General features: G+C 27.6%; 6 protein-coding genes across 8 annotated transcripts in view; 3 read left to right on the top strand and 3 right to left on the bottom strand.

Moving 5' to 3' along the window:
- LOC145844354 (fibrinogen-like protein A) overlaps nucleotides 1–7,891 on the top strand; it is a 7,899-nt gene extending 8 nt beyond the window's left edge. Inside the window, exons 1-8 of the mRNA XM_082951752.1 lie at nucleotides 1–81; nucleotides 483–575; nucleotides 1,054–1,167; nucleotides 4,502–4,620; nucleotides 5,369–5,465; nucleotides 6,301–6,400; nucleotides 6,986–7,050; nucleotides 7,402–7,891. The exon at nucleotides 1–81 is cut by the window's left edge and continues 8 nt beyond it. Of these exons, the coding sequence (XP_082807878.1) occupies nucleotides 21–81; nucleotides 483–575; nucleotides 1,054–1,167; nucleotides 4,502–4,620; nucleotides 5,369–5,465; nucleotides 6,301–6,400; nucleotides 6,986–7,050; nucleotides 7,402–7,664 (912 nt within the window). The 5' untranslated portion in view covers nucleotides 1–20 and the 3' untranslated portion in view covers nucleotides 7,665–7,891. The remainder of the gene's footprint in view (nucleotides 82–482; nucleotides 576–1,053; nucleotides 1,168–4,501; nucleotides 4,621–5,368; nucleotides 5,466–6,300; nucleotides 6,401–6,985; nucleotides 7,051–7,401) is intronic.
- A 30,623-nt stretch (nucleotides 7,892–38,514) lies between these two features.
- Nucleotides 38,515–40,159, bottom strand: LOC145848781 (uncharacterized). Its single transcript, XM_082954045.1, has 4 exons — nucleotides 40,029–40,159; nucleotides 39,666–39,770; nucleotides 39,386–39,505; nucleotides 38,515–38,715 (listed from the first exon to the last, which is right to left on the bottom strand). The coding sequence occupies exons 1-4, from the start codon at nucleotides 40,135–40,137 to the stop codon at nucleotides 38,699–38,701; spliced, it is 351 nt and encodes a 116-aa protein (XP_082810171.1). The 5' UTR covers nucleotides 40,138–40,159; the 3' UTR covers nucleotides 38,515–38,698.
- Nucleotides 40,160–79,559: 39,400 nt separating this feature from the next.
- Nucleotides 79,560–81,277, bottom strand: LOC145849203 (geranylgeranyl transferase type-2 subunit beta-like). The gene is made up of 3 exons (XM_082954324.1): nucleotides 80,946–81,277; nucleotides 80,471–80,776; nucleotides 79,560–80,126 (listed from the first exon to the last, which is right to left on the bottom strand). The coding sequence occupies exons 1-3, from the start codon at nucleotides 81,263–81,265 to the stop codon at nucleotides 79,745–79,747; spliced, it is 1,008 nt and encodes a 335-aa protein (XP_082810450.1). The 5' UTR covers nucleotides 81,266–81,277; the 3' UTR covers nucleotides 79,560–79,744.
- Nucleotides 81,278–81,524: 247 nt separating this feature from the next.
- LOC145849204 (COMM domain-containing protein 3-like) lies at nucleotides 81,525–86,764 on the bottom strand. Its single transcript, XM_082954325.1, has 2 exons — nucleotides 86,377–86,764; nucleotides 81,525–82,549 (listed from the first exon to the last, which is right to left on the bottom strand). Exons 1-2 carry the CDS (start codon nucleotides 86,752–86,754, stop codon nucleotides 82,352–82,354), a joined length of 576 nt encoding a protein of 191 aa, XP_082810451.1. The 5' UTR covers nucleotides 86,755–86,764; the 3' UTR covers nucleotides 81,525–82,351.
- A 17,943-nt stretch (nucleotides 86,765–104,707) lies between these two features.
- LOC145848808 (serine/arginine-rich splicing factor 5-like) lies at nucleotides 104,708–115,981 on the top strand. Of its 3 annotated transcripts, XM_082954050.1 has the most exons (10): nucleotides 104,818–104,845; nucleotides 109,488–109,851; nucleotides 110,941–111,091; nucleotides 111,389–111,547; nucleotides 112,415–112,501; nucleotides 112,724–112,738; nucleotides 113,538–113,680; nucleotides 114,311–114,491; nucleotides 114,881–115,135; nucleotides 115,764–115,981. In XM_082954050.1, exons 2-10 carry the CDS (start codon nucleotides 109,737–109,739, stop codon nucleotides 115,870–115,872), a joined length of 1,215 nt encoding a protein of 404 aa, XP_082810176.1. In that variant the 5' UTR covers nucleotides 104,818–104,845; nucleotides 109,488–109,736; the 3' UTR covers nucleotides 115,873–115,981. The 3 variants fall into 3 exon arrangements, with proteins under 3 accessions (XP_082810188.1, XP_082810176.1, XP_082810182.1); XM_082954062.1 differs by lacking the exon at nucleotides 109,488–109,851 and having other exon boundaries at nucleotides 104,708–104,845; XM_082954056.1 differs by lacking the exon at nucleotides 112,724–112,738.
- Nucleotides 115,982–130,934: 14,953 nt separating this feature from the next.
- Nucleotides 130,935–139,510, top strand: LOC145833602 (sodium-coupled monocarboxylate transporter 2-like). Its single transcript, XM_082940759.1, has 12 exons — nucleotides 130,935–131,049; nucleotides 131,324–131,427; nucleotides 132,134–132,322; nucleotides 132,618–132,683; nucleotides 133,068–133,187; nucleotides 133,761–133,915; nucleotides 134,762–134,902; nucleotides 135,763–135,981; nucleotides 137,158–137,437; nucleotides 137,731–137,906; nucleotides 138,687–138,790; nucleotides 139,116–139,510. Exons 1-12 carry the CDS (start codon nucleotides 131,004–131,006, stop codon nucleotides 139,253–139,255), a joined length of 1,740 nt encoding a protein of 579 aa, XP_082796885.1. The 5' UTR covers nucleotides 130,935–131,003; the 3' UTR covers nucleotides 139,256–139,510.
- The last annotated feature ends 4,669 nt before the right edge of the window (nucleotides 139,511–144,179 follow it).

The raw sequence follows: 144,179 nt of genomic DNA, 5'->3' as shown, positions 1-144,179 counted from the left end.
TAACAACTTTGTTCTGTAACATGATATTTCTTTTGATCTACTTTTTTATTATGTTAGCAGTTAGAGCTGAAAAAGTTCAAGGTAAGCTTAGTTTACATAATTTATGAATATATTTTTTTATCTATTTCATTTTGAAAAACTTTTATACAAATTAGTTGTTTTATTATACTGTTCAAAACTAATTCAATTTCAATTGCTTCTTATAAAAATAATGTTTTGTGTTTTCAAAATGAGCTATTAATCATAATACATATTTTTAATCAAAGTTGCACTACAAATATTGAGACAAAATTGTTAGACAATAATTAGAAATGCTACTATATTAATTTATAGTTTATTGAACAACAATAAAAGAAGCTAAAAATATTTGGTCCTGTGACCTGATTCAAAGAAAACCTTTCGGGTATCGAGTCGGATACCACGGATACCTTTTAATTTTTTTTCTAAGAAACTAGGACTATAAAATTTACTTTTTTTTACAGATTGTCCGCCTTTAGAAGAAATTACTAATGGTAATATACAATGCACACATGATAATAAAGTTGGTAGCGAATGTACTTATTCTTGTATTCCTGGTTAGTGAATAGTTTATTTTTGGATTTTACTTTGTTTTGAATAAATATTTAAACGAATACTTAAAGAATGTACAACAGCGTATTTTTAATGTAAAGCTTTAAATGCATAGCTTATATTTGTGTAATTTAAATTCATTTGCCACTGGTTTATGGTTCGACAATAGCATTATAAAAAAATGAAGTATTTTATATTTATTGCAGAAATCTGTTGTTTTTTCTAGCTATAACTATTTAACAATATTTTGTGTAAATAGAGATAGATATAACTAAATAAAAAGATCTGTGATAATCTTTTCATATTATGTATCTTTTATAAAGATTAGAATTTAATATTTTATTTTGTTTAGAATTTTTTTTCTCAAATCTAGCAATAAATCTAGACAAATATTTTTGAAGTGTTAGATTTATCTTTACATAAAAGTTTATCTAAATGAATTTAATAAATACTTGAGAAATCAATCACTTTTACAACTGAAAGGTAACGAAATAGATGATGCTTGTTTAACGACTAATTACTGTATAAATGATGGATTAAACAAAGGAATGTGGAAACTTATTGCTCCTAAATGTGTACCAAAAAGGAAATTTAAATGTTAGTATAAATTTATTAATAGAACTGTTAGTTTTTTATTTAAACTAATTATACTTCGTTGTGACTAATTTTGTAGATATAGACCAAGGGTCGGCAAACTGCGGCCCGCGAGCACGTTTTTTTTTTTTGAATGGAATGCAGCCCGCGAAAGAAAACTATGCGGCCCGCGAGCAGGTAAATGTAGCCCGCTGAGCAAAAATATATTTTAAGTGAAATTTTTTTTTGGTAATTTGGTTTAATTTGATTAATTTCGTTTTAAGTCCCTGTATAACTTTTTGAATATTTAAAAGACTTTTCTGCTTTACCTTAACGATATGAAAAAGACATACTAGCATTCGACCAGTGTTTTTTCTCAGTTTCATAATAAATTTCTTCTTACAACAGCAAGATAACATGTGAAAAAAAAGTTTAAAGAATGCTTGGATTTAGTAAGATATTTATATAATAACTACTAAGTAATTAAAATAAATGCAAGTAAACTCAGTTTTTTTTTTAAAGTAATGCACAATTATTAATTAAAATATCATTTCTTTACAAATTAGATAATTTGTTTAACATGTATTTCAAACATTAGTTTTTTTAGACGTTTTAACACTTTAACTTAAATTTGAGTGTGCACAAAAGCTTTTATAATAAGAAATAAGTTAAATTTATTTCGGTTTTGACACGTTATGATTTTTAGAAGTTTTCTGTTCATTCTAATGTATTTCCTAGGCTCACCAATGTTTAAAGATGCTCATTTTTTGAACTATTATTTTTTTTAATACTTAGTTAGATTAAGAACATTTTTATATTATTATTGTTTGTATATGTAACATCTAAGTGTGTACAGAAACATTTTAAAAAGTATATATCACATATATTAAAACATTTTCTGTTAAGTATACATTTTAATTTTCCAAACAATATATTTCGGAAAATTAAACATATTTCTTTACTTTGCATACTAATGCATACTAATTTTACTTTGCAATAATACACATGTGTTATGTTCTGCCTATTTTAAAAAAAAACTAAATTTAGGGTTCGTAAATTTATTAAGTTTGTATAGTCGTGGTGTACAACTCAATAACCGAAAGGTTCTTTTCTACCCCAGGTCCTTAGACCAAAGTCTTTGAGCGCTTTTTTTATCGTTCAATAAACTTTAAAAAAATTAAACAAAATAGTTCTAATTTAAGCAAACAAAAAAGTAAACGTTACCACACACTTAAACTAAGTCAGGTTAGTTTGAAGACTTTTCAAATATCATGCCAATTTAGAAATTTTTTCAGCTTTTGGTTAGAATTACTTTTTTTATTCTAAAATACCCGGCTAGTTTTTGATCACTAACGCTGGCTTTTTTAATTTAAAGAGAGGCAAAGTAAACTTATGATGTATGTTTTGTTATTCACAGTATTGGTTTGAACTATAATATATGTTTAATTTTAAGTTTTGCAGCTGCTATAATATTTATACAAATTGTATACATATAAGGGTTTACAGTCATTGTTTCCAAAAAACCTTGAATTCTTTTAAAGCTTGGAATTTGTCAATCTTTGCTAAAATAATTTGGAAAAACCTTGAGTTTGAAAATTTTTGAAAAACGTTAAATTTTTTAACAATTTTTTCATTTAAAGTAATGAAATTTCGATTTCACATAACAAATCTATCATATAAGTATTTTTTTCTTAATACTTTTTTTTATTAAAAAAATTTCAAGTAGCTTAACAGTATCTTTTTAATTTTGTTTTACTATTCAAAACATTTTTTTATCTTAAACTAAATATCATACCAAAAAGACACCCAAAAACTTGTACTTACAAAAACCTGGAAAAATTTTCTTAAAAGCTTTTGGATACCCTGGAACTGTTTACATTCTTTATAAGAGTTAAAAGTTTTTGTTGGACATACGTCATGTATATACAACTCATGATTTTTTTTTTCAAATAGGTAATAATGGAAGTTTAAAGTATAATGACTAACTATAAATTGTCTTATTTTTAATATCTCTTGTTAATAATCAGATTTGTATGGTTTCGTAGTACAATCTTATTTTGTTGTATGTAAAACCTTTTACAGACATTGTCATAGAAATTGTCGTTATGCATAGTAACTACTTTTGATATTTCTTAAATTTCCTTAAGAGTTTTCTCTGATCAGTCTGTAGTTACTGTACATAATCATGTTCTTTGTTGAAACTTACTTAAGCGTTTTTTTTTTCGTTTCTTAAAATAAATTCTAACTAACGTTTTTTAAGTTTGCATTTACTTTTTTTAAATGCAATATTTCTATTGCAGATAAATAATTGCGATAAAGCTCAATAAAAAATTGTTTTAATACTTCCGTTAAAACTATTTAAGAAACTTAATTGTTTATTCAATCTGAATTTCAATAAGTTTTTTTGCTGTACAATTATATTATTCGAAACTTGAAAGTTGGCCCGCGAGCACCAACTGCCTGCCGACCCCTGTTATAGACAGTTATTTTGAATATCAGTAGTATTTAATTAATCTACCTGATCAAAGTATTTGGATCCGGGAGGTTAGTGTCTTTTTGGACTTAAACCCGGGTCTGGCCAGATCCTATTTTGAAAATATTATCCGGACTTGGATCTGGCCCAATTTTAGTTTGAAAAAACTATTCGGGTATGTACTCGGCTGGATCAATTTCTTTGTTAAATGAATAATAAAATGGTGCAAATATTTTGATTTCAGATTGTGTTCTAGTTCATTACAAACAACTCAAATCTTTAGGATTCCAATTATTAAAAAAATCCCGATTCAGTCCTATTTTAGTTCGAAAATAAATGTCCATTACTTATTAGGTCAGATTTCAATTTTCTAAAAATAATTCGGATCCAGATCCTGCCAAGTCTTAATTTGAAAACAAATAAAATTATCTATTAAAAATATACTTTAATAGTGAGTCATAAATTTACCTAAATAGAATAACTAAAATTATTAATATTATGATTAAAAAAGTATTTTATGATAAAAAAAACGTTTATTTAAATAAGTCCAAAACAGTAGTAAAGATAAGTGGAATAAAGTTTACTTTTTAATAGTGTTATTATTTGTTTATAATTTCTTTAGTTACTTTGGAATTCCTTGTTAAATTTTTCAATTAGGTATAAGAACAGCAAAGGCTTTTAATTCTTATCAAAATATTACTTAACAACATATGTAAGTAATTACAAAACAAAAAATATGTTACTAGTTAAACAACGTATGTGAATATTAATAAAAGACAGTTCTTAAATTTATTTAGTAAAAAAAGAAGTAAAAAGATGTTTTACATATGATAGATTAAGTTTGTCAAGTTTTGTTGTAAAACTATACACTAATTAATTTTACAGATTGTCAGTCATTACAAAAACCAGGTATGAATAAAAGATCAGGAGTTTACAAGTTTCTTGTTGGTGACGAACACGTTAACCTGTTTTGTGAAATGAAATCAGCTAATGGTGGATGGATAGTTAGTATTTACTATAATTATATTAGTTTCTTTTATTTATTCAACTACATATATAAGTTTAAAGTTACTTTTTAAGTGTTTTAAGTATTAGCTTTTTAACTTAAAAAAATTTAAACCAGATACTTAGACATTTTTGTTTCTAAAATGATTGGTAAAGCAGCTCTCTGAAATTTTATTAAATCAAAAGGAATAAGTTTATTACTCTTCAAACCATTATACAATAATATGTTATGTTAACATACAAAAAATTACCATATGACAGTTGTTAAAATACTTATTAGGATATGTTAAATATTTCATAAATTTTGTATAGTGGAAGCCGGTAGAATTTTTAAACTCATTTTGATAACTAAACATATTATCAATAAAAATATATTAAAACTATTTCTACTTAAGATATATAGAACTAAACACCATAACTTTACTCATTACGTACCAGATAAAATTGTTTCAGTTTTAAACTAAAACATTATTCTTTTTTAGATTCACTATCGAATAAATAAAGCATATTTATAATGTATAACAAGTATGTTAGTTAAAAAAAAAATTAGTTTCTTATGAAATAAATAAAAAACTATTTATTAGAAGTACTTTAGGTATTTTAATAATATTGTAGCTTTATAATTAAGAAAATACTGTTTACAAAGTAATTAATTTAAGAACTTAGACAGTTTTTCTTATGACAATTTACTGTGCTTACGAATTAAATCTACAATAAACAACATTTATCTTATTAACATCTTTACAGGTCATGCACAATAGGTTCGATGGATCTGTTAATTTTACAAGAAATTGGACATCTTACGAAGGCTTTTTCGGAAATATCAATGGGGAATTCTGGTTAGGTAAGAAAATTTTCACTTATTGGAGAAATTTAATACTAATAAAGTTAAACAATAACACAATATACAAAAATTACAGTACATTTTAAATTCGTAGGAAATTTGTTGTTATTATTGTTATTATTATTCATTGTTATTGTTTTTTTTTCTCATTAATTTCATAAATGATGCAGTACTTATCTTTATATTTTAATTTATAAAAGTTAAGTTCAGTTACGGTAGAGTTCATTTCCTTAAAACTATTAAAAAGTTCAACAATAGTTTACTTATCTATTCAAGTATAAGATTCTTTTTACTGCTAAGTAAACTTACTAAACAAAAAGCACATTATAAGCACACAAAAATTATTTTAGCGCATGATAAAATTCAACGTAAACATATTTCAGCGTATTACATTTTTACCTTCTTTAATAAAACTGTAACCTATCATTCATGTATTCACATGTTTGCTATTAGTATAGTGTATCTCCTTTTTTGAGTTAATTTAAAGTTATATAAACATATATATATATATTTATTTATTTATTTAGTTTTTATGTTATTAGACATGTTTAAAAATACATTTTTAAACACAAACTCAATTAATTTTTGTTTAGTTTTCTTTTCTTTCATTTCGTTTAATTGAATATTTTATTACTAAAAATTTAAATATTTAGATTATAAAAAAAATATGTGCATTAACTCGTAAGAAAATGTAAAAGTATATGGTTAAGACTCGATAATTCAAAGGTTTTTTCGTAAACCAGATTTTTAGACCAAACTTTATGAGTGCTTTTTTATCATTCAATAAACAACATATTTAATACAGCTAAAATTTTCACTAAAATAAACTTCACAGGTTTAAAAACAATCAGCAAAATAACCAGCGATGGAAGAAATTACCAACTAAGAGTTGAGATGGCCAGTTTCAAAGGAGAAGAAAACTATGCTGAGTATAAGTTAGTTTCGTTAAATAAGATTTCTTTCAACCATTATAAAGTCAATGCATTAAGCTAAATACGTTTTATCAAGTGTATTCTTTTTTTTCAGTTCAAAACGTAAACAAATTAAATAGTTATAAAACATTTTTTTTCAAAATAAGCTTAATTTAGTAAGTTTTAAAGCTTTTAAGTATTTGTTTTATTTTTAGTTTTAAAAATTGATCTTATACTTCATTAATTAATCGAAAAATATTAAGTAAAACATTAGTTTTGTGAACTAAATTTAAACTGTGATAACTTACTTTAATATACCAACAAAAAAAGTCATAGAAATCGGTATAGTTTGTATAAAATCTGATATTATTTTTCAGTTCTGATGAAAAGTATACTTAAATAATTAAAGTTAAATTATAGATATGTATAACTTTAACAATTTTTTTTGTCGTCTTTCTGTTTATAAAAGATGTTTGAATTAGTTTAATAGTGTACATTAAGAAGTAAAATAGTTTTTAGAATGAGTAACTTCTTATGTTAAATCGATTTTAAAGTCGTTACACTTACAGATAGCTGTTATTTATTTTATTTTGTTTACATGTATTTTAGAAACTTCAAAGTAGCTGGTAGTTCGGACAAGTACCGACTAACAATTGGAAATCCTGGTATAGTAGGTTAGTGTTTTGTTATTTAAGTTTGTCTAAAATTATTTCTAGGTTAATTTTATTTTCAGTACTACTGTTAATAACCTAACTACAACTCGTCCCAGGATTTTAAAACTTGTTTTAATTATATTTCTTCACTTAACTATCAAATCATTGAACTAGTTTAAACTTAGTTTACTGTAAAGTAAAACTTGTACCTAGATGTGTAATGTTTTCTAATAAGGACAAACTACAACTATTTGCTTAGAAACAGATATTGATTATGTTAATGATATATGTTAAACAGCGATGTACTTAAATAACACAATGACGTACAATTTGTAACATTTGACGTGATTAGAAAAGATATATATCTATCAGGTTATGATGCACTTGCGTGGCACAACAAAATGCAATTCACAACCTACGATCAAGACAATGATAGGTGGAAAGATGGAAATTGTGCTGCTAGCTATGGAAATGCCGGCAACTGGTACAACGCATGTCGTCATCAGAGCCTCATGGGACGGTACGGAGTAGACGGAGACAAGCATGGTGAATTCATGATTTGGTATTATTTTGATACCGAAAATTCTCAAACGGCTCTAAAAAAGATGAGATGGATGAACCGCGAAGTCGTCTAACATGTTTAACTTTATGTTTAATGTATTTGCTGCAGTTTGTGCTTTTACTAGTTACTAGTTACTTATAAAAATTTCAAAGTGTTCAGCAATTACTTTACTAAATAGAGTCAAAGTACTAAAACCAAAAGGTTTAATTTTAAGCAAAAGTATTTAGCCCAAATATTTTAATTATAACTGATTTTTCGACTATGTTTTGATAACGCCTTTATGACGCAGTTGACGTTTACTTATAGATTCTTATTGAAGCAAGTTATTTTATGTAGGTTGTTTTATAGCATACTCTTTTACACTTTATTCATTACTGCTGTAATTGATCATGTGAATAAACAGTTTACTTTGCTCTAGGTGTCATTTTATACATACACTTAAGTTAATAAAATACATGTAATATTACCAAACAAATATGTTTTTCTACGAAAATAATACAGACATTAAACGTTTAATAAAGTTCTTAAGTTAGACTTATAAACTATAAAAAAAATAAAAAAATAGATACTTAAAAGTGTTTATAAATATATTTAAGTGTGTTAAGTAAAAATAACGAGAAATGTATTTTCTTTAAATGAAAGTTTTCAAAAGCTTGTCTCAGCTCAAATTTACCAGTAAGAATAAGAATCAAGAAGAAGTGAGGTTTTTATCGAATTTATTTGTTTTTAGTGTTTTTTTTTCTGTAAATTTTATTGAAAAAAATAACAGCATAGCATTATAAAGTTAAGTTATTTAATGTTTTAACTGTTACATTTTTTTTTTATTTCAATGATATCAAACAACTTTGAATTATTGTTATCTTACTTAATGTTGTTGTAAAGTGTAAACTTTGATTTTTTAAAAGGTGAATGAACCAATGCTAAACTTATGTTGAAGCGTGTATTTTAATAAAAAGTAGCTGAATACTTTATGAGTCAGTCTTAATTATATTTCCCTACCAAACTTGATAGGTTTTATATTTTGATATTTCAGATAAATGAAATTTTTAACACGCTTTTGATAATAGAATTAAGCTTGAAGTTTTCATATAAGTTGTTTTTATAGAAAATAATCTTACAATTTTAATATCGATTATGCAATAAATAAGAAGTTTTACTTAACTACTCAGCTTATTTTAAATGCAATCCAGGACATTACTATACTAGTATTTTTGTTAAAATTACCATCATTTACTTTCAATATAATTTAAATTTTGCGAAAAACAATGACTTGTTTTATAAATAAAAATTAAGTTACAAAACTTTTTAATTATTATACAACTTTAAGTATTATTTTTGAAACATTTACTTAGTATTAAATATGTTATCTTTTATTAAAAAACACAGCTTTTATTTTGCTAAATTAAAAATAAGGTAATGAATATCATATTTATCTTTTTTGATCAAAGACGTAAAGGATATAGTCCAACTAATAACTAGATAATAGGTCAGATAAGTCTTTAGACCTTTTCATCCTAATTATGTTAAAAAACTAAAAACTAATAATATAAAACATAATACATTAAGCTTTTACAACTTTCATAGACATAAATTATGAAAGCAGAGTTTATATCAGTAGTTAGAGCATTCATTCCTGAAGTTGAAGTTTTTAATATTTATGCAAGCAGTATGTACAAAAATTGTCTAAAAAATTGTTCCCCGAAGAGTAAACTCCCAGAAATTTCTTTAAAAGATTTTTTTTTACTCTACTTGTAGTTTCTTCTGTAGTTTAATAGAAAAAAAGTATTATTGTTTTGGATGACTGTAATGATATATTATTCACATAACATGAAGAAGTGCAAATTAAAAGAGCATTTTGCAAAAAAATAATAGCTATGATATTGACAAAAAAGTCTTTTGTGTTTCTTGTATTTGAAAACTTCTTTCATAACACTGTTTTTTCGTTTTAAGCAAGTTTTCATTACATTACATTACTGCTACTCCTAAAACTTGAAGATTTAAATAGATTGTTTATTTAAACGATAAAAAAATCGTTCAAAAAGTTTGGTCTAAAGACATGGTGTACGAAAAACCCTTTCGGTAATCAAGCCACGCACCACATTCTTTTACAATTTCTTACAAGCTTAGAAATTAAATTTATTAACCTGAACTTTTAAGCCTTACAAAAAAAATATCAATGAAATAAAAGAATTTAAAAAAAATGAATCGTAAAAACACAAAATTATGTGTTTACTTAAGAAAGTTTTATTTATAATGTACTTAAAAACTTTTCTAACAAGATAATAATAAAAATACAGTACAAGCCTTAAGCTTAAATTGTAAACATAGAAGTAAAAGTATTTCTAGACTTAAAAAATTAACTAAAATTTATAAAACGAGATAAATAATACTAATAGCAGACATGAAAATACTTTAAAAATAGGTCACAACTTTTTTTTATAAGGTGAAATTCTAAAAATCTGAAACACTTTTACTTTTAATTCTATCAGTATTTTATGCTAAAAGTTTTTTTAATGATTTAAATATATATAAAAGTTAATAATTGAATAAATAAATATAAAGATAATTTTAAATGTATACTACTTTATAATGAAGTTAATTTAAGCATAAACTTAAATCATTTTTCATAAATAATAATATAAATAAGTACTGTACTTTTATACACTGTATTTTTAATTAGAAAAAATACAAACTAAAGTAAAACAAAAAAATTGTATTATAATAAAAACAAAACATTTACTTCTATTTAAATATTTGTTTTTAACTATTTTTAGATACTTTAGTAAGCCCGAAAATGGAATTATAAAATAGCAATTAATATTTGCAAGAATAAAAAAAATCTTTTTAGATTTCCTCAAAAAACTAGATTAATTTGATACAAGTTAACTTGAAATAGTAATCTTAGCTTAACATTTGTTTATATTACCAATTCTCTGTCAAAAATTACATTTATTAGTTAATTTATATATAGGCATACTAGAGAAATAAATGTTGTATAAAGAAGTTTGTAAAATTTTAAAGTAAGTTCAAAAAAGTAATCTTGAAAAATATTCTGAAGAATAACCTGATAAAAAATACTTCAATTTAGATTGAGCCACTGATATTGTAACCAAAAAAAAAACAATATTTGAACTAAAGTTTTTTGGTAAAGGATGAAAATTCTTATTAACTACCTAAACAAAAGTAAGTAAACAAGTTGCAATGAACATTTATGACCTTGATAATCAGTGAATAATTAATTATTTTTAAGTTCATCCTGGAATTTTACCAAATGACTTAGATTTTTTAAACATAATAGTAGCCTAGTCCATAATTTACTACCTTGGTAAGCTAGCAACTTGTGACCACTCTTGTTGTTTAATTTAGGTAGTAAATAAGTGGTTTCTGAAGACCTCGTATGATAATAATGGATTTTTCTAACACTTTTAAAGTAATAATTAAAGCTAGATAGTAACAAATTATTGTTTAATTTTAATATAAAGAGACCTAAGTCATATAAGTAGAGACTTTTAACTTTTCTTTTTGGTTTTTAAATTTCTAAAACTATCATCATACTTCTTATATTGTATTGCATCTAAGCGCTCTGTTTATAAGAAGATTGTTATAATTTTTTTTTTTTTTCTTCCCAGCAAAACAAACCAAATATAATGTTGCTCATAACATAGAATTAAAGATTAAATATTTTTTTTACTTAAGAAATGTCTTGTTTTATATAATACACCCGATACTTTTTGTAATTTAGTTTTTATGAATTCTTTAAGTTCTGATTGATTTAAATTTCTGAATATGATAATTCCTAAATATTTATAACTATTTATTTTTTTAATAACTATTTTACCTAATTTTACGTTAAGACCTATGTTTTTATAAAAACAAGTTCTGGTTAATGTAGAAGCATACTTCTGGTTTTATCAAGGTTTAGTTTAAGTTTATTTACCATAAGCCAATTTAATACCTTACTAAGTTATGAGTTAAAATTTTCACTGTCATTTAGGTATGTGTCTTTTGTGAATGTTTTGTATAACATTGTATCATCTGTAAAGGTGAGGAAATTAACACTAGTATTCTTCTATAAGTCATTTAAAGGTGTTAGAAATATAAATAGTCCTAATAAATAGCTTTGTGATACACCATTTTAATTTTTTCACAAGTTGATTCATATCCTCCAAAGCAAACAAACTGTTTCCCTTCCTCTAGATTTGAAATAATTAGTAAATGCATATTACCTCTTACACCATAACATTCCAATTTACTTAGTAGATATTTATGTTTACAGAATCAAGTGATTTACTTTAATCCAAAAAGACAGCAGAAACTGCGTCTCCCTTATAAAAAATGCCATACCTCTTCGACTAATTCTGGCAAAACATAGGTGGCGGAATAAACCTGTCGGAAGCCAAACTGAGAATTATTTAAAACATTGATTTTAGTAAAATAAACTGTAGAGGCGATTGTTGATTTTTTTTCAATTATTTTATTTAAATTAAATAGAAGTGAAATGTGTCTTTAACTTCCTGGTAAAGTTTTTGATCCTGATTAATAAATTAGTATTAATTTCGCAAGTTTTAGGCCACTTGTATATACGCCTTCATAAAGTGCTTGGTTAATTAACTCAATTAGTATTGGAGATATAAAATGTTTACTTTCTTAAGGATCTTAACAGATATACTATCATCACCACTGGATTTATTTGGGTCTAAGCTCTTAATAGTTTTAGACACTTCAGTTTCTTTAACATCACACCAAAAACTATTACTAAAGTTTCTCAGGTTGTCTTTAAAAACTAGAGGGTTTTTTATGTTTGTTGAGGTCTGCTTTCCGATGTAAGAAAAATGAGTGTTTAGTTTGTTTACTATATCTATTGGTTTCGTATAAGATTTTTTAATTATCATCTAGCCTATGTAGAAAATATATGTCTTGTCTCTATCTATTATGATGCTATTTATTACTTTCCAAGTTTTACATGTTTTTTTTTAAGAATTTTTTAGCATGGTTTCAAAGTATGCTTTTTTAGAGTTTGTTATGTTATTTGTATGTTTATTTCTATACTTTTTGTATTCTTGTAGATTAACTGGGTTAATAACATTGTTTTGGCAAAGGTTTTTATATAGCTTTTTTTTTGTAAACTTTAGTATTTCTTTTGTTATCCTGTGTTAAGATGTTTACTTTAGTTTAGCTTTAGAAAATGTTTTAGTTGATAAATTTTGGTCAGTAGTCTCTTCGATTTTTTCTATTCAGTAATCAAATTTGGTATACAAGGAGTTTTTAGATTTGATAACTTTGTATCTTTCATGTTGGTTGAGAATGTGTAAAGCATCAGTTAAAATTTTATTAGTGTTAATTTTTAAAAATCTTAAATATATTAGTTTTCTTCTTATAGTATTTTTTCATTAAATCGCAATTTTTTAGCTTAATATATAGTTGAAAATGGTCTGATATATCTGATAGTAGTACATTAGGATTAACTACATTTTCTGGATATGAACAATAAAGATGATCAATCAATTTACCTCTCATATTTTTATCATATTTGGTACTTTGATAAGATTTTGAAGTGCAAAACTATTGATTTAACTTAAATAACTTTTTACTTAGTTAACCTTATCATTTAAAGAGTTATTAATTTACGTCTCCAAATATATATTCTTCTATTTATTTTTACAATAAAAAATCTTAAAATTTTCTTTAAGCTCACTTATAGAATGTACTGGGTGTGTGTTTATTGACCCTTCTAAAATTTTTCAACTGTTACTACTGTTTATTTTCACAGATATTTCTAGGCATAATGATTCAAATTTTTTTTGCAAGAAAATTTGATATATTGTCTTGTTGAATATAAAATTGAGTTTTAATGAAAATGAGCACGCCACCAGCTCTGATTTCGGAGTTCACAAAATGTAAACTTTAATTTTTCAATGATATAACATCTATATTTCTGTTTTTATTAAGTTTTGTTTCACATATACCGATAATATCTTGAAATATATTACATGAGGACATATAGATTTGGTATTAAGCTAAAGTTAATTAAAACTTTTGAAGCAGAGTATTCATATGTTAAAACTTTTTACAGTTTATAAATAAGTAAAATTATTTTTTAGTTTTTTTGGTAAACTTCTTTTTTCAATTTCAACACCCAGTCTAGTACTAACAATAAGTCTTTTTCGTTTAAAAAGAAAACTAAATAAAATGTATTAAAATTGTTTTCTTCTCATAATATTTTCAAATATAACCACTTTCTCTTTGCAGATTAATCACTTAACTTTTATTTTATTAGCTGTTTAAGTGTTGAGTTTAAACAATGTTATAAATAAACAATTTGTATTTACGTTGCTACATTTTATTGTAATAAACAATTAACAATGGCCTACAATAAACATGTAAATTAATCACTAAACTATTATATTATGTTCTAACGAATTTAAACTGTTAGACTTGTGTAGCAACACTTGTTTTATTTAAAAAAAAACTCAAACATGATAAAATGTACTTTCCAAACTTTAGGTTTTAATAACCTACTAAGACATATATTATAAAAACAAACATTTATAAAACAACAAAAAACATGTAAAGCACAGTTAAAACCTAAGTCATGTGACGTTTACAACAATTATTACAAACAATACGCTAAAACTTATTAAAATCTGGTCCTCCCAAAGTAAAGTGCCTAAAAGTTTCCTAATTGGTCTTCCTATTCAGCTAAACCGGTCCCTTACATAGTCATTCAATGGTTAAAAGCTTCCCAATGTCTCGAATGGATTTTCGTACTCGTTTTCATTTCTAGCTGCCGCGACAATAGTCCTAACGAAAGAAGAAACATCGTAAGTACTCTGTTGTAAATCAGAAGATGGATTAAGTAGCTTGATGTTAATCGTGCTTGGTCCGTTTGTACACACTTGGTTAGGCCTGACCCAGGCAAGACCTACAATTTCTCCTCGTGTTTTATGGTTGATATCCTTTAGTTTGCTTTTATTGAAACCTTCTAGAATGAAAAGTTGTGTCCTCTTAGAACCATGATAACCTCTTAACAAGTGTTTATACTTTTTCAGGTTCCCTTTCTCTCTTTTCGACAATTCGATAGCAGTTTCCTCATATAACTCTCTGATGGCTGTTGCTTCGATATCATAATCATCAGCATAGTCTAGTTTTCCCATTGGAAAGTTCAACTGCAAGTTTCCATCGTAGTTTTGCACAACACAAAGAAATTCTCCGACTTCGTTGACTACAATCACTCCAGCTACCGGCAAGCTTCTTCTGTATCTGTTGATCTGGTAATAGAAGTTTTCAAAGTAATATTCGTCTACACCTATGAAGCTTGTCCAGTAGTTGTCGAAACAATAACTGTACACTTCTCTGAACAACTGCCCTTTGTCTGTACCCTCATTTTCTGCTATAAAGTTGTAACTTATTCGTTGAAGGAAATTGATAATTTTCAGTAACGGAATTTTCTCTCCATGGTTTTTTTCGAGAAAAAAATCAATTATCTCATTGCATATTTTTTCGTTTAGTAATAGGTAGAGTCTTAAAATTTCATTCGAATTTTGTTTCAAGTAAATCCTGTCTTTCCACAGCCTTTTTCCAACAAAACTAGGTTGCATCTTTTGTAAGGTCTAAATAAATTCTTAATATATAAGTATGATTTAAACTTTTTTATTATTACAAAAAACATTTTCTTTCTTAGTGTAGTTTTAATAGTTAAAGTTTCAAGTTTAATATGTTTCTAAATCTTGTTTTATTTTTAAATTAAAAAGTATAAAAAAGTTAGTTGTGTTCTTCATTTATGTAATCGTAAATTTTTTTAAATATTGACTGATTATGTAACTAATATTATACTAAATCTAGTACAACTTTTGATAAGTTTTTTTTTTCTAAAAAAAAGCTTTAAATCAATAAGATGTCAAAAAAAAAATTATTAACTATTTTTTCCAATTGTCTAACTTTAAAAAGTAGTTAAACATAGATTAACTTTTTACTTTTACAAGCATATTAAAAAAAGTCAGGTCTTTTTTTATTTAAATAGAACCTAGCTCTGAGAACCTTTACCGCCTGTGGATTATTAAAAAATACTAAGTGTTCATGAGGAAACCATTAGGTTCAATTGACTTGAATAAGTCTTTGAAACTAGGTATGGAGAACTGCTTAAATAAGTGATTCAATCTTTTTGGATATGCAAAAATAAAAAAGGTCATAGTTTGTATTTGCTTTCAGTGTCATTGGGACAGTTTGTGTGACAATAGTGAGTTTTGAATCTGTGAGTTTTGTAGAGTCTATTTCGCTCGTGGAAATTCTATTGCAACTAGCAATTATACAACTTTCTGCCCCAGTTTTGTGCTCTGGAGCATTATTGCCACAATCAATGTTGCTATATATAAAATATTGTTAAGTCTAGCTGTACTAAACTGTGTAAAATTATCCACTTAATTCATCAACGTTAGAAGTATAATATAAAATTGATGAAAATGAGACCTTAAACTATAAAAACTCAACTTATGGCAATTGTGCTCCACAGAGATCGCTTCAACCCGCAGAAATTTTTTTTCAAAAAAACACAATAGATAAAACGACCTTTGTTTCTATTTTTTCAATAGTTATACTTATGCTCAGTTGTTGAATTATGACTTGTATAACTTGATTGTTTGTTAAAAGTTCAAAACTTGTTGGTCTATTATAAAAAAAATCTACATATCTAAATTAGCCTGAGTTTACCATGTGAAGAAAATTTTTACTTATAACTAAAATATTTATCATTTTAAATGTATTTTGTTTGCTTTCATTAACTTAAAATTTAAAACTTGAAGTCAAAAGTTTTACTAAAATAAAATCTTTTGTTTAAATTGATGGTTTGTAAACTTATAAAGCTTATATTTTAGTAATAACTCATACTAATAATAGAATATATTAATAAAACAGTAATAATAATTATTATATGATATTTTTACCAGTGAGAATTAAATGCTTATATCCTGATGATAGGTTATTAAATAAACCTTTAAAGAAAAATAGTCTGGAGTATATGTTTATAAAATTAAAGTTCACTGTCTTAAAATGCATTTTACAAATTTATCTTTTTAAAGTTACTTCAACAAAACTTTAGATATTAATTTAGTTGAAAAAGTTATAAAGAAACAGACAACTAAATTTAAATTGTAATATAATTTTTTTAGGTTTACTTAATATTTTTTCTACTTTTTAAACCTTTTTAAAAGCTGTGAAAATAACTATCTGTATACAAGTTCTTTTCACACTATATATCAAATTAATATTTAACTAATAAAAAACTAGTTCTAAAAAACTATGGTTTTATTGCATTTTTGCTACACAGTACTTCTGAAATCTATAAAGACAAAACAAAAACTGTATTAACTTTACTTTATAGCACAACTCATACTCAAAAAAACTCTTAAACATATTAAAGACTATCATAATAGTACGCACTTTGAAGCTAACTGTTATGAATAATTTTTAATTTATTTTTTATCCTTTGAAAATCACCCAATTTGCACAAAAGCCAAAATGTTCATGGTCGGCAAACTTGTTTCTTGAACCACATTCAAAGTTTTAGTTTTAACAATACGATTATCTTTTTAATATTAATTTTAGAATATTGTGCCACTTTTAAAGCTAATATAAATTCTTTTTTGAATACTTACAAAAATAAAATCATGTTTTTAAAAATTTAATTGATGTTGTTTAATATTTTCTTTATATAATTTCCACATTTATTTTTTTGTTATATTGTTGAAATTACTTTTATTTTAAAGATTTGTAAAAGTTTCTATGAAGTAGTGATTAATGTGTAAAACTTTTGAGTTGATTTTTTTTGTTTTCGTTAAAGTTTTTTATGTTGGAACAAGTAAAAGGAAGGTTTAAATTGTTTTTCAGAAATTTCTTCAAACTGTGACTGATTTATTTCTTAAATATGACTTTAATAAGAAACAGAAAGTTTAGTCAGACAAAATGTCAAAAGAGAATTAAAAACAAAATGTTTATTTTATTGTGTGACATTATAAAAGTTATAAATTCTTTTTAAATTTTCTATAAATTTGTCAATATAACTTTTATTCTAAAAATTTTAACTTTTACTCTAAGAAATTGTTTAGTTTTTTAATACAGTAATGCAATGCGTTTCTATAGTCTGCTAGTCAAAACTGAAAAAAAATTACCACGATTCTAGAAAATAATGAGTAATGAAAATTTCATAGTCATCTTGTTGTGTGGCGATATTTTGATATGATTTTGGAAATTTAGTTCTAAAGCTTGGCGTAAGTATCATATATCTATTCGCACGAGATACGAGAAAGATGGTTTAGTCAAAGATTACGTTAAGTGACACTATGATGAACTTATTATCTAGTTGAAGCGGTTTATATAAAAGTTGGAGTGCAATTGTTTATTTTTAAGTGTATTTATTTTGTATCTTTGTTTTAATTTTAAGTTGTCATGTGCGTACAGTTCTTCTTCGTAATAAACAAACAAATCTGTAAGTAGTATTATTACTAACACAAATGTTTTTTCAACATCAATAAAGATACGCAGTTGATTGCTACTTTGCTTACTAAATTTAATCACTAAGTCTAACATTTGTTTTTATACCCTAAGAATAATGTAGTAATTAGCTTAGATCATGTAAGTAAAATTTTGGCAAAAAAATTAGTAAAATAATAAAATGAGACTAATTTTATAGTTGTTGGCTGTTCAGTGCTTCCAGTGTAAGTAGGTTAATTAGTTTTGTTGCTAAACATATTTTCAACCGACAGTGCTGTTGTTAAAATATAAAGTGTTTGAAGTGCAGTTGAATACTAATATATTTCGTTATGGTTGTTTTCCAGTTTTTCAAAAATAGTTTAGTGTATAAACAACAGAAATGTAGTATAAGTAGTTAGTCCTGAAACAAGTTTAAAACTGATTTTATGTTTACATTTTGTTTTTATAAAATAAAAAACTTTTTTTTAATTTAAGGCTGCAAACTCGATTAATGTACTTATTAAATTAAATCAATGTATATAATTAAATTATAACAAACCCATTATGTTATCATTATCACATATCAACATAACAATGACTTAATTACAGTTTTTATTCTAAGATTACTTTTTAATTGGTCAACACCTTTTCAATACCAATTTGATTTCTTTGTAGTATATAACTTGTATAAAACTAACCGGAAAAAAGTTTTTTTCTAGGAATAAAAAAATCTAACAGGTTTCAACATTATTTCAAAGAAATATTGCAATTTTAGGAATTCATGTAAATTATAACAGTTAGAAACATTATATTTGCAGCTTTATATTAAAATAAAAAGAATTAAGTTACTTGTTTCTATCGTGTCGTCTAAAATGTATTGATTGTATTTATAGGTTTTTTAATTAAAGATTATCTTTTTTCGTTGTTATTGAAGACAAAATTTTAAACTTATTAAAGTGCAGTACAATTTTAATTAATGATATAACGGATATGAAAAATTAACATCCAAATACAGAACATGTTTCAAAATTAGTTAAGGGCCAGATCCTGATCCAAGTCTCATTTTGAAATTAAGATCCGGTTGGATACATATCAAAGTCTAGTTAAAAAACTAAGATCCGGCTGGGTCCTATAAATCTCTCAAAAACTCCCTTTTTTATTTGACATAAGTTTCTAAACTACCCTAAAATACCTTAATTCTTTTTTTATAAAACCCAGAATATAGTGTAAGTTTCATGTTTTCTAGTAATATTAAACATAATTTTCATGAGTATGCCTGTAATATCAAGTGTTACTTTTAAAACTACTCAAAAATACGCAAAAGACCTTTGTTTTTACTCTTTGTTATAAACTCCATAGTATCTTGTATAAATTTTACAACCCTAAAATATGTTATTTACTTTTTTGCTGAAAAAACTAAAACAAATAAAATATCATTAGTGACCTACCGGATCAATAGCATTAGGATTAAGCATGAAAATTTTAGTACGTTAAAAATATGTTTTCGACGGGTATTAGTGATCTACCGAATCCAAAATTTAGAATCTTGGTGCATCTGAATTCGGCTTTTACTTTAATATTAGTATCTGGTCGATCCGGATCCGAATTTTCATTTTGAATTAGTATCTGGCCGATCCGGATCCGAATTTTCATTTTAAATTAGTATCCTGATTGATCCGAATACAAATACTAGGATCTGGTAGATCATTACTTTTGTTCATAAAACTGAAACCAATCATTAAAAATGATGACATTGTTAATGTTACGTTAGAATTAGTAAGTATCATCATTTTAAGTTTAGTGTCATTTTCTAAATTAGACTTCTCTGAGAAAATAGATCCGGTTATGAACATTCTAAATAAAAATGGCTATCCACAAGAACGTGTTAATAAAATAATTAATTTATAAAATTTATTTTTATTTTGATTAAAACAAAGCCATGCTTTTTTCCTTTAGTACTACCTCATGTCTATAAGAACTCAAGAATTTTAGAAAGAAATATCTGTCAATTGATGAGTGGGACATATCATTCGGCAAAGCCGATCGTTATTTTCGTATGCAAACCAATGATTAGACCAGGGGAAAAGATCCGATAGCAGAATTCAAAATAAGTATTATAGTTTACCACTTTAACTGCTTCTGTGAAGCTAGTTATGTCGGAATGACCTCGAGACAATTTGGCAAAAGGATAAAGGAGCATATTTCAAAAAGTATCGATGAATTTTGTATGAGTAATTAGAAAAGTAAACCTATTAGAGTAGTAAATGCTACAAAAATATTTGCGATTTCAGAACACCTAGTAAACAACCTTAAATGTGCAAGTAATTATAACTTCAAGGATTTAAAATAGTTTAAAATTGTTTTCACATTTCTGATTAAATTAAACTTGAGGCTGTTTGTATTTTGTTAAGAAAACCGAAATTTTGTGAACATAAATATTTTGATAATATTGTTTCGTTGTTTTAGAACTTAAAAGAACTTATTTAAGTGTCAAAAAATGTTTAATAATCTAACTTTCTTCCAAATGATTAGTAATATTTGCCTTAGTTTTTGTTAAGTTAAAGCGTTTTCATATCGTTTATTGAAAAAATTTACTTTAAGCTCAAGGTCAGTTTGTAATTCTAAAAAGGTTTCCTGTAAGTCAACTTTTACTACAAAAGGATCTGCTTTGAAGTGATAACTAATCCACTTCGGGACGTTTACTTTAACAACGTCAGTAAACTGTTTATCAATATAAGCTGTTCAAGATGAGATGAAAATACTTTTACTTCACCTTCACTTATTTGAAGTTTTAACTAAGTTTTCCAAACTTGAAAACTGTGAATACTGATAATTTTTAAAACTTATTTCATACAGTTCAGGTTGGTTTTTGAAACTGGTTATCTTACTTTTGACTTTCACAAGGTTAAAGCTTTTACCTTTTAAAGTTTTGTTCAGATTGTTGAACTTACTATATTAGTATGACATGTAAGCAATGACTATTTTTCTTTTAACAAATTGTCAGAAAATACCTTATCCTTTTCAGAAAAAAAAAATAAATAATTAAATTAAAAACAGCCAAAAACCTTTCTAGACAGTTTCCATTTGATAACCATCTCACTTGTGTATGCAGTATCAAATTACTAAAAACCTCGTCATTGCACAGCTGTTTAAACAGACGACTATGTATAGCATGTTTTTTTTTTTTACTAAGTGAATTTTCAAAAAAAATTGAAATATCATGAAGTGATACTTAACATTAGGTAAAATAGATTTTTACAAACCATTTATGATCCAAAATAGCACATATGTCAGGTTATGAAATGGTGAGAAGGATTACGATCGTCTATACTCTGTGACCTATGTAGTTGTTAAATGAGAAAAGATATGAATAAAATTATGTAATTTACTTAAAAACAGGAGTCGTAAGAACTTTTTTTTCATATTGTACGTAAACATAATAAACTTTTTTGTTTAAGTTTTACCGTAGGGTCAAATATTTGATAGCAAGCAAAAATTATTAAAATAGCAAAAAAAAAAAGCAAAAATTTTATGAGGAGGGCGATATCGCCAACCAACTTTGGGAAACCCTGCCTGATCTAAGTTGTCGCACTTTGGCGTTTAAAAAGATGTAAGAAAATTTAAAAACAGCTTTTTTTCACATAATAATTGTTCATCTCTGAAGTTTGCATAGGCAACTTTGACAACTTTCAAATAAAAACAAAACTTTCATAAAATAAAACAATTATTTCAACATATATATACATGTATATATATAATACTGAAAAGACAGTATATTTTTTTCTTATAAGATTTTACTTGTAATGAGATGTCTGAAGTTTATATTATGTGCATTACATTAGTATACAAACTATACATAAAACAAAAACATTTATGTTGTAATTACGAAACTTTGTACATGACGAATTTAAGTGCAAAAAACCGAACTTTCCTCTAAACAAAAACTAAAAATAACTATACCATAAATAAGTTAATGTAGTACATATGTACTGCGCTAAAGTATAGAGCTACTATGTACTTATGTTTGAAACTTTACTTGTGTTTTGTGTAGCATTATAGATCTGTAGATTTCGATGATACAACTATCACACTATTGTAGATTATAATAATAAAACTATCACATATTGGAACATAAGTGACCAGTAATTATACAATGAGCTATACAAGACACACAATTTCAAAAAAACTAAATATATTTCGAGCAATTCTTATCAGTTGAGTACAAAGCTAACAAGTAATAAAATTTTACAAACTTATATAGTAACCAAGTAATCAAGTGATCATAAAGTAATTAAGAGATTAATAAAAGACAAAAGCAATTAGTAACAGTTAAAATCAAATAAGTCAATCTACGTTATAATTGACCTACAGTAAAACTAAATACAAATAAAATGAAAACAATCCTTATAAAATATTATAAAAATAAAGAAACAGTATGAACAAAATCTTTACGTTTACATAAAACAGGTTTTCTTAGCAAAATGAAAATGGCTTCTAATTTGATCAAATTGAAAACATTGCTACAAATTTTAATAAATTTAAATCTATTTATATTAGAACTGTTTGTTTGTTACTGTATTTATAACTAAATGTTCTGCAATGTATGAACGTTTAGATGTGTTTAAAACCTAGACCGGTATATTATCTTTTTTTCTGCAAAGCAAAAATTCTCAACACTTTTTGGTACATGCTCTTTAATTCTTTTCCTCAGATGCCTAGTCCTTAATCCAATATAACAATATAAATATACCGCTTTTTACTATAATATTAGTTATAAATAGAACAAAACATAAAATAATCATGTTATATAAATATCCAATTAAAAATATAATTCGAATTATTATTTTTTTTACTATAATTGAAAGACTAATCTATCAACTACGAAAACTAGAAATAAATAATAATAAAATTTATTGAACTTGAAGAGAGTTTTAAGTTTAATAAATTCAATAATTTTTTAACTCTAAATCAGGGGTCGGCAAACTGCGGCCCTCGAAACGTAAATCTGCGGCCCGCGAGCACGTTTTATTTTTGAATGGAATGCGGCCCGCGAAGCAAAAACATATTTAAAATTAAATTTATATCGGTAATTCAGTATAATTAGATTAATATTGCTATAAGTCCCTGTATACAATTTTAAAACAATTAAAATAATTTACTGCTTTGGCTTAAAATGTAAAGAAGACAGGGTAGCATTCGACTAGTAATTTTCTTTCAGTTTCATAATAACTTTTTTATTACAACAGCAAGTTATTAGCTGAAAAGACAGTATGAGAAGTTCTTGGATTCAGTAATTATTTATATAATACATATCTAGTAAATAAACTAAACGAAAATGTCTCCATTGTGTACAAAAGTAATGCATAGTAACTAAATTAAATATATTATCCTAAAAATTTAAGTATTTTGTTTAACATTTAATTTATACCTTAGTTTTTTATATAGATGTATTGTAACTATAAGTTGCATTTTAAAGTACACAAAAACACTTAAAACAACATAATAATAAAAATTTTGGTTTATTATGTTTTGGTTTAGACACATTTTTGTTTTTAGAAATTTTCTGTGCATTTTATTAATTACTACGTACATCAATGTACATAGATGATTTTAACCATTTTTTTACAACTTTTTTAGTTAATTTTTAAATAGATTAACTTTACTTCAAATTCAAGCAGTTAAGCAACTTAACATTGCCACAAATTCATACATAGATTTGAACAATTTTCAAATCTCTGGCCAACTTAAGCATTTTTTCAATATTTAGCTTGAATTGCTTTTTTATTCTAAATATAAATTATCAAACTAGTTTTTGGTCACTCATGCTGGCTTTTTTGTTTTGAAGAGTGGCAAACAAAACTCAGGATGTATGTTTTGTTATACTCACAGTTTCGGTTTTAATTATAACATGTTTTATATTTTAAGTCTTGTAGCTGCAAAGTTTTTATTTTTGTACACAGTAACATTTATATTTACACTTCCAACAAAGATCCATTTTCATTTCTTGATTCGTAGACTCTTTTTAACATCAAACAAAAACTTAAGCAACGAACAAGCAAAAAGTAAACTAGGACAACATATTGACTTTCCGCTTCTTATACTACATTTCAAAACTGTCGGTGGTAAAGTTTATTTGTCAAAACTGTGTTCACATCTTTAACTGTAAATTTCATAAATATTAAAGTTGTTGTCTTCGCACATAATAATTCTTGGTTTATTACTAAATAAAGTTATTTGATAAAAAAAGGTAAATCCAAGATCTGGTTTTAAAACAAAATCATATTACTATAATGTATTTACCAATAATTACAGTAACAAAAACTTAAGATCAACACAATAATAGTGGTGCATTGCACCATTGCTTTAAAAATGTCTTTACCTATTACTGTGCTTTGCATTGGAACAAACCTATAAATTGTTCTCAAATTTCAAAGTTTCCAAAAATATCCAAAAAAAATCTCAGATGAGCACTATTTGTTGTATAAGTGCTCTAATCTTAACAGATAAATTAAAGTTTAATTTGATTTATGCGGCTTTATAACATCTAGACATTTTTTCCACACCACTTCTTGTTGACATTGAAAAGAAAAAAATCGTTTGCTATCGCCAAGGAAAATTCTTTTAAAAAGTTTTTTATTCTAAACCGTATCTCCATTTTAGTAACTAATTTTGCTACGTAATAAATGCCTTAACAACTTTTTTCTGATCAGTTTGTAGTTACTGGAAATAATCATGTGCTTTGTTAAAACACGCTTAAGCAACTTGTTTTTTTGTTTTTTGTTTTATTGCAATAACTCCCAACAAAAATAACTCATTATCAAAGATATTTAACAAACATAATATGCGAATCAGTTATTCATGTATGGCAAATTTGGAGAGATTAATTAAGTCACATAATCAAAGGATTTTAAACAAAAGTAATTTAATCAAAAATCAGTGTAATTGCGCCGGTGGCTGTAAATATAATTTGAAGGGGGGCAATTGCCGGTCAGAGAACATTATTTACAAGGCAACAGTTAACTCTGACCTTGAAAAGAAGTTCTACATCGGCTTATGCTCCACTCAATTCAGATTTCGGTATGCCTGCCATAAAAAATCCTTTAAAGGTGGTGTATACGAAAATGAAACTGAGCTTTCGAAGTATGTTTGCGGCCTTAAGCGCAAAAACATTGATTTTAAATTAACTTGAGAGGTGATAAAAAGAGCACAGCCAATAGCAGATGGTAACAACCCTGTTTTTAAAAGAATCAACAGCCGTTATGTGTGCGTTAAAAAAGAAAGGTTGTTTAAATAAGAGGAGCGAATTTATGTCGTCTTGTCGACATATGAAAAACCTTCTCTTAAAATAAAACAAATTTTGAAGTATTTTATAGTCAATTAACTGTTTTTTTCGTTAATTTTAGTTGTTTGATTAGTTAGATGGTAGTTCGATTTTTGTACTGAATATTTGTAATGTACAATATTACGTCATACTATTTTTTGTTTTTTTGCATAACTTTTGTATCTTTGTTTAATACAATGCTTTTTATTTTGAATTTAACTGGCTGATGATTAAAGCTTTATGAAACATATGTACCAGAATTTTTAAAATCGCCATTTCGATAAATTATTTAAAAGCCCTTCAAGTGGGCTCAGTAGAAGGTGTTTAAGTTTGAACATTAACCTTATTTTATATATATATATAATACTGAAAAAACAGTACAATTATTTCATACAAGTTGTTACTTGTAATCATAACCTGTTCAAGTTCGAAGTTAATTATACGTGCGTTACATTAATATACAAATTTCAAAAAAAGAAAATATGACATATTTACGAATTTTCGCTTAGGACGAATTTCAGTTCAAAAACCGAATGTTTCTCTAAACAAACAACTAGAAAAATTAAACCATAAATAAGTGATTATAGTATAAATGTACTACGACAAAATTAGTGTTACCTTATACTTATGTTTGAAACTGTACTTATGTTTTGTGTAGTGATCTTTAAATGATAATCTTGTAGAGCAATCAAAAGACTTAGTGTAATTTTCAGAGTTTACATTCGCTTCATTAATTAAATTATCTTTTATAAATTTAACATTGACTGAAAATTCTTGTTTTTTTGAGTCACAGAAACTTATTAAAATTTCTTTTTGTTAATAAATATATTAAAATAAAAGAAGTTAAAACATATTAAATATTGACTTAAAAAACCTAAAGTATGTTTTATTGTAGTTTTATCATATTATAGACTATTAATAATACTTTTAGTAGTATATTTTATGATTTTAAATAATGTTGTATATTAGATCGATATCATAGTTCATAAGTATTTCCAACCGATATATTAAAGAATTTTTGATACAGTTTGAGTTTAACGTTTACAAGTGAGATAAATTTAGAGATAAACAATTTCTAATTAAACTAAAGAAATTGTTATCATTATTTTTTCTTGTTATATAAAACTATACTCAATTGGTGTAAAATACACTTATACTTTTGCAGTTAGTAGCAATAGCGAGGCGTGGTTTTTTGTTATAGGGTGCAGGTAAATATCTCATTAAGAAAGTCCTCTAGAATAGAACTTTTGTCTTGAGCTATTTAAAAAAAAGTATTATAAGAACATTATATATGTTATGTAATAAGGATAAAAATTGCATTATTTTTTAAATGTTCATTAGACCGCTAAGTTCAATAATGATATAATTACGAACAATAATAAATGGAAGGTAGAACATAAAATTAATCACACTAATTTATTGTTTAACTTTTATTGCGTTACGCCGTTTCCCTGCAGAGCAGTTCTTAGACTTAATCAACGTAAACCAGATATAATATAAAATCTGTGTAATGTAGAAAGGTTGGCAATTGCATTTGCTGACAAAAAATCATCCCTCAACTCCGCAGCAGAATTAACCTGTAAACGCAGAAACTTTACTAAATTTTACTTAAAATCATGACATTTACTGTCATAGCCATAGTTGCAGTTTTTACCCTTTTATAAACTTGTTGTGTTTATGCTCATATATTTTTTGTATTTGTATATTTGTTGTAAACTATATCTAATATGTGTTTTTATAAATTTTACCTAACTCTTATAATAACTTAAATAGTAGTTCTATATTAGTTCTTCTAAATACTTTGAATATTTATAAATTTAACAACTTATCTAATTTAATCAATTATAATTAAAATTCAATTAGTATTCATTAATAACACTTAATATCAGTATATTTAGCCTTATCAGTCTTGCTTTATACAGTTTTTTAATTTGTGATCATTGCAAAACGCATCAAATACAAAAAACTCAAAATTTGAAATTGTGTCATTATTATATTCTAAGTTGTAAAGTTCAGCAACATACAACTATCACATCACAGTAAATCAAAACGATACAAATATCACATCACAGTAGACAGCCATTTTACAACTATCACGTCACAGTAGATAACATCACTACAACTATCACATCACAGTAGACAGAAACATTACAACTATCACATCACAGTAGACAGAAACACTACAGCTATCACATCACAGTAGACATCAATTTTACAACTATCACATCACAGTAGACAGCAACACTACAACTATTACATAACAGTAGAGCGTAATGATACAAATACGTAGAAAAAAATTGTTTGAAAGTGCTACATAGAGTAAGGCTTTCAAACGGTTACTTTAAATTGATCAAGACGTTTAAGAAAAAAATGTAAATGTAAGACACCTCTAAAAACTACTGAGTCTTACAAAAGGTTGTCTTAAAGGTTGATTTCTTAAATACTTTTTTTAAAGAGGTTTAATTATTGTAGCTCTATAGTGTTGCAGACAACTCTGATGTGATTGTTGTAGAATCCACAGTGTACTATACTTATAAATATTTGTAGGCTTATAATTAGTCTAAGCGTAGTTTAGAAAAGTTTTGAAGTTTCGAGTTATGACTGTATAGCTATTGTATTATGTTCTATACTACATGAAGAAAGGCTAGGGTTTTTAAAAAGTTTTTAAATTAATATATATTATTATTAATTAAAGTTAAAGGTTTTATGTTACATTAAAAATTATGATTGTTCACACACTAATACAACTGTTAAAATTTTTGCACTAATTTCAACCTACTTTAAATTTTATTTTGGAGATTGAAAGAATATTTTTTTTAAATTTAAATAAATGATACGTCTTTTATAGATCTGCATCAAAAGTTAATTAAAATTATAAAACACCAGTGATAAAATTTGTAATGTTGCAATCTACTGTGATGTGATAGTTGTAGCATCGCAATCTACTGTGATGTGATAGTTGTATAAATGCGAACTACTGTGATGTGATAGTTGTAGTGTTGTAGTCTACTGTGATTCGATAGTTGTATTGTTGGGATCTACTGTAATGTAATATTTTTATCTTTGTGGTCATAATTTTAAAATTTTGAAACTTACATTAGGTATTATGGAGTTCATGGTGAAAAGCATAATAAAAAGGTCTTAGGCTAATCTATTGGCAGTTTTGAAACACTTATACAGATATCAAAGGTAGTTAAGAAACTTGTGGGGTAAAATGTTGTAAAAGAGTCACAAAGTCACAAGGTCAAATTTTTAAACTAATACTATATATTCTGTAATTGATGATGAAGAGCAAAAATAAAATGCATATTTAATTTTCAATAATGAAAATAGTAATTTTCTGATAAATCATATTAGAGGGGGCCTTAGCTTTTTTATTCCTTTAAAGGGAGCCTTTAAAAAAAATAATACCCTGATTCAAATAGTAAATGTTTTGTAATATTTTCATACTATTGTTATTTAAAAACAAACTATGTATGTCTAACTTAGTCTTTAAATTGAGCATAAACCTGAATTAAATTAAGTATAAAACTTGTTTATAGCATTATAGTTTTTATTTTCATTAACTAGTTTATTTAAGCTATTAAACGTATCAGAGCTTAATATTTTTATCCTTAGATAAATATATGTAAACAATATAAATGTACACATTTATATAAATGCATATATATACAAAGTTAAAGTTTTCTCACAAATGCACACAAGAAAAACTTAATGCTTTTTTAAAGGAAAATAAAACAAGAAACTAAACACAGCATAATATCACGGAACGAATTAGTTATACAGAATTTTTATAAAACAAGTTTATAGATCATGCTTTTAATTTAAAAAGAAAACTACTGTGCACAAACTACTATTAATCTAAGTAACTTATTTATCCCTTCTTCTTTAAATGCTTCTGCTGTGTACTGAACCTTTAGGATTTATTGTTTGTTTAATTATATTTTATTGTATAATTCGTGTTCTTTTTTGAAGTGAAAATTAGAATAAAACATAAACTAAAAGTTCAGCATAGCTTTATGAGACAAATTCTTAACATCCACGAGTGTAAAGAGTTTGACTATTACAACTGACTCTTTTAAAACTTTTTTTTTTCCTTTATAACGATTGAATAGAAATTAAAAAAAAAGGTTATTTTCTTGAAATTTAAAAAACGAAAAAAAACTCACTAAATAAAAGTACTGCAGATAAACGAGTTTTATTAACAAAATAAATTTTAAAATAATCTACTTTAAAAAGTGTTTAATATTAAAAGTTAACAAACATCGTTTAAAAATAATATTATAGTGTATTGTACGACAAAAAAAATGCTCACAATAGTTGGTCCTAGGACCTGGTGCACAAAAAACCTTTCGGTTATCGAGTCGCACACTACGGATACCTTTTAACGTCTTGTCCAGGACTTGTAAAGAGTAATGTAAAAACTTTAAAACTAATATTTTTAAAAATTTAATTAGTGGAACTAAAAATATTGTAGTTTTAATTGTCACAGTTCAAGTTTTCGTGTTCCTGCAGTTACGTGCGAAAACAAACGAGTATGACATAATAAGTAAAAGAAATATTTCAAAAAAAAAATTATTTATTGTTGTAATTTACTTTCTGATGTAAACGAGAATATGACATTGTTTCACATTAACTACTGAAATAGGTTTTCGCTTGATGAAAATATCAGTTAAGTTCAGTAGCAACGTCACAAACCCATAAAGGTTTTTTATTACAATATCTGTATATATTTATTTATTTGATTATATAACGAACAATAGATTTATACGACCGTTTCTTATATGAGATATAATATCCAATATACTATTCAGTAAAGCTAAAAATTGTTATAAATGGAGAGACTTCCCTAAGTTAAAACTTTTGTTTCTTTTATTTATATGACAAATACCATGGAAACATTGTACATTTTTGTCAACATTACTTGTAGCTTACTCAAACTTCTACCTGTGTAAGTTCGCCAACAAAAACGAGGCCAAATTTAACTTCTGTATTAGATACGGTATACTTACTTAAACCATAGCTGGCTACAAAGCAAGTGTTAATAGTTTTTTTGCGTAAACTGCAATAAAGAGTCTTAGATAGTTACTTTTGTAAATTCAAATCAACTTGTTTTGCTACGACTGGTTTTATTCGCAAGTAATTTTAGAACGTAAAACACATTTAAAAATAAAAAACACTTTACGACAGAAAGTATTAGAAATACAATACGAAAACTATTCCAAACAATCTAAAATTAACATTGGGCACATACTCCGTTAGTTCTTTATTTTATAGAAAATTATTAATAGTATAATTAATTTTTAGTTTGCCGTAGTAGAAAACTATCGACGACAATTCCTTTTAAGTTTTTAACTTAAAGATATAAAGTATTTTATATTCACATTAGTTAAACTAAAAAACCTAAAGCTAAAAAATTAAAGTATAAGTAGTTTTTTTGAAACTAAACAACTTGAAGAAAAATAATTAAGCTTAGAATAAGTACTGATAAAAGTATTGTATAGCAGAAAATATATATTTATATCTAGTTATAAGTTATACATAGGCTTAAAATAAAACTGAAAACTTGTTCTAAATTTTTACTACCGAAATAAAAGCTTTAACAATCAAAACGAAAGTTTAGTTTTACTACTTTTTTAGCAAATGTAACTAAAAAAACAAATAAAGATATTTTTTAATTTATTTGATAAAAATTTAATAACACTTCCAAAACAAACAAACAAACTAAAACATTTATAATCATCATCATCATCAAAATAAAACAAAAAACTTAGTTGTTTTATTTTTTATATTAAACTCCAAAACGATTTAAGTCTAAAATAAGATTAACTTTCAAGCTAACAAATTTTAAAGTGTTTTAAAAACTTTAAATCTCTCTTTTCATAGTAATAAACGTACTCAATTAGAATTTCTTTTAAGTTTCTACTTTACCAAAAACGTATTCGTAATATTACAAATCAATGAAGTTTTAGTAAAATTTATTTCAATATCATTTATAGATTTCAGCTTTCATTCACTGCTTAGAAGATTTGTGTACCTAAAAATTTAATTAAATATACTTTTCAGTCAAAATAAAATTATTATTTTGTTAATTACTAATTTAATGTCAATTGTTTCATTTAAAATAACGTTATACATACAAAAAAGCTAATGATATTTTTATCAGATATTTCAAACTAAATGTAAATTGTTAATAATTTTCATTAAAATACTTCTATATTAATGAATGAAAGAATAACTTAATGATTTCTTTCGTTTTTTAGTTTTTCTGTAAATATTTGTTATCATCTAAATAAAAAACAAATAGTTATTCATATTGTTTATATATAAGTATACATAAAAATTTGAGTCAATAAATATTAATCATTCTATTTTATTATTAGAAATTAGTTTTGTTAACTTTATTGCAAGACTAAAACTTATATCTTACTGTGTGAATCAATTTTTCTACCAATAAATGTTCGTTCTTATTTTTATTTTTGAACTAAGCTTTGATTAAAGTTGGCTATATTGAGAATTTTTTATTTATTTGTTTTTTAGAAAAATTAAGTAAGCTTTAAAATTTTAATGATTGTTTTTGCCTACAGTTTAACGAAATAAATTTTATTAAAACGTAAAAAAAACTCTAATATCTATTTTATACTTTAAAAATATGTAACCTCTAACAATTATTAGTCAGATGTTCAGTTACATTTGCATTTCCACCAGTTCTTGTAGTGTTAATTAACAAATCCTTAACGTTCGTTTTCATTGGAAACTTTTTACAAATAACTTCATCACCTATTATAGTTTTATTTTATTTAAAATCTATTAAACAGTGATTACCAATATATATTATTTTATTAGAAAAAAATTGAGAACAAAAAAATCATCTACTTAAGAAAGTTTAAAAAAATTTTCTACCTAATAAAATAAACTTGTCAGAAACTGTTTTTTTAATTCATACTTTGCTTATTCTAACCATTGTTAGTAATTTTTGCATTTTTTACTGTTCCCCCATTCATTTGCAAACCGCCGATTGAACATTCTTTTGTCGCTGTGAACTTTTCCACTCCACTCATGTTTGGTAAAAATGTGGAAGAAAATAAATATAATTTAGAAAAGCAATTGTAAGCAATAGTCATAAGTTAAAATAAAAGAAATGGTTGAACAAAATTAAAGACACTTAAAGATAGACAAGCCAAAAAAAAACTAAAATTTCAGATTATCTAAAATTAACAACATTCTTATAAGCAATACAATACCAAAATTGAGTTAAAAAAATGTATAAAGTATTTAAAAAGTTCATAAAAACAATATTTATATAAAATAATAATATAAACTATAAATCTTATCGAGAGTATTAAAAAACGACTTACGCATTCTAGTGCTTTCAATAATAAAATTTTTAACATAAGCATCATTGTCTATAATTGGTGCATTAAGCCTCGCAATTTCAGTTTCAATCATTATTCCGACTGAGAGCATTTCTTCAATTGTTCACAAACTTTTTGATGAAAATTAAAAACAAAAAAGTTAACGTCTGTACAAAGATAATTGATTGTAAAAATTTTACAAATTGTTATACTGTTAAGTGGTTACACAACAAACTGCTGCATTGCTGCTTAAGTCACTTAACTTTATACGCCCAAACGCAAATATTTATTTTGTTAAACCCTTAAGGTAATTTTATGAGGGGATTTTTAATAAAAATCACACGATAAAAAGTACAAAATAACTGTTTTGTTTGTTACAATAACAACTTGCAGCTGTTTATATAATTCAAACTCAACAAAGTTTTATTGTGTTTAATTTGGTAAACTCTTAAAAGAATTTTTTGAAGGAAATATATTATTTTAACAGCTGAAAATTGCTGCTTTTAAAGATGCTTGATTTACTTATTTTTTTAGATAAGTTTTAAGTGAAATTTTTTAGGGATAAATATATTAAGAAACAATCTTAAAATTTTTAAGATTACATAAGAAGTAAGAAGCACATTATTTGTGTGATAGCCAAATTACTTTCATTACTTTATTGGAAACTTACAAGAACTAGTATAAAAAGGTTTAAAGTAACTAACATTTCTTTCATGTATAACATAATTTAAACAACTTAAGTTTAAAGTTAAATGATTAATTAGATAACATACTTACTATGATTTCATTTAAAATAATAATAAATCAAAGTTTAACGAAATTTTATGGAACAAAGAGTCTTGAACATTAAATTATTTTAAATTTACATTTTTATAGAAGTAATATAGATAATAGTTTATTATTATGCATAAAAGATATTTTACTAAAAATAAGTTTGGAATATCACATATCATAAACAAGGCAACTATGTTTTGTTATATTCTAACTACAAAATAATTATATTGTGAATCTTAAACAAAAGCAAAACACGTGATCTAAGGAAACATCATGGTAATTTTACAACCAATGCAACACTACGCGGATGACTGATTACAAACAACTATATTACAACTCGTTTATAAGCAATCGGAGATACTGTTACTTAAATACAATAAATAGTATAAAAACTTTTGTAGCATACTTTTCTTAAAAAACATAAAATAATAAAATTAGCTGACAAAAGTTTTTTCTTCAAACAGTTTTTTTGTGACGCATGCCTTGGTAAAAAAGATTTAGCAAAAGTTTTTTATGATTGTTATTTAAAAAAAAAAAGTTCTATTGAAGTAAGTCATCGTATGACTTTAAAAAGCCTAAATTAAAAACAGTCTGCGTTTTTTTCAATGCAAAACACTTTAACTACATAGTCTGTACCAGGGGCGTAGCGTGGGGAGGGACACTGACGCATGCGTGCCACCCAAAAAAAGAAAAATGTAAAAAAAAGAATGTAATATCTTTATCCGTTATAGTTTATTTTTTCTGCTTAATTTGCCTTTTTTCAACTATGTTTATCTAGTATTCAAAAAGTTAAACGAAATTTTGAATACCAATTAGTGACAAGTTAGGAAAGTACATGTTATTACTCGATATACTAATTCGGTGCGTAATTGCAAATGCGCACCGATGTTGATGAAAAACTCAATAAGGAAAAATTTTATAAGTTCATTAACTTCATAAGAATTTAGACTCAAAAAGTACGCAATTAATATAGCGCACCGCTGTAGTATAACCTTATGGGTGATTATATTTCTACAAAAAGTTTACAAAAATACGTCACGCTTAAAGAAAAATTATACAATTTTACAAAATTTTTTTTAAGCTACATTTTTAAGACTACTGCTAGTTTTCTGAACTTTATTTTTGTAAACATACAAGATAAGCGTGTCGGCCTATAAGAAATAAACTTTTTTGGGATTTTTATTTTAAACAAATACAATCAAATGAATTAAATTTAAAAAGTATACTTTTAACTATTTTACAAAGTTGTAATAAACTGTAATAACAGTTTTAAAGTTGGTCTATTTTAACTCTGTGTAACTTTATTAAAATTATGTGCAATGAGGTGTTGTTATCACTGTTGTATTGTATATTAAAGAGATTGATATTTTTTTCGTAAATAAAACAGATACTTTCGTTTTATTGAATATATTAATTTTTCAAGATATAAAGTTTACTATAAATTATAAAAACATTTTTTATTAAATTAGTTTACATTTTTGCAAGTATAAGTAATTCTAATTAAATTTATACTTTTATTTAATTGTTTAATTTTGTAATATTTAAATATTTTTTAAAACAGTTAACGAACTTATTTTACTTAATAAATTTATTTGAATTATATAACTTATAAAAAAAAATTATATAGCTAATTACAAGAGTTTTAATTTAGAGGATTTTTTGAGAAAAAAAATTTGCGCAGCCCTGACCAAAATACTACGCTACGCCACTGGTCTGTACTTGAAAATTTATTATATAAGTATTCAAAGACGACAGGTTTCTTTAAAGCTAGAAAAATTAAAAGTAAAATAAAAGTTTTATTATATGCTTTGTTTGTCTATGTTTTATATTTTACTTTGTTAAATTAAACAAATCTTTAAGTTTAATAAGTTTAAACATAAAATCTTCACCAAATAAATAAGTTTTTTAATGCTTTATTTTGACCAAACTAGATAACATGAAATTTTTAAATAAAAATACTACGGACAAACGAACTTTGCTAACTAAATTAAGTTTAAACAAGTTTTTCAAAAGTGTTTAATGTTAAAAACTTTAAAATATCATTATAGCTACCATTCACTATTTTAAATAGTTCTTAAGTAAAACGTAAAAACATTAAAGTTAGTTATTAAAATTGAACAGTTGTAACGAATGTTGGCAGAATAGAAGATATAAAACTTTAAATTTTTGTAGTTAAAGTTTTCTTTTTTTGCAGTTAACATTAATTTTATGCACTAATTGCGTTTAAGACAAAGTTTTATATCTACGTCATTATGTTTTATTTTTTGTAACTTGGGTACTAAAATTATTTATTTCAAAATTTAAAGCTTAAACCATAAAGCTTTATGAAACATATGTACTGTTAGTTTTGTACTTTACTTTTTGAAATAAGTTATTAAAAACCCTTTATGTAGGCTCAATGAAAATTGGCCAAGTAAATTTATTTTGTTTTGTATATATCTATATATGAAGGGACTCTCCTATATTAAAATTACTATTTTTTCCTATATGACATATATTATTAAATAGTTTTGTGTTTTGGTCGATACTTGTTTATAATAAAATTTATACCTGTGTGATGTCGCCTAACAAAGTTGAAGCCTAATAAAACCGGTGTTTAAGTATTGCGCTCAAATAATAGCTAGCCTGAAAGTAGATTAAAATATAACTTTGGTAAATAGAGGGCCCGAACTATGGCTCCTATTCGAATTACGTTTAGTAGGGGTTTCAATAGTGCGTTTCAGTACCATTATGTTTTAAAGTTGGCTGTATAAATACACAGAAAGCAACCTGATTTTGCTTGAGAAGTTGAAATAGTATATGAAAAATTGGTTTGATAGCAATAGTTTAAAAGTCTATCGCTACTTGTTTTTGTTTTATATATATTCTTAGTTACATTAATACACAGAACCTATTGTAATTTTGTTTGAAAACTTACTTGATAATTTGGTTTGATAGCAATAGTTTAAAAACATATCGTGACTTATTTTTGTTAAAAAATGTTATAATTTTATAGACATTTATACAACAGTTACATATGTGCGATAATAATTAGTTTATTGACTTTTAATTCAACTGTTTAATTTAGATGTTATTTTAAGCTAGTCATATCTTTTAAAAGTACTAAAAAAAAGTTACTCAATCGAAAAATAAATTATTTTAAAAATGCTATACGTAAAATCTAAATTATTTATTAATAAAAAGTACTGTAACACACAAAAACTTTCAAATAAATTTGCCTTTATTTACATTCAAACACACCTATGTTTATTTTTGTTGTAATGTTAATGAGGATTTTTTAAAGTCATGTGCATAGTTAAATATTTAATTTTTTCATTTAATAGTTACCTAATGGTTTAAACTTTTTAGGAGTAACTCTTTTTAAACAGTATATAAATAAATTATTACCAATAGAAAAATAAACAATTTCATATATGAGCACATTGGATTACCTTATATCTTATGTAAAATGTTTATGACTTAAAAATGTCGATTTAGAAGAAAATAAGTCATTTAGTTTTTGTTATTAATGACTCTGAGCTACTACTTTTGATGAACATGAGCTAGTAAGCATTAAGAGCTGATTCTTAAAAGAGCTAATTGAGTTTTTTAACAAACTAACCGAGGCAAAATTAAAGAAAAAAATAGATTTAAAAAATGGTAAAAAAGGAATTTAAGTATTTAATTTACTACCACGTTTCGGTGAAAAAAAAACTATAAATAAATTACAGAAAAATTGTAAGTAATTGCACAATAGTAAAAGTCAAAGAAAGTATTATTTGAAAACAATGATCAACAAGACATTATGATATTAATATTGGTTGTAAATTTGCTTTTCGACGTAAAGGAAGGTATAACATTTTATTAGTTTTTTTAAAAAACTGTCACTACTTACTTATGATTAAAAATCATTTAGGTTTTGTCTGAAATTCTATATAATAAATACATACAGTAACTAATAGTTGGTTTATTTATTCTTGATCAAAAAGTTTAATTTAAAAATAGTTAACATTTTGAACTAGACATGTCTTTCACAAATACTAAAAGACACTTAAGGTTTTTAGTTAATCAAAGGCTAAATTAGTTTAAAAACGCTTTATGCAATATAAAAAAACTGTTAAGTAATCAAAAATACTGCAACACATAGTGCATTGTCAACGAACTTGCCTTTATTTACATTTCGACAAACGTTTATTTTTGTACTGCGTTCAAACACACCTAGGTTTATTTCTTTTGTATTGTTTTATTGGGGATTGTTTAAAATCATGTGGTTTTTAAAACTACTTCTAACATTTTATTTAAAATTTACTTAACGCTTTTAACTCTTCAGTTGTAGTCCGTGGTGACAAATATGATTTTTAAGGGGGTGCAGAAAGTTTACAAGTTTAAAAAAAAAACTGAATTTGATTTATTTTATTTTAGTAAAATAAAAGTACTACATTTACGGCAAATTTTTTGTAAATAAAGGTTTATGTAAAATGTAATTGCTTTAAAATTATATAATATTACAATAAGTGTTTGAATTTTAAGAGGAGCAGAACATCAATTACCTACTCCACGCAACACAAAGGTTATGTGAGAATTTAAAAAAAGCAAACACTCTTATATTTTGTCAAGTAACAAGTTATCGCGTTTGCAAAGGACTTGCTTTATTCAAGTGACGCACGTTTTTTTTTGTGTTACAAATTATTATATTGCGTCAGTTTAATGAAACAAATACTGTGGAGATTTTTGTTATTCTCGTATACTCCAACGAACTTGTTCGTTAGCAAACTATTAGCAAGTAATTTTGAACATAAAGTATGTATTTATTTAACAAATACACTACGGAAGACACAATGATTTTCATTTTATCTTTGACAAGTCAGTTTTACAGTTTTGTAATTTATTTTCGAGTATAACGAATAGTTCTTCCAAAACAAAACAAAAGCATCATTAGAATAAATAAGAACAGCTTATTATTTTATTTAGATTAAACTTAAAAAACTTAAATCTAAAAGAAGATAAACTTCTTTTGTTGAACTGAGCTAACAAACATCAAAATGTTTTCAAAAGTTATAAACTCTCTTTTTAAAGTAATAAACATACTCAAGCACAATATTTTTCATGTTCATTCCTTAACAAAACATACTTACAATGTTACAAATCTATTAAACTTTAGTAAAGCACTGAATTTGTTTCATCATCTTAAAAGAGTTCATTGATATCCATTGCTTAAAAGAATTGCACACCTAAAAATTTAAATAGTTTAGATTTTTTAGTTAAATACAAACTTAAACTTTTTTCATTATCATTTTCATGTCAAATCTATCATTTGAAAGCTAATATTTAGTAGTAGCTAATGTAACCTGTAAGTTATTAGGTAGTTTTAAGTAAAGTTAAATTGTAACATTTTTTTTCTAAAATGCTTTTAAGCTAATAAAATAAACTTTACTTTACCGTTTTTTTTTTTTGTTATATAGTTTATTTGATAATAAATTTATTTTCTCTAGATATATATATGTAGAAAGATACTAATAAATGTTTACATAGCTAGTATACACAAAAAAAATAATTTTAAAGAAAGTTAACCATTCTGTTGCATAAAACTTAAATTTTGCTAATTTTATTGTAAGACATGAAGCTTGTATACTTATCTGTAAATCAATTTTCGTTAAAAAGTTGAACATTATATTTTCTTACTTGTATTTAGAACAGTAGTGGTTTGTTCTTTGTTGCTGTTTTAAACCTCAAACTTAATTTAATTTTGTTTTTAAAATTTCCAGCTAAATTTTTCAAAAACAGTTAAGTAAACTTTACAAATTCAAAGGCTGCTTTTACCTACAGTTTATGGAGAGACTTTTCATCAAAATAAACTAGAAAAAAACTTAACATCAATTTTAATTTTTTTAATAGTTTCACCTCTATTGATTATAGTCAGCGAATCGGTTATATTTGCATCTCCACTTATTCTTGTAGAGTTCATAAACAAATTTTTTACGTTAGTTTTCTTCGGAAACTTCTTCCAAATATCTTTATCACCTATAAAATTATTTATGTTAAGTATTTAGATTATCAATGTATTTTAAACCTCATTTTTAAGTTAAATGAAAAAGTTTCAAACAGTGAATCATCAGTTTAAAAAAATAATAACAAAAATTTCAAAAATTATCTTTTTCATTTGTAACAAGCTTATTCTTACCATTGTTAGTAATTTTTGCACTTTTTACTGTTCCCCCATTCATTTGCATACCGCCGATTGAACATTCTTTTGTTGCTGTGAACTTTTCCACTTCATTCATGTTTTCTGGAATAGAATTAATAATCAGTTTAAAAGTAGAATAAAAAATATTAAATCATCATAAATAAAGAAATAAAAGAAAAAGTGTTTTACAAAAGTAAGCATGTTTGAAGTCATGTAAGTAAAGTAAACACAGATAACGTAATAAAAACTCTCTTTTAAACCATTGAAAAATTATAAGTGAGCATAAAAAAATTTATTTTCAAACAAACATAAATAAAAAACTTTATTGAACTAACTTATACAATTTAAAAAATGACTTACGCGTTCTAGTGCTTTTAATAACAACATTTTTAACATAAGCACCACTGTCTATAAGTGATGTATTTATCCTTGCAACCTCAACTTCAATAGTTTTTCCGACTGATAGCATTTCTTTAATTTCTTAATTTTACTTTTTTTTACAACTGTAAAAATTATGATAACCTTTAAAGTAAGTTATTTCTAAACCATGTTTACATATACATACTGCTTAAAACTAAAAACAAAAATAAATTCACAGTGAACATTGAATTTTCAAACTTTTACAAACTGTTATTCTGTTAACTTTCTACATAACACAATGTTGCATTGCTTCTAAAGTTATTCGCTTTTATACGCTGCAGACAAATATTTATTTTAAGCGTACTTACCTTAATTATGTTTTTATTTCTCATGGTACTTTTTTGAGGGGATTTTGAATGGTAAATGCATTTGAAAAATAACAATGACTGTTAGTTTTGTTACTATAACAATTAGCAATTGTTTATATAGTTCAAGTTCACCAAAGTTTAAAGTTTTCTCGTTTTTTTATGTGGTACAATTTTTAGGGAATTTTATGCGGGAAATTTAGTTTTTAACAATCCAAAAATGCTATTATAATCTCGCTAAATTTATTTTACTACTTAAGGGTAAATTTTAAGAAATTTTTTTAAGAAACATTAATACAATAAAAAACATCCTAAATACCTTATCTACGGAATATTTTTGAATAAGCACACAAGTGTAAAGCATATCACTAGAATTAACATTAATTGATTACTTTTATTTTAAAAATACAAGTAAGTTAAGTACATTTATAACAAAAAAAGTTGGTTATTAAACTTCGAAAAGAACTAGATTTGAAACTTTTCCATTGTAACCAGTGGTGACGAATGATATTATTGTTAGGTACTACAAAAAGTTTAAAAGTAATTGAAACCCCTTAATTTCAAGTATTTTAAACTATTTTAGGTCGACAAAAATACTACAACTACAGCTATTTGCTTATAAACAAAATGTTATTTAAAAAATAACAGTTTTCGAAACTTTTAAATTAACAATAATTTCTAATTTTTAGGTGCACCTCTGTTTCAACACTTCACCCTGTGCAACGCTGCTTTTTAAAATTGTATTCAACAATATAAAAACAAACAGTCTTATATTAATACAACTGAAAAGTTATCACTTATGAATGGTACCTGCTTTATCAGCTGACGAACGCTTCTTAGAAATATAATTGCTTCAGTTTAATAAAGCGACTAATGTGCAAATTTATGTTTTTGTTCTACAGTGTACACTCAAATTATCTTGCTTCGTTTAGACTTTATTTATCAAACTGTCCACAATAAATTTATAAACATAAAATATATATTTATAAAACAAGAAAGGAACGGAAGAAAGTTATTTGTCACATATTTAAACTAGTTAAAAAACTCTATACGTAATTGTAAATTGTATTAAAACTGTTAAGTATAAAAATTACAAGAATATTTTAATGGTTGTTTACTAGTCGGCAAACGTTTATTTTTACTGCATTTAAATACACCAGTGTTTATTTTTTTGGCACTGTTTTATTAAGATTTTAAAGTCATGTGTTTGTTAAGGTTGCTGACAATTTACAAATATTAAAAAACTCTTTTTTTTTTTTTTTTATAAATATTCTGGTAAGATGAAAGTACTACAATTGCAACTAATTGTTTATAAACAAACGTTTATTACTTTGCTGCATTCGTACACACCTACGTTTATTTTTTTTGCAATGTTGCATGAGGATTGTTTAAAATCATATGTTTGTTGAAGCTAATACAAACTTTTTATTTAAAAGTTACCTAGTTCTTAAAACTTTCAGTTGTAACCAGTGGCGACGAGTTATACTTTTGTTTATGGGTGTAGAACCGTTACAAGTATTCAAAAAAACCCTAAATCTGATAAAAATACTACATATACATTGTTTATAAAAAATATCAATTTAAAAAACTAATAACTTTCAAAGTTTTATGATATTACAATAAGTTTTTTATTCTTTTTTACGTGAACAACTGCTCTAATGCTCAGCCCAACGCAACGCACATATTGTATAAATAATTTTTAACAATTAAAAACAAACACTCTTATATTTTGACAGATGAAAAATTATCTGGCAATAATAACAATTCGCACTATAGTTGCTCTATTCAACTGACATACATTTCTAAACAATTAATTATAGTGCGTCAGTTGATTAAAACATGTTCACAGGAAATTGTTGTTATTATCTTTTTTATAAACTAATTTGTTTCGTTAGGACCTTTATTAGCAAACTTTGGCAAACAAAATTTTAAACATAGAGTATAAGTTAGTTAAACAACTACGTTAGGGCTGTTATTTTTTCCTTTTAAAATTGCTTTTTTTCTTCAGTAATTGATGCTAGTATTAAAACCAGCATGCGAAAACTATAACTTTAAACAAATAGAAAAGACATGTTATCTGCTTTAAGTTTTTTTGAGCTGTATTTTTCTAAATAAAGCTTTTGAAGCATTTTTAAAAAATTATAATTTAAATTGATCTCTGTATTAACGTACTTACTTCGATACAACACTATAACTAGAAATTTATAATTTAATAAAGAAAAATACAAAAAAAAGTAACATTTAAAAAATAAAGTATAAAAGCTTAAAATCTAATTTTGTTACAGTAAAATTGCTTGGGTTATAAGGCTACTGAGATAGATGATTTTAAACAAAGTGAAAAGATATCCATTTACTATAAGTGTTTAAATCATTTAATTATTTCGTATTAAAACGATGAACATTTTATTTTGTTATACACGTTTCAAAAAGCCAAAAAGAACATAGAAAAAGGTAAAAAATATATTAGCTCATTTGTAACTACAGACGCTGCATTTATTTGTAAAAAGCGATCATTTATAGGTTTGTCATAAATAACAACGATAACTGTACGTTTACTGCTGCTTCATTACTTTATACAAGCAATTATTTTACTTCTAATGTTAAGAAAAAAAAAATTTAACTAAAACTTTTTTTGAACTCAGAATAACTTAAAAATGCTTTGCTTGCAATTGTACTTCTAAACATTATCAACTGATATATTTTAAGATCTATAAAACATGATCAATTGAAAAAAACTGAAGTTTTGAATTAAAACAACAAAAGCTTTATACCAATTACTAAAAAAGATAGGAATATGTATACGATAATTTAAAAAGTATTTCAAAAGCAAAAAAAAAAGATAAAGAAAACTGAACTTAAGAGTTTTTAAAAAGTACTAAAATCGAATACTGAACGATATGTGTATTAGATATGACAGTTTATAAAATTGTTACAATGTGTATCAAACAATTATAAAAGTTTGAAACAATTTTTTTTCTTTAACTTGACTTTTAATCGTTCTATTTTTTCAAAAACTGGCAAATGAACCACAATGTGTTTTTTGTAATCTCCGGCGGACCTCGCCCCCGTCATTTTTGAAAAATCCCCAACCACTTTCCCGTCCTCAGTGGTCAGTTTTCCATTTTCCACTTTCATGCCCGTTAAGACCAGACCGTAGACGTTTTCCCAGATGTCCCCCAAAAACTTTCTGTAAATAACGCATTATTAGCTTTTTCCTGCGAGTATAAAATTAATTAGATTATATCTACAAGCTCAATTTGATAGTTTAATAATCTCGCCCCTTTGTTAGAAACTGCCCTTTTTACTGTTTCATTCCATATTTAGTTGCTCAACCCATTAATAGTTAGTTATTGCCGCATTACAACTAAAATCACCCCAAATATCGTTCAATTTGGAGAAACCTTGGTTTAGTTTAATGTATAAAACATGTCTTCAATACTTTGTTTGTAAGTTTTTAATTCAAGTAGCAAAAAGGCGTAAAATTTTGGACCAAGTGCTAGATATTTTTAAGGTACTTTATATGTGCTTATTTCTTAAACCTTGAAAATTACTAATTATAGCTTAAATTTTTGTGAGTTGCTTTAAAAGAATTTAATATGTTGGCTTTTTTTAATTACTTTTTCTCGTGTATCAACCCATAAGAAAATATTGCATTTAATTAAAAATGATCTTGTTTTTTGATAACAACGGACTTCAACTTGTGTTGCTGTGAACGCTTGACTCAAAAAAAAGGAGTTTAAAGAAAACAAACGTGAAATTATTCAAACTAACAATCTTGAGCTTTGGTCCTTCCAGTCTTCAAAATTAGTGGACATGGCAAGGAACCTTCATACTCACTTTTACAGTGTGCTCTCGCATCTGCGAAATTCTTATGCTCTCGCACAATTTTGAAAGTGTAGACTGGCCCTGAATGATATTGCAAATATTGCTGTTTGCGTTCAAGAAACTCTATGTTTACATGTTATAGTTTTAAATCTTTAACGAACGCTTGTTTTGTTAAAGAAAATTATAACTATTTGTCTTAACTAAAAAATATTGCTCAATATACTGGACTTTAAAGAGTTTATTTAAATAGTAATATCAGTGCCAGTTTAAGTATTTTATTCACCACCATGTTTCGGTGGCAAAAGAAAAAGTTACGACCTTGTCAAGTATAATAAAATAGTAAACTGCACTTAATCTAGTGCTTAATTTAAGTAACCTAACTTAAGTGCGTAACTTTGCACTGATACTATTAACTAAAAAACATTTAAAAAATACCTCTGATTCAATTAGCTTCGGGTTAAAAACACGGCTTTCGACTCTAGATATTACTTAGTAAATTCGAATGTTATAATTCAAAATTTGGAACTTTTTTTTTTGTTTTTATTATTTAAACATTTTGGTATACCATTTTAACAATTTAAATTACTTTTTAGATATAACTGATTAAAACATAAATGTTTTTAGATTTGTTTCGTTTTAGTTTTATTAGTTTATTTATTTATGAGACTTTCTATTAAAGTTTTGGTTTTTAAACTTCTTTCTGATAAATTTTAATTTTTTAATTGTCATTTAACTAAAAATTAAAAAAAGTAATTAAAGTTATCTGTTTTATAACTTACATTGTCTTTAACTTATACAACAAGTTAAAAAACTGGCTAGATATTAAAACAAAATTATACAAACCAGGTGCAACAGTTTGACCGCGTGAAACTCCAAAAGTAAGAGCCAGGCTTAAAACCAACGCTAGTATGCAAAAAACGGAAACCACAATAAAGGCTACAAAGTGCTTTTCACGCATTTTCATCATTTCTTTCTGCCTTTTTTCCTGAACGAATAAAGTAGGTTAGGCTTTGTTGACTTTGCTAAGAAATGAAAAAACAGTACCTAAAAAATCAACTAATCTAAAAGTTAGTTGAAAAATAAAATTTTGGAAATTTTGAATGAATTTAAAATTAAAGTTAAAAATTATATTTTAAAAAATGTATTTATTCCTGCAAAATTAATATTTTAATGCGAGATAAATTATTTAAAACTAACTTGTTTTGTATATGCTGTATAAAAATACTTCACAAAATGACAAATACATGTGTTAAAGAAAAGTTTAGTAATATCTTATTATTGTTTGAGAATATTTCATTTTAAAATAAAATAACAACTAGTTTTTTTTTTTTTTTAATAATAAAAATCAAAAATATTGAAACAAAAGTCAAGTTATAAATAAAGTTATACTAATTTATTTTCTAACTTTTATTGCGTTACGCCGTTTTCCTGCAGAGCATTTCATCAGACGCTAAGAAAAGCTTTTAAAAAAAGTACAATGCGATGAATTAGAAAAAAAAAACACACATAAAAATAAAGTTAGATGTAAAATATGAACTACCATTAACATGTTGTTTATAAAAGTTAAATTAAAACTTAATATAGGCAAGTTTAATTTTAGTATTCTATTAAGTATACATTATCGAAATCCATTATAGTAAAGATAATTGTATAACTAATATACTAAGGTAGATCTTTTAAACGTTTTTGTAAAGCAATATCTTTTAAAAAATACATCAACGTTTAATATAGAATCTTAATGTTGTGTAAGACGAAATGAAAAGTGAACATAGATTAGAAAATCATTTGTTTATTAGACTATTTTTTTGGTATTTGTATTTAACTTTTTGAAATAAAACTAATAGAAATCAAAAAGACTGACTTATTTTGTTTACAAAAACAAAACAAGTTTATCTTATTGTGAACAAAGTTATCAAAAACGTCGACATATGCATGAGTAATAGAAATTAATTGCAATTTGTTTGTTTTTTAGGTATTTTACGTACAACATAGAAATTATTATTAATGTTTTTAAAGAAACTTTATTTTTCAACAAACTGATTAGAAATAATACAAACCGTAAACATAAAAGTTTTATGCTATTCTTAAAAATCACTAAACACTTTTAATGAAATAAAACTTATTTATTCTTTTTTCGATTGATTTAAATTTAGTATGTTCAAAATATTTTATGTGTTAGATTTGTATGATTGAGTTATTAGCACAAGTTCTTTTAAAGTCTTTCCTCAAAACTAATAAAGTATCAAGTACAAACATTTTATTTAAAATATGGTAAACTTCTTAAATTTTCTAACTTATACATATACCGTTTAAATTTACATAGTCCTTATACTGTTGGAGTTAACTTGTTAAATTGTTCTGTTAGTTTTAATTTTCTTTAATTTAAGTTTAAATTTTTGACTCCAAATATTTTTGCTTAAATTTAGTAACCAAAACTAGTTGTTTTGCTCAACAAAGATTTAAACACAAAATCTACATATTGTGCATTATCATGCATTTCTTATAACAATTTATTATCTAGATTTACTTGTTTAAAATCATAAACTCTAAAGTACAAACTTGTATTCAACACAAAAATGTTTAGTTTCAGAATAGCTCAATGCATTTGCATAAGTTATGAACTCAATTAGAAGTAAAGGAAAATTTTTATTAAATTTAGTTGCAATATATTTTTACTTAAAATATAGACATGACTTAAGTGTAACAGAAAAATATTTAAAGTGTTAATACTTAAAAGAAATATACAATCGAAGAAACCAAGGATAAAGTTCTGAAATAAATTAATTCTAAATTGTTTAGTAATTTTGTTTCGTTTTAGATGGTAACTTGAAAAGGGTGTTTGAAAACTGCGGTCAAATTATTTCGTTTGGTTAAGGTTTCAGTGATAAAACGTGCTTTTTAGCTTGAATCAGAAGTAACAAATTTAGGAAATTACAATAAAAAGTATGCTCTCTTTCTCTTAAACAATTATTCAATAGGTTCTACAGAAATATTCTGTTCAAGTGTTATGTAATTCTAATGCCTTATCTGTTTTAACATTCTTTTATAAATTTGTAAGTTTTTGTAGGGTTCAAAAAAAAGTTTTGCTTGAATTCTTTATTTTTACCGACGCATAAAACTACTTTTACCTTTAAAAAAAAACATGTCATGTTTTATCTTTTTTTTTTTGGTTCCAGACAATTATACTTTAAAAAAAAACATGGACTTTATTTTTTTATTTAACTGCTATGTTTTTCAATTTCAGTTTGCTTATAACCAACACAACAATTTGCTTGTAACATGTTTTTTGTTCTACAAAAGTATTTTACTATCAATGTCCATACTAAAATTGTAAAAATATTCCAAGTTTAACTGAGTTTATCACAATCCTTTTTAACACAATCAAAACCTAGTTAAATTAAAGGATACTTACTAAATTAAATTTCCTAAAAAATAGTTTGAAGTTTTATTAAATAGTTATATAATTAAATTGAATGCCAATCAAGTAGCAACTCCCAAATTAAACTTTAAAAAGCATTCTAATTTCAACTGGTAACCAAAAAATATATTTTAAATCTGTGATACTGTTTGGCACAATTAATATTGTGGGAAATTCTATTTAAAATAACAAAAGTAATAAGGTGCAATAAATACTGAATGTTTAGACGCGTTTATCAGTTTTGTTAATTTTATAACCATCTGAAATCAACGTAATTTAAAATTTGAAGTTGTCAACTGTATGAGGTTAAGTCTGTAATCGTTAAGACATTAGAAAAGTGTTAACAAATGTATCAAACTTTAAGTGTAAGTCTTAACTGTTAGATATATTTTCGTAGTAATTATAGTATTATAAATAAATCAAAAATACATTGTAAGTAACAATTATAAATGAAAATAAAGTTATATTGTTTTTGTGAGATGTATTTTCTTGGTTTTGTTATCACAATTACTGCAAAACATAAAGTTTTAATAATGTTTTGATTAAGAAAAATAAAGTTTAATATTATTCGTAAGTGTAGAATGTACTTTAATACTGTTGTATTATAAATTTCAAATCATGTTTGTAATGAAAACTAATAAGAAAGTTTAATTGTTCAAAATAGTTTACTAAAAATTAATAACTGCATGTTAACATTTAGATATCAATTAAATTTTAGTTTAACTTGTTTTAAAGAACTACGTCAAATACAACGTATTTCTATAGCTTTTTCCTAGAAAAAAGTATAAATATTAGAAAAAAATTGTAATAACCAACGAAGCACATGTGAACAAGGAAACTTTTGAATCAAAATTAGCCAATTAAAAGTATTAAAAAAAACATTTTTTGAATGATTTCACTACTCCAAGAGATTAATTTTTAATTAGGAAACTTTTGACTTAGTCATATACTTTTTTTATGTTTACAATTTTATTAAAACCGTAACTTTACAACATGTTTTTTTTTCAAGTTGTAAGATGATTGTTCACGCCTGCTATTGGTTTGTTTTCAAAAATTTCACTTGTTTTCGATTTAATTTTGGACTTAAACTAAATAATTTTAAGTGGAGTTGTTTGACTAAGTAATTCATTTACATAAAATTGAATATGTTTTTCTTTATTAAGATATTTTGTATAATGATTTTGGTTAGTATTTCGTTTTAGTTTTTTATGTATAAAAGATTTCGTTTTACATTTAGTTAAAAATTGAAGAGCAAAATATTCAACTTGTCAAAAATAACAGGACTAAAACTGAATTTATATTGTTTTACTAAAAGTTAAAGTAGTTGATTACTTATTAAGATCTATTTTCTTTTATACTGGTATTTTCAAACTGTTTGAATTGTAAGCAGGTTTACGTTCTTGAATTATTTTAGACAGTTATGCAGTAGACGTTTATGAAAATTTCTAAAGTGTGTTATTAAAAGTTACCACAGAAGATACTTTATTATTAAACAAAAAATGCACAATCTTCTGAAAAAGTCTAGACACAGCCCTGTTTTAAATGTTTTTACAGTGTACATTTTTCAAAACAGGAACTTAAAATCCTAGTATGAGAAAATGAGCTAGGAAGGTTTAATATATGGAATGATTATGATCATCAACCCTTACTTGCAGCAAAACTAAGTAGAGAACAACCATCAACTTTACCAATCAGTTCGTAATTTATACATTTTTTTATTTTTAAAGTTCTGTACTAGTTTATTGATCAGTAAAAGCCTATATTTATTAGCTGAATTTTGTTAGTTGTTTTTTTTTTTAGTTTTTTGTTGTTCTAAATTATAGAAAACTAATTGAAAATTCCTGGTAATAATAGAACACTAGTAAAAAAGAACACTGTTTTTAAAAGGTATAAAGTAAAAAAGGTACAAGGTTAAAAAGTTATTTAATTTTTAAAACATAAGTTTCTATTTTAATACATGATGAAAATGATATTGAAAATATTTTATTGACGCTAAGCTGTTTTTTTTTAGTTTTGACATTTTTTGTGACATTTTTTTTTCAGCTTTAGCACTTTATATGCTTGTTGTAGTTTTTAAAAATGCAGTTTTTCCTTAAAATATTATACAGAAGTATTATATAATTTCTCTATTGAACCAGTTTTTATTATGGGAAATAAAGTAACCATAATAGAGCATTTTATTTATAGACTATATACTTCAAAGTATTGAAACTTCTAATTACTATTTTTGCGACTAAATGTAAATGGTTTTAAAATCTTTAAATAGTTGTTAAAAGTATTGGAAATAAGTAAACACACAATTAAAAGCACTCACAGAAAAGTTCAAAGCTTTTTTTAGTCGTAAGTATAACGACATTAAACAGTATTGTAAATTTGTCACGACAAACTCCATTGAACCGTTTAGAATTAACATACTATTTAAAGTTCGACCAACAATTAATTTACTATGAAGTGTTGGTTTTAACTAAAATACACAGTTTTCAAATATTTTTTCTTTACTAATGTAGAAAATCTAAAACGTTAAAAAAACATTTTTATACTATTTTGCTGTTGTTTAGAACTAAATTAAGTTAGTCAATATTATTTTCAAATGAAAATGTAAATTCTATATCACAATAGTTTTAGTAGTTTGGTTTTTATTACAGAATCTAAAATTGTTTGACATTTTTTCATTAAAATTTATAAAGAAAAAAACTTTAAGCTATTCTATTTTATTTAACTAACGATGTATTAAACAGTAAAATAAAATACGTAACTATAACAGAGTGGGTTTTAATCTAACTAAACTTTGTGAATAGATATTTTCTAAACTTTGTTATTTAAACAGTTACAACAAACAAATAGATGTTTTTAACATATGTTCAATAAGTTTGCTGGAGATAAAATATGACAATTTTCAATAAATCTGTATTTTATTTTATAAATATTTGACTTTCTTACAGTTTAACAAGTTTTAAAATAAAAAAATAGAAGTACAAAATATTCGTTCATTACAAAAATCAATTTTCGTTGTTACGGGTATTGACCTTCGCTTAGTTGCTTATACTAATAATGGGTGGCCACCGAAGTACATTTCGATTCAAATTATGTTACTTTTATGACGTCACACAGAAAGTTATGACGTTGCGTTGAAACCAGCTAATGTTGATTCAGTTGTTGCTTAAAATTAAAACATTTATTAAAAATAATTATTTTGATAGTAGTTTAAAATGTGTCTTAATTACGTTCAAACAAATTATATATGTATTTATACATGTATATTTTTTTAGTCTTTTTTTTATGTTTTGTTTTCAAAAGACATATACGAAACGGTCGTATAAACCTATCATTTTTTGGGTGGGTGTCACTTTTGCACGAGCGTCACTTTCGAACGAGAAGAAACTTTTGCACGAGCGTCACTTTTGCACGAACGTCACTTTAGCACGAGGTGACACTTTTGCACGGAGGGTCACTTTTGCACGAGAGGACACTTTTGCACGGCGACTCTTTTGCACGAGCGTTTTCTTTTAACACGAGGTGACACTTTTGCACGGCGACTTTTTTGCAAGGAGGGTAATTTTTGCACAAGGGAAACTTTTGCACGGCGTTACTTTTGCACACAGGGTCATTTTTGCACGGCGATATTTTTTACGGTAGAACTGTTGCACAACAACACGTTTGCACAATGTCACACTTTTACGATGAAATTTTTGCACAGCGACATTTTGGCACGATGACTTTTTCGCACGGAACATCAATTTTGCTTTTTGGTAAAATCCTTTTTAACTAATACCAAATTTTTAGCATAAAAAGAAACTGAAAACTAAAAGTTAATAACATACTTATATTAAAGGCAAAAATGAAAGATTAAAAATCTTAAACAGTAAATATTAATGTTAGAAAAACACTAAAAGAAGACAAAATAAAATTAATTTTAAAAGATTCATACCAGGGACAGAAAATTGAATTTATTTAGAAACTAGGATAAAAAAATACATTAAGTGTAAGTAAATTGTTCTAGTTTATTTTGAACTTTAATATATTAATCAACAACTATGTCTTTTTATATATTTTACTATACGGTTACAAGTTTATTGTTCATATTGTCGTTCGCCTGATGCACCGCCCTGGTTTGATGGGCCAGGACGGTCGTGCGAAGAGTTGGGATTGAGGGTCGAGGGTCTTTTCTGAATGCCTAGCTCTCTTATACGATCACTACTGCGCGTACCGTCGTCGTCACCGAACGCCGATCGTATGTTCTCTTTAGAGAACATACCTTTGTTAGCCTTATTCGGTTGGCTCATACTAGTATAGTTAGTTGACAACTTAATAAAACGCACTATCACTTAAATATAACCACGATGTGCTTTAAGAATAGAATCGTTCTGGTTATTTTTTAAACAACGCTATTTGAATGTTACTCTACGTTAATTACACTTAAATTAACTAAGTCTAGATTAGATTAGGAGCTGCTTATACTTTACCAATCAGTAATCACCTAAACTTGGGTAAACCCAGCTTATGTAAAATCAAGAAGTAATAAGCGTTTACACAATTTACCAAATTGTACTAAGTAAACCTTACCAATCAAACAAATTAAAAACTTGAGCTTATTAAATCTAACTTATTTAAAATCAATAGAATATTAAACTTCTACAAAATTTATTAAACAACACAAATTAATACAAGAAATAGAACTCGAATGTCAAATCAATGTAAAATACTCACGAAATACGAATAGAACCTTCTACCTTGAGTGGCTGCACGACTGAACGTCGTTTCGCCACAATGCTTCAAGAAGTAAACAAGTCCGAAAAAACCCCTAATTAGAAACAACTCTAAACCGCTACCAAGCGGTTACATTTTCACTCCTAAAATGGTCAAATTGGAGTTTCAGCTACGGTTTAGAAAAAACATTAACTTTACTTTGCTAACAAGTCGTAAAACTTTAAAAACTTTAGATGAAAACTTTTAGATTCTGACAAGAGAACGATTACACAGACAAAAGACACTCTTAATTAAAACCGGTGTAAAAAACTTCGGTGTGGGTATTTTCTTAATTTTTTAACTTTACTTCAAGTGTTACGTTAAGAAGATGCTTAGAAATCAGTTAAAATTATGTTTAAGTGTCAAAATGTTTAAATGTAACTGTTAAAGCTTTTAACCATCGGTTGACAAAAAAATAAAAATATATATACATCAAAATAGAACTTAAATGCTAGAAGATATTTATATGCCAAAAACATTTACCAATCAAATCAACATCGTTTATAAAACTTAAGAGTTGGTTAGAACACATTAAGACTTAAATGCTAAAAAAATACTTACAAATCAGTTCAAATAAATCTCAATTATCAAACCCTAATTATAAGTTAAATGTAACTGTTAAAGTTTTTAACCATCGGTTGACAAAAAATATAAATATATATATACATCAAAATAGAACTTAAATGCTAGAAGATATTTATATGCTAAAAACATTTACCAATCAAATCAACATCGTTTATAAAACTTAAGAGTCGGTTAGAACACATTAAGACTTAAATGCTAAAAAAATACTTACAAATCAGTTCAAACAAATCTCAATTATCAAACCCTACTTATAAGTTCATAGTTTTTTTTAAATAATTACCGTGTTAAACGTTCGTTGTTCTCTGGAGATTGTTCTCTTGAACTGCTACCATTGGAATCCCGGTCCCACCTATCGCTGCCTTCCTCCTCTTGTTGGTTATGAAGAGCTTTACGCATATGAGTGTTACTCCGACCATCGATACCGCAGTCCATGATATGCTCGTTAGCTGCATGACACTCTTTATCATCTCCCAGGGCGACTTTCTGGCCTGGAGGGTTCCTTCTAAGGCATCATCATCCAACAGGTGGCCTTTTTGTATAAACTTTTTTACATTCATTCCACGATTCTGGAAATCCTTGGTACTGAGCGCTATTAGGTTGTGAAGAGCCTGGTTACTTACGGCCTCTTCAGGTTTCGATACCGTTGAAAGATCTAACAGCGTCAGTTTCTCTGCGTATGTGAAGTTTGCAGCCGCTATTGTTAGATTTTTGTCAATCACTATTCTTTCCAGTGCAGGTCTTTCACTGGTAAGGGTATTATTCTCGTACACAACGAACTTGCCTTCCAAAATGAAGGCCTGTTTCGCTGTGTGGTGTAAGGAATATGCCACATTTTGGGTCAAGTACCCCTCTTCCGTTAGTTGGGCCACCACCGTGGATGACCCAAGGTACGCGTTGAAGAGGGGGAACCGTGCCACTTTTCCTTTGTGCTCTAGCGACGGCTGCAGTACCGCGTTGGTTTCCTGGCAATTCAGTTCGTACAAAGCTCCGTTACTATATACGGCTTGGGCCCGTCGTCCAACTAATAAGCTCAACACCGCTGAAGGAGTGGATCGCTGAGCCGCGAGTAGGGCCACGAGTGTGGCACGGCTGTTCTGGCACAGCATTTCTTGAAGTTGCTCCTCTAACAGCTCCAACTCCAGCTTGGAGGCCAACGACGAGCTTGCAATCGCAGCTTCTTATATTCTTAGCTTAGCAGGTATCTCCACGCTTTTGGACGCTGTTGTGACAGGCGAATAAGTTTCCGGTAGTGTTATCGCATAACCCGTGGCGGTGCACCACGTGTTTGTTGTGCCTGCAGGTAAACAGTCGAGAATGGATCTTTCACATTTCAAAATCTTCGAAAAAATCGAATTAGATTTACTAATTTTATACAACTCTCCATTCTCCAGCGTGAAGATTTCCAAAACTGCGTCATTAATTGCCCTTGTCTTTCGACACTTTTCAACCTTTACTCTCGCGGTAACCAATCTCCAACCCTCCTCCTCACATGTCGTGAATTGATCGATTTCCGTACAAACTAAATTTGCTAACAGAGCATGTGTGACTGACCCATCAGTCATGTCAGCCAGCACTATTGTATATGAGAGGATGATATTCGGCACCGTTATAGTATTCGTCGACCACCAGTTAAACTTTGGCGTTAAACTGTTCTTGGTTTGCAAAGTGTCATGGTTGGATGGTATCAAAGTCCCCGCTTCCGATTGATGAGTCAACTCTATTCGGACACACCTCCCTGTACTGACAGACGAGAACTCTTCTGCCACTTGGATACAAGATTCCCCTCCGAAGAAACCTTTTGTGCACCGATAAGTTGTTTCTTTTAATCTGCAAGTAAACGCCTTCTGTTCAACTCGATGGTCTAATGGTGACGTTACTTTAACCTTCAGGGTACGTGGTTTTCTTGGCTTCGACGAACATGGTGACGGTGGAGCTAGATAAAAACGGTTAATCACTTTCCTTGTACACAGTGGAAGCTTATATTTTCTCTTTATTACTACTTCAGAGGCTCTCGATAAACAGCAAAACATTCCAAGCAAAGCTATGTGGACGAACAGCTTCATCATCGAATCAGACAAACAATTTTTAAAATAGTTATTTGTATGTGCAGCCTACTCGATGCAAACAAAAAAACAAATGACAAAAATCATCATCGAAAGTTTTTTTTATAATGTTCTTTTTTTCTTTTCTCTGACAATTATTAGCAAAACAACATGTTTTTCGAAGAAAAAATAATACAATAACAAGTCATAACTATATAATTTTAACAATTGGTTCAAAGTTCATTTTGAACAAGTTTATATGTTGTAAAGGAATTTTAAGCAGTTTCATAACTATAAATTTCTCGTTAACATTAGGTTAAATTAGCTTGTAAAACAAAAAACTATGCTTATAACATTTTAATTTAACTTCCAAAAATACTTGCCAAAAAAAAAAAAAAATCATTACCATATTTCAACAGCACTTTTTAAAATATAAGTCTTATTAGTCGTTTGTCACTGACAAGAGTATTAAATGACGTTAATCATTCACAATAAACTTGTTATGTTCAAATACAATAAGCAGTAAACAATTTTTATATGCGTTCTATTGCCTTACAAGCATCTAATGAGCAGAACAAACATGTAGCAAAAAGTTTGTTACTAGTTTTTAAACTTGAAGTTGTAAAGAATTGTCATTTAAACATGAACTTCCTTTAACAATACTTTTTTAGCAGTAAAAACATTGAGTTTGAGATTGTAAAATTTGTAGTCATAAAGTTTAAACTTCCTTTGACATTAACGAAAACTCATTAAACAGTAAAAGCTCGAGTATTTTGTAATTAGTAAAGTACTTAAGCAAAAAGAATTTTTTAATTGTACTGGTTTGAAACATTGTTTCGAAAAAAAACTTTCTTGGAATTAAAGTCTTTTCTTTTAAATGAAACTTGAATTTCAATGTAAAGTCTTAGCAAGGTGTAATTTAATAAACTTCAATGTTTTTTTTTGTTTAAAAATACCAACAAGCAATCACTAGAAAACTTAAAAAGTCAAGTAAGATGCTAGTTATCGAAACTAAGTTTATAAGATGTTACATAACGAGAAGTATAAGTTAGAATAAGCACCCTCATTTTTTATATGAAAGATGTTCAACATGTAAAGCTACAATAAAACAGTTTAGCAACAAATACAAGCAGCATCCAATCATTACCAAACACCTATTAAAGAGTTATTTTAATGATTACCGTTGTTTAATCAACCGAATTCGACGTTATTCTCGTGCAATATTACTGATAAATTCTAGTACCAATTCGTAAGAATATGTTAATTCTTTATACATAAAAAGTTGAGTTTTATTAAGTTTTTGCGCAAAAGCAAAAAAAAAATAATATATATCCTAGCTATTCGACATAGCGCTACGCAGTAATTAGTGAGCCGTGTTAAGTTATACAGTGCGTTTTGTTATTACCATAAACATCGTGGCTGCTCTATTAATTCAATTTTAGTTGGCTTGTTGTTAGCTGCTGTTTTTAGTTATTTCCACTTCGCTCATTTTACTGTTCAAGTTCACTTTAATTTTCAACTGTGTACTCTTCTGCGATTAACTCTTCTAGTTTTGTTCGCTACTTCTCTATCTTATAGTTTTTCAGATTTTGCTAGCACTTTAATCTATTCAAGTTTTTTGTCGCTTTCCTGCCTTGCTCTCTTTTTGTCTTACTTCTAGATGTTTACAAAATTTTTCTACCTATGTACTTAACTTTTACTGTTTGCCTGTCGGATTCTATTAAATTTACTGCTTTTAACCCCTAACTAGACGTTTGTTTAACATATCTTATTAGTTCCATAATAAGTTGTTTGACTTATCCTAATTGTGCTGTTGAATTAGGCAATATTACTCTTCATCGCAACTAGATTCTTCCTTATAGACCACTGCCTTTCTTTCTCTTAGATTGTACCTGATTTCTTGGCTTTCACTACAGTTCTCATCCTCGGGGTTTTCCCTCGGAAAATAGGCCTTCACGTTGCGAATCGACACTTTTACCACCCCACCATTCTTCTGAATATGCATAGAATGTTCAGACGCATGAAGTACCGTATATGGACCGTGGTATAATGTACTTATTTTTTTTTTGTTTGTTCGTTTTACCCAAACCTTTTCACATTGGAACAATGACGGTTCGTAATATTCATTCCTTTCCTTATACCGCCGATGCTTACGACAGATCATCGACATGATGTTTAAGAATAACATAGTTTCCCTAGGGTTATAAGCTAATTTCGTTTCGTCAAGGTCGTCAAGAAATATCTGACCTGGCAAGTTCACGCACATACCTAGGGCATATTGAGAGGGAGTATAAGGTGAGCCTTCAATTGAAGTATTATTTATGCTTGCCATGATAATAGGCAATCTCAGTGCCCAATTTGTTTTTATCTTTTCCGCTCTTAATGCTTGATTTATTGTTTTGTGTTGACGCTCAATGTAGCCGTTTCCCTGGGGGCTATAAGGCGGTACAAAACGGTGGTCCACCCCCAGCTGGGCGAAAGTGTCTGCTAGCAAGTGATTGGAAAATTCTTTTCCATTGTCTGATATTACGACCTGAGGTGTCCCAAAGTAACTGCACCAGCTTTGTACAAATGCGTCCCTCACTGTCATTGCTTTTTTGTTTGGTATAGGGGTCGTCACGAGAAATCCAGTCCCGCGGTCTTTCATCGTTAGAATGTATTTGCAGTCGTTTGAGACTACGTTCATAGGCCCTATCAGATCCATGTGGACAAAGTTCAGTCTGGGTGTCTTTTCAGGAAAAAACCCGACTTTGGGGCGGTTGTGGCGAATTACCTTAACCGCCTGACATTGTACACATGTTTTGGTCCACTTGGTCACATCATTTTTTAGGGTCGGCCACCAGAAGTCTTTGGCTACTGCATCAATAGTCTTTTCTATTCCAAGATGGAGGACCTGATGAGCGGCATTGAAAGCTTGTAGCCTTAGACGATCAGGCAATATAATTCTTTTATTTCCAACCTCTACAATTTCCGCCACGTTCTCTGGTTTGCTGAAATCAACCTCTTTTTTTAATGTTCGAGCTGTTTCGATTAGGTCCGGTTCACTCTGTTGCAAGAGAGCTATGGAACGTTTGTCGATCCGTCCGGGTTGGACTATCTCCTCTTCAATTTCTACGACCTCCTCCTCTGAGCCTTCGTCCTCTGATTCTGAGCACATCATTTCTTCATAGTCTGGGTCTGCCTCATAGCGGCCCATATACATTGTCGTGGCTAGAGGTGGTCTGCTAAGAGCGTCTGCCACTACATTCTCTACGCCTTTAATATGGCGTATTTCCGGATTATATTCTTTAATTCTCTGTAGATACCTTTGAACCAAGGGAGTTTGGTCCGTCAGTTCGTTTCTTACTGCATTACAAAGAGCCGAATTGTCAGATCTTATTAACAGCTGTCTCCCATAAATTCGACTGTGAAAATGTTTGATGCTCATCACCAGTCCTTTGAGCTCTTTGTAATACGTGCACCTAATTCGCTTAGGTATCGGAATGCTCCTTGAGAAGAAGGCCAGGGGTACCATCTCCCCGTTCTCACCTTCTTGCTCAAGGACTGCCCCCACATGGCTATCTGAAGCGTCCGAAAATTAGATAAGGGGTTTCTTCTGATTTTCGAATGACAGAGTTGCTGCATTGGCTAACGCAGTCTTTGTATCTTCAAATGCTTTAATATGGGTGTCGTCCAGTTTCAGTACAGTTTGATTTGTTTTCTTTGGACCCTCAGATATCTCACTTAGAGGCGCCGTAATCCCCGCTAATTTTGGTACAAAGGCATGGTAATAATTTACCATACCCAAGAACCTCTTTAGATCTTTGCGTGTGATAGGGATAGGGTATTCTCTGATGGCTGCTACCTTTGCGGCTTGGACGTCGATCCCATCTGTACCAATTATGTGACCCAGGAACTCTAACTTAGACTTTCCAAAAGTGGTCTTCTTCACATTCAGAAAGAGTCCATTTTTTGATAATGTTTCCAAGACTTTTCTCACATGGTAAATGTGCTCTTGCTCGTTGTACGAATAAACTAAAATGTCATCTAGGTAAGTGAAGTCTTTGCACTCTCGTAACAAACACTCCATGAGCATCTGAAACCTCATCGGTGCATTCTTCAGACCGAAGATGCACCGATTTGGTATAAAGACCCCGCTATGAACGATAATCGCAGCACATTGACGTGAATCAGGCGAAAGAGGCAAGCTGTAGTATGCCTCTTTTAGGTCCAAGTTCGTAAAGTATCTTGTGCCACCAGGGATGATCAAGGCAAGCTCGTCAATTCGCGGTAATGGGTAGCACAGAGGTCGTGTCGCCTTATTTAGTCTGGTGTAATCCGCGCATATACGTAGAGATCCATCCTTCTTCTGTACACAAGTGACTGGGGACGCCCCTTGACTCCCTTCTCCTCTGACCGCGATCCAGAAGATCATTAAAGTGATCTTCTATAGCTGTTCGTCGGCCACCCGCCCTTCTGGCTTTGACCAACACCGCTTTGTAGTTGTCAAGACTTATTTTCAACTCATGGTTATGTTTTGGCCTTGTGTAATAGGTCGGTTTCCTAGTGATTTCAGGAAAGTCCCTTAGTAATCTTTCACACCTTTACCCTAAAGAAAGGTTTTCTTCACTCACTAGTTCAACTTTGTTAACTGAAGCGACTATAGGGGTGGGCAAATCAGCGGCTGCAAACAACTTTGCTGTCTTGTCTGACCCCACCTTGCACAGCTTAGCAGAAGACGGAAAGATAGCTAGTTGATTTGCCATCAACATATCCAACCCAATTATACCGAAGCTCCTTGTTTCTTCCGTCACCAAAAACGAGTGGTTGATCGGATCCAACTCCCCCAAACGAAGTTCAACATTTACACTTCCAATCGGGTGAATAGACTTATTACCAAACCCCTGGAAGGTTCTAGTTTGGGGTTGGAAATATTTATTCACCCCGTTAGTTAATTCTTTTGGCAAGATTGAAATCTCTGCGCCAGAATCAATCAAGAATATAACGTTTGTATTCAACTCTGCTACAAACAAAAGGTTCTGTGGTAAATTCTTTGGGTTAGGTGCGGGGAGCTTTGTCAGTTGGAATGTCCATTTCGGTATTGCTGAATCCTTTTCGTGAATTGTGTGACCCTTAGTGCTGGGAATCTCACAAAATTTCTCACTATCTGAGGGAGAGCTGCCATCAATGTCGAAAATAACATCTGTGTTCTCATTTCCGCCTGTTGGTCTCACGTTACTCTCAGATACGTCAGTTGACCTCACGTTACTCCCAGATACGTCAGTTGACCTCACGTTACTCTCAGATACGTCCGTTGGTCTCACGTCGTTGTTTGAAACGTCTGTTGGTCTCACGTCACTCTCAGGTACGTCCGTTGACCTCACGTCCTTTTCTATTGGCGCATTTCGTAATGTTTTTTGCTCTATTTGAAGAGTCGTTTTTTGTTTACTTGTTGGTGGGGAAGACTTGTCCACTGGAGTACTTGTGATACCGTTTTGGACATTTCTGGTTGGTTTTGGTTGGGCTGGGGTAGGCTGTCGGGGGGTGGCATTATTTACAAAGTGGACAGCGGTGTTGTGAGAAGATCTAGACCCAACCACTCTCCCTCTCACTGCGAAGAGTTTGGGTCCTCGTTTTTTGGACGTGGAATTGTGAGATGACGTATACTACATCTCCTCGGATCCAGGCATAGGTAAGCCCTTGGACCGAAGTCACGATGCTTGCTGCAAACATAATTATAATTGTTCCCGGCCCAAGACTGTTGCTGCCGTGCCTGAACTGGCCTGTTAGGACTCGAGTTCGTGGCATAGTTGTAATTAAAATTTCTGGCCCTCATTCTTCTCTCTTGGTCATCAGCGTCGCAAATCATCTTAACAGCGGTTTGAAATTCCCTCCCATTTAGATGCAGCTTTTCCCGGATTTTGCTTTTTAAACCAGAGGGCGCTAAATGTATTGTCACAAATTTTTTCAACACTTCTTCGTTTCTCAGTTCCGAAATGAAGTGATTTATTTCGTCACCAAGTTCTCTGCTCGAAACTGTGTCTTTCTCCGCTCTCCACGCTAGCACGCTGCTAGCTTGATCTTGCCCACTCATTAAGAAAGCTCCCAACGTTTGATAATTCCAATTGTCCTCCCTATATTGTTTAAAATAAACATCTTTTTCTTCCCACGTCACCAGCAGTAAAAGCAACTTGTAGTGTTCTCGGTCTGTTTGAATACCATGATCGTACAGAGTCCTCTCAAAATGCTGTAACTTGATTTTCATTTGATTTGTATTGCGTTTCAACAACCCAATTTGTGCCTTTAGTTCATTTGACAATGGGCCAAAGTATTGGCTAGTTGACGTGCGGGGTGTATCGTGTACATCTGCTACATAGCCATACCTATTCTCCTCTGGTTGGAAGTGGGTATTGTAGATTGGACTGCGATCTTGCGGTACAAAATTCTCTCTCACCCTCGGCCCCCTTTGTTCTACTGGAGGTCTAACATAGTTCTGAGAAGGGCGACTCACTATAGGAGAAAAAGACGGGTTTTGCGTCTGTGCAGTCAGGAGGGCCCGATTCGTTGGTGGACAAACAGGTGTATTCTGCCTCTTATGACTAGTAAGGTCGTGGGTTGTTTTTGAGGAAAAGGGCTGCTTACGGGTGTTGGCGTAGTATCTATCTTTTTCCTCTTGAATTTTTCGCTCAATGTCGGCCTGTTCGTTAATTTTCCTCCATCGTTCAAGTTCTCGCTTCAGTTCTTCTGTATTCTGGTTTGGATGTGGCAGCTGATCTTGTCTAGCTTCGTCAACATGCTCAACCTGATCCACCGGCACATTAGTTGTCACCGTTGGTTGTTCTTCTTCCCTGCCACTGTCTGCTCGAAGAATTTCCGTCTCTCTTGTATCATTAATTTCATTGGTTGGCACTGGTTCGGCACTGAAATCTGACTCCCTAAAGTTGTCGTGGTTTACTTCGGCCCTACGGTCTGAAGTGCGGTCCTGGTCCGGGTCACCATGTCGTTCGCCTGATGCACCGCCCTGGTTTGATGGGCCAGGACGGTCGTGCGAAGAGTTGGGATTGAGGGTCGAGGGTCTTTTCTGAATGCCTAGCTCTCTTATACGATCACTACTGCGCGTACCGTCGTCGTCACCGAACGCCGATCGTATGTTCTCTTTAGAGAACATACCTTTGTTAGCCTTATTCGGTTGGCTCATACTAGTATAGTTAGTTGACAACTTAATAAAACGCACTATCACTTAAATATAACCACGATGTGCTTTAAGAATAGAATCGTTCTGGTTATTTTTTAAACAACGCTAATTGAAAGTTACTCTACGTTAATTACACTTAAATTAACTAAGTCTAGATTAGATTAGGAGCTGCTTATACTTTACCAATAAGTAATCACCTAAACTTGGGTAAACCCAGCTTATGTAAAATCAAGAAGTAATAAGCGTTTACACAATTTACCAAATTGTACTAAGTAAACCTTACCAATCAAACAAATTAAAAACTTGAGCTTATTAAATCTAACTTATTTAAAATCAATAGAATATTAAACTTCTACAAAATTTATTAAACAACACAAATTAATACAAGAAATAGAACTCGAATGTCAAATCAATGTAAAATACTCACGAAATACGAATAGAACCTTCTACCTTGAGTGGCTGCACGACTGAACGTCGTTTCGCCACAATGCTTCAAGAAGTAAACAAGTCAGAAAAAACCCCTAATTAGAAACAACTCTAAACCGCTACCAAGCGGTTACAATATGATTGACCTAGGCATCAAAACCTAGACCATTTAAACTGACAGACACATAATGAAAAAATAAAATTAACACAAATAGTTTATTTATTAAAACAAAGATAGAAAAATAATTTGATATAAAATTCTCAGGTTATCATAAAAATCAAAATTTTAACCACAAACTTGTACTTATTTACGCTTTGATGTAGAACGATCAACGTCAAATATTTAAATGCATTGGCTAACAACAAAAATAAAAACCTAACGATCCAAGGACATTAACAATAGACTGGCCAGATGAATAATCATTAAATACATTGAAAAAGGACTTATTATTAATAGAGTAAAGGTGCTGCTAATAAAATTGAACTATAAAATAAGCTAAATATCAAAATTAAATCAGCGGTTGATTAAAATTACTTATTAATTTTATTAACGCAAACATAATTCTGATTAAACTATTTTAACTTTAATTGAAATTCTTTAAAATTTCTGCAAGAAACTAATTCATTTGTGAGTTTGTTCCATATTTTAACTGACCGATAAAAAATAATTCTACCAAGCCTCATTATTGAAATGTTGCAGCAGTTAAAAACTAATATGGTATATTTTCTTTGAACATAAGTTCAAACTTCCAAATGTTACTCTCTCTTGGCTTATCATGATCATGCAACATTATAGTAATGAAATAATCCAAGTTCAAATTACTAAGAATGCGCTCTTTTATTGCTTTTTTTATTCTCACACTAAATTAGAAAATAAACTGAAAAATAAACATCAAGTAAAATCTGAAATACCTTTACACTTCATAAGTTAATTATTTTTTATTTTAATTTAACAATTGTTTAAAATTAAAATAAATTTAAAATATTTGTTTAACAACTATGTAATACTAATTTTAACATCAAGAGAATATAAATAAAAAGTAATATTTAAGATTCGTGTTTAAAAGCTTTACTAAATTAAGTTTATCTTTCTGTTTGAAAGTTAATGAGATTCAGACTATTTTTATTTAGAGTATTTAAAATTGTTTTTAATTAGAATTAGAAATTTTTGTTTATTTTAGTTAATCATCTAGTTTATTTTAATTAAGATTATAAATAAAAATTAATGATTGTAGTACGTAATTATATTGTTCTCCGTAAAACTTCAAATAAAAACTTTATTTAAGAACTTTATATAAGCACTGACGAAGTCTTTGACAGGAACTTAGTTTGTCAAATAAATTTTTTCAAGAATAAATTCATAAAAACTTTACATCAAAATTTAATTAAAAACTACCACATTTTATTCATTCAAAACAACTTGCGTTTAAAAGCGATATTATTTAAGTTGACAAAAAAAAAACTAATTATATAAATTTTTATTTGAAAAAAGCGTGCAAAAGTGAAGTTCCGTTCAAAATTGACTGATTGTTTAAAATTTTTGCAGTTCATAAGTATATCCGTGAAAATATAACGCCGTGCAAAAGTGACGCTTTGCAAAATTGTCGCCATGCAAAAGTAACGTCGTGCAAAAGTTTTGACGTGTAAAAATGTCGCCGTGCAAAAAATGACCCTGCTGCAAAAGTGAAGACCGTGCAAAAGTAACGAGTGCAAAAATGTCCCTCGTGCAAAAGTAACCCTCCATGCAAAAGAGTCGCCGTGCAAAAGTGTACCCTCGTGCAAAAGTGTCACCTCGTACTAAAGTGACGCTCGTGCAAAAGTGTCCCCTCGTGCAAAAGTCACCCTCCGTGCAAAAGTGACGCCGTGCAAAAGTGTCATCTCGTGCTAAAGTGACCCTTCAAGCAAAAGTGACGCTCGTTCAAAAGTGTCTTCTCGTGCAAAAGTGACACTCGTGCAAAAGTGACCCGTTCCCCACTTTTTATATAATCAAATAAATATAAATATCGTCAGTGCTCAAATAAATATAGAAAATAATGTGGGTAAATAAGCTTAAACACTTTCCACAGAGCCCACTTGTAGGGCTTTTAAATAATTTATAAGAAAAGTATGTTTAAAAAAACAGAATTTTAATCGTCCTAGCTTAAGTTTAAAGAATTTAGCTTTTTGAAACGTATGTTCTGGTTTTTTAAATCTACTTTTCTTAATAAATTATATGTATAAACATATACAAACTTTTACTTAAGAAAAACTTGCAACCAATGCTTACTAGTTACTAGACTTGCATTTACATAACGTTTTTTATGGCAGCTTAAAGTAAGTTTGATGTTGTTTGGAATATGCATGTTTTAACTTTTTAAAATTTTACACTTAAAACCTCTGAAAGTTCTGTTTTCAGCCAGAATTTTTAACTTTTGATCATATAAATTTTCTGAAAAAATCGTAGTTCTTTGTAGTTTATTGATAATAAGAAAAGTATTTCTGAAAACACTTTAAGAGTTAACTATCATTAGTATAATGCCTGTTGCTATTTATTATTTTATTTGATTTTTTTTTTCCTTATCTACATATCTTTTCATCTAAGTTATTCTCCAGTCATACTTTAAAGATAGTACTACACTGCAATTTAATAAAACTATAATTAATCGAAATTAGTTTTAAAAACAAAAACAACTTTATGAACGCTAGTCTAGTAAATAAATATCTAAAACCAAATCCAATGTTATGTTCAGTTCAGTTGTAAGCCTAGAAAATACAGACTTTTAAAACATTTTATTTTAGATTTACAAACTAAAACTTTACTTAATCTACTGTATAATTAGTTTTCAAAGGCTAAGTTAAATAAGATTTTATTCGTTGGCAAAAATTAGTTTAAAGAAAATATTTCACTTTCAAAAGTGTTGTATTACGCGCATATAAAAACTTTTTAAAATAAAAGCTTTTGCAGGATTGTACTTACTACTTTCAACTGTTTTCACCTTTTGTTATGGTAAACACGCTGATTAACTTTTGAACAAGTTTAAACCTCTAGAACTTAAATTTTTTTTTTAACAAAAACTTAAAGTCTTAAAAAAATGAATAAATTAAATTTTGCTTTTGTTTGAATAGTTAAGAACATATATATCAGGGTTTCCCAAACTTTTTTGCTAATGGCCCCCTTTAAAGAGTTTGAAAAAAATAATGGCCCCCTTCAACATATAGATTACTCATAAACTACGATAAAATACACATAAAACTTTTTTTTTTTTTTTTTTTTTTCTTTATCTGCAACTCAAGAATATCTAGTGTAAGTTTCAAGTTATGGCCTCATGGCCCCCCTGTGGCTCCTTTACTGCTCATGGCCCCCCTCTTCCCCCTTTGCTGCTCATGGCCCCCTGAGTATCTGTCATGGCCCCCTAGGGGGCCACTTGGCCCACTTTGGGAAACCCTGATATATATTATTTTATAAGTAAAGTCTACATTAAAGTTGTTATTGAACAACTGCTACATTATAAAAGTATAATTAAAATAATAATAAAAATATTACAGATTTAACACCACGATTTGCATTACAAATGGTTTATATTACAAGACACGAAACTTCAAAAACTTTCAAAATGTTTTAAGTATCCAAATCTTGAAGAGTTTCTTATGAAGTCTGAGGTAATATTAAGTAACTTCCGTTGCTAATTTGAGATTCTAATTAACTAACATAAGAAGCTTGGTTAGAAGGAAAATTTAAAAAAAACTTCAAACAAATTTTTCATGCACCCATCAATCACATACTCGAAATTAAACTTTTTTTTCTCGTTTCGTTGCCAGGATAAACTTACTTGTTATAAAATTATATAATGTTTTATTTAAAAGATAAAAGGACAAAAAACTGAGGAGATTTTTATAAGTTTTTGTCATATTAAAATTTACAAACGGTAACTGTCGTTGATTTATCAATTTTTTACTACTTTACAAACCTTAAAGCGCTTATACTGATAAGCACGTGTGAAGCATTTTAAAACTAAAAGTATCTATATTCTATGTATTTGAATTTTTTTTCAATCTGTGTTTGATATACTTTTCAGATTGAGTTAAATTTTTTTAAACTTTTTTTAATCATACGTCATAAAACAACGGTAGCTTTTGTTTACAAAATTCTTTATAGTACTACTCTCTTCAACTTTCAGTTTTTGTACGAAGCGTTTTAGTACAGTAACCTCTCGCTTATTTACGGACATTGTGTCCAAAGAAAAAATGCGTAAGGATACAAGAGGTACCAAGTATGCTTACTATATGCTGTTTTTTGGTATTGCTTCTAGTTAAAAGCAGACTTGGTACTTTCCCACTTTTAACATTTTTTTTACTTTATATTTAAATATGAAAACAAAAGATAAAACTATACATCTATTACAAATAGAGGATATAGGTTTATGTAAAATAATAATACTTTTAGAAACGTTTTACTAACTTTAAAAATAATTAGATTTTATCTTTGACTTTACTTATATGTGACTTATTTGATACTTAACATTTATAGTCTATTCTACTTAGCAAATTCAATTTATAGTTAAGCATTTGTTTACAATTAAGAAATGGTGTGGTTTCTATATTTAATTTGTTTCTATAGCCTTTCACAAAAATATGCATTTGGTGCCGTAATGGATTTCTTTTTTTGAACAAAAACATATTAAAAAAAATTTATAGTAAAAATTGTTTATGTTAATTTGACATTTGCCAACATAAGGATAAACTTGTCTCGCATTGTATAAAGATATGTTAATTGATTTTTCGAGTAGGAATGAAATTTCATGCCATGAGAATTTTGAGGAATTGAAATTAAAATTTATACTTTTTGAAATTTTTAGAAATCTAAAATGCGCAACTAAACGAGAGTGCGTAACGTCACGAGTGCGTAAAGATTCGAGAGGTTACTGTAATTTAAATTGATTCAAATAATGCTATATAATTGCTGAGTTTTATTAATATTTAGAAACAATGCAACTACAACAAATGTTTTAAAAGTATTATTATTCTATTATTGATAATACACATTTACAAAGCTTAAAAGTTCTTACAACTTTTTAGTGAAAAACCAAAACTTTTTACAGTATAGTACAGTTTTAACATTTTGTATGAAATCAACTATACCAAGCATAACTCGTTCTACAATAGAAAAATGCTGGTATGTATACAAGATGTAGCTAGAAAAAACTATAACTGTAATTAGAAAAATAATTTATTCTTTTTTAACCGTTTTGTGATATCTTTGATAATTAATCTTTAAAAATTGTTCAAGTTTACAAATTTTGTGCTGTTACATGATGCACCTAAATTCAACGCACTCAGTTTAGATTTACAATAAAAATGTTTACAGTTTTAAAACAACGAAAATAAACTTAAATAAAACAGAAGCAGAATTTTGACGAATCAAAAACGCAATTGAAGCCAATTACTTGACGGCAGAATCTCGAAAACAATGTCGTAAAGAGCAGAGCGAACAACCAAAGACACAGAAGTGCGACTTGTGTGTCGTTAAAAGTCGCTGCTTTTTATCTGTAAAGTGGCTGTCATGCGTAATAAGGGAAAATTTACAAATCAACCTGAATGAGATGAGATATGGTGGCACAGAAAGTATTGACAACAAAAAACAGGAACTTTTTTATTGCCACTTTGCCGAGGTTTTGGTTTTTTGCCGGTATTGAAGAAAGAAAAAATTACTAGCTTGCTGGTAAAATTCATTCTGGGTGTGCTAAAATTAAAAACATTTGTTTTGTAACTTTTTTTAGTACAGTTAACGATAGCTTATTTCAACTTAATTGATAAACAATTAAATGTATAGTTTTATTTGTCCAAATAGCTACTTAGGTCTCTTGGTATATGATCAATACATCAGGCGAGAGTATTTATTTTTAGCTTCTAAACATAAACAAGTTTTTTGAAATAAAGTTGGTTGCAAATAACTAAATAAAAACAACGTATTTTAATCATGACTAAAATAGAAGAAAATTAGTAGAAGACTTCTGAAACAAATTAACATATGACGCACATTGAAAGTGTTAAATCAATATTTTTAGAACTTGAAATATAATGCATATATCGCATATTGCTATTTTATTTGAATTTGATTTTATTTTTTCTTAAATTTAAAATATTTTGATATAATTTATAGATCATTTATTTTAAAATACATAGCTCATATGCAGGTTAAAGCTATAACCATCTGACCTAATACAATTATAACCTACAAGTCTACTGACATTATAACTGAAAGGTCTATTACAGTTATGTGGGGTGAAGGACATTAAGGAAGATTGGGAAAAGCTAAATGTTATAATGTTATAAATGCCCTCCCAAAAACTAAGTAATTGTTTGAATACTATTTAGTTCAAAACTTGTTAATCTGCTTATAATAAAATGTTATCAGGTCTTCGAGAAAATTTTTTTTTAATAAAAATACTCTAAGAGTAAGTACTTAATAACTTAAATAGTATTAGAAAACCCGAAAACTAATAAAGTTAGTTTTTGATGTTTTTAGAAAAATTATTTTAATTTAAACAAAGTTTATGTTACAATTGCTTTCAAACAACAAAATATTTATTACTATTTTTGACTACAAATAGTAACTTAGGTGATATAGTTACGTTACCGCAAAGTTTAAACAAGTACAATACACACTAAAATTTATTTCTACTTTTTAAAACTACGGAAATAAAATAATAAAGTTATTTTAATAATAATAAAAATGTTACAGTAAATTCCAAAGTGATTAAAAAAAACAAACAATAAGTAATTACTATTTTTAAGCGACGAAGTAAAAATACAAGAAAACCACTAACTTTGACAACAACTGTAACTAACTGTAAATAAATAATAACTATGCATTAGACTCGGACAAAGAAATTGAGATAAAACGATCCGAATATACTTACGAAGCTGCTAAGTTATTTAAACTTGAACGATTAAAAGGCGACGTGACAAAGGAAAACAACTTCGAACTCGAAGAATGAAGCAGATAACGTAGCGAATGAAAAGGATAAACTTCGTCTCGTAGAAACTTGTAATTTTGACTTTTAAAGCATAAAACCCGGCAACTTTGATTTGGATGTCTAAAAGCCGCCTTCAGACTCGAACAAGGCGAAAAAAGCCCTCATTCAGCAAAATTCGTGTTTATATGTAGAATTGATTCGAGAGAATTTTCCATTTCCATTTGCGCGAAAACTATACTGTGATTAAATGCTTGTGTAACATACTTTTAAAGACTGGAAAATGTCATTTTTTTAATATGATGTTAAATACTCGAAAGAATGTGCGCTTATCAAAAGGACAGGTGGAGGACACTGTCCTAACAAAGCAACCAAACAAAATATAAACGGATTGAAAGCATGAATAAAAATTAACTTTAACAAAGAGTACAAAGAGTACAAACAAAATTTCACGAGAGATCAAGTTATGATTCCCAAACAACCGTAAATTAAAGTTTCAATAGAATAATTTAGCTGGTGGATTCATTGACGGCCATGTAAAAAATATTAAAATAATTGCTTCTATAGCTTTGGTATAGATAAAGATTTTAACTTCGTTTGAAAAAGTTTTTGTTTAACATCAGTTTTAATCTTATTTCAAGGCATAAAAATGTTACGTGTTTCCTAAGCTGGTTTCGATTAACACTTTTAATAATATAAAGTTCCTATTTTTTCAAAAATTGCTATAAAATACGTACCAATATACTCTTTGCTAGTGTTTATAATCTATGCAATGCTCTTAACTTAAGCACTTTAAAAACAATCAAAGGTTAGAGTAAAGTGTTTTTAAATAAGCTACATATAGTTTTGTATATGTTATTACAGATTAAAAAACAGAAAGTCTTTATATATTGAATAGTCGTTAGAAACAATTTATATTACCTTTGACTCAGATATTAAAGCAGAATAATACAAAAACAGAAAGTCTTTGTGTATTAAATAGTCATTAAAAATAATTCTGTATTACTTTTGAGTTATATAAAACACATTTATTTTTCATAATGTGTTTTTAATTAAGCATCATTACTTAAAAATTTTGTATTATCTTATTAAAATCAATAAGAGAAGCCTAAACTTTGAATGGGAACATAAAGAAGACCATTATAGTTTTCTAACACCTGATAGATTTTATTGCTCTCATTAAAACAAAAAAAAACTATTTAGGTTAAATTCAAATTACATATTTTTTCATTAATTTGTTAGGATTTTTATATAATCTTTAACAAAAGATTATGAAGTTATAAGATTTTAGTAGGTATTTTTTGATCATTTCTTTATACTTTAAATTATATATTTTAAGTTCATTATCAAAAGGAAGTCAAAACTATCATTAAATAACTTTTTATTATTTATGAATCAATTAAAAAAGCTTAGATACTTCTTAGAAATTAAAAATATTTTAAGTTAAGTTTTACTTTAATTGTGTATGTTTTTACTTAATTTTCATTGGCTTAAATTGTATGATATACTTCATTTTTAAACTTACTTGTAAGCTCCTTGTAAGTTTTTACTAACAGTTTTTTGCTAACATTTATCTAACTGCTAAAATTTAAAGTATTTTTGAGTTTAACACATAAATAGTAAAAAAACTTTCACGTTTTTTTATCAAATATGGTTTATTTATATTTAAATATTAGAAAGATGTCATGTCAGCAGTTTTAAAAAAGTATTAAATAAACTTATGCCATTTTGACTTTATAAAATCTTTGTACATATAAACTTATAAAATTGACATTTTAAAACAGGAACCAGTTTATAAAAGGGATTAAGTAAGCTACTTTTGATTAAGTACTTTCGTTGGGTATTTTTGTTTTGATCTTTGAAATGTTATTTTAATAGCTCTTTAAAAGTTTTTCACTCGAAAATGGTCTGAAACTTCTTTGTTACTTATAAAAACTAGTACTAATCAAAATATTTTAACGGTTTTCAACGTCTAGTACCAAATTAAATGTCGTTATTACAATTATTTTACTTCTTTTACACTCTTCTTTAAACAATATATCTAAAATCTACGTACTTGAGTCTATAATTAATCTTAACTTTTGCTTTAAGCAACATGTATATTTTGTTAAATGAAGCCTTTCTAGTATATATTTTCAGTATTATATTACTTTTCAGGTAAAAGTATACTGTTTTAAAGTAATTAGGAAAAAGTTTTTTGTGGTAAAAACTCTCAACTAGTCTCTATACTTAATATTTACTGAACACTAATGCAGTTTCATTACTTATTTTGCAGTAATGTTGGTCTAAAATATTTTTTTACTATAATTACTACAGCTTTAATCAATAAACACGGCCCGCGGAAAACTTTTTTTGAAAAGGGCGACCCTCAAGCTAAAAGTTTTGTATTGTTTAACATATTAATCATATAATTACACAAATTTGCAAAATTTTCCGCAACAAAGACATTTTTAAGCGAAAATGCGCTTAGAGCCAGCTTCATTGTGACGTGGAAAATTCTTCGAAAAAGTCCAGTCCATCACTTCAATACGGGGAAAAAACCAGCGAAACGCATATTGCAACGATGAATACGATGAGCAAGATGAGCAAAGAAACCGAATTCAAAAGCGAAGAAGTACAACAGAGTGTACAACAAGAAAGCGCAGGTCACCCGGAAGGGAGCGGCCTCAAAAAAAGAAAAAATTCCGGCTATGTGAACACATTGAAAAGTCAACTAGCCGCAGAGAAAAGCCTCCATGAGCGCCTCGAGCAGCAGAAGGAGGAGAAGATCGCGGCCCAGCAGGTGGAGCTGGACCAGCAGGAGGCCGCCCACAAGGTACAGCTCGAGGCGGTGCAGGGCAAGTTGGCGTCGACCTGCTCCACGGTGGCCGAGCTGCAGGCCACCGTGCAGGAGCTGCTGCTGAAGCACGACGCCACCGTCGCGAAGCTGGACGCCGTGAAGCTGCAGCACGGCGAGGCGATCGAGGAGGTGACCCGCAAGCACGCCGAAGAAACCTCCAGGCTCGGCGATCAGGTGGGGAAGCTCGAAGAGCGGAACTCGGAGCTGGAGGAGGCCGTGGAGGTGATGCAGGAGGCGACCCGCAAGAACGTGCTCAAGCTGGCCGAGGTCGAGAAGGCGCTGATGGCGGAAAAGGCCACCTCGACCCGGCTGCAGGAGACGCTGCAAGAGACGCAGCAAGAACTGTCGCGCTCAGAGTCCGCCCTGGCTGCCGCAGTGGCGGGCAACCAAGCGGTCCGAGAAGAGGTGGCAGAGCTCAAGGCTGCCAATGAAAAAGTTAACCACGAGCTGGTCGCGGTGCGAGAACAAAGATCTGAGCAGGAGGGAAAATTGACGCGAGTGCAGGCCGAAATTGAGGAAAAGGAGTTCGTTTTGAACGAACTGAGAGTGGAGGGTCAACTGCTTAGGGAGAGGGTCAGCAAGAGTGAGGAGGAGGTCAGGGAGAAGGAAGGAATGCTCAAGGCGGCTTCTGAGGAGGTTCGAGAGGCAAGGAAGGCTGTGGCGGAAACAGAGAAGGAACTTGGAGTTGCTCAAGAACTCATGAAGGAAAGAGAGGTGGAGTTGGAAAAGACAACTGACGAAAATAATGAGTTGCTACAAGCGAAGATGGCTGCAGAAGCTGAAAACGCGCAATTGCTGAAAGAACTGCAGGACCTTAAACAGAAAATGCACAAAATGAAAACATCCGGCTTGCTGCGCCGGATATTCAAATGTTATAAAAAATAACTTAAAAAGAAAATATATATAAATAATTATGTGTCAAAAAACAAAAAATATAAAAATAAATGTTATATGTGAAAGAGGTGTGTTTTTATGTACAATGTGAACTTAAATATACTTTACATATAAAGCGTATAAAGCTATATAAACATTATAGTACACTAAGTGTGTAAAAGATAGTATTTTTTTAGTTAAGATCTTTTTAATCAAAACTAAAAGTTACTAAAATTCTAAGAAAAGTATAGAAAAAGGTTTAAAAATAAAATGGATAAGTGGTGAACTTCTTGAAAATAATAAAAACAATGTTTATAGTTTATTTATTTTAATGGTATATTAACCTAATTAATATTAATTAAATCTTATTTAAGGTCTAAATTACAAAACCTTCAATCAAGTCACATAGTATTTTAATACATCCATTTAGCTTTTTAGTGATCAATGTTTTATAATATCTAATTTAATCGTATTTAGCTTTTTTTTGAAGAAAGTAAAGTCTTTTTATCTATATAGAGAACTTATAATGGAAATGTACTAAGCATGTTCAATAGCTAACTCCAATAAAAATACTAGAGAATAGACATTTTAGTTTTTAAATGCATAACAATATATAAAACAATCTTCCAAGTTTTTCTGTAATAGTTTATACGTATTACACTACTTGGCGTCAGAATTCCTTTTGTTTGCACATTTCTGGTTTCAGTTGGTACCAGACCAAGACAAAAGTTGTATAGTGTAAAGTTTAATTGCTTTTGCGAAAAGAGCTATATCGGTCACTTTCAACTTAAAAACTATGATAATAACCTGCTTGTGTTTTGAAATTCATTGAAAAGCAAAATGATCTTCAGTTGCGAACATCTAATAAATAATAGAGATTGTGCTAGGAAATATGACATATCCATATACGATTTAGAATAATCCATCATTGCAATAGTGTATTTGATCTCGTGAAGTTGGAGTCTATCTCCATATTTTTAGAGAAACCAGAACTGTGCAAACTAAAGGAATCCTATTACAAAGTGTCTTTATTTAGTTAAATTGTCCTTTTTTTTCGTTAGTAGTTTTTGAGTTTAATTATTTGTTACTTTACACTGATTATTTATTGCGCTTATTACTTTGTTAGTTTTAACTTTTTGTGTTTTTGTTTTAAAAACTATTTATAATTTTAAGTTCGTTCTACTGTTAAGTTCTGACGAAAAGTATTGTAATACGTATTAACTATCACAGAAAAACTTGGGAGAGTGTTTTATATATTGTTATGCATTTAAATAAATTAGCTAATAATGTTTGAAATTTTAGTTTTTGTTTTTTTGCAAAGTAAACAATAATAATTTATGAAATTGCCATCAACACTAAGATATATTTTTATAATTTTATCTTTTTCCCTTATCAATAAAGTTTAAAATCAATTTAGTCTCTACCAAAAAAGAAATTCAGACAAATAATTAAAGAAACACAACTAACTAATAAACTAAAAAGACAATTAGTAAAAATTAATAAACATGACTTGTAATAAAGAATATGTACCCCCTAAAACAAGGAAATTTACACCTAGGTTAAGAATCGCTGCTCTAAAGTGTGCTGGAAAAAAGTTACGGTCAGGTAGATTGATTTACTCAGCACTCAAGCCAGCTCGATTTGTTGTTTGAGCAGCCTTGTTTCCAATATGAATAACTGAAAGTTTTGAAATAATGAAAACAAAAGGGACTCTGCCGAACAACGTCCGTACTTGAAAAGGGCTTACAAAATATATTAGCAAAATGTGACCCTGCATATTTGTTTTGCCTCCACGAGACTTTCAACATTCAACATTGTTTGCAGATAGTCTCTATGACAAATTACGATTTGAAACTGATACGTTACTGAATGATGCAACAGATTCTTTCTGATGGTTATTTTTATAAATTGAATGTAACTATTTAACTGAGGTATCATGCTGCCTTCTGTTAGCACAAAGAGCCAATATAAAGTAATAGTGTTTTTTTACATTTTTTTAAAACCGCATCTGTGCACATTAAAAGGCAGGCAACGCACGGACAGCAGACCCCATACAGTCCAAAACATATTTTAAGTTGCAAAATATTTTTTTACAAAACTGACCAATATATAAAAAATAAATAAACTAAACATTTTCTATTTGCCCTTAGCTTATCAAATAAATACTTCTATAAAGTTTTGCTTTTAAAAAGTTATAATCCATTTGTAGTATATCTGCTCCAAAATTGCAACCCGCAAATAAATAATTCTCGTAAAATCCATAAAAGATTTTTTCTTGTAAACCTGGCTCGCCCATAATAAAAATTGTCCAAACTTAGTATAGATAGAAATCATTCTACTGGGCATTGAAATAAGCTAAAGAATGTTTATCATATTTAACAATGTTCCCAAAATAAACTAAATTAAAAATCAAAGGAAATATTTTTTAACTACCTGATAAGAGTCCCTAACATTTTTTAAACAATACTAATCTTTTTATAACTTTTTTTGGTAGATTTTTTTTTAATTCAATAGATAGTTCGTTATTAGAATTTTTTTTATTTCTATACTAAACAATGTGATATCATATTTAACGCACAGTAACAGGAGTTCTACCTACACTAAGTTAGAGCAATTTTTATGACTTTGCCTTTAATTATCTACTACGCATTTTTTTAAGAAAATAAAGAACCACTGTTCATTAAAAGGCGTTAAATTCAGAGATCCTGATAAGTAAAATAAGTATAAGTATAAGTAAAATAAATATTCAAAACCAACTAAACCTAATAGTGATAAGTTAAGTATTATGCCTAAAACTTGTAATTGCCGTAAAATAAATAAAGATAACTGCCCATTAAAAGGTAATTGTTGAATCAAAAATGTATCTTATAAAGTTTAAGTTTAAAGTGAGGGCCCTGATAAAATTTATATCGGAAGTACAGCAATTAGTTTCAAAGATAGATATGCTAACCATAAACATACTTCGAAAAATATAGATAAAAAACAAAGCACGCGTTTATCGGATTATGTCTGGAGCTTTTTTCACAGGTACGGTAAAAGGCCAAACATGGAGTGGAGTATTGTTTCAAAAATCAAACATACATCCAACGGAGTAAGTAGAATTTGCCCAACTTACAATACAGAAAGAGCAGTTATTGCAGCAGAAGATAAAGACCTACTTCTGAACAAGCGACAAGATTTATCGAATATTTGTCCTCACAACCGACGAATTTACTTTAAATAACCCTGTCTACTAATTCACTTATTCATTTCACAACATTTTCATATACAATCACAAACATTAAGTTTAATACTACATGTTTCTTCTATTTCATTATATACCGTGTATATTGTACTGTACAAATATTTTAAATTTAGTTTAAATTTTTAGTGAACATTTTGCTGCATCGTTTGTTCCAAGCTGAAAAACTTATTGATTAATTTGTTAAATTTGTTATAACGTAACATTTCTGCACAACTTAATTTATGTTTCTTTTTTAAAAATTTGCCTATTCTTAGAGCTTTTTTGAGGTTAGTACATGCTTTTATTAAAATTGTAGTTTTTGTAGACAATTTTATATTTATATTCCAAACTTTGTTTTTAAACCATAAAGTTCGTTTATAGTTACTACTCACATAAATATTATACATAGTTATACATGCTTATTTTCTAATGTGTATTAATATTTTATAGACTCCGTAGATCTGTTCTTAAATTTATTTGAGAGTAGTGAAACGCCGTTAGTCGGAATAAATTTTTAAGACAAAAACATTTGTGGTATATATATTTCATTTACATTCAATAGCAATCTATTAGTTGATATTATTGTACTTTAGTCATCATAGCTTTTAAGTTTACTTTGATAAAATAAATTTTGTTTTAAACGGCTCTTGGAAACATTTATATATAGGAAGCTGTCAAATTTGCACGAGTAGACAATTTTGCACGGGTTGAACTTTTTATTTTAGTTTTTATTTTTGTCTTAATATCACTGTTACCCCTAACCCTTACCCTCGGTCGGTAGCTTTTTTTTCTCATTTTAATTAATTTATTTTCATTTATTCATTTTAGTTGTTTTCTTAATAATAATTTAATTGTTTTTTTTCTTTTTATCACTGTTACTCCTAATTCTTACCCTCGGTCAGTAACTTTTTTTTTTCTTAAAGTTTTTTTTTTTTTACTCTCGTGCAAAATAGTAACTCGTGCAAAGTTGACCCTTGGTGCAAAATTGTGTTCGTGCAATTTTTTCCCCTCGTGCAAATTTATTTTTGTGCAAAGTATCTTCGTGCAATTTTGTTCGATCGTGCAATTTTGTTCTCGTGCAATTTTGTGCACTCGTGAAATTTAGTAACCTCGTGCAATTTTGACCCGTTCCCCTATGTTAATGGTTTATAGCAGTGGTCGTCGAGGTAATTGAAATTTGTGCTCACTAAACTGAAATAATAAAATGTTGTGCGCCCCAAGCTCAAAACTCCCCGCAAAAGTGTCTGTGACATTAATATTTTTGCTATTCATCAGAAATTTTAATAATATTACAATGTAAATTTCAAAACTTTTGAGGAATATCTAGTGTAAGCTTCAAAATCTCCACAAAAAGGCCTGAGATTAATTTTTTGCTTTTCATCAAAAACTGTGAAATGTCCAAAGTAAGTTTCAAAATAATATCTGCGCACCCCTAAATGAGTTTCGCGCCCCTCCAAACTTTTTACACTACAATTGTTGTCAACTTATGTTCTGTTTACATTTATCAAAATATTGGGAACCACTAATAAAATGGTATTGAGCTTGGACAAACTTAGTTTTTTACCTGATAAAAACATAAGAGTGGTAGTAGCTATATGCTAAACAGTTAATTGTAAATTGTTCTTATTCTAATTTCTGATATGGTTTTAAATTGATAACTTTGCTTATTTATTTTATGAGTATTATCTATCCTACTTACACTCAAAATCAAAACTGATAATCACGTATTAATAGCTTCAGTTGTAAACGTTGATTAAATCTCGAATTTAAACAATGGTTAATATGAATAAAAACTTATACTAAGATTTTTCTGTTTTGCATACATTCATGTAGTTAATTTCAAAGTTATAATTTTCTTCACAAAATTACATGGACAAGTAAAATAATTTGATGAAAAAATAATAAACTAAAAATGCATGCATTACGTGCAAAATAGACATGAAACCTTATTTTGAACTTTTTTCTAATCAATTAAAACATTTCTACGAAAACAAAAGAAAAAACTTTTAGAAGTAGTGGATACTTTTTGAGAATAGTAAACAAAAAATAGTACTCTTCTGAAAATTAACTAAGCTTAATCGTTACCTCCGTTCAAGGTTATTCTTATTTTGGCTTGTAACAATAAAAACTATGATTTTTTTATATTGTGATAAATTTTTTGGTACTTTAAAATCTATACTACAAAATATTATGTTGTATATTTAAGATTAGTTGCAAATATTTAAGTTTTCAGTTGTAATAAAATATTTATAAAACACAAGCGAAAAACTATTAAAGAACTTTATTGCATGAATGAGACAATACTTAGCAAAATATAAATACGTAAAAACCGTAAATAAGAAATCAAGAAGTTTGTTCTAATGTAAAACATTATTGTTTTTTTTTTACTAATTTTGTTTTTAAAATTATAAAAACATATAAATAGTATATAACTAAAATGTTAACAAAACCTAAAATTTTTACTATACAAGAGCATAACTGCAAAAAAAAACACTTTAACAAATAAGTTTCAATCAAAAGTTGTTAAAAAATATGTGAAGTGTTTTACCAAAGAAACAATTACATAGATAACAGGATAACTGTTCTGTTTCATGCTTTGTGTCAAAAATGTGCTAAATATAAACATTTGAGTGATACTTTAAAGATAAAATGATTAAGAAAAACTTTAGCAGAAACCACTTTTTTATCAAAGCAAATTTAACATTGCTTCTTGTGTTCAAAATTGTACAAAATAACATAATTATATAAAAATTAGCTACCTTTTGCAACATATATTAAACAATCATAACTTTTAAACATAACAGTAAAAGTTTACACATTAATAAAGACATTATACAAATTATTTTTCGTCATTAAACTTTTTTTTGGATAAATAAGTTTTAGGAATATTGATATCAAAAACCTAATATTAAGTTACATTCTGAAAACTTAAGTAAATATTAAAATTTTTAACATTTAAATAAAAAAGGACTCTTAGTAAATTTAATAAGCACGTATAAAACAATTTTTTGGTCCTTAAACACATTTTCATAAACACAAAGAAATAATTCTAAGAAGGCCTAGGAAATATTTATCTAACTCCAAAGATTTATAAAAGAGTTTATAATTTATAAAATAAACCAATTAACTTTCAAAACGGTATAAAAATAAATAATTTAAATAAATAACAAACACACTCTACTTACTCTTTGAAATTGTTTTCTTAAAATCAGAAATATTCATTTAAACAACATGAAATACCCTCAAGTCAAGAGGGCAGCAGCTGCACTTTGACGCCCAGCCTGTCGACCACGTGCTGCGGCATGCAGAGCACGGGGTTCACCTCCCTCAGGCTCCCGTCGCCCAGCAACGACATGCCGCACACCCCGAACAGCGTGTGGAACGGGTCGCAGATGTCGCCGGGCCGGTCCGCGATGCCCCCGCCCTCCTCGTCCTGCGAGGCCAGTATGAACTTTTTCAGCAACGCCCCGTCGATCCAACGTAGCTTGCCGATCATCTTCAGCGAGGAGAGCACCCACCACGAGTAGCACACGTCGGGTTTCTTCTCCGGTCGCCCGTTGAGGCCTCCCGACGCTAGCTGGCGCTCGCACAGCCACCAGCCCAGCAGGTCGGGATCGACTTCTTCCAACCTGTTTGATTTATTTTAGTTGTTTCCTCTATTTTCTTTAAAAACAATTGAAAATTCAAAGTAACTTTTGTGTACTAACATACACGTGTTAATTTTGAATTTGCTTGATCAATATAAAAGGCGTAGGCTTATGTATTACTATGTAGATAGCTGCGATTGACAAGTAAATAATATTAAGTTTCTACACTATTGCATGTTTGAAAACTATTAGCTAGACAGTTGTGGCTACACCTTACAAACACAATACAGTTAAACTAATAGGTCAACAAAAACTCAAGGAAACTTTACGCAGCTTAGAATGAAGTTAAACTAAAAACTTTTAATTTATCAAACATTTAAAGTAACCTTCCCAACAGCGACAGGGCGCCGAGGCAGCAGTATATCTGACCCGAGTGCGTCTCGCTTCCCGGCCTGCTCCCGAACCCGCCGTCGAAGTTCCTGCACGAAACTATGAACTCCACGCATTTCTCAATGTTAATGGGGGAGTTTCCCTCTTGCGAGCGCAACTTGCCCAGCAGCGCGAGGGTGGCGACGGCGCAGAAGGAGAAACGGGTGTCCACCTCCCCCCACTCGTCGCAGCTGAAGCTGCCGTCGTCGTTCTGCAGGTTGGACACGAAGTTGACGGCTGCTTCCACGTTGATTTCGTTTAATCTGTAAGTAATATACTTGATTCGTGTAAACTAACATTAATTTTATTTTTTAATAGATACAAACACTTGATAATACTGACGAAAGTTAATTACATATGATAACATTTATGGATTACTTATTAAAACTTTTCAACATTTTTTCAAGTTTATACAAAATGTTAACAACGAACCTGTCGTAGATGCACATGATCTGAACGGCCGACAGCGTGTACAAAATGGACGCGTCGTGTCTCGGAGCCGGGGAAAACCCCCCGTTTTCACCCTGGCAGCTCTTGACCAGCTCAACGATGGAGTCCTCGTCCAACCTGTCCCTGGACTTCAACAGGTCCAGGGCGGTCAGCGACCAGTATATCCCGCTCAGCCTCAGGTACTCCGTCATCTCGTACTCGTTCGCACACTTGGTGTCGTACTCGGCGATGTAGGTCACGTGCTTCGACGGGAGAAACGTCGTGGGCATGTCGGGAGTGTACTTGATGTCGTTGCTGTTCATTTCTGTGGATTTGCTGGACGGCTGGATTTTTTTGATAAGAAAATATTTATTACAGCACTGAAAAGGAAAAATCAGGTTGGTACGTTGTAAGTTTATGACAAGTTTTATTTTTAAATAAAAAGTGTAAGCGATGATTGCACGATTGGTGGTATAAATATGTATACAACGACATGGTTTTTATTAGACTTATGAGAAAGGTGTTAAATAAAAACTAAATCAAACAAAACAGGGTTGCAACTTTCAAAATACAAAAATTGCGTTCAGTCAGTGTAAGTTTATTGATAAAGCAGGAAGTATAATTTCATGTAAATTACAACATTATATAAAAAAAACTGAATGCGGATTTAGAAAATGTGTTTTTAGTCTTGCGAAACTTACTTTAAAAATTAAAAAACAAGTCTTACAAACTCGAAATATTTTCAAAAATCTGCAAATGCAGTGTGAACAGGCAAGTTTGTTTGTAAACTTATTGACTCAACTAATAAAACAATACGGTTTAAAAACTTACAACACTGATAATTGAACAAAAATAGCGTGAGTTATCTGAAGAAGCAGGCAACCCTGTAAAAACTTGAGCAACTTTGAAAAAAGTATTTACTACAAAGAACTAAAAGTTAAATCTTAAAAACATTATTTTGTTAGGTTTACCATATTTCATATAAAATCAAATGAAGTTAGATCGAGTCTTAAAAACAACTTTTAATTCTAAAACAACACTTTGGGATATTACCATAAAATCAAAAAGAAAGTTCTTCTTAATGAAAAAGTATAAACAAATAAAAATTATAAACTCAGCAATTGTATAATTATAAGAAGATCAATATTTTTTAAACAAAAACTTTGAAATTCTTAAACCAATTTGTAAAATTTTGTTCAAGTTGTAGGACCTAAAAATAATATTAAAATTAATACAAAAGCTAAAACACCGATTTAAGTTGATACAACAGTTTGAAAACATTAAAAAACTATAAACAACAATTTCAGATGAAAAAAATACTGCAAATTGTATTTTAAAAATCAATTAGAAAATCAATATTAAAAAGTCATGAATGAGGTTGAAACGTACAAAGGTGACAAATAAACTCCCTACTGGGAAACCCTCTCCACCACTTTGGCGGCTTCCTTCAGCTTGGCGATCATGTTCTGCAGCTCCTCCTTGTTGCAGGTGAAGTCCACATTGTCCCGATCATCGGTTCGCAGCTGTATCGTGTAATTGACCTTGTTGACGCGGTGCGTTTCGTTGGTCTTCACGCTGTAGTCCAGCTTCCATTTGCAGTCGACCACCTGATGAGAATTTGAATTGAAATTTTGATTGAAATTTGATTTTGAATAGACAGTCAACTACTTTTATTTAAAATACTTCGCTAAAGTTTGCACTAGAGTTTGATTTTATACCACCTGTTGTTGTAATTTTGAGAACGATTTTAGAAACATGACTTTTTAGAAATTTAAACTTATGTATCTTCTAGGTGTTTTAAATGGTAGGGTTGAAGTTAACATAAATTTAAATAGCACAGTGATTAAAATGAACAAACTTGTAATCTAATTTTTATTTGTAATCTACCACCTGAAGTACCTTTATTTGGTTTTAATAATAAAAAAATGTACTTCTTTTTGAAAAATCTTCTACTATACAAAGCTTGTTTTTGTAACCTCACCTATTGTAACGTGACCTGAAGCATTTGTTGTAAAGCTCAAACATATATGTTTACTAGGCTTTTTCAAATGTCTGATTTTTTATAAAGGTGCTTTTGTTATGAAAAACTTAAATGGGAAATAACTTAAATTAACAAATTTGTAATCTGATTTCATTTTCAATTGACCATCTGTTAAGGGCATAGGGGAGTCAATCACCTTTTTCACAATTCAGTCTTATTTTTTTGAGTTTTAACTAAGCTACAAGCTGCTTTTTACAGATTTTGAATCTATCAATTTTTTTATTTATTTTTTAATTAATATCTATTTTCTAAAATTTTTTGAGATGCAGCCAGTCAAAGTCAGAGACTACAATAGGTTCCTTATGGGGGGGGGGGCGCAAACTAAAACCGCGAATAACTAGAAATCAACAAAAATCTACCTCCTCCTACGTTTTTTGAGATAACTACCTCAAACTTTCAGGAAATATTCTTTAAAATATTTAGAAAAATTAAAAAATTAAATTTTTACAACATGTGGTTTACCCATCCCCTATGCCCTTAAAATTTGGTTTGAAGTTTTAGTGATCAAATTAAAACAGAAAATAACTTTTCTTTATAAATAGCTTTTATTAGAGTTTGTGATTTTTTTGTGATTATTGTTTTGGTTTGAACATTTTGTAAAGACTAAACTTAATCTAAAAGTTTGTATTTAATATGTATAATTGATTATGAAAAAATTTTGTTGTAATGGTTCAACTTATATCTACTATACTTTTTCAACTAACTTATTTCAATTAGATAAGATTATTAATACCAAAGTAGCACAATAAGTATAAAAACAGGGTTGCCAAAGGTTTTTGAGAAATGTTTTCCACAACTTTTCAAAAAAAGAAGTTTTTCGTATTTTTACCTATTTTTAGAATAAATTAAGCTTTTAGTACAAAACTGTCTTAAATAGTATAGCAACATTTAAAATATACTGTAAAGTTACTTTACATTTGTTTTTTGATAAAAAACAATTTAATGATAACAAAAAAACCTTATCTATTTGACAGATTTTTTGGTCATATTGACATTTCATTACTTTACATGTGAAAATTATATAAAATTCCAGGTATTCAAGGGTAGTGAATTTTGTTCAAAATTCAGGGTATTTCTAGTTTTTTTTTTTAATTACGCGTCTTTCCAGAATTTTTAAATCTAAATTGTTAAATTCCAAATTTTTCCAGGACTCCAGGTTTTTTGGCAACCCTGTAAATAATAATAATAATAAAAACATGAGTAGTTGGTTAATTGAAACTAACTTGATAGCTAAAACCTAAAATTTAAATTTTTGATAAGCTTTAGTTGCAAAACAAGCTAATAAACTTTGAGCATACTTGTACTTAATCAACTTAATGCAATTTAAACTAATACTTTTACATGTACGAAAACTTTTCAGCTAACTAATATCGAATAACAGAATATTTATTATTACAATAGCACAATGAGAACAAATAATTAAATCAAACAAATTTTAAGGGGTCGGCAGCCTTTTGAAACTCGTGGGCTAATTTTTAGTAAAAATTGCTCGAGGGCCGCAGTTATTTAAAAATAATTAACAGTAATCAAAAGAAAAATGCTATTTTAAACCAAAGAAAATAACAAAATAAGTAGTAAAATAGCACCTTTAAAGAGTATTTATTAAACTAAAAGCCTAATTGTAAGTTTTTATTGCAAAACCTTTTATTTTTTAGTTTTTTTTTAAGTATGCTTTTAGCTAAAAAGTACCTCGCGAGCCGCAGATTTTGGCTTTGAGGGCCGCAGTTTGCCGACCCCTGGGTTAGACAAACTAACTATTTGATTATGAAACCAAAGCTGATATGCATTAATTAAATTATTAAAACTATTTATAATCGAAGAAGCTTTTATTTTTTAGTAGAAAATAGGTTGAGAAAAAAAAATTGATAACTCAGTAAACAAGGAATCAGAAAGTGAATACAAAAATGTTTTGCTTTTTTGAAACAAAAACTAGCTTGATTATTCAGCACGAGTTTATGACTACAGCTTTAAAGAAATTCAGTTTTATCACAATTGTACAAAACCTTTTGTCTAATAATAATTTTTAACTTGCTTGAATTTTTGTGTAAATATTTTCTGTAAAACAAATATTATGTAGTTTCAAAACCGCATAATATTTGATTCTTTGCTTTTACAACAATCTAGATTTAAGTTTATAAGCAAAAATTTATGTATAAAAATTAACATAAGTTTATTTATGGATTGCACACTATTTAAATGGAATTGAAAACATTTAAAAGCTTCTGCTAGTGAAAACCATTTTAGGCTATTTTTGAATTTTTTACTAGTTAAGCTTATTAAAACCACATAATTTTTATATAATGCAATCTAGTAGTAAACCTCATAACAATTTAGTTTACTGACAAAGATTAAACTGTAATTACAAGTTAAAACAATCACAAAAGTAATTTTAAAATTTAAAGATTACAAATAAAAACTTAACTAATATATTATAATTGATATCAAAATAACTAACTTATTTTTATGAAATTTATTTATGTCCTCAAGAAATTTAACATAAAACAAACACTAAAATAATTTAGTTGAATTTTCTTCTTTTACTCAATTTAGTCAAAGCTAGCTTAAAAAGCCAAAAAAAAGAGCAATACAGTGTAAAACATCATAATTAGTATTTGTTAAATTGAAATTTTTTAAATATTTATTGTTAAATAAGAATTTTGTTAAAGTATGTTGTTTAGATTTTACAACATAATTTAACAGCTTTTTTGTTTACCTCGAAAATAGTTTAACAATGAAACAACCCAAAATCTTTAAAAACACAAAGTGGAAATAATTGCTCTTGTATTGTGTTTTAAATTTTTTCAACTATGTCAACACATTTGTTAATTTAAAAACATAAAGGATCAAACTATCAAGAAGTTAATAACTTATAAATAATGAAAACAGTTTTTATTTTTAAAAAATTTCAAAACTTTACAACATTTTGTTTCACTCTCAAAAAAAAGGTACACCTTATTATTTTAGATAAGAAAAAACTTTTTAAAACCAAGAGACAAACAATATGATTTTTTAAATAAGTTATCTGTAACAGTTTTAGTTTCCTTTTTTTAAACTTTGTAGTTATTAGCAATTTAGCAGTAAAAACTGTCTGAAATTATTTTTATTAAATACAATATAAAGTACATATAAAAATAACAATACATTTAAATTTAATTTTACTAAAATGCTTAAAAACTATGATACACCAATTTAGACAACTAGATACAGCTTCAAACCAGTTTGTAAATTATTATCTATTTTCAGTTTTACCGTATTATAAAGTTAATGAGTATTTTTTGATTATTGTGATATTTTATAAGACACTATATTATGAAATCATAGAGATCATTTAACATGATGAAAAACTATTTGCAAAATATGAACAGCACAAAACTAAAAACAATCAACAAATACCTTTTTAGCAGTTTCCACTCCAAACCTGCTCAGATGAGTTCTGAGGCTGCCCTTGTAGCTGTCGTAAGCAGCCACGAAAACGTCTTTTCTGCCTGGCATGAAGTTGCAGTCTTCTAGTAACAATTCCACCTGTTCACTCTGCAGGTCTTGCTTTGCGGCCTCCAACGCGAGCGTCATTACGCCCTTGTAGGCACTTCTCAACCGATCTGGTTGTTTTGACGGGAACAAGTTTTCCAAGTTTTGTTCCGCCTCTCTTTCATCAACCAGTGCCAGCCTGAAGACGTGGTCAACAAACTGCCTGAACTCTTTGTCAGAAAACAAGCCGTCTTCTGCTACGAGACTCAGATGGTTTATGTTTTCTTTCGATACTATTTCCATGATTTATTTAGTTTTCTGTTAAAATGAAGAACTTGAATTAGTTGTTTTTGTAAAATTAAAAAATGAAATTAATGATGAGAAAATAGTTTTTCTAATGTAATTATTTTCTTTTATAGATAAATTAACTACTTTTTTACTTTAGTAATAAACACGTAGTAATAATTTTTTAATTAAAAAATAAATACTTTATGACAAAGTAACAAAAAATAAATCTAAGTTTATTTTTTAGTGTCAAAAATTAACAAATCCTTCTGAGATCATTTCCAAAAATATTGAAAGGAATATTTTCTGAAAATTTGAGGTACTTATCTCAAAAAATGTAGGAGATAGACTTTTAGTGGTTTGTATTTATTCACTGTTTTAGTTTTCTCCTTTCATAAGCAACCTTTTGTACTCTCTGATTTTAACCATGTGTATCTTAAAAACTAGTTTGAATACTAAAAAATTGTAAAAAGCAACTTAAGCCTAATTTAAGTTATACAAAATAAGATAGAGTTATAAAAAAATTATTTACCCCTGCCAGTCCCATGGCCTAAATATACAAGACACAACATTTAACAGATAGAGAGTTAAAAACTATTTGAAGACAAGAGCTTAAATATTTTTTAAACGGTCCATTCAAAAACAAAAATCAACCTAATTTTTTTATACTTTTTGTTTAAAATACTTTTTTAATATTTAACAAATTCCAAAGGCTTGAATTTTCAGTTTATATACTTAAAGAAATATGAGTTTTATTTTTATCCTTCAGAATAACTAGCAATTTCAAATTTAAGTTAAAAATGCATTTATTGGGCCAATACTAAAAACCTAAAAAGACTTGTTATGTGTCAAAGGCTACAATGAACTTTTTTGTTCTGTGAAATAATAGTTTTATATTTTACTTTAAACTTTCAAAGAATCAAGTATGTATTATTATGCCTCTTATGCTCTTAATTTCAATACATGGTTGCAATTATAAAAATATACTTAGACTATTTATTCGCAGCTTACAAAAATAAAATCTGTTTAAAATAATTTAAACCAATAGCAACAACTTATGTACAATATTTAAGGCAGTATGTGTAATTTTATTGATGGTAGCCAAAGGACTTTTGAAGTATTTTATGGATTTAAGTACAAATTTGTCTGTCCTCACAAGTGTGAAATTAAAATATAGACAAAACAAAAGGGTTTAAGTAACTTTAATATACATCAAAAACTATGTTTTTTAAATTTGTTTTTCTTTTATTGTATAAATATCATGAAGTAGCTACAGCCATTGAAAATAAAAAACACCACTAATTTTTATAATTTAATAAGACTTTTATACATTACTTTCCAAAAATAAAATAAATTTATTGCAATTATTTTTAGATGTTTAATTAATTTTTTAATACCTTTACTAAAACAGATAATGCTTTTTGGATATAAATTTTAAGTATCTATTAATTAAGTTTTTATGTATTCTTGCTAATAACTTGTATGACATAATTTTGAAAACTACAACTGAACTTTTAATTACATTTTAAATACTTATTATACATAAATAGAATGTGGTTGTCTACAACAGAGACAAATTAAATTTATTTATACAGTGGTGCAACTCTTGGAAGCAAAAAAAAACCTGAGTTTATTAAATATCTCAACAATTAAAATTTTGGCAGAGTTGTCCAGTGTGCGTGATGCACAATAATGTGTTTATAAAATTTTTAATGTGCACATAAAATGCTTATGTTTTTTTTTATGTTCATGCATAATCAGCCTTGTTCTATTTTTCTGCCTTTTTTTATAGTTATTAATTTATAAGTTTTAGTGCGTTACCCCAACTTATATACTAAATTTAAAAAGAAAATACTTTCAATTTGCCAAAATGTTTAATTTGATTTGCAAACAGACAAACAAAAAGTATTAGTTATTTACTGTACTTATTTTTATCATTGATTCACTGAGCACTTTTCATTAAGATGTTGATTAACACTAATTTTTTTTTACTAAGATCAGGACTGTATTGTATACATGCTTACTCACTTTATATTTTTATAAGGGCTAAGTAAACACATTTTTTGTATTTAATTAGAACTTAACCAAAAGATGAAAAATTCTTAAGTAAATTTAAATCAAGACTGTAAATTGACAATGACTAAATTTAAACGTAAGTTGGGGGTATGGAGTAATTGTTTTTTACAACTTGATCTAGTATTGTAGAAATTTTAAGCTGTTAGTTGCTTTTTATACAGTCTTTTAGTACTCAAAATATTTTTTGAGATTTAGCTATTTAAAGTCAGAGAGTACAAAAATTTTGTATAAGAGGAGAAAACTAAAACAGTGAATAAATAAAAATTACTAAAAAGCTGCCACCTCCTACATTTTTTAAAATAAAATTTTCCAAAAATGTTTCTTGCCCTAGTTAGCAGAAACAGTTTTATAAATTAAACTTCTAAAAAAATACTTTTTCAAAAGCAATTTATTTTAAGTTACCAACCTTTCTGGATGTAATTTCAAATAGTTAGTTAAGATGATAAAGTTAAAAATTCAAAAAGATTGATTTAATTTTGTGGGAAAATACCTTTTTTTTTTAAGCTGTTAATTGCACATCTATTTATATGTTTCCATATGAAACCTATTGAAGTCACAAACTCAGGGCTGCCATACTATAGAAAGTTTTTTGAACAACAATAAAAAACGCGCTCAAAATAATTGGTCTAACAACCAGGTGAACAAAAAAACCTTTTAGTTACCAAGTTGTACACCACTTGGATACAGTTTAAAATCTGTCAAGAACAAAAAACAACAGCCTGAGTGACCAAAAACTGGCCTGTGTTACATCAAACTAGCCTTTGAATCAGCCTATCTAATCAAAAGTTCATACTTAAAATATAAAAATTCTTTTAAATTCAAGCTTTTTAGTGATATTTGTTTGATATTTCAGATTTTTCAAATTTTTTTAAACTTTCTCAAATTTCAGGTTTTTTTTTCCTAAATTACCAAATTCCAGGCTTTTCCTGGATTCCATGTTTTTTGGCAACCCTGAGAGAGACTTAATATTAAGTAAAAAGCTTTTTTTTATGAATAAGACTGATTTTTAAATTATCACAACAACTTGTCATGAGACATAGAAAAATTTTCAAAACTAGCAATTTCACACACTCAGGCAGACTCACGGTTGTTTAAACTATTTTGAAAAACTCAAACTATTACTAAATGGATTGACATAAAATTTAAAAGTCATTTAAACCATGATTTTATAAATCTTTTCAATAGTTCTTATAAGTTTTAACATGTGCAATAATATTTCACCAAGATTTTTTTTCAGTTAAATACATAGTTTTTTATCTTTATTTTTTGGTTAGCTTAATGTTAATTTCAAAAGGACAGATGATGAAAACTTGCTTGCTTGACCTTCAAAAAAGGTTTACCATTGTAAAAGAAAGAGTGACAGTTATCACATGGTTGGATTGTCAGTGTGATTTTTTTGTTGTAGAGCTGGTGAACACTTGCTTAAGATTTGAGTTTTGTCATTTTCCCTCACTTTGTGGCTTTTAGTATTATGATTTTAGCCTTTTGAGTGTAGAGGTAGGGAGTGCAGCACATTTTTTTGGTCATATTGTAAAATTATATGAGTACTTATGATAGGGATGTGTTTTTGCGTCATTAAGAAGAATCTAAAAAATTTTGCAAAAAAAAAATTATGCCACCCAAAAAACTAATTTCAACCCTGAAAATCATATATTTTTTGATTTTTGACTTAAATAGTAATAAAATCACTTATAACATGTCCTAGACTTATAATTTATATCTTAAATGAAAGCTTATTATTATAGGCATACATTTAAAAACATTTCAACTGCATTTGATGTATTATGACATCATAATCACCCTAAATATGCAAATTTTGTCTGTAAAACTGTACTTCTTTTTCTTGTATAAAAGACAAATTCTTCTGTTGTTTATAAGTTTTTATTTATTTTGAATTTAAAATGTGTGGAGTCAGCTAGCCAGAAAGATATTACTGATGTAATGTTATTTCAATTGCACTGTAATGAACTGCTGCAATTACTTACATTATTCATTGTTGAACTCTGTTGAACTTAAGAGAATATTTAAAGCTTGCTGCAGTTATGAGAAATAAGGCTTAAAATCAATGATGCAAATTTCATCAAAAACATAACAAAGTACTTTTTTATGTGTGCAGTTACTGTGTGTTTTGTGTTGCTGATAGAAAGAACTAATGAACTTATCTAGAACTTATTTGTATTTGCTAGTTTTAGGTTTTGTTTAAATATAGAGTTAATATTTTGAATTGCATGTTAATGGCTTTAAATTATTTGAGTTACATTTAAAAGTTTAATAATTTATTAAGCATTTTATAGTTTATTGCTCACTTGAAATTTTATTTTATTTTTAGTTAATTTTAGCAAGGTATAAACTATTTATATTTGATTCTTTTCAAATTAAAAATGAAAATTTTTTTGATAAAGTTGCAAAATTTCTGAATGAGATGGAGCAAAGGTGGGTAGCAGACAAAATTTTTTAAAGCTTTTACAGGTAAAATAAAAAATTTAAAAGAGGAAGAAAAAGGATCAATACGTGCAGAAGCGTCTCAAACTTTGTAAAAGCTGGGGTGGGCCTGTAGTGAGCGTGGAAGTGCATATTATCTTAAAATTCTATCATGATTAAAATAAAGTTATTGCTTGTACTGAGTTAATTTACTTTAGAGAGTCACACAAATCTAAAGTATTATACAATCCAGAACTTTTTAAAGTAAATGATAATACACACAAGAAAAGATTCCTAAATTTATGTGCTCTTGTTGCAGAAAATGATGAGTGCTCTCAGTCTCTGTGTTCATTACCAACATATGCTGATGCCGCATCAATTGTAGGGGCTTCCTCCAATATACAGAAAGAAAAAATGAAAATATCTATGTAGGGCATTATTCAGGGTTGCCACTCTTTGAGCCAAAAAATCTTCCCTGAGTGACCAAAAATTTCCCTGAGTAACCATAAATTTCCCTGAGTTTCCCTGCGTATTTTTCAAATCTTAAAAAAAAAATTTTCTCTTCTAACACAAATTATTGATACCTCATTCTCATTTTTCTTCTTTAATAATAAAAGGTAGGTTGTATTTGTATGCTTCTGCATTAAATTTATGAAAAAAACTGTTTTCAAAAACTCAATCTTAAAAGGTTTAAACCAATTAAAAATTAAAAACTAAATTTTTGCACAACTTTGTGTAAACTTGTTAGTTAACTTTCTACATAAAAGAATAAAGTTTAAACTACATAAGTAACTAAAAATAAAAAGTTTATTAGAACTTTTCAATGAATAGTTAACAACAACTTTCATTTCTCTAAACAGTTTGATTTTACTTAAGTAAATATAAATTTAAAACTTAAAAAAACTACAATGTTAATACTAAGAATATTGAAGAACTAGCCGCAAGGCTAAAAAAATTCTAAATAACCACTTAAATAATAAAAATTACTACTTTTGAACAAAATATTGAAACTGGATTAACTCATGGTTGCCACTCAAAAAGCTGAGAAGAATTTCCTGACTTTTCCTGACTTTTTCCTGACTTTTTACCAAAATTTTCCCGACTTTTCTAAATCAAACTCTTAAATTAGACTTATTCTAAAATACATAATCTAACACTTAAAACTATATAAAACTTCTAATCTAACTTTAATACAGGTTAAAAACAATAGTTTTTTGCTGAATTCTATCATCAAACTTCCAGTACATCACTTAAACCATCTGTGTATGATTGATGTTTGTAATAAACAGCTCTATCAGCAAAATTCTTGTATTATAACCTTATAAACACAGCTTGTCTGTCAACGAAACAATTTTTTAGCAAATCCTAGCATAGATGTATCTAGATAAACAAACGACATATAAGGAACTTTTACAATTAAAACCTTGAATTAATAACGAACTTTCACAACTTAAATCTTAAAACAATAACAAGTTTTTACAGTTAAAACCTTAAAACAATAAAGAACACAATTTTTTAGAATTTCCTAGTATAACTGTATCTAAATGAACGAAACAACATATAAGGAACTTTTACAATTAAAACCTTAAATTAATTAGGAATTTTCACAACTCAAATCTAAAACAATAACGAACTTTTACAGTTAAAACATAAAAACTCTCAGAAAGCCAAGAATTCTTGAAATATGTAAACTTTGGCATAATTAAAATATAAAAAACAATTAAATACTGATCTGTAAAAAATAACAATGGTTAGTCTGAGTTTAAAAACCCAATACATAAAGTAATAGTTTTCTGTACAAATAATTCTAATCTAGCACCTTAATACGAAAAATAAATTTACTCTCTATCAGGAATAAGCTATTTATCTAACTAAAAAAGTAAACTTTAGTCAGATTTAGCATATGAGTTGTAAAACAAATCTAGTAATAAAAATTTAGCGTATAAGTTAAAAATATCTAGTAATAAAAAGTATTTACTTAAAACATGTTTTACTTATAAAAATTTTTCACTTAGTTTAATAAAATACTACCCAAACTATTTAATATAAAATCCTTAAATAAAAAAAATATATATATACTTAAGTGACTGTAAAAAAAGACATAAAAAAGTAAACTATATATCTGTTGTATAAAATATTTCCTCTTATCATTTAGTATAAAATTTGGAACAAATAAATATACTCTTATTTACTTTAAAAATTTGAGTTACTCTACAAAAAATACAAATAATAAGTAAATTTAATCTTGGCATATACCTCTCTTATAACTTATTTAAAAAGATTGAACAAATTTGAAAAAATTATAAAGAGGTAAAGTATACACATTAACTTGTTACATCAAATACTAAACTAACTGCTTAGTTATAAAGAACTCAATTGTTTACTTGAACAAAAAACTCTTTGATTCTAAAATTATGCTAGATAAACTTTTGTGTATATATCACAGTTTCACTATGGAAGTGTCCTTGCTACAGATCATAAATACTAAAAAGCTTACAAAATCTGCTTGTTCAAGAAGGGTACTTGTTCAATATGTTAATAGAAAATTTTTGCAGTATTATAAAGGATATTTTACTAATTTATACCAGCTGAAGGCATTGGAAATAAAACAAAATATTTTTGTAAATTTTTAGGAAAATTTTGGAACTTTTTTCTGACTTTAAAGGACTTTTAATTAACTTTTACCACTTAAAGGCTTTGGAAAACAGGGAATTTCGTAAATTTAAACTGACAAAATCTGACTTTTTATTTTATTTCATCAAATTTCCTGACTTTTCCTGACTTATTTCAAAACCCCCCATTTTTTCCTGACTTTTCCTGACTTTTGTAATTTTTTCAATTTTTTCCTGACTTTTCCTGATTTCCTGACTTTTTCTGACCGAGTGGCAACCCTGTATAACTAAACCTCATTCTAGATCTAGAAAAAAATTTCCCTGAGATTTTCAAAAACTTCCCTGAAATTTAGAGAAAAAATCAAAACTTCCCTGAGTTTCCCTGAGTTAAAAGAAAAATGACAAAATTCCCTGAGTTTCCCTGAGATTCCCTGAGTTTCCCTGAGATTTTCTACAGTTTGAAAATTCCCTGAGATTCCCTGAGTTCCCTGAGTGTGTGGCAACCCTGATTATTATGCCACATTAATTAGTGAAGGATCATCAGACACATGGTATATTGCTACTTATGAAGGTTTAAATGATGATTGGTCTTACAAGATAGACCACCTCATGAGAGTTCAATGTGGAAATAATTTGAAGTGGAAAAACCCACCTAAACATTATTTGCTGAACTTACATATTGATTTTATTCTTGATTATAAAATTGAAGGGTAATGGAATGTTTCTCATGAAATATATGTTACTTTTTCACTGAAAAACCATATCCAAATAGATTTTTTAGTAGAACAGATGTCTTTTACAGAAAGTTAAATGATAGTTTTTTTTAATCTTTAAGAGTATTATGTTTACCTAATTATTTCAAATAGATAGTCCATTAGATTTTATCAATCATGTGAAAGTTTTTTTTGTACTAAAATATTGAAAAGTATCAATCATTTTGAAATAATGTTAAGTGTGAGTAGTAAATGATACAGTACAATGTTTGTTTTATTTTGCAATGTTCTTTATTTCTTTATAAAGTCTTTATTTTGCATTCATTAACTTAATGTTCAATGCCATACAACATTATCTTGACTATAATAAATCATAACTTTTTATTATTTTGTTATTTAATTGTAATGCAAATGAAATAACTATTTAAGGGTTTTTTAAACACTTAAAGATAAATGAACTATGACATCAAATATTCCACTAATATACATACCACATCACCTAAATTTTTAAAGGTAAGTAAGTATACCTAAAAAGTTTTGTTTTACAACACAAAATTTTATTAAAATCGCTAACAAGCTATGCTTTTTTTTCCAAAAAGTACCATTTTATTTTACAGACAAAGTTTGCATATTTAGGGTGATAATGATGTCATCATACATCAAAAGCAGTTAATAAGTCTTTAAATCTATCTCAATAAGTATAAGCTTTCATTAAAGTTATAAACTATAAGTCTAGGACATGTATAAGTGATTTTATTACTTTTCAAGTCAAAAACCAAAAATATGTGATTTTTGGGGTTGAAATTAGTTTTTTGGGTGGCATACTTTTTTTGCAAAACTTTTTTTTTTAGATTCTTCTTAGTTTTCACCCAAGTACTCCCTACCCCTATTGAGTGTTCTCCAAATGTTTTGTCACCAAAAGTTTCTTTTATTCTTTGTTTTTTGTTTATTTTATTTATGGATAAATATTAATGGAGCAGTAAAGCTACACGTGATGTAACACACTTGCTTTTATTTGCAAGGGTAGAGTTTGAGACTAATTTTTTTTAATAAAAATAAACAAATAATGTCCTAAGCGTGACTATAAAATATTTACAAACCACTTATCATTCATTAGAGCTTCTGTTTTAAACTCAAGTTTAAACAATCAAAAATAAGTTTTTTCACAACTAGAAGTTTTATTTAAGACACATCACATTTAAAAGGCTTATTTTGAATCAAGCCTAGTAAATGAATTACTATATACATGCCATTAAGAAATGTCATTTTTCCCAAAGCTACAAGTTTATATTTAGTTTAAGAGACTTTTTCTAGCTACAAATAAAAGTTGATATTCATAGTTTGGTTAGGTTAAGTTTAACTTGACCTGGTTTTTGCTGTTATAAAGTTTCTTTCCACTTTTGTTATGACTTATATTATAATATTGCATGGTGATACAGGTTTTCATCGAATTTTATAGTATGAATAAAATAGTAAGTTTAGTTTTAACAATCGTTTTAAGATAATTTTTTAAACCCTAAGTAGATTTTGATTCTTTTTCAAATATAATGTAACCTTGCTGCAAGTTTTAATTTATTAATTTTTTTTAACCCTTGTAAAGTAGCTTTTAGTACTTGAGGACGTAAAAATAAAAGTACTTTAAACAGCTATTTTCACACGGTTTTTATTTCTGAAAAACCTGCTTTTCTTTGCAGCATAGTTGCCATAAAATCGAAATACATTTTTGATCGTTAAAAAAATTCCGTTATATATTAAACTTTCTTTTGACAAACGGTTCTAAAGGTTTTCTTTAGCACGCAAGTCGTTATGCTTATAAGTTTGATTCTTGACTGACGGTCTACTTAGTTTACAAAGGCATAGCAGCTGCAACAACTTAATTTTACAAAAATTAAAAGTTTTTTAGGTTTGCAGCAGTGTTAAAAATTTACATTTAACTCTCTCTTCATTTAACTTACTGCCAACTTTATTTTTTTTGCCAACATTTTTTAGTTTATAAATTCAGGTGGTTAATGTCATCATCTTAAATGTTAAACATAAATCGTCATCAAAGTTATAGTCTCACTCAACCAACAAAATTATGTAAAAATAAACTTCAGTATACTTGGCTTATACTTCTAAGTTTTCGGCTTTTGTTTTTCTCTTTTATAAATGTTTTAATTTCCTTATCAATTTATCATTTATATATATAAAGAAAAATTCAAAAAACTAATAGCTAACTAGCAGTTTCGTATATTAAAAGTTTCAAATCCTATTGTTTACGATTCATTTCCCTTTTTTTTTCGTATTGCCCTCTTTGAAAAAAATTAAAAAGGTTATTGCCCCCTCCAACAAGACTACCATTTAAAACACCTAAGACCTCTTTTTTTGCTCTTCATCTGCAACTCATGAATATCTAGTGTAAGTTTCTTTGAATTTAAATTAAATCGCCTCCCCTTTTTCCCCTTTACTTATTATTTCCCCAACTTACTAAAATCGCCCCAAGGGGGGCGGGCCCACTTTGGAAAACCCTGGTTTACGGGTTTATAATAAAATTGTCTTACTTTTAACATAAAAATAAAAACAGTATTCTACGTTATTTATAAAATCAAGTGTACTAATTTATTTACAAAATATTATATTATTATCACTATACATAAGAGTTCGTCACAAACTTATGTTTGCCGTAGTGTGATTCTGTTGTACTACACAATACAACTGTAGCTAGTTTGTTTAAATTATTTTAGGTTCGCTAACTAAGTATTTTAAACCTTGGAAAAAAAAAACTCAAAAACTTTACTTTATTTTTTTACATACATATTTAAATTTTTCATGAACTCATTTTAAGTTTGGAAAATTTTAAGGACTTCAGCAACAGAATTTTCTAAATTAACGTGTTTTTGTATCAAAAGTTTAACACCTCAAGAGCACAAATTTTAAAACTAGTGTATAGGTATTTTTTACAACCATTTAAGTTTTGTTTTTACCACTTTCAAATTGTTTATCAAAAGTTCACAAACTTAAACTACAGAGATTGACTCGTGGTCATGAATCATCACTAGTGTTCTTATTGGATATAGACACAGTTAGACGCAGTTTTCTGTTTTTTTAGACTGCTCCATATAATTTGAAATAAGGAAAAAATCAATAGTTCATTCAGAAACAAAAACTTCTATAATAGAAAAATCATTACACCAAGTAAAGCCAAAACCCGGATCTGGCCAAACATTAATTAAAAAAAAACTCGGATCCCGTCTAATTCTTATTTGTGAATCCAGTGAATATAGCTACGTATGATTAGCTTACCTTATTAACTCTTGAGGTTCTATAATCGTTACTATCAATTGAAAAATATAAACAGAAACTGCACTTAAATTTTAAATTGTGAATACTTTTTCTCGTTTACATACAACTTAAAAAAGCAAGATTATTTTCAAATATACTTAAATAAAAATGTGCTAATTTAATATTTATATACTACCAGGTTTCAGTGGCAAAAAAAGATACGACCTTATGAAGTATAATAAAATATTAAACTATAAACTTGAATAAATCGAGAAATATTTTTTAGTTAAGACAAACAACCTTACATTAATTATGCTTATTTTTTAAACAAACGCCTTGTACCTTGTGTAGGCTATTAAACTAATAGTTTTTCTGTTTTGATTAATGTACTAAAGTTATAGAGGAGTTTGTTTTATTTCCAGTTGTTTTTAACATTTAAGTTTCATTGTTTAATAAAGTACCTTAATCAACTTTTTTTTATATTGTTAAGTATGTCAAGTCTAAAGTTTAATTTCCTTAACATAATTTTAGTGTTTTACGCGAAAGACTCTTACTCCTTTACTCTTAAACATCAAACATAGTAATATGTTTATATAAATACATTTAACAACAACTTTTTTGTGGTAAATAAAATAAAAAGCAACAAATATTACAATATACTGCTACAATTATTTATGCTTTCTAGAAAAACTACTTGCAGATCTTCACATCTTATATTTTCTGGATAAATGTTGGACTTTTTTCGGAATAAAAGTCTCGAGACACTCAATTATTATTAGTTATGTCGAATGTTTTAAGACTAACATTAACATGCTACAATACAAAAAAACAACGACAATGAACTTTACTTTAGAGTTTTATTAACCAACGTGAGTAAACAGCAGAGATTTAACAAACGACATAAACACTTTCTTCAAGACTTCAACATAAAATTTATATACATGAAGTAACTATGTTACTTTCAAAGCTATCAGCTGTTCTTATTTATAACATTAAACGGAGTATGACTAAATCGAAATTAGATGAAAGTAAATTACGTTTTAAAACTTATATGTTCACTCAGATTAGGAACAAAGGAAACTTAAACACACATATTTCAAATCAAGCAGCAATCACTTGCATCTTCACACGTCACTGCGCACAGTCGCTACTCTTTCGGGCAATGCCTCTTCACAGCGGCCATCAAGTTGAGGTACATGTGCTCCTTCTGCTTCTCTTCGTGAGTGTCCTGCAGGACCTTGGGGTACTTCTCCCAGATGAAAGCCCACCTCTTGTCTTTGTACGGGTTCAGGGCGGCGCACACCTTCCGGAGGAAACCTTCGATCCTCCTGAACTCTTTCTCCTTCTCTTCGTTCATCGGTTGGCGCGCGGCCCTGTTCAAGGTGACCCACAGGTTCCGCGCGGAAATCTTCTGCCGGTCGCGTAAGATCACGTGACCTTTCAAGTCGCTTTCGCTGAACTCCTTGTCGAGTTTTATTTTCTCGTTGAACAGTCCGCTGCCGCCGAACTCGATATATTCCCCCGTATTGCTACCACCCGATGAAGACTGCTGTGACGCAGGAGGAGGGTTGTGAGCAACAACGTCATCGGAATCTTTGATCAGGTCAACATTAGGCAGCGGGGTCCCGTCTGCGGAGGTGAACGTCCTCGGAGAAACTTTTGGTTGCTTTATCGGAGCCAAGTCACCCATCGTATCAGTTTTGTGCGGATAGATCAAGAAGTAATTAACGAAATGAGAGCACTACTAAGAACCTGGTTGAAGTTGTAGAAGTTTTTATTATTCTGTTTATAACATACATTTCTTGAATATATAGCACACATTTATATCTTATTTGCAATATTAAGCTAAATTCATGATTAAAATGGTATATATGTGTAGAAACTATGTTAAACTTCTTAGTTACTGTATCATAAAAAAAGGAAAATAATTGAAATTAAAATAAATGATTTTTGTTATTAATTTTTGGTAGTTACATACAACCTCAAAGCTGTTAAAAGATTAAATACATTACATATGACTGTAAAATAATTATTTTTTGTTGTAATATAAGTCACTTTAGATTTTTAAGTTTTTTTTGACATTGAGAAACCTAAAATTCAAAAAAGTTTAAAGTAAAAATTAGTAGACATTTTTTTATTTACTGCTTAGTAAAAACTTGATACTACACTTTGTTTTTATTGTACTTTTATTTTAGCTTTTAAAAAAAGTTTTACTATTGCATTACTTAATACTATGTAAATGTCTCCTTTTCATGTTCTAATGTATCATTTAAATTTTCCAAGATAAATATTTTATAGTTTTTTTTAAATTTGCATTATGTATTAATAACTTAGATGTAGATCAATAACCAGAGTTATTGAGCTTATACTAATATTACATGTAACATCCTTATCTAAAAAGTTGTTGAAATTGAGTAAATTAATACAACAGCAAGGGTAAGCAATCCATTTAGCAAATGGAGGTCAGACTGATAAAATATGCTAATAAAACCTTTGATCATTAAATTTTCTTTAGTGTAAACAAAACCTTGCTGCTATACTCATAGTGTGTAAGGTTTATGTCCATTCATAAATTTAACCAATACATTTATCAACAACTTGTCTTAATATATTTTTTCTTACAGTTTTGATAACTATTTAACTTTAAGCTACTTAATTTCACATATAAATTCAGCAGTTCTAAGCTTAAAAAAGCTGATAAGAGCAATCATTTTATAAACTAATAAACTAAATTGAATTATTACAAAAGTTCTAAATAAAAAAAACATACATCGCATAGACTAATTTTTATGTTTTCGATGTATAAATCAGTTTTTAAATGCTATGTCTATTTGAACAAAGTATTAAGTACAAATTATAATCAATGTAAATGTCTTCATTGAGCTTCTTTAATTTCTGTTCCATAAAGTGTTTAACAAAAAAGGCTGTTTTAATTTCTTACAAATTCAAAAAGATAAACTTACATAACTCCAGTAAAATGTTTAGGTTAAATATACAGTTGTATAAGAAAAGCAAAAACCTTCGAAAATATTTAAACTTTACAAAATACAGTTTAAAATAACAACCATTTTCTAAAACTATCTGAGAAGCATTTTAAAAAGTTTAACGTATGCTATAACTAAATTTAAATTGTATAATAGCTAGCAAAACTAATATAATTTAATTTAACTTAGAGAATTCTTTAATAAAAAACTTTAAACTTACATATAAAGTTTTAATAAAACCTTAATACATAAATTAACAACGTAGTTAAAGTTGTTTGCAAAATAGTCTTCTTAGTTCAAAAAGTACTCATGTTTAATTCTTTTTAAATTTTATACATTTTTACGGTAAACTCGTGAAAAACTTCATTGTTTAAGAAATACTATTTTTAAGCTTGATAAAACCTGCTTAAAACAAGTTTACTTGTGGTTTTAAAATGAAAATATTTACCAATGTTTTCTCAATTAATTTTGATAAACAGTAATCTTTACACAAAGATCACCGCAGTAAAATTTTTCTATTCAAAAGTCTTTTTATAATTTTTATAGATTTTTTTTTAAATTACTGCGGACAACAAAACAGTTTTGAAACAAATCCAGTCGAAAGACTTTTTCTAGCATGTTTGGTAGCCCGAAAAATACTGCTGAACTCTTATTTTACACAGTCAAGTCTCAATGTTGTTTAGCTTTTTCAACAGGCTAACTATAAAGCTTTAAAAACTCAATAAGTTTTGAGTAAAGTTACATATGACTTTATTTAATTTACTCGAGTACGTCAATTTTCGAACACTTCAAACTTAAACTTAAATTGTAGATTTTTTTACGTATTTGCAACTAATGTTTTATTGATCGGAAAATACGTTTATTATTATCTTAATTTTTTTTGGTTCAGAACGGACAAAAAATAAAAAAATAAAATTATCTTATATTCTTACATGGCTTTAAAGTTTTAATGACATCTTAAAAAACAAACAAGCGATAGAAACATAATTTTTGCAAAATATAAGCTAAAAGATTTCCTTTAAATTTCTAAAAAAGCCACTTTAATAAATGATATAAGTTTGAAAATATTATTTTTTTCTTTATCTTAATTTAACTTTTTATACCAAATTCTAAAACTCTTAAGTATTATGAAAATTTTTGATCGATTCTACATGTTCTACTTTAACTCAATTTGTTTTGTGTAACATTAAAAAAGTTAAAAACCACATATTTTTTCATTAATTAACAAAATAGCTTGTGGTTTTTATACTTTTGTATTACATTTCTTTCAAGCATCAAATGACGATAATAGAATATAAATAGGTTTCATTTACTTAAGTATAAATCAGAATCATTAGTGATATACTGATTAATACTTAAAGCTTTTAAAACAATGCAAGGTACTGTTACTTTGTTACTCTATTTTCAAGTTTCACCTGTAATGTATTTTCAATAACTTGACTTAAACTTATAAAAGAGTTGTATGAGAAATAAATTAAAGTTCATAGAATTTTAATAACATATTTATTTTGTTTTATTTAATTAATTTTTATTCTAATGACTAGCAGCATTTCTTGAAGCCATCAATACTTATACAAGTAGTTAAAGTTGAAACTTATTTAATTTTCAAATACAGAACAGTTTTCGTTTTTAACACCAGGATATAAAACAACTATTCATAATTCTGTCGTTGACGTAGGCTAAACTGTGTTTGATTTTCAAAAGGCGAGGAAACAAAAACATGTTATTAATTAAGATCTAGAATCTGCGCTTGAATGATAATTTTAACCTTTGTAACAGTCTCTTTAGCTGCTTAGTCTATTGTTTTGTTACTATATTCTTAGTAAGTGCTTTATCAAGCCGGTACTAGAACGAGCTTTTTGTTGCAGTTGTGGGCGATCTTGTTTCAACAATATTGCTGACTTACATTTTTTGGTAAGTCTTTTGTGTGTTTTTATTTGTGCAAGTGAGTTTATTGAAATAAAAAACGAATATGATCAAAAAAATTTTGGTCCAAGGACCTAGGTGCACGAAAAGACCTTTCGGTCATCGATTTAACATTAATGTTTGCATTCATTTTTCTTCTATAACATACTAGTTTGGTTTTGATTTAATTTAAAGTAAATATTTCATAACACATTTAGTATTCACACTAAGCTTAAGAGTTAACTATTAATTTATGCTTAAAAAAAAACCATTCAACCTGTTTACTAAACTTTCTAATATGTAATTTGCATTCACTTCTAAGTTCAGCGTTTAGATTCTTAATAGAGGCCTATTGTTATGAGTTTATGAGCTACGCTGTTAATCTAGTGTAAAACAAATACAGTTGGAATGTTTACTTGTACTCACTTTAGCTCTACCAAATAAATGTACACAAATCGCGCATTCTCTTGTTAGCGTTAAGTGTAGACTTGATCTCTCATCTGTTTTTAGTTAAAAATATCGTTCATTACTTCTAAATGCTAGTACGCTACTTAAGTATGTTTTAAAACCGAAAATACGTTTTAAAAAAGTATATTTTAATTAAGTATGATAAGTAGCATTTTGCAAAAAGTCTCAAAGGTAAAAACGAAACTTAATCACAGTCTGCAAAGTTAAAAAATAATGTATCTATCACTCAACCAGTTTATAAGAACACTCCTTTAAGTTAATGTGTGAAGATTTTTTTTACATTCTTTACTACTTTCACCGTTTAGCAAATCGTCTTATATAAAAAAATTGTTTGAAAAAAAGTTTGTATCTTTTTTCGGACAACTGAAGCTAAAACTCAATTAGGATAATGCCTTATGTCTTCTATTGTTGACGTTTTTTTAATTTAGACCTAAACTAAGTTTGTCATAGCTATTTGATTACCTTTTTTGGTTCAATTGTTTTAAATTATTTAAGTTTTATACACGTCAATACTTTGTATATCTTATAACTTGCATAGACTATTAGATTTTTAAAACAATAAAAATTGTTGTTGAAAAAGTACAACAGTTTTTAAATGAAAAGTTTAAGTTTTATAGAAAGTTTTCTGTTAATAATGTAAGCTTCTAACAGCATTAAACAGTTGCTGTTATAAATTAACATAATCCAATATAAAATGTTTATGTACTATGCGTATTATTTGAGGCAATTGATATTTTTAAAATTTATTTAAAAGTAAAATTATTATTATTTAACATTTTATAAAGTTGTACTTAAAAAAAAAAAAACTATAAAGACTACAAATTGAAGTAAAAAGTAAAGTTTTTATGAGGTTCTTGTAAAAAGTTTAAAAAAAAAAAGACTTTAATAATGACAATTTAAAATAAAAAGTACAGTTTTTATGACATCTTATATATATATTTTTTTTAAGTTAACGTCTCTCATTTTTGCTCACGAAAATTTTTACTCAATTTACCTTTTCTGTTTTTATTTTTATTTTTTTTTCTACTTTCAATTCTTAAAAATGTTCAAGAAATTTAGTCACCATAAAAATTTCTTAAATAAGTTAAACTTCTTATATAAATACAAATTTGTAATAAATTTTACTATACTGTGTTGCAGAGTTGCCAGAGTTTTTGTATTCTTATGTGTGTAACATTCTTAAAAAATACTTAAATGTTCGTTTGTTTAAACTTGAAATGTCATGCTCTAGTAAATTGTGACAATTTTTCATAAAAAATCTGGATATTATGTCATATCATATTATTCTAAGTAATTAAAATGTTTAAGTTTAAAAGAAATTTACTTTTATTTGGTTTTGGTACAGATTTAATTTACAATTTATACTTTTTAATGTACAACCATGAAAAAAAAGCTTGGCGGTTTTAATACATATATTTTTCAAAATCACGTTAAAATAATAAACTCATAATGGAAATACGTGAAAAAGCAAAAGTGTAAGAAACATCAGATTTAGAGTAGTCTTCATTACTGACAACTCTGCAGACGTGTTTTAAAGTTAAGTAATTTTTAAAAATAAAGCATTTTAGGCTGTAGTCGTCACCGAATGTGCTAGAACAGCCCGCCTTGGAAATATTACCCACAGTGTTTTCCATATCTACTATTTTAGTTTTGAAGAAACATCTAGCAGGTAATTTGAATCATTTTACAATATTATTACACTAAAACTCTTAAGAAGCAATACTTTTTATAAAGAAGTAATTTTATTGGCCAAAAATAGTTTATCAAATAGGTATATTTTATTAAATATAATTAAAAAAAAATATTTATAACAATTGTTTTTGTTTAAGTTTGATTCAATGTCATTTTCCACTGAGAAATTTAATTTTCTAACCATAGATTAAGGTTCACATTGATTGTGGCTATATAAGCTATTTTGAACTTTTATAAAATAAATGAATTTATATATTTTTTGATTAAACAAACATTTAAGCTGAATTAAGACTGAATTTAGTTTTTTATTCATGTTAGGCAGTTTTTTTTTTTTTGAAATTTTAGGATATTTTGGTTAATTTTGTACTGTGATGTAATGCCAATTAATAATGTTGTTCTTAAAAAGGGTTGCCTATAAACCTGAAATCCTAGAAAAACCTAAAATTTGACATTTTAGGCTAAAAACTGAAATACCTAGAGTTTGAGCTTATAAAAAAAACTTGGAAAAACCTGTTTTTTTCAACAGTTTTTATGTGTTAAATAGTAAAATTAGGATATGACATCTTTCATATAGATAAAAATTTTTGTCATTATCTAAAATTTTGTATATTAAAAAACACATTTCAAGTAGCCAAACAGTATCTTTTCTTCAATGTTTTTGTTTTAATTAATACAGATTTTAACATTATGCCTAAACTAATAGTAGGCTCAAAAATGTGTACATTCTTAAAAGTATACTTGGAAGAAATTCAGAAACCTGCAAAAAATTTCTCAAAAACTTGTGGTAACCCTGTTTTTTCATCTAATCATCAATACTTGTAAGTCTCATAGTATTGATTAGCTGTCTATTATTTTTACTTTACTTTACTAGTAAAATATTAAATAATAATTTAGTTAAACTGTGCTTTTCAGCTTGATGCAGGGTTGCCACACACTTAGGGAACTCATGGAATTCAGGGAAACTCAGGGAATTTTCAAGTTGTAGAAAATATCAGGGAAACTCAGGGCATTTTGATTCTTTTTTTTGACTTAGGGAAACTTAGGGCAGTTTTGGTTTTTTCTAATAGTATTAGGAAAATTTTAAGAAATTTTAAAAAATCTCAGAGAATTTTTTTTCTAGATTTCAAATGAGATTTAATTAATTCATTTTAAATATTTTGTTCAAAAAAGTTTTTTTTTTATATATTTTAAGTGCAAATTTATAAATTTTTAAGCCTTGTAGCCATTTTTTTTGATATTCTTAGAATTGATATTGTAATTTTATAATAAATAATAAAATTTTTAAGGATTTAAAAAAATTCAGGGAAACTCAAGGAAGTTTAAGGTTACTCAGGAAAGTTTCTGGTCACTCAAGGAAGATTTTTTGACTCAAAGAGTTGCAACCCTGTTGATAATTTAATTTTTATCTTAAATTTTGTTTTGATAACTTTAAAGTCCTCTACTTAATTCATAAGAAAATGTGAAAATATAAGTAATAATGGTAGATGGGTGACCACATAACTTGAAAAACCTTGAATTTGAGAAAAAAAACCTGTAAAAATTCGAAGTAGTTTTTTTATAAATTTATAAAATTTTAACCAGATGCATAAAATTGGTTACTTTATCTTTCTTTAAGGGCAGCAGATGTACAAAAATTTATTGATTTTTTAAATGAACTTACTATTTCTCCTTTTGTTTCCTATTAATGAGGTCTAATTAATTGCTACAATTAGTGTAAATTAATATTTTATAATAAAACTTTTTATGTTATAATTAAGTTTGAGTAGTTAGCCTTGTTAAACCAGTTTTACAAGAATTGTATATTTTTCTAAATTTTTGTTTTTAAAAGCATTTTAATGATGCCACTTCGAACCAGTTTAGAAAATATTTTATATTTATATTCAGTTTTAAGCTTATTTAATTGAAACTTTAATTTAAATATTAGAGGTGCTGCCTCTTAGAACCAATTTCAACAAATTTTATATTTGTCTCAAGTATTAAGTCAAAATATGAATTTTATAGCTGTTTATGACATGATAACTTTGAATTGAAGTTGAATTGACATTATTAGTAGCAGCAAAGACATCATTAATAACAAACATTTTCTTTTTAGTAGCCCTGCTATAAAAAGAGGAAAAGAAGTTCTTGTGAAAAGTTCAAAATTTTGTAAAAAAAAACTGCTGCCTTTCAAAAGTTTATAAAACCAGAAAATTTATCATATTCAATAACGCTTAGATCTTATTTTGTTGTAAAAGCTATTTAAAGTTAACTAGCATTGCAGTATCTTGATAAGATCTTTATACTACTTGAAATATTTGTTTACCTCAGGTTTAACTTTACATAACAAATGGACAAGAAAACTTGTAATTTAAAAACCTTTAAGGAAAAAATTCCTTAAAACCTATGGCAACCCTGTTTTAGAAAAGGCAAGGTGTAGCTATGTGAAAACCACTATAAAGTTTGGATAGGACAGTAATTTAATTTATCAAAATTATCCACTAACATATTTAAAAGTCAGGCCACAAATAATTTCTTGCTCTACAAGTAAAGAGCATGTATAGGTTTTCATATATAAAATGTTATAACTTCATGAAAGCTAAATTAATGAAGTAAGTTTTCAAACATCTGCTAGTTTTTATGAAAAAAAAGAATCATTTTTATAAAATTCTCCATAATTATGTCTTTCTGTTCAAGAGTCTTTTAGGTGTTCAAGTTTGATCAACACAGGGTTGCCACACTTTCAGGCAACTCAGGCTATTTAGATTTTTTGTAAATCTTGAGCTAATTTAAATGCTTTTTCATAAAAGGGTGGCAATTTAACCTAGAATCCTGACATAACATAGAAGTTTAAAATTTAGGTAAAACAATTAAAAAAACCTGGAATTTTGATCTATTTTACATGTGGGTTATTGAATTTTAGATTAGACACAAAACATACAACATTTTATTTTAGAATATAATTTATGATAAACACTTTTCAGGTAGCACTAGGGTGTCTTTTCATAGCAGTTAAAATAAATTTTTGATGTTAAATTAGGGGCATAGGGGAAGTTTTTCACTTTTTTCACAATTTGATCTTATTTTATAGAGTTTTAACTAAACTACAAAATGCTTTTTACAGATTTTAAAATTTCAAAATAGTTTTTGAGATGTAGTAGGTCAAAGTCAAAGGCAACAATAGGGTCCTTATGGGAGGCACAAACCAAAATGGTAAAAAAAGACTATTTCACTAAAAGTTTATCTTCTCCTACATTTTTTGAGATAACTACCTCAAATTTTCAGGAAATGTTTCTTGCAATATTTAGAAAATTCTGTTGGAACAAAATAAAAAAGATTATATAAAAAATTATTAAATAATAAAACAAAAAAAAACAGTTTTGTCATAATATTTCTCTAATATTTTTTTAAAATTTTCTTCTGACAGAAATTTCTAAATACTGCAAGGAACATTTCCTGATAGTTTGAGGTAGTTATTACAAAAGATGTAGGGGGACATAGATTTCTGGTGATTTTTAGTTATTTGCCGTTTTAGTTTCTGTCTCCCATAAAGAACCTATTGTTGCCTCCAACTTCAACTGGCTATATCTCAAATAATAATTTGAGTTATAGTTATAAAAATCTGTAAAAAAGCAACTTGTAGCTTAGTTAAAACTCGTAAAAAAAAGGCTGAACTGTGAAAATAGTGATTAACCTCCACCCCTTTTGCCCTTTCTACCAAAAAGAAATAAGGAAATTAAAAATTTTAAAATCCGGAAAGAAATCAGAAAACTCAGAAAAAATTTCTTTTAAGCCAGTGCCTACCTCAATATATACAGTTTAAAAAAAATCACTTTTTTCAAAATTTGATTTTGTTATATAAAGTTTTAACCAAGCTAAAAGATGATTTTTACAGATTTAAAAAATTCAAAATAATTATTGAGATATAGCAGGTCAATATCAGAGGCAACTATAGGTTCCTTATGGGAGACAAACAAAAACCACAAAAAAAAAAGACTATTTCACTATAAATCTATCTATCTATCTCCTCTTACATTTTTTGAGATAACTACCTAAACTTCCAGGAAATGCCTTGCAATATTTAGAAAGTTCTGTTGATTAAAATAAAAGATGATTAAAAATTTTATTATAAACAAAAACTTTTTAGTTTTTTAGTGATTTCTAGTTGTTTGCCGTTTTAGTTTGCCCATATAGATCCTATTGTAGTCACCCAACTTTGACCCGCTATATCTCATGAAACTATTTTGATTTAAAAAAAATCTCTAAAAAGCAACTTGTAGCTTAGTTAACTCTCAATAAAATACGACTAAATTGTGAAAAGGGTGATCTACCTCTCTATGCTCTTACGTAATTGTTAGGAAAGCTCATTTAAGTGATAATGTTTAATATAAAACAACTAAAGCAGAAGAAAATATTTTAATCAAGTTAATATATTTATGATTAAATTAAGCTTAAATGATATTAAGAACAGTAAATAAATGATATACAAAGTTTTTCAATAAGTTCATTTTGCTTCTCAATTTTTTATTAGTGTTAAATGCCAGGTTAAATATTTATAGCATGCACTCAAGTATTTTTATGTTAGTTTTATACTTTTTAGTTTGTTCATCAAAAATTAATGTTTAAACTGTATGAATTCACAGATTACTGTCGTTGCCTTTTTGATGGTAGCAGTAAGTGTGTGCAATATATCCTTGCCTTACCTCTTACCCAACTTTTCTCTATATTGTGCGCAATGAACCGATTTAAAACGATGGCTCTGAGCCTATCACAAAAATGATGAGCTTAATGAAATTAAGTCATTGAATTAAGATGGTTGCTTAGACGTTAAAATGCTTTTAGTAAAATGCCATAAGAACGAGGGATAAATATGCTGTTTCTAAACTCCCCCTATGAGGAGTGATTTCTCATATTACTTGTGCGCTTATACTGATGCGATGTGTTTTTTGCCTTTATTATTCACATTTACTGATGGTGTGATGACTTGCATCTATCCTAAACAAAATTGTAAGCTTTGTTTTTTAAATGTTAATCTGGATTTTGTTTTAATATTAATTAGATAAATATATAATTTAATAATATTTAAACTTATTTAAAAAACTTAGTACCATAAACCAAACCAGTTCAATAATTTATACAAAAATAATCTTTTAAATTTTAAATTGATAAAATAAATTTATGCATATATTCATTTAGTTATCATAATTTTTAGTAAGAAATAATGTAACTTAATTTCATCATAAGTCATGTATGAAATTTGTTTGTAGCTAAAATATAGCCTACTCTGGTTTTGGAATTCCCTTTGTACTTATTCTGTCAATTAGATTTTTTTTACATCCTCTAGTTTTTTAGTATACATTATCTGTTGAAAAACCTTAACATGTGTTAACTCCCAAAGATTTTGGCAAACATTCATAATGTTGAATATCTAAATTGAAATCATAAGTATATTACAAAATTCAATGTGTTTCTTCTGCCCATTATTTGTTAGCCTGATAAATTATTGTTTATAATTTTTTTTTTATATCTAAATAATTTTTTAAATAAAGATAATCATTTTCAAATAAAAAAGACTAAGCGCTTGTTAATCATAACAATTTTGAATTGCTTTTTCTAGTTTAAAGATTAATACTTTTTCAAAGAATGCATGGAAAATACTAAGAAAATTCTTTTGTTGTAAAACTTTATTAAATAAAAATAGCCTATAATTAAAAAATAAGTTATAGATTTCTAATTAATTTTTTAAAACTTACTAGTTAATTTTTTTTAAGAGCTAAACAAGCAAAGTTTATAAAAAAGACAAATCTTTTAAGAAAAACAACAAATTTTTTCTTTTGGTTTCATTAAATTAAATATAACAAAATTTAAATCTTTAAAGAGTCATTGATATACAACAATCACATTAAAACTTGAAAATCAAGTTATTGTCATTATAGGCCTTACCCCATAAACTGTAGGAATTTAAAATATTCTTATTTAGCATAACTAAATACTTAACATCACGTTTTCATAACTAATACTTGTCCCAATCTTAGTGTCAATGGATAAAAGTTGAATATACTATAAACATGTTTTTTCACTAACAACCATTTACAGATAAAGTTATGTCCAATACACGAGTATTCATTGGGCGCCTGACCCACAGAGCAAGGGAAAGTGACGTTGAGAAATTCTTCAAGGGATATGGAAAACTAAGGGATGTCTCCCTCAAAAATGGATACGGATTTGTTGAATTTGATGATGCCAGGTAAAAATCACTTCTTGTACATTATAACAATTTATGTATACATTTGAAATTTTCAGAACTGTTTTGCATTGTTGTTATAAAAAAACTTATAATTTTTACATAAGTCTATGGATAAATAAAATTCTGATTGTTTTTATTCAACTTTTAAAATACAGACAGATAGAATAACTTCTAAAAACTTTATACTCTTTAAATTAAAATAGCTTTTTATGCATAAAATGTTATATATTTAATAAAAATATATGTTATAGTATTAAATAAATAAACATAAACTATTAAATTCTGATAATTAAACAGAGACGCGGAAGACGCAGTGTACGAGCTCAACAACCGTGAGATCTGCGGCGAGAGAGTGACCATCGAGCACGCCAAGGGAACGCCCAGGAGCGGCGGCGGCGGTGGATACAGGGGAGGTGGTGATTACGGAAGGAGGGACTCCTACAGGGACTCGTACAGGTTTGTTGTTTTACCATTGTTGCAGAGCATGTTGTTATACACCCCAATTTAACAATTTAATTTTTACACTAGAGGTTTTTTGTGTATTTAGTAAATGTTGTATAATGATCATGGTCACCATGACCTAAAATACTATTTTTTTACACGTATAATTTGATTACACGTACAATAGTTTACACGTACAATTTGTTTTTATTTACATGTAAAACTTCAACCTTTTACAAGCTTTATAACATGATTTATTTTAGTTTTTGAATTTTAATATACATGCTTTAAGTTAATAAACATCAAAATTTTTCTTTTGACAATCCAAATTTGCACAAAGCTACCTAACCTTATTGAATTCTAAATTACTTGAATCCTTAAATACTTGTGATTTTTATTTATTGATTATTGCAATTGAATGTAGAGTATGCAATTGTAAGTTAAATGATAACAATACAAGTTTTTGTTTTCTTATGAGTAATACCAACTTCATACATAATGAATTATTTTAAACTCAATAATGCTGTACACAACTATTCATGTTCTGCAAGTTTAATTTTGGTAATTATTTTTTTTTTGTAAATAACGCTTTTTAACAGATAAATTAATTTATTTTAAACTAAATCAAGTTGATAACTTCACTTAATTACATTGCATAGAACTAACAGCTTAAACAGTTATAATCTGTAATTTTAAATAAATGTTCAAATTATTTTTTTTTAAAACTTGATATTTTAATTGAGAATTACTTTCGACTTACTTTATTACATACAGTTACATTTCAAAGTTATTGTTTTGAACAACTAAATATACTTTAATATGATTAAGTTAATATGAAACAAGAGTTTTATTGAACATTACTATTTTTAACGTTTTTCACAGAGACTCATACCGCGATAGAGGATACGATAGGGGCGGTTATGGCGGCCAAAGAAGAACCAACTATTATGACTCCAGAGCCATTGGAAAGTAAGTTGATGTTTTTTGTTTCTTATAAAAACTTAACAAAATTGGCTCAATTTTTACAAGTGTGTGGCACAACAGTAAAATTTACCCAGCACCTTGAGCATGCTGTTGAAAATCTTTCCAATTTAATTTTATCAAGTTAATTTCTCACATAAAATATCAATATACTAGTTCAATATATTTTTCTGTTTTTTCATTTAATTAATAATTGTTTTTTAATTATAGACGGGGTGGTCGGACGTAAGTTTGATGATACACCACACTTGAGTTTTATTTTGATTCTTTTGATAAAAACACAAATTTTTAAAGTATTAAGTTTATCACACTTTTAAGTTTTGTCTTGTGCCTTGTTGTTCAAAATCACATATGCATGTATATATTACTGTTAAAAATGCTTCAAGTAAATCCTTTTAAATTTTTTTTATAGGGCCATAAAATTACACCACACATTTAATGTAAGCTAATAAATATAAACTTATATCATTTAGTTAAATTAAGATAGTCAAAAATTTTTTTTCCCATTTTAATCTTAATAAAGATAAAAATTAATACAGGGTTGCCAAAAAACCTGGAGTTTTAAACACAATTTTTGCATTTTAAGTAGAAGAATTTTGATTTGCACAATAATACCATATAGATAAATTTTTTTGTTACATCATTTTATTATTATTAAAAACTTATTTGAAGTAGCTTTACAGTATCTTTTCAATATTTAAATAACATCAAAACAGTTTTTTACCTTTAACTTAACTTTAAACTGTAAATAGACCCAAAAATGTGTACTTTAAAAAATCTGAAGGAAATTTTGTAAACCTGGAGAAAATCAGCCAAGAAGGTTTGGCAACCCTGTTAATATTTAAATGGCATAATTAATAAACTTTTCTAAAGTTTTGTTCATATAAAATAAAAATAAAAAGTACAAATCAAGGCATAAATGCCACCAAACATTTTTTAAAAATATTTCAAACTGAGAATGTCAAGACTAACCTAGATCAGTTTTACGTAAAGAGCCAGATAAAAAAAAAGTCGTTTCGTTCAGGTACGGGCCCCCGGTGAGAACAAAGTACCGCGTCATCGTCGAAAACCTGTCCTCTCGCGTCAGCTGGCAAGACTTGAAAGATTATCTGAGAGAAGCGGGAGAAGTCACTTACGCCGACGCCCACAAGCATCGTCAGAATGAAGGTAAAAAGTTTACTTGAAAATTAGATAAAAAGTTAACAGGTTTGTTTGAATAAATAAATGCACTGTTATGTAAATTTTTGAAAAATATTTGTCCAGCTATTAAGGTAAGACATAAAATACAAATGCTTAACATATTTGTCAATTAAATGAACGTACTGATATTAAGTTTTTATTATCAGTGTAAAAATATAAATGTTCAACAACTTATTTGGATATATTGAGCAATTTGTTAAGCAAATAGTTCATTTGGATGTACTTATCTATTTGACTTGTATTTATAACCTGAAAAGCTTTTATGCATTCTATCAGCTGTTTTCAACAGTTTTAACGATTGTTATTTTGAAGATCCAGGTAATATTTGTTATGATCTATAATATATAATAAAAAATAAAAACAAAAAACAAATTATACAGCAATCTTCCTTTATTATACCAACAAATGTTTCTGTGTGTTGAGGAATCAACACACTTCAACTGGGTGTTTAATGGAAAGAAATACTTTTCTTAGCAAACGATAATAGGATTTTTTGTAGCAAATGATTAAATCTATATTTTGAACAGTTAAATAAAAACTATAAATAATTCTCCGATCATAACAAACATGACTGGAAACAAATAACATAACAAACAGGAGTCGTCGATTTCGCCACGTACGACGACATGAAACGCGCAATCGACAAGATGGACGACACCGAGCTCAACGGGAGGAGGATCAAGCTGGTCCCCGACGGCTCGTTCAGCTCCAGGAGCAGGTCCAGGTCTCGATCCAGGGGAAGGTCCCGATCCAGGTCCAGATCAGCACGCAGATCCAGGTGAGTTTTTATTATTTGAAACTCGTGTTCAGTTAATTAGACTCAAAAAAATAAATCTATATGCACTACAGTTTTAAAACATTTGTTGATAAAAATTTAGTAATGCCCTTTACTTAAAGTTTATTTATTTAATAATATATACTTCATACCTGTGATGTAATCTAATTTTTTTCATATTCTTGTTATTTTTATTAATTAATAGTGCCTTTTGTTTTATAGTCATATTTTAAACTTAACAGTACTTCAAAAAAATTTTAACTTCAAATTTATTATTGTTGTTTAGTCGAAGTTAATGCATTTTAAAGCCTTAAAAATCCCAACGTTCTCATTAAAAGCTCACAAATATCTGAATTTTTTTCCACTGTTCCATTCAGGCGGTATTCTTACAGGTCGCGCTCCAAATCGCGCAGGTCCAAGTCGCGCTCCAGGTCGCGCTCGAGGAGCAGGGGCGGTTCCAGGAGCAGGTCGCGCAGCAGGAGCAGGAGGGACTCCAGGAGCAGGTCCAGGTCGGCATCGAGGAGCGGATCCAAGTCGGCGGCCAGGAGCAGGTCGAGGTCGAGGAGCGCGGACAAGGACGACAAGAAGTCCAGGTCGCGGTCGAGGAGCGCCGAAGAGAAGAGGAGCAAGAGCAGAAGCAGGAGCAGGTGATTTAATTTATTGTTTTATTGTTTTATTTTTTAACTATTCCATGAAATGTTCCGTCTTGACAAGATAATTTAATACTTTTTAAAAACAACTTGGTAATGTGTTTTTTTATTTATTTTTATTAAATCTTACACTGTTTAACAAAAACATGGTTAAAGTCATTAAGATCAATTTATTTTTTCTTGTTTTTATGAAGTATTCTGCTAACATTTTCAATAATAAATATTGAAATCTTATACTGGTTTAAGTAATTTTTTTTAAAATCATTCAAAATTATTTGTTTAATTTTTTATTTTAATCAATAAATAAAGACTAATAAAAACTTACTCAATCCTACTAGATTCGGAATCTTTTCATATTTAGTTGAAACAAAAGAATATTTTTTGTGTAAATTTCAAAAATGGTAAAATTTTTATGGCACGGTAGTTGTTTTTTTGTATACCTCAATGTTGTTGAAATCTCTTCTTAAACTACTTAATAATTAAATGTACATCTTTTATAAATATTTTTTTTAATGAACCAACTTCTAATTAACAAAAACTGCTGATACATATTTAGTAAATTTTTTTATGTCATTTATATATATTGTGCCTGTATTACTCATACAAACAAACGATCAATTAAAAGGTCAAGATCGCCCGCTGAAGAGAAGCACGAAAACGGAGATTCGTCACCGAAACAGCAGGAAGAAAGGGAAGAGAAGCCCATGTCCAGGAGCCCTTCGCCCAGGGAATAAATTTGTTAAATATTTGTGTAAATTTCTTTACTAGTTGCTTGAATGTAGGATATATCGCATAATGTTGATAGTACGGCTTTCTTTCCATGAATAAATTTTAAAGATTTTAGTTGTTTGTTGTGTATTTGAATTTATTATATATTAGTAAATGTTGTAGATATTATTATTTAGATGTTAATTTAGAAGGTAAACCTGAGTTTGCAAAGAATTTATATTTAATTGTTTTCATTAAGTCAACATAATGTTTCTAAATTTTCGAGATATATTCAATTAACTTGAATAGTTTTTTTTTAAATTTATTTAAATAGTGTGCTATTACAGGGTTCGTGCGCGTCAGTCTAAATCAGGCTAAATCATTTTTTTTTTTGAAAAGTTGAAAAACGTCAGGCTAAATCAGTTTTTTATTTTAAAATTTGAGATGTCAGTTTTTCTCAGTTCAAGTGCTTGAAAATCTTTGATTAAAAAAAATTGAGAAACCTTTTAAGATCAAATAAGATGTGAATTTATTTCTAAATAAAGATTTAGTTATTTAAGACAAAATCAGTTAGTATTTGTAAAAATAAACGCTTAAAATTGTTTGTTGAATCTCTAAAAAGATTTTAGAATCTTCATTATTTTGTTTTGAGTAGATTATATACGTCATAATTATGAAAATTTATTAAACAAATACAGATTAAACATTACAGTTTAGTTCAACAACTTAGCTGTTTGTTTGAACTTTGTTACTCTTGTAAGCGTTTCATTTTGAATTTTTTTTAAACACAACATTTCACGTTGTTTTAATGTAAATCTCTGGTTATAATGTTTTTACTTAGCGATTAATTAAATTAAACAATTGTATTTGGTAATATATATTAAATTTTTATACTAGTAATAGATTATATATAACACTTATTTTAAAACTTATTACTGAATTTGTTATGTTAAGAGCATAGGGAGGGGTCAATCACATTTTTCACAATTTAGTCTTATTTTATTGAGTTATAACTGGGCTATGAGTTGCTTTTTGCAGATTTTTAAAGCTCAAAATATTTTTGAGATAAAGCTGATTGAAGTCGGTGACTATAATAGTACTAATCAAGACCCCCCAATACCTAAAATTACTTCTAAAGGGGATTTTCCTTACTTTGAAAAAATGTCAGGCTAAATTGGTCTCAGTCAGGCTAAATGAAAAAAATTTCGCGCACGAACCCTGTATTAGTAATGGATCAGTTAAAACTCAGTTTTAAATTTTTTTGATAGATATTTTTATATTGATAAATATATAAATAAATATTTAGAATAAAAATTTAAAAACATGCTCACTGTTAAAAAATATCAAGTACTTAATTTTAAAACTAAGTGATCTCTTTCGAAAACAAGCGATTTTGCTAACACGAGTGTCGCCACACACTCGTGCTAATTTAAAATGGATAAGTTCTAATTTAAGTACTAAATATAGTTTTGTCAACGTTCTAGCTCTACTTGAAATATAAAACTTTTACTTGAAAATAGAATGTAAGATAATAACGTAACAGTTAATTATTTAATTCTATACTACAGTTGACAACTTAAAAAAGACTTTAACCTGATGAGATATTTTCCTTGAAGACTTTTATTTTGACCTTTAAATTGCGCTTTTATATGAGTCCCTTTCAACCACATTTATCTATTTTTTGGTAAATAACTTAAAGATTAAAATAACTTTTTTGGATTAGGTAGGATTGCCACAAGGCCTGGAAAAACTAATAAAAATAACAAAAGTCAGGAAAAAATGGGGGTTTTTGGAAAAAGTCAAGAACTTTGACAAAATTTAGAAAAATAAAACAGATTTTGTCAGTTTAATTTAGCAAAATTTCTTATTTTCTAAAGCCTTGTAATGGTAGAAAATCTTTCAAAGTCAGACTAAAATAGTAAATTTTTTCAAGAAATTTACAGTTATTTAATTTCCAATGCCTTCATCTGGTATAAATTAATAATATATCTTTATAAAACTGCATAATTTTTTATTAACATATTGAACAACTACTCTACTTGAACGAGCAGTTTTTGTAAGCTTTTTAGTATTGATGATCTGTAGCAAGGACACTTCCATAGTGAAACTGTGATATATACACAAAAGTTTATCTAGCATAATTTTAGAATCAAATTATTTTTTGTTTAAGTAAATAGTTGAGTTCTTCATAACTAAGCGGTTAGTTTAGTATTTATGTAAGAAGTTGATGTGTATCATTAACCTCTTTATAATTTTTCAAAGTTGTTTAAATTTGTAAAATAAGTTACAAGAGAGGTATTTCATATGCCATATTTAAGTTTACTTATTTGTATTTTTGTAGAATAACTTAAGTTTATTAAATAGATTAGAGTAGATTTATTTGTTACTAAATAATAAGAGGAATAATTTATACAACATATATATAGTTTACTTTTTTATGTATTTTTTTTACTGTTACTTGAGTTCATTCTTTTATAATTTATTTTCAATTTAAGGATTTTATAATACAAGTATTTTGCTGATAGAGCTGTTTATTGCAAATACATCAATCATACACAGATGGTTCAAGTGATGTAATTGAAGTTTGATGATTGAATTCAGCAAAAAAAAAACTGTTGTTTTAACCTGTATATTAGATTGAAAGTTTTATATAGTTTCAAGTGTTAGATTATGTTTTTTAGAATAAGTTAAAATTAAGAGTTTGATTTAGAAAAGTCAGGGAAATTTTAGTAAAAAGACAGGAAATTTTTCTCAGCTTGATCTGTTGTAACCCTGCTAAAGTTATATCTTTATTACTTCAGGCTAACTTAGTGTAACTCCGGCTAGCTTATGGTCACTTAAGCTGTCATTTTGCTCCAAGATAGTTGCAACTTTGTACATTCTTTTTCAATCGTTGGTTGTTTATAATTGTTGAAACACTACTGTTGTTTAAAGGTAACTACTCCCTTTTCAGCATATACTTGACATCTAAAATGTTATGATATTATTTAGGTTTTCACAGATACATGTTAGCGATTCGTTTTACATACTCAGGGTTACCACAAGGTCAGGATAAACTAAAAAAAAAGGCAAAAGTCAGGAAAAAATGGGATTTTATACTGTAGTTTCAAGTGTTAGGTTATTTATTTTAGAATAAGGTTAAATTAAGAGTTTGATTTAGAAAAGTCAGGAAAAATTTTGTAAAAAGTCAGGAAAAAGTCAGGAAATTTTTCTCAGCTTGATCTGTGGCAATTCTGCATACTTCAAAAGCATGGCAGCGGTCAACCATTTTTAGTAGTGTTGTCGGGTAGAGTTTCATAGTAATGTTTTTTTCAAATTCAAACGCCGAATCTGGCCATAAGTTGTCAAGATCCGGATCAGGTCAAAATTTTATTTGTCAAAAGATTATTATCTTGATTTCGGTAAACATTTTTCTCCAGATCTTTGCAAGTTATGGCTAGATCCGGTAGAACACAAGTTCTTAGTCTTCGTAAAGTTTAATTTCAAAGACAGTTTTTCTTTTTAAAACTTAGCTTCTACCTTTAAAAGCAGTTTTTTCCACCAAGTTTCGAAACTGCTTATATTTTCAACCATGTTTTATGTATATACCATAATATATTTTAACCAAATAGTGCAGGTTAAGGCTCTTTTTTTGCTAAGTAAAAAGTATACAAATACCAGTTAAAATTAGTAATTTTCATTGTTTAAGTGTTGCCAAGTTATTCTTTAACTATTTTAGATCTTACTAAAGTGTAACTCTGTTATAGAAAGAAGTTAAAATTACAAATACTACTACATAGTACAGTCACCTCTCGCAAATTTACGCACATTGTGTCCACAGCAAAAGTTCTTTACTAAACATGAGGTAGCAATTATATCTACTAAATTGGCTTTTTTCTTAAAATCCATTTGGTTAAATGCATTTTGGGTACATGCAGTTTTATTTTTGCTTTAATAATAGTTTTATTCAACTTTTTCATATAAGTGAAAAGTTTTTTATTATAAGTTGTTTATGTGTAAACAAAGTTTTTTTTTTCATACTATGTTCCTTGCCCACCTAAGATTTAACTTGAATTGCATGTAATAAGAAAAAAATCTTTCTCCAATACCATGCAAGACAAGTTAAGTTTTAGGTGGGCAAGAAACACATCAGCTAAAAGTAAGAGATTTGTTGAACTAAAATGCAACTTTATGCCATAGATACTGTGAGGAATTGAATATCGTAGCTTGGTTGATTTAAAGATATAAACGAGGGCTAAGACACCTAAAACATATAGAGCAAAGCCTCAACTCAATGTTTGTCCGATCATCAAGGAACATAATTTACAAAGTCTATACAAATACAGAGGTGAGTTAGCATTAAAATTATGCATAGAAAAAGTATACTGCTAACTTAACATATTAAATGAATTTACAATACTAAAAACTTTTCAATTATTTTTCTGTATATTTTGAGAATTCTAAAATGCTTAACCAAACAAGTGCGTAGAATCGCGATAGGTGACTGTACTAGTAGTTCCATCACAAATTGAGTTTTATGTCTTTAGAAATTGTCTGCTAGACATAAAACAAGAAATGCTGGAGAAAAGTAAATAGTACAGAACCCATATGAATGTTTTTATTTAGAAAAAAAAATTGTGTTTTCAACTTTATTTTCATTACATAGTAGTAATAAACGTATAACTCTTTCATTGAAATCTAAGTTATAAAGTTTCAACATTAACCTTTATAACACAACTTTTACAACTGCGCGGTCCGCCAAGACTTTTTGAAGTCTGGCCCGGGAAATACTTTTCTGCTTATCTGTTCTGCTAACCTCTCGCTGGGAGAGTACCTAAGCTGAATCATGCTGGGTGTGCAAGACCACGGATCAGACGTTTGATCGCACGGCTCAATAGTGTTTAATGTTCTGAGCGATCCCGATTAAACTCTCCATAAAGAACAACTTTTCCATGATAAACTGTCGCGGCTCTTTCCGCTTGAGCGTTGTGAATTCGACGCTGTTCGCTGTTGTTAGTGTCCAAATATATTAATCGGTCTCTCTTGTTGTAAAGCCCGCCGATGACGAATGTTTTGTTCATGAAGACGCAAAAACGGAAAACATGATTGCGTATGTTGTTGTTATCGAACATGACTATCCATTCTTCCGTTGAAGCTGAGGGTTTCTTCGCAAACCATTTTAAATTGTTTTAACAATAAAAACGTTAAAGCTCTTTATTTACTAACCTTTAGTTATTACTTTAGTTACTAACAATGATAACTAGTTTCTTTATTTTCAAAAAACTACATAAGCATGTCGTTTTAAGTTTTAGATTATTAAGTAGAAATGTTTTTCAGTATTCAGTCTTTAATTAACGAATTTTGCCAACCCTCTTACGTACTATGTTTTAATTTAATTTTTACTAAATATATAATTGTAGTACAGCTTTATACAAATTAAAAGTTTTTAGCTGAGACTCTGTTTTTAATTTTATGTTATAAGACAAAGTTTTGTGATCATTTTGAATATATTAATCCAAATGAATCTATTATTTCGTTAATTTTAGTTCAGTTTTATTTTCTTTTTATTGTTTGTTTTATTTGTCTTAGTTTAAAACTTTATATTTAAAAACTATTTTTTGTTAGCTAGTATTAAATTGTAAAAGCATGTGGTAAAGGGTTTACGACTCGATAACCGAAAGGTTTTTTTCGTCCACCAGCCCAGGTCCCAAACCAAACTTTTAGAGCTTGTTTCTTTTGACGTTCAATTAACAGTATTTTATAAAGTTGTCTTAATAAGATTACTATTAAACATCTAAACATTGTAATGATACAAAACCAGTTAGTTACTTATATATTTAGGTTCTTTTGAATTAGATTACCGCACATTTGTTGATAACTTTATATTATGATAAAAACTAAATGTTTTTCAATTTAAGTAACGTACAAAAAATTTGCTGGAAAGTCTTCTTGGTTGTAGTTTGAAATAACAAAATCAGTGAAATAGTTTTTTATATCACAGTAAAGTAAAGTTTAAAATATTAGCCAATAGTATACGTATACTATGTATACTGAAAAAATATTAGTTTTAAAATTTAGAAAAAAAAAGTTGAAAACAAAAATAAAATGTCATGTCAGTTTATTTCTGTATTAAAAAGATGTTAATAATTAAATTTTGTGTTTTTAGTATGCACTTAGACTAAAGAATATGATTCGACAATGTTAAATAATTTAAAAATCAAACATTAAAACTAATTTAATTTACTGTAGTGCTAACTGAAAAGAAAAATGCATTAAAACAGGCTGTTTTTGTTTTAACTGTAAAACTACAAAGTTTTGTGAAACTACTATTACTAGATAAAACCATTTTTTTAAATCAAACATACGTTTATAACCAAGGCATTAGTTCCATATATAATTATAAGTTGTCGATTACATAGAGAACAACATAATAGCTTTTTGGTTAAGTCTTCAATAAAAAATTCGGTTTATATTAAAAGTCTAATTAGTTTCATAGAAAGCTAAACAACTTTTAATGATAGTGTAATAAATATCGTTTATTGAACGATTTAAAAAATCGCATAAAAAGTTTGGTCTAAGGACCTGGTGTGCAAAGGAACCTTTCGGTTATCGAGTCGTACACCACATGCTTATAAAGTTTCTTACGAGCTATTGCACATAGCTTTTTTATCATTTAAATATTTAAATTTTTACTAATAAAACAATCAATTATACAAAATGAAAAATGAAAGAAAACAAAACAAAATATACTGATATTCTAATACTTAAAAAAAAGAAATTTCAAAAGTAGTTGAATTAGTAAAACTGAGGAAAACCATTAACTCAGGTTTTCTAAAACAAGCATCTAGTAGTTGTCAGTTAAAATAAAGATTAATTTGTAGGTTAAATTAAATTTCAAAAGTTAAAAAAGTAAGAGATACATTAAAGTTAAAAAAAAGCTACTCTTGTTAAATTTTTATGCAAATATTAGTATTAATCGTTAAACAAGTCTATTAACTTAAAACTTTTTCATAAACATTTATTTAAGTGCAAAAATGCTTCAAAACATTTTTTTACTAATGAACTAAATCAAACTTTTTGAACTTCTTAAAGTAATCATATGCATCAAGTATCAAAAACTTGTAACAGTATGTTTTTGATCATTTGAAAAAAAAAATTCAAATTTTTTTATTTTTAATTTTAGTTTTTATTTATTTAAAAAATAAATTAATTAACAAATTTATAGAAATGTGGTTATCTAACAAACACTTCTAAATTAGTAATATCTAAAAATATATAGTTGTGTTTTATTACATAGACTGATTAAAGTATTTTATAACAACTAACGAGTTTTAGTTCAATTCAGTTATTTTAGCATTACAACAAACTTAAGCTGGCCTCAGGTATATTGTTAAATTTCAAGTACATTTTACTATTAATTTATTTCAATAGAAAATAAAAAGTTATATCGGAAAATAATTTGTCCTTATATATTTTGGACTGTAAAAATTTTATAAGTTTATTTTTTTTAAATAACAACTCTGTTTTAAACAAAAATACCAAATTTATTATTTAATGGTTTATTGCAAGAATTATTATTTTTTAAGTAAATAAAAAATAAGTGCAGAAAAGTACTTTTTGAATTTCTTTGGTTGTACTTATACCTCGCTAATAAATTAGTAAGTTGAACTTTTATTTAAAATTTAATATGTACCTGTTGTGTTGAAAAGTAGTAGGGACTATTTCTGCACTTATTTTTAAAAGCGTTTAAAACATAATTTTCATCGTAAAGTATACTTTTTAACATACTTTCAATTTTATACAAGTCATGTACATTTTTTATCAAATATAGTCATATCGTCTTATAAATACCGCAGGTAAACTTATATCCCTCGAAACTTACAAAAGTATTTCATTATATATTTAGGTTACAATAAAAACTAGTTCTGACCAAAGTGTAAAAAACACCACACACACAGTTTTTTAAATTTAATTTTTCTAAAAAATTAAAATGTTTACCAATTAACGAAGTTAAGCTTGACTAAAAAGCAACAACTCAATATGGTGACCAGAAAAAGTTAAGCTAAACTGCTTATAAACTCTGTTATAGGTTACCTAATAAAACAAAACGTTTTGATTGAAAACTATTTTTGCTTCAACAAATACGTCCTGTAGTAGCTTTTAAATATAGTTTGTATCATCGGAATTTTAGGATGCACTTTTAATTAAACAAGCAAACAAGTATTTTTACACTAAGCACTTTAAATTCTTCATGCTCTCACAATTTTTGTACACTATCCTCTTAAAACTAGTTTTATTTAACCTAACAGTCCTTAGTTTTTTGAAAAATGTCAAAGCAACACTTCCAAAGATTACTAAAATATAATGTTGTAATGTTAAAATCAATATCTATAACTTTTTTGGTACTGACTAATTTGAAATTGTTAAAAAAAATTTTATTACAAAGTAATATTATCGTGTATGTTTAACAATACAAATCACAATGCTAGTTTTAACTTTCAATTGAGGTGTTCAATATTTTTGTTAAAATTAAAACCATAAGATCTTTTAGCTAAAATTGCAAAGTTACGATGAAACTGCTGTTTCTAATACTGTTGCAATTTTATCATAAAAGTTTGCATACAGGAGTATAAAAAAACTTTACAGATAAGCGGTTATAAGAAAAGTTTTACGGATAAAGTTTTTTATAGAAAATATTTTTTATTAGTACAGTTCAAAATTTAGCAAACTGAAAAGAATGAATATACTACAGAAGCTAAGTTTAGCTAGAGCACTTTTGATTTAACAGTATCAAGCTATTTTTTTAGTATTTAGTGAGCAACTTTTAGTAGGGACATCGGTAAGGTACGCACTTAATCCTTTTAGGCAGAAGTGCGCACTTTAAATTAAGTGTGCAAATTACAGTTTTAAAGCAAATTATTTGTTTTTATTAATTATTTTCATACAATAAATTATACCTTATGCATTTGTTTTTAAAAGCTACAAAACCGCTAAGTAGTATTTAAAACTTGTTCTACAAACAAAAGTTAAACTAAGCATTCTAGAAATAAAACTTACCTAACAATTTTACAATAAAAAGTACTGTTTAAAGTATATTTTTAAAACGTAACATGTTTTGTATAAAAATAAGCTGTTTTTACTTATGTTTTTTTTTAAACAAATCATTATTACTTATGCAAGTAAAAAATATATTTTTATATTTATATTGTAATTTTGATAAATTAAATTTTAGTTTTGAATCCAAATATATTGACAAACACATTGCACTTTTATTGAAGTAGAAAATTTTTTAAAACCCACTTTTCAACTACTATAAAAGCTATAGAGTATAATACTAATGTTTATTTAAGCTTGATAATAGATACATCATAATGAGTTTAAATAAACAATGTGAAATAAATATTGATTAGATAAGAATTCGGTAATATTAAGTAAGCAAGACTATTTAAGCATAAGTTAACAAAGCTTATTCAATAGACCACTTTTATTGTTATTCTTGTATACTTAGTTTTAGCAAATTGTTATCCAAACAATATTTATTTCACATTGTTTATTTAAACTCATTATGATGTATCTATTATCAAGCTTCAATAAACATTAATATTATATTCTATAGCCTAGTTAAACACAATAGTAGTTGAAAAGCGTGTATTGAAAAAATTTCTACTTCAATAAAAATGCGATGTAATTGTCGATATTTTTACTTAAATTTTGTACCCCAAAAAAGTTGTTTAGTTTTTATTTGATTTTAACTTTAGTTTTAATCTACTTTTTTATATAATAAATTTATGTTGTGAAATTTTATAGTAACGCTCAGTGTAACTACACTTTCATTTATTTTTTCATTAAATGCATTTTGGTTCAAAATTAAAACAAATTTTATTAAAATTACAATTTTTACTTTCATAAGTAATATTTTTAAGTGATAAATAATATTTTTTATATAAAAGACTGTTTTAAAGAAGCTTTAAGTTTGTTGTTAAACTACTAGATGATGTTTAGACAAAAGTTAAATTCTAAATTCTTCCTGAAGATAGTTGGATAACTTTATGTTCGATTCGTTTGTAAAACAGACTTTTTTATTTATTTTTAAATTCTAATATAAGTTGTTTTGTTTTGTTTTTGAAGCATGAAGCACTGTTGTATAAGTTTTAACAATAAATCTTAGAAACTAAGTTGATATTGCACATTTTTACAAGTTTTTGTTCAAAGTATGTGTTAAGTAGTGAAGTTTCAGTACTTGAAAAAAGAAACAATAGTAAATAAGAAAACTTGACGCAAAGGAAGCAACAAGTTTATTTCAAATAATACATTTTATAAAAGTTCTGTATTGTTATTTCTCATGTTGTTTTTAGACTTAAAAAATTCTGCAAAAGTTTATAACTATATAAGTATAGCTTAATGTAGCTAATAAACATACTTCTTTAGAAAAAAGTTTGAAATATTATTAAAGTACAAAAGCTTATTTACAACGTTTAAAATGACTAGTTGCTTATTTAATTAAGTTTAGTACTTTAAATACTTTGTTTTTAATTAAGTTTTTAATTGTTAAGTTAATTTTCTCGTAGACCGTTGTAACATGTTTTATAATTTTAAAAACAGGCTAAAGTACATTATTTTTACATTAATTTAATAAGTTTACGGTTCTAAACTGTATTTTTCCTCAAGAAAATATCATCCAATATTCCTTCGATTAAATAGCATGTTTAAATTAACTAAATCTAGTTAGATTTTTTTAAAATTTAGTGGTTAGCAATAAATTAAACTATGAACCCATGATATAATAAAACCGTAAACAAGTTTTTCTTGAATTGATTTTTTTTAGATTTAAATAAAAACTGTTTGAACAATTTTTATTTCTGTAATTTAGCTGTAAACTGCAAAGTTTCGATTATACTAATTCGATCATCATAAGTTTGTAAACAGATTTTAAGCTTGTATAACAGCAAACGAAAGTCAAGAACTCGGTTTTGTAAACTTTCGCTCATGTTTTATTTGATCTTCAGCTCCAAACTGTAAATCTTATATTTAAATAGATATATAATTTTTTTCAATTCTAAATTTTTTTAGTATTGTAATATAGGTTTTTTGAAAACAGATTATAAAAGACTTTTAAGCTTTCCAGCGACAGATAAAAAGTTTTGTTTTTCACTCATAGTAAATTGCATACAATTATCTTTTCGCACAAGTACTTTAAAGCGTAATGATCTCACGGAATTATATTTTTATTGTGTTGGGTATAGAAACTAGCTAACTTTAATGATAAGAGGCGTTTATTATCTTTACTTAAAGGTTTAATGTAAAACTAGAAGTTTAAAAAAAGTCCGAAATAACGAAGACCTATTTATTGTAAATGACTAAGTTATACATATTTTTTGTAACATTTTTTTTAAACAGGCTAAAGATTTTATAAATACTTTACAATTGACGATTTTTATTTTTTATATGTGTATTAAATGTCAGTTAATTTAAGCTTTGGTTTATGTGGCACACGATAACATTTTCAAGAACCTTTACAGTACTGCATGTAATTTTAGATTAAAAATTGTATATACAACATATATTCATTCTGTAAAGAAGATTTGCCAAAGAGGTTTATGTATATTTTTGTTTAACTTCATCTGTTAGAACAAAACTTTTTAAGTTTTAAATTATTTTATGAAATTATTTTTAGCTTAGTATAGCTGTTTTTAGCCGGATGTGTCTTAATAGTGAAACAAAACAGTTTTTCCATTTGCAGTTTTTAGTTTTTACTTAATTTTTATGCACAAAAAGAACTTGAGCATTTATAAAGAAATATAGAAATTTAAATGTATTTAAAGCTTTTAGCCAATTTTTTCTTATAAAGCTGTCTGAAGTTAAGAATAGCTTATTTTATCTGGATGGATTTTAATAGTAAATGTTAAGCTTAGTCATGCTAAAAACAATTCTAGGCAAAAAATTTAAGGAAATCTTTAATTTAAAACAAATTATATTCAAAAGAATAATTATAACTAAATAAAAAACAAATGATAATAAAAAATAGTCATGTAAACTATTCTGTTTTAAGTTGTAAGTTTAGTTTTGCATAATTCAAACTTGAGTTAAAATATTTTAATGCTTACTATAAAAATTGTTTTAAACTTAAAAAACTTTTGCACTTGTTTACTTATTGTTTTGTTTTGAAATAACGCGAATTTTTTTGTTAATAGCATATTAATATGAATTTCAAAATCAAAGCATTAATCAAACATCTAAATGAAATTTTAAAAGTATACCTACGATAGGAAGCTATTTACTAAAAACATCTTTTAACTGCTTCAATTAATTATGTCTTAAGCAAAGTTTTAACAACTTCAAACCTTTTGTTGGTCAAAGCATTTTTTCCTTTAAGAATACACAAAACACTTTTAAACCTAATAAGCTCCTGTCTAATTGTTCTGTACGAAATCTATTGTGTAGTGCTTGAGCTTATTCAACTTTCTTTATAGGAAAAAAAAAGTTTTAAAGACAAATAGTTTAAGAGGCTAAATTATAAGTTTTACATTTGGTTGCGTAAGAAGTATGGTTTTTTTGAACGAATAAGTTTAAAACTAAACTTAGTAAAAGTTATAAACAGAATACTTTTAGTATTTAAACAACTATTAATTGTTTATAAAGGTATACCATACTTATGCTTTGTATTTTTCATTGACCGGAAAAACAAAACCTTATAGTAAAACTCTAATCGCTTTATAGTTTGGATTTTCTAACAAACATTAGCGTTATTTTTTTTTATCAAACTATGTATTAAACAGTTTTATTTATTTTTGTTTTGAGTTGAAAATCATAAAAAGCTACAAACTAATGATCCACATTCAAGTTACAACGACTTCCTACTCAAAAAATCTATCTAAATAGAACTTATTTTGTTAATAATCTCGATGAGTTTTTTTTCAAGTTTAAAGTTTAGGTTAAACAATAAAAGTTCCCTTTCATGATGTAAATCACACATAAATAAAAACAAGTTTGTACACGTTAGAGTTGAGAGAGTAGTATTGTTTGGTTTTTGAGTGTTTTAAACTTTTTTTTAAGTTATACTTTTATTTTAACAATCTCTAATAAATGAAGTACGATTTTTCTAAACAAATAAGTTTTAGTTTAAATTTAGTAAACGTTTTATACGAAAAGTACTTTTTCGTCTCTAACAATAACTGTAAAAGACAAAGATGTTATTTGTTTGTAAACTATTTTACTTTTCATCAATTGAAAAAACAGTAAATTATGTTGAATTTATTTTGCTTAATAGATTTTTTATTTCTTATAAAGTCAGGGCTTTTTTTGTGTAAATATAAAACAGTTTGATTTTCAAATGCCTCAAACTTATAATCAGTAGAGTAAAAGTTTGAACAGTTATACTTTGTGTTAATTAAAACCCACACACAGTTTATCAGCTAAAAAAAAAGTTCGTTTTGAAATAACTGCTTTGTAATAATAGCTAACAGCAGTCAACAGAAATCTGTTAACAAAACATAATAACACTTGTGTGTAGGTTTGTTTTAGATCAGGCTTATAAACATATCAAGGCTTAAAACTAAATATGATTTCCTGCTATTATACTTTGTAAATTTTTCTATTTTTTCGAAATTATGTAGCCGTTTTTTAGGGTTTTGTTAAAAGTAATTTAGTTGAGTTGTGATTATTTTGATGAGGATTTTTTGAGAAGGTTGTTCTCTATAATGTTCATTAAAACATTGAATGACTGATAACTTGATAAAATTATAATTCAAAAAAGTTTGGTCAAAATTTGTTATGAGACTCTTAAAAGTTTTAGTTGAACAAGTTTTACATGAAGCAGTTTTTGCAAATTGATAAATTACAGTTTAAAATTAAAAAAAAAACAAACAGGAATTTTGTTGACACATGCTTTAGTCTACTATTTCTTATGTTTCAGATAACTAAGTTATCCTTAACCTTATATAACACAAAAAATTACAATATACTTTCAAAGAATATTTATACAAGGTTTGACTAACGTTTGACTAACTTGACAAAAAATGTTTGTTTAAAAATAAAAAAAGTTAATAGTTTCAGGTGATAAATATTTTTACAATGGTTTGTAAAAAAGTTTTTCTTTTCTTTATTATTTTGATCGTAACGGCTAAAATTTGCGAAAAACCAAACTGACTTTTGCACACTTAAAATTACGACGGTTTTAGCATATTTCTATAGCTTTAAATGATAAAAGCTTCTTTTTTCTCATTACTTTTGTTCTTTTTATGTTTTTTTTTAAAGCAAAGATATTAAAAAGCTTTTGTATACAAAATTCCTATTAACCCTTTCATATTTTCGTGACCTGATCCCATTTAACTTTTGTTTACTTAAAACATGCAGTTTTTCAATTTTTATTATATTTATTGAGTCGTAAACTGCCTTTTGCCGTCTGAATCAATTGATTTAAAAGGATTGTTTATGGCTGCAGCAAACTTAAGAAAAAGTTTATTAAGTTTTTACCAAATTTATTGACCAAAAATTTTTCATTTTACGTTTTATACCCTTTAGAGTGTTTTAGTTATGTGCTTGTCAGTCGTAAAAAACTTTAATTTATTTTTCAAAGCTGACTTTGCAATAAAAATCTTAAAAGCTTTTTTTTTTATAAAATTTTGGTCGTTTAATGTAGTGTGTCATTTACAGAAACTTCGCATCATCACTAGTTAATGTTTAGTTAGTCTCGTTTGCACTACGATTCGGTGTCAAGTATATTATTCAAACTTGTTGCTTTTGCACATGGATCGATTATTATGTTTTTGAGAGTGTCACCTTTTTCCATCGAACACCCTAAATTTTTGGCAATAAGCGATTAATAGTAATAATGATAATAGAATAAATTAACGAGTTATTTTTATATTGCGTGAAACTTTAATTTTTTTCTACTTTTAAGTAAAAACCACAGTTTAACCAAAGTTTAAATAAAGTTTTCTCATAACTGTTTTGTGTAGGCAGAAGGTTTTAAGTGATATAGTTAAAAAAAATAGTTCTTTATATTTTGTTATAAAAAAAATTTAGTGTTTTTTGATTGGTTTTTTAATATTATTTAAATCAACTATTCTACAAGTTTTCTATAAATGTAAAAATAAAAAAATATTTTCAGATATATGTTTAAAAGCGTACCAGGTAAGCAATATTTTTAAACTGATAAATCATAGTTGTTGAATTCAAAATGAAAGAAGAAAATTTTGGTGTAGTCAACGGCATTGTTTTTGCTAGTGAGTTGTAAATAATTTTATTAATGCTAGAATGTTTGATCATTTCTTAACTAGATTTAACAAAAAAGATAGTTTTGCGCTTAAAAATGCAGGTAAACCTTTTATAAATTTTATTAAAAAATTCAAACTTCACGTGGTATATTTAAAGTGCTTATAAAAACTTTTATTTTTTTTTGTTCAAACTGATTAAATTAGTAAAAAAAAATATTCTTTAAACACCCTATGAGCCTCTGCTGAAGGCTGTACTAATTTGAAATTTTAATTTGTACTCCAGTTTCGATCGTTGCCGCATTAGTAGTCGGCGCTTACCAGAGCTACAAAGACCGCAACCAAAAATCGCTGTTCAACTACTACTACGCGAACAAGCTGATATCACCGGTTAGTTTGAGTTTACATAATTTTTACTTTTTTTGATTTTTTTTTACTATCATAACCTTATTTACTAGATCTACAAACGCATTTTGTTTTCAAATATGGGTTACTTTTTGAGTTGCGGCCCTTTAAATATTTTTATAGGATTTGAGTTGTCGGAATACGAATTGTAATGTTTCCGTCTCAGCATAGAAAAACCTTTTGTTTTTTATCTAGTTGTATAAAGTCAAAATGTTTAAACAAAATAAACTATTTTGTATTTTTCAACTTAATCCGTCATATCGTAGATTAAATATCTTTTCTATAAAAAAAGTGTAATATTTAAAGGAAAATAACTAAACTGTTATTATAAGTACAACAACTATTTCAAATACACCTACGTTTTTTTACAGTCAACAACGTTTACAAATCATATAAGTTGTAGTTTTTAAAGTTTTATAGATGAAATTTTAAACGCTTTTATCAAGTCTTAAAATTTAACCTAACATTAACATTAAACAAAACATTTTTTTATTAAAGTTTTCAAAATCCATGTTGATTCACCATCTATTTTTTAATCTGAAATCTCAAAATAGTTAGTAAATACACTTCAAAGATCCCAATTTAAAAAATCCCTTTTTAGACGTATTGTTCATTTCACGTGCCACAAGCAAATGAGCTTCATTTTATAATGTTTTAGTTTAACAACAACAAACGCGAAAATATTTTGAAGATCCCCATCGGGGTGTCGATGGCGGTGACTTTCGTCTCCTCGCTGACGGTCCTCGGGTACCCCGTGCTGGCCTACAACCACGGTACCGTGATACTGTGGATGAGCGTCGCTTCCACGGTGCAGTTCCTTCCCTGCTACTTCTACTTCATTCCCTTCCTGCACAGATGCAAACTGGCGTCCGCGTATCACGTTCGTTTGTTTTAAACCGCTTTTTGGATATTTTGGTTATTTGTCGTTAGTAAAAAGCGTTGGCGAACATTTTAAATTGTTAAAAAGGCTTGATTTAAATTTGTACAGCAAAGAAGTAAATTTATTAGTTTGATTTGATTTTACAACTGCTTGCGTGAATCAATAGCAGTATACATATTTATCAGCAAATAAAAGTGTTTTTAAAACCTTGTTTTATCAGATGCTATCAGATAAAACAAGATAAAAAAATATGTTACTATTTTGCGTGTATTCTTGTTATTTATATTCGTTTCAGTTTTTGGAATTGCGGTTTTCAGCTTGGGTACGAAGAATGGCATCATTTTTCCAAATTTTCAATTATGTTAGTTTTTATACTTATCAGTAGCTTAGTTAAACACATTGAACGCAAATTTTAGTTGTTTTTAAACAAACAAAAATGTTTTTAAGTCCCAGTTCAGTTGTTTTTAAGGTTTTTTGTGTAATTAAATTTCTTATTTAAAAGATAAGATTAAAATAAAAAAAAACGCATCTAAGAAAACTACTAACTTGATTTTTATTTGTAATGCTAAAGTATTATTGAAAAAAGGAATGTTGCAGAAAGTGTTTTTTGTTTTTTACTTGTTCATAAATTTTTCAAAACCGTTTATACAACACTTTTATGGCTTCTAAGCTTTAGAAACTTTGCTAATGTTGGAAGAATATTAATAGTTTTAAATCTTATTTGACCAACTTATTTAACTCCTAGCTGTCATACATGTCAGTGGCCGTCTACCTCACATCGTTGGCGATTGAAATAGTGACGTCAATACAGTTTCACTTGGGAACTGTCATCACTTGCGTCGTGTGCACCTTCTACACTGCATTGGTTGGTTTTCTTGCCACCTTGCTTTTTTCGTGATTAAATAAAGTTCATACAATTTAGTTATCCATATATTTAGTAGCTTTTCAAACACGTGGAGAAATGAAGTTAAAATAAAAGACACTTTAACAAACGGAGCTAACATTTTATGAAAAAATCTTAAAATTTTTTTTGCGTTCAAGACTTAAAGTTTTGAAAAAGTTTTTAATATAAATAACTACTTTTTTTACATTATGTTTATAGGTTTTAGACAAAAAAGCTACTTCACTTGTTTTTTTTCTTAGCTATAAAAAATGTTAAGTGACTTAAGAAACAAAAAAACTTATTATTGTAAGTAGTTATTACAGATTGCTTACACCGAACAAAACTTCTAATCTTGATATAGTCAACAACGTGCAAATATAAACTTATTTAAGTAACAAAATAGCTGATAAAAATTTATAGGTATACCTAAAAATTTCGAAAGATAGACAAAACTCAATAGTAATATTTTGATAATTACTAAGTTTATTCTAAAAAACATTTTTACTTGAGTTTCAAAAAGTAAAAATTGTATTTAAAAACTGTTATTACAAAAAGGGTGGCATGAAAGCGGTAATTTGGGTGGATTTCGTCCAGGCTTTCATCATGGTCTTCGGCTGCGTCTCGGTCTTCATCAAGACTTCTGCGGAGGTGGGAGGAATCGAAAAAATCTGGGAAGCTCTGGAAAATGGGAGCAGGACAAATTTTTGGACGTTAGTCAGATTAAATTTTAATTTAGAAATCAAGAAAAAAATTTACGCTTTGGAGTTTTGAATGTCAAGTTAGTTGAAATAGTTGTCGTTCTAAGTTATTTTAATTTTATAAAAGTTAGTCAACATTTGAACTTTCTTAAAAATGTTCAAGTAGAAAAAAATTGGTAAAAAAATTTTTAATACGTGTTGTACAAAACTGCTTTGCTTATTATGTTTTTACCACTTAAAAACAATTTAAAGTTTAATTTAATATACATTGTTCTTTAATTGAGCGTTTTAGTAAACTAAATGGAACTTAAACGTTCATTACTTAAAAAGAAAATCAAAATTTGTACTGGAGGTTTTTTTAATTCACTTATTGTTAAATTATCTAGTTTGTTTAAAGTTATTAAATAATCAAAAACTTTGATAAGTATATTTCTGTGTCTATAAAGTAACCAATATGATAAATACTTATTAAACGTGTGAAAAAATTGAAAAATAGATCAGATTTTGATAAAGAATGTTGTTTGTGGTTTTTTATATAACCTACTATTGCATAAATTTTTGCAAGCGTTTTTAACGATTATCTTAATTCTTAAATTATATGATAATATATATTATACGTATAAACTACATTTAAAAATGAATTTAATTTTGTTAAAGCATGTTGTTTTTTAAAATATAATATATACTATTGCGAGTATTTTTGCGAGCGTTTTTGACGTTTATAAATTAAATTAAAACGTTTATTTCACAGAGTTACTTAAACCCAACCAAAAATTAAAAAAAAAACTTTTAAGTTTTTTTAAAAATTAATTACAATTTTTTTTTAAACAATAGATCAAGGTTTTAATTTCTAACCAGGTTCAACCCCGATCCGACTTTCACCTACTCCGTGTGGACGCTCATATTCGGGCTGGGGATCGGTTGGGCCAGCATGCCGCTGTGCAGCCAGACCCTCGTGCAACGATTGCAGTCGTGCAAGTCGGAAAAAGACGCTAAAAGGTAAATAACAAACGTGTGTGGGTTGTAACTTTTAAGCGATGAATGACTTTGTGACAAAGCAAGTTTGTATTCATGATACTTATTGAAATTTCTACGCCAGCGCTCGTTATTCAGCTTGGCAAAATGAACTTATTCTTTTAAGCTTGACTTTGACAAAAATATTTTTTTTATGCTTTATATCTTACACGTTAATTTATCAATTTATTTCAAAACAAAAACTTTAAAGTTTCAAAAGATTAAGTCAAAAATAATTAAAACGCTGTTTTAATAAAAAGGTGTTCAACATAGCATACACATAGATAATAAGAATACTTTAACTTAACATATTTATTACGTGACCAACGACTTTATCTTTACAAAAAATGACCAAATGTTTAGGCAAGTGCTTGTTTTTAAACTAAAAATACGAAATTCTCCTTTTAAGTTTACTTTTAGAATTCTACTATTTATATTTTACAGTATAACTTTAAAATTTGTCTCCATTTACAGCGTTTTTGAAACTTTCTTAAAGACATAACAAAAAAAACGAGATTATATAACGCAGTAATTTAAAAATTCCCACTGAGCACTGATATCACCATCACATTGTGAGTCTGTGGTTTCTATTTGTTTATGTTTTCCACACTATTTTTGTAATTCATCTCAAAAAAAAAAGTTTAATACAGTTAAGCCAAAACAGCACTAACCAAACGCAGTTTTTCAAACTTTATAAAAACACACCCACAGATAGCTTCAGCACATCATGTGGGGGTCAATGATTTTTTCACTTTGTATAAAGAAAATAATTTTTTAAACTAACGCAAAATAGAAGTTTTCAAAGTTTTTATTAAAATTCATTAAACACTTGAAAATCCCCACAGAGCACTTGTAGCTTTCCAAGTCGTACTGTGGGTCCTCTTGTTCAACTCGGCCATGAACGGTCTGGGCATGTACGCCTACTTTGAGGGGTGCGACCCGCTGTTGAGCGGAAAGTTCACGGACCGGAACCAGTACGTGCCCTACCTGGTGCTGAAGCTGTTCAGGGACTTCCCCGGCATGACGGGCCTGTTCGTTTCGGCGGCTTACAGCGGAATGCTCAGGTTGGTTTGAATATACAAGCAAAACATATAAAAAAATGTTAAAAGTAGTTGCTGTCAAATCTATGCCCAGGTTGGTTAGATTGACTGAGCAATTCGCCTTGAAATTATTTGCCTTTAGCCTTGAACCAATTCGCCTTGTGGTTCATTACAATAAGGCAATGCATACAAAGTATTTTTTATTTTGGTATAAAAAAAACGTCATTTGTGTTATCTTGAACTTAGTTTAACTTATTTTCGATTGTGGTTTACAAAGGTATGGTGAGGTTGGCTTTTACGTTAATGAACAAACAATGTAAATATCATGAGAAAACAATTATCAATGTAAAATTAATGGGTCTTTATGGCTATAAACCAAAAAGCATCATAGATGTTGATTGGAACTTATTTAAATTTTTTTTCTCACAGCTTTAACTTTAGTTTTTTGACACAAATTATTCATTAAACTTTTAAAGTCTGTTATAATAGTTAACTTTTAGACTTTTATGTAACACGTGAATTCTTAATAACCATGTTTAAATTAGTAAAAGCAAGTGGATAGTTAAAAACTTTATGAATACCAAAAATTTAAAATATTAATAATAGGTCTATAGTTATTAAACGAAAATTTTTATTTTCTACATTTTAGTATTTCAGAAAAAGGTAGGTGTAAAAAATTATAACAGTTCATTTATAACCCAGTTATTTATTGTGCTATAATAAGTTATACTTTTAAATTGCTGCTATTAATAATTTAACACTAAATACTATAGAATTAAATTAACAGCACAGTAACCACTTTTTTTTTTTAGTTTAGGTTTTTTAGAAAATTTTTAAAGTTTAGGTAAAATAAAATAGTTCATTAATTTACAAATAAGTTATTTTGCTCGAATTTTTTTTTCACTTACTTTATATTTATACTTTTTCATTCTATTCACCCGAAAATAAATTTATACCTAAAATAGTCAGCTAAATCCTACCAAAAAAACACAAAAATTTCAATCAAACAGCGAGGTGCCATATTTTACTTTAAATCCTTCTTTTATACAATAAACATCGCAGTGTTGTCATGATAAAAGTTTTATAAATTTACACACTAAACATTCAATTATGTTTTTAGCTACCTATCAAAAAAACTCAATGTACTTGGGCTTAGTTATTTTCAGTAGTTGCCATTAACCAAACCGATCAACCGAACAGCACGGTGTCTTCGGGCCAGAACGCGCTGTGCAACCTGATAATCGAGGACTTTGTGCGCCCGCTCTCCTCCTCCTCCAAACGTAACAGCGACACCAGGTGGCTGCTGATGAGCAAGCTGCTGGCGTGCGTCATCGGCGCGGTGATAACGGCGGGAACTTTCGCTTTCTACGCCATGGGCGAAACTGCAGCCAAGTTCGCGTTCACCGTGGACGGGATCATAGGCGGCCCCATATTCGGCTTGTTCCTGGCCGGTTTGTTCCTGCCCTGGGTCACTACATGGGTTGGTCTTAGGTTTGGTTCTAGATTGTGTTAATTCTTTTTTTGCTTCTGAAGTATAGAATAAAATTTATGTACACTTTACTTATAATAAATGAGTTATTTCAAATTTTAAAATAACTCGATCCCATAATTTCTATTAAACTTAAAAAAAACATTTTAATTGTTTTTTGTTGTTTCAAACTTTGCATACTTTAATCAAAAGTTATGATCTTACTGAAAGACTTATACATTGCACTAGACAAAGTAAACTCAGTAAATATATTTTTCCCAGTTTAATTTTTAAACACACTCCAGGGTGCAGCTTGCGGGTTTTTGTGTTCCGTCTTCATTACGTCGTCGATGTCGATCGGCAACAAAGTTTACGGAACGAGAAGCGGGGCCGGGGTGAGTGTGGCGCCACTCAGTGTTCAAACCTGCACGAACTACACAGCCGCCACCCCGATCACTCCGCTGGTGGTTGACACTTACAGGTTTTTTTTGGTTACCGTCAACAAACAGGGTGCACGACTATTTAAATTCGGACAATTCAAATTCCGACAATTCGAATTCTTAAAAAAAGAGTAAAACGACTAAAAATAAAAAAAGTAATGTATATTTGTCTAAAATGAAAAATGCATATGTTAATTATACTAATATCTACAAGCCATTTTTTTCTTTTTGCAAAATAATAAACATTTTTTGAGATATGGCTTATATAAAGTAAAAAACATAGTTATTTTTATTAATTTTAAAATATTTTGAAAAGTATTTTAGATTTTGAAAAAAAGAAAAAAGTGGCTTTAGATATTATTAAGATCTACATATGGTTTTTTAATTTTTTTCAAATTTATATTTCTTATTGAGATATAGTCCTTTTAATGTCTTTTTAAGAATTTGAATTGTCGGAATTTGAGTTGTCCGAATTTGAATAGTCATGTAACCCAACAAACAGCTACTAAACTAGTTTAAGTATGTATATTCTTTTGATTTTACAAACTTTTCAAACTAACCTCCTAGCTTTACCTTACTGCAATAACTTAAAACTTTTTGCTGTTTTTTAATTGTTTGATTAACATTTATAAGCATTTGCTAAACTCGTTTCAGCGTGTATAAACTATTTTGTTCAAATAATTTTTTGAAAAAACACTTTTTAAGTTTATCGCCTGCCATAATCAAATACTTTATGCAAAATTTTACTGTATATAAGTTTAAAACAAGTTAATATTTTCTCAAAAATCATCTTTTCTATTTTTCAAAATGAACCTTTACAGGCCAGCCATAGCCGACACGTGGTTTTCAGTTTCGTACTTTTATCTTGCCACAGTTGGAACGGTTTCTTGTGCGGTGCTGTCATTGCTGTTCTCATTTGTTTTAGGTAGACTATTTTATGTGTTAATGATTAGTTCTTTGTTTGTTAATAATTTATCAATCTAAAAATTTTTTAAGAACAGCTTTTCTGTTTATAGGTGCTAATTTTTTTATCCTTCTTTCACAATAACATTGCTTAAATTTTAAAACGAAAAAGAAATTCCAGTGCTTGATTTTCGTAAAACCATACTAATTAAATAAACAAAGCTATCATTAACATAACATAACTGCAAAGAATATTCAACTAACCTCACTAGTTTATTCATATAAATCTCAAAAAACTTGTCTACTTATTTCATAGAATATAATAATTGACCAATGTTTGTTTCAAGGGAGAAACGACCCCAAACAAATGAACCCACTCTACTTCATACCTTTGGTTAACAAAAAGTTTTTCCGCTTCGGGGTGCCAGAGATTAGTACGGAAAAGCCAGAAAGTGGAAAATCCAAAGAAGAACTTTTGAATTTGTAATCATAAAACTACGACCTTACTTTAAATGTTTTCTTGTTTTCGCTTTTACTTTATTAAGAAAGTTTAACAAGTTAAGTTAAATGCACTTACAAATAGTATTTTTCGAACGTACATGATATCAAACAGAAAATTGTTTAATAATCTTTTTTTACTCGTGTGAGCTAATAATTTTTGTGTATCACTTTGTATTAGCTTTATGCTTATATTATTCTTTAAAATTATGAGAAAGTATAAAAAAAAAAAAAAACAGTTAAAGTTTTTTTTTTTTGAGAAGCACAGCACAAGTCAGATATTTTTATTGTAAACTGTTTTTTTTTATGCTAATATTTGTAAATTTATTTTATACTATTTACTTAAAAATTCTATAAAACTACAATAGATTTTTTAAACTATCTTTTCATAGTTATTGTCGTGTTATATTTTAAATACAATTTTTATGAAGCTAAGCTAAACTATTAACTAGACAAAAAAGTCTAAATAACGTAGTATAATGTTATGTAAGCATTAGAAAAGTATTTACTTAAATCTTATCAGTTTTTAAATTGTTCTCATAAAAGTAAACTAGTTTATATTAGCTGTAGTATTAATAAAATAATATATACAAAGGAAATACAGAGTAATTTTTGACATAAATTAAGCTTCCTTCTGTTCATACAGTTCATAACTTTTTAACTACAGTTTTAACAGTTCATACTTAATTTATAATCCAATATCTTAAAATTACACTATATATAAGAACTATTATACTTAAAAAAAATATTTTTTTAAATTCTTATAATATTGTTTGTTTTAGAAGAATCTAAAACTACTTCAAACAATATAAAATTTATGGTATGAAATAAAAACTTCGTTGAAAACTGTTTTGCTTTAAACTGTTTTTAAATAGTGAAACAAACAATAAGTCTAACAATAAGCATAAACTTAGTATATTATATATTCTAGAAATTAACTTTTTTTTTGATAAAACTAGGTATCTCGTTACACATTTTATGAGTTTTAAGTATAAAGATTCTTTTAAAACTTTTATAAAGTACAAAACCTAGAAGTATTTTGCAAAAAATCTGTAAATTTTATTAAAAACATAATCTTTAAGCACAGCATCCTGTACTTCAAACAAAAGTACATTTGTCTAGTTTTAATCTTGTTAACAAAATATACCTTATTATTATATCGAACGAGATCTATCTATACTCTTTCTATTTTTATACCTAATATTCTATGTGTCTAATAGCAAACATTTACCAAATTAGATATTTTAAACTGAAGTTAATTTACATTTTATATTTTTTCAATTTGTTAAGATTACTTTTAGATAAAAAAAATAAAAATTAAATAAAGAACTAAAGTTGCAGCTAAACTTTTTAACTCCAAAAATTAACTAAGTACCCAAAAAGTTCATATCATTAAACGAAGATTTATTTAATTGCTAAGCTTTGAAACTACTTTTATAAAAAGATGATCAATAATTTTTGTACTAAAAAATAAACAGCTTGCTATTACTCAACTAAAACACTATACTTGTTTTTAGGTTTTATTTTGTACAAACTATAAAAATTCTGTATAAATATTTTACACAAAACTTATACATTTGAAAAGTTTAAGTATAATAAAACAAAAAAGTTAGACATAGAAAAAGTTTTATCCCAAAACTATTTGGTTCAAACATTTTGAAAACCGAACTTTGGCTTGAATAGCTTTTTTTTGCAATCATTAAAAAATATGTCCAAATTTTTGATCTAACTATTTTTTCTATTCTAAAGAAGGTTCCTTTGCCTTAAAAAAAATCATTGGATTGGGGTTTGCATAAAGTAGTGAGGCCCCTTAAAAAACTTAACCTTTTTTTAAGATTTTTTTATTTATTTTAGCTTTTCTCCAACAATATAATAATGTTTTTTTTATTTTTTATCTTACTTATTAAACTTACCTTTTTATGATGAATTTTTTTTTTCTTAAATATTTTTTTTTTCAAGATATCCCCAAATAAAACTTTTCAAAATATTCAAATTTATCATGGTTTTACTGCAAATATACGAAATATTTGCCGCTGCGGCTAATATTACTTTTTTAACTATAGGTAAATACTAATTTATATTTTATAGTTAAAAAAACTATCAAAAATATGTATTAAAAATTCAATCTTATCTTATTTTACTTTTTTTATAACAACTATCTAGTTTTTATTAAACAAAGTTACTGAAGTTTCTTTTTTTCCTAAGTTACTTACTGGGTCAAATTCAAAGTTAGTTTTGTTCTATATATAATAGTTTAATAGCAAGTAACTTAATTGATTTTTTTGCGTAATTTATAAGTATATAAAACTTTGTGTTCTAAATTAGATTAAACTTTTAAAAATCTACTGTCTGATATATTAAACGTTGTAGCATTACTTTAAATCTAGTATTAGAAGTATGAAGCGTTTTTCAACTAACGTGTAATAGGGTTAAGTCCAAGTGCATTCAACACCCCTCGTAAATGAAACTTTTGTAGTATTGCTTAGTAATTTTTTAAGCGTGGGAAACTATGTAAAAAAGCAACAAAAAAATTAGCTTTTTGCTGTTAGCAAACACTAGAGCCAATGGTATTTGAAAAACTAGCTTACTGTGTTTTTGGCAGTGGGTGTAGCTTTTTTTTTACATTCTTTTTAATTTTATGATTAAAAAAACTTTTGAGTATATTATTACTTATTTAAGAGGTGATTTTAAAGCATTTATTCAGAGCTTTGTCTTTAAGGAAAAGTTACTTTACATTTTCGTTGAGAGTTAAATTTTTTCAATTAAAAATGAAAGTATAACAAATTGCAATAGTTATTTCCATAAACAGTTTTTTATTCTGAAGTTAAATACGTTCATGATAATTTATAGATTGTCTTGAAATGTGTCTTCATTTCTCGAAGAACTTACAAAATTGTTGAACAGTTTAACATCTCATTCGACAACACGAATTTAATTTTTTATTGATTTTTATTAGTCGTTTTCACTTATTCATAGTTGTAGTGGTTTGATAAGAAAAAAATGACTGTAGTCTAGGTCTAAGATTAAAAAAAAAAACATAGAATTATTTACAACAACATCTTCTTGATATCTATTCTAGTCTCGACGGATTAAATTAAAAAAGTAGAAGTTTAAGAATGACTAGATTTAATGAAATATTTTCTATAACGGGTCTTCTTAAAAATTATAATATGAAGAAAAAGCTATACCGAGTTAGAAGTAATTTGTAGTGGCGAGTATAATCAGATAAATAGCTTATTTTTTTAAACTAAAACTTACATCCTAATACAATAAAAACTTAAACTACTCATGTTTATAGTAAATGCAACGAAATATAGAACATATATTATAAGTAGACTATCAGAATAAAAATAAAAGTATCAATCAATGTTCTAAACTAATTTTAGAAACATAAAAGTCAGTTTTTTATTTTATTTTCGTTTAACTGATTGTTTTATTACTAAAGATTTGAATACTTAAATGATAAAAAAACTATGTATAATAGCTCGTAAGAAACTTTATAAGCATTTGGTGTATGACTCGATAACCGAAAGGTTCCTTTGTAAACCAGGTCCTTAGACCAAACTTATTGAGCGCTTTTTTTTATCGATCAATAAACAATATAGTTATGACATGTTCTGTAGAATTTTTTTTCTTAAAATTTCTCTTATAAACCTGAACAGTGAACAGTATGAGTTAAAAAATATATTTTATTACACTTATTTTTCTGTCGTATTTCTGTAAAATGATTTAGTTATGTAAAAGTAAAAAAAAAGTTTAAAAGAGGTCTACCGAAAACTTTTAACAACTCTAGTTTTTTTTCAAAGAACATATTAAAACAACAGTGTTTTAAGAATTTAGTAACCACTAGTAAAGTAAAGAGAATGAATGCAGCAAAACAACAAACAGCTGACTTTACTATGATTCAATTTTACTAGCAACTTTTGAAAGTTTCAGATAAAAGTGTAAAAACAGAGAAATTAACTTCACAAAGTACATTTGTAAATTCTACTTGAAGTTTTACTAAGAAATTGGAATAAATATGGCTGTCCAATGTCTTTAATGTCCCTCTTGACTATATTTTGCAAATCAATTTCTTTACACTGTTCAATAAACTCACTTCAATAAAATCTAAAACTTATTTTATAACTTTAATGTTTGAATAATGTAAGATATAAGCCAAAGGTTCAATTGCAGCTTGTCAACAAAACAATATGCACTATTTGGTACTAAATATTAAGACCAACTTTCAAAATATTTGTTATAAAAATTCCAATTTTACTTGGTTCCCACAGGATGTGTTCAAACTAAAAATATGCCCCAGGCATAAGATTTTTGTTGACAAGCTGCAATTGAACCTTTGGCTTATATCTTAAATTATTCAAACATTAAAGTTATAAAATAAGTTTTAGATTTTATTGAAGTGAGTTTATTGAACAGTGTAAAGAAATTGATTTGCAAAATATAGTCAAGAGGGACATTAAAGACATTGGACAGCCATATTTAACAAGTTAGTTTTTTAATCTATTTAGCACAAATTTTCAAAACTATCTGATCTTTAAAAATGTACTTCTGATGGGAGTAGAGTTTTAGTCAATAAAAACCTTTTACAACAAAACATGGTAGCCAAAAAATCTTGAATTAGACAATTTAAGTAAAAAAAAAAACTGGAAAAACTTGGAATTTGATGAATTAAAACAAACAAAATTTTTAAAACAAAAATGAATAAAAAACCTGAAAAGACATGGAATTGCTTTGAAGCAACAGTAGGTTTATAAAAATTATCTTTATAGGTTTTTATAAATGTAGTTTGTTGTTATTTTATTTATTGTTTGTTTTACATTTATTTTTGTATGTATACATATTTTAGTCAAATTATTAATTAAATTATAGTTATGTTAATTTAAACTGTTAATCCATCTTCAATTAGTTTT

Source organism: Thalia democratica, chromosome 1 (genome assembly GCF_965202585.1).
Source record: "Thalia democratica chromosome 1, ktThaDemo2.hap1.1, whole genome shotgun sequence".
NCBI lineage: Eukaryota > Metazoa > Chordata > Thaliacea > Salpida > Salpidae > Thalia > Thalia democratica.
Note: the sequence above shows the minus strand (reverse complement) of the source record. Positions and strands in the feature narration are given on the sequence as shown.

Excerpts from the sequence above, each read along its gene's own strand:
- LOC145848781 (XM_082954045.1), bottom strand. The coding sequence starts at position 40,137 with ATGCTATCAGTCGGAAAAACTATTGAAGTTGAGGTTGCAAGGATAAAT. Across the intron at positions 39,771-40,028 it reads TATTAAAAGCACTAGAACGC|AAAACATGAATGAAGTGGAA; the intron begins GTAAGTCATTTT and ends ATTCTATTCCAG. Across the intron at positions 39,506-39,665 it reads TGCAAAAATTACTAACAATG|GTGATAAAGATATTTGGAAG; the intron begins GTAAGAATAAGC and ends ATAATTTTATAG.
- LOC145849203 (XM_082954324.1), bottom strand. The coding sequence starts at position 81,265 with ATGAACAGCAACGACATCAAGTACACTCCCGACATGCCCACGACGTTT. Across the intron at positions 80,777-80,945 it reads ATCATGTGCATCTACGACAG|ATTAAACGAAATCAACGTGG; the intron begins GTTCGTTGTTAA and ends TATTACTTACAG. Across the intron at positions 80,127-80,470 it reads GCCCTGTCGCTGTTGGGAAG|GTTGGAAGAAGTCGATCCCG; the intron begins GTTACTTTAAAT and ends TAAATCAAACAG.
- LOC145849204 (XM_082954325.1), bottom strand. The coding sequence starts at position 86,754 with ATGGAAATAGTATCGAAAGAAAACATAAACCATCTGAGTCTCGTAGCA. Across the intron at positions 82,550-86,376 it reads GAGTGGAAACTGCTAAAAAG|GTGGTCGACTGCAAATGGAA; the intron begins GTATTTGTTGAT and ends AATTCTCATCAG.
- LOC145848808 (XM_082954050.1), top strand. The coding sequence starts at position 109,737 with ATGAGGAGTGATTTCTCATATTACTTGTGCGCTTATACTGATGCGATG. Across the intron at positions 109,852-110,940 it reads CATCTATCCTAAACAAAATT|ATAAAGTTATGTCCAATACA; the intron begins GTAAGCTTTGTT and ends AACCATTTACAG. Across the intron at positions 113,681-114,310 it reads CAAGCATCGTCAGAATGAAG|GAGTCGTCGATTTCGCCACG; the intron begins GTAAAAAGTTTA and ends CATAACAAACAG.
- LOC145833602 (XM_082940759.1), top strand. The coding sequence starts at position 131,004 with ATGAAAGAAGAAAATTTTGGTGTAGTCAACGGCATTGTTTTTGCTA. Across the intron at positions 131,428-132,133 it reads CGAACAAGCTGATATCACCG|ATCCCCATCGGGGTGTCGAT; the intron begins GTTAGTTTGAGT and ends AATATTTTGAAG. Across the intron at positions 135,982-137,157 it reads GCTTACAGCGGAATGCTCAG|CACGGTGTCTTCGGGCCAGA; the intron begins GTTGGTTTGAAT and ends TCAACCGAACAG.